Source organism: Colossoma macropomum, unplaced genomic scaffold (genome assembly GCF_904425465.1).
Source record: "Colossoma macropomum unplaced genomic scaffold, Colossoma_macropomum, whole genome shotgun sequence".
NCBI lineage: Eukaryota > Metazoa > Chordata > Actinopteri > Characiformes > Serrasalmidae > Colossoma > Colossoma macropomum.
In genome coordinates, this window is record NW_023494808.1 from 18,801,604 (window position 1) to 18,945,782 (window position 144,179).

Genomic DNA, 144,179 nt, shown 5'->3' on the forward strand with positions numbered 1-144,179 from the left:
CTAACAACAAAATGAGAAATATTAGATATAATGACTAGATTTAAGATAATTTCACTTGCCAGGTTATTTTTTGAAAGGAAGTTGATGTAACAAGATTTCCAAGCAATTTTGGGCCATTTCTGTTGGCCCAAAGAGATGTTCATCCAAAAATATATGTCGGAGATGCTCATCCAAAATATAGAAGTGTATTTTTTTAAAGTGATTTGTTATTTTATGTCAATGTTTCTGGCATTGCGTGAGCAAAAGCATACCATCTGAAAAAGACCAGATAGTTACCTCATTTGAGAATGCACTGTAGCTTGTGTAGCTTATTAACATTATTTAGCTTATAAAGTAAGCCAATAACTTTGTTCATAAAGACTGAGTTGCTAAAGATTTGTCAGATGTTTACATCAAATTTCAATATTCCCACACAATTTAAAACAATAACTAAAGTAAAAATAAGTTGTTTTGTATATGTATGGTCAGTCATGCTATGTGATCACATCACATAACTTCAGGTTAGAAAGATGTAAATCCCTTTTTTTGTCAAATCTGATGAATATTTAAATTTTTAAATGTTATTTTGACAGCTGTAGTAAGGTCCAAGGTTACATAACCTTTTAGCTACTTTTGACTGCTTGCTTTTGGGGTAAGAGTCAAATTGTCTCAATTTAGGTCTATGGTTGAACCGCTGTTTTGAGTGTTGAGCTACAATCACTAAGTTCCCCTTTAGATTTCTTCAACTCAAGACACTTCCACTTCAAATGAGATCTGATACTGGGTGGTGCTAAGCTAAAACTAGCGGAGGTGACCTTAATTTAATACTGTTGAACCATGGTTTCTCTAAGGACTTGCTAATTGTCTTGGATAGACTGCACTGAGCACCTCTTTTGCCCCATAACCATCTGCAGATCTCTACATAAGCAAAAGCCTCCAAACGATTCCCAGTGGCTTGTAGACACTCTTACACAAAGACAGTGATTAATACTCTCAAAACCACATAGGACTGAAGGTGGAGAACTGTGCTTGGGGTTAAACGTTCCCCTGTATTTAACACTTCCATCAACCCAGTCATGCAAGATCTCTGCAATGCTTCTCAGAGGCTTCTGATAATGAATGAATGAATGAATCATACATAAACAATATGTTAAAGCCTCATTGCAATTGGTTATATTTCTTTAGTGTCATTCTTGGACATAATTCTTGTTGAAATCCTCCTCTAAGGTGTTACCTTCAGCATTAACTGCAGTGTGCACATACTACATAAGTGACCGCTTCATATATAATAAAACAGGGTCTTTTGCTTTGTATTGGTCATTTAATATTGCATTATGTTAAAGCCTCAATGTTATTATATACTGTATGATCCTTGAAATCTAAATGTTGTTTACAAATAAATAACAGCTGCATATATAATTGGACATGTTCATTTGTACTCTTAGAAAAATAAAGGTTCCTTAATGGCCCTGGATGTGTACTCCTTAATATGAAGATGCTAAAACTGTTTCTTTGTGCGATGCCGTAGATGAATCCCTTTTGGTCACCTAAAGAACCTTATTTATAGATGGGATGCATTATTGATGAACTTTTGTTAGTGTAAGGCACCTCCACAAAATGTAAAGGTTCTAGAAAAAAAAAAACTTTTGGTATGATTGGTATAACCTTTGCATTATGTGAAGGTTTTTTAAATTTTAAAAGGTTCTTCACATTCACAAATCTCCTTTCCAAGTATGGTTCTTTAGTAAACCAAAAGTGGTTCTTCTATAGCATCACTTTGTAGCACTTTTACGGATGTAGAAAAAATTAGTTCCACTTTAATTGGATAGCCCTCAAAATCCCAGATTTGTTACATACTAAGGCTGATTATTCAGTAACTACATGGAAAACAATGCAAACTAGCTGAGTTATTCTTAAGTTAACTGTATATTAAAGGTTTGGACCTGCCTGGCCATTTAAGGGATCTCATTTACCAAAACGGTCATTTAAAGAAACAACTATTCAAAGATTCTTTACGGAACCAAAAGTAATCCTTCTGTGGCATTGCATAAACAATCCATTTATGCACTTTTATTTATTGTCTTGGGTGTTGACCCCCAGTTTAGTCATGTCCAATTCCCACCCACTATCTAGGTCCCCATCACACGATACCACCAGGTGGGGAGTGTAAAGGGAACATGCTCTTTCCAAGACAAATGTACTAAATGCTGCTAACACAACGTCATTGCACAGCTCAATATTCTTTCAAGGAGAACGATAATTGCTGAATCTTTTACATTAGCTAACAGACGTCCATGTTGGCTAGCATTGCACTGAGTTATAGGGGAGAGTGACAGCCATCCTACCCACCTAGAAAGAGCGAGGCCTATCATACTCCCTTGGACTTACGGATGGCTGTGGCATCACCGAAGATCTTATCATAATATCATTCGTAATCATTCTTTACACACAAAGTGGCTAAATTTGATGAGTTGATTTGCTTTGTCTTGTTTGTTGACCCTTTGTTTTAACCTAATCTTGTCCTTTACTTTTACATGTACCTCATGCATCACTTGATAATGCAAATGCTGACTGTGTATATGTCTCCTGTGGTCTAACAGGGTCTTGCTCCCCTGCCAGCAGCAGTCCAGCATTCTACTGCAGAGTCAGCTCTCTCTCTCTCTCGCTCTCTCTCCCCCTCCCTTTCACTGCAACCCACCCTCGTTGCCCACCTATCCCCTGGGGAGTCAGGGGTGAAGGGCTCACAGGGGAGAAGGAGTCAGCATTCATATGGGCTCAAGTAGCAGCGGCATCTATGGCTAATTGCCATTCCCTCCACCCTCCTCTTCTTTTCTCCTCTTTTTCCTTCCACTCCTCTCTCGGACCCCTCCCCTCCCCCCACCTCCAGGCTCACTCACTCTCTCTCCCTCTCTCTACCTCGCTTGCGCTGCTTATTCAAAGCTGTTGTCAACCGCTGCTCCGCTCCAGCTCATCTTACCCCACACAGCTCGCTAGTGATGGAAGGAGGAGGGATGCTAGGCGTTAGCGTGCCGGCCGCAGGAAAGTCCAGCTTTGGACAGCAACTGCTGGGACCATCCCTGATTTTTGGTTGATTTGCTTCCGATCTGAATTAGCTCTCATCCTGGGAAAGTGGTCAAGTGCAGCCATGGAGAGTTAAGTCCAAATATTGGGATTTGGAATCACGCTAGCGATAAGGGATTGGGACCTCACCTGGATCTACAGAGGGCTTCATTATTAGTTTCTTGTCCGGACAGCTGTATGGATGTGTTCGGATTCTCGAAGATGGCTAAACTGTCAGGGTGAGTGTAAAGCCCTCTCTGCGTAATTTTTTTTTCTACCCACGGGTCAGAAGATGGACGGGAGATTTAAGCTTACTAAGCACATGTCCACTGTGGGGTCAGATGTGCGGGATGTTTGAGATTTCTCGAGGGATTAGGGAGCACGACCAGTGATTCATGACTAAGGCTGAGCTCGCGGGAGTGAGCCAGAAAAGTTCAGAGGTGGCACGGGTGAACCACGCGTGGTTTTGGGGGGGCTTTGGGAGAGGATGCTTGGGAATTTGACAGACAGGGATGGTGGAAAATGATAGTGGGAGCCAGAGCTGAGGTCAATGACATTGTGACCAGGAACAAAATATTGATGGCCATTGTTTGGGAATTTTTTGTCTGTATTTCATTATTTATTATTTTATGTTATTTTCTTTATCTTTATTTTAAAATCACAACATAACAAAACCTCATATCTCTGTTATTGAAGCAATGCAAGATGCAAAGACAGTCTTAATTTTAATGCACTTTTTAATGCACTAAAGTCCTTTTGGACCATTTCTGTTGGTCCATTTGACACAAAATGTAAATGAAATGTAAACACAGTTTGAAGGTCAATCTGTTTTTTCAAACTAAAAACTGAAATAAATGAGGTTTTGATATGACAATAATAAGCTGCTATCAAAACACAATATTCATTGAAAGCCTTTTAATTTTAAGCTGTTTCAAGCCTAAAATCCAGCAAGAATGGTTAGAAATACGACTTCTTTGCAAACCAGTTTTACCTGTTTTATGAGATTGGATCATTTCATTGAACACTTCAACAACTATTAAGTTGTAGTCACTAGTCAAGCGATCCGACATGGAAGATCATTACTTCTGTCCATAGCTAGCGCTGGTACGCAAATGCTAGTGTATAAAAAAATCATTTCACCCGAATGGCAGTCCCACAGCTCCACACGACCCTTAAAGTTGCACGATTTTCTTGATTTGAGGCCAGATAATCCTCCTAAGGGATTTGGCTCTGTGATCACCGCTGCACCCATGGCTTGCCTTGCTCGCTGGATGAGAGAGCGGCATGTTCTCCGCATGTCTATCAACAAGAGAGGGGAAGGGGGGAAGGGGTCGGTAGGGAAAAGAGAAAAGGAGAGAGAGAGAAAAAAGCCCACAATAACACATGAAATAAGGCTTGATATTAAAAGAAAAAAGATTGAGGGATTTTGAAATGCTCACGCATGGAGCTCAGCAGAGAATGTGTGGTGGGGGATGTGGATATTGGTTGCAGTGGTAGATGCTGCTCTATAGGATCTGTAGTAAGCTATGGCTTTGAATAAAAGACCTTTCAAAATAACAGAAAAGTAGGACTATTTTTTCTGAATTTCTCAATTTGGTGAGAGATTTGGATCATTGTTGACAGACTGATCTCAGCTGTGGTTATGACTATGGATTTGCAAATAGCTTCCATGATTCTCCTGTTGTTTTTTCAGGCAGTTATGGAGGACAGAGCAGTTTAATTTGAGTCATCAGCTTTAATTCTATTCAGGTAGACCAAGTCTAGAGTATTCTTTCAGTACTGCGACATGTTTTCAACTGTCAGAACAGCAACTATAACTATTTAAACTATGAGGCTGTTTTAAACTGTTTTGGCAGTTTTGAATTTAATTATATGCATTAAATGAAGCTTGTAACGTATCTTTACATATATTTTGCATTGTGTGGTGTTGTGCAAAAGTCAGAGACCAACCTTAATTTTGTTGATTTTCTAGTCAAAATGGCTAATTATTCATTTCCCAGGAGATGGTTTTGAGGAGATTAGATATAAGATAATGCATTTCCATAAGGAAGAGGACAGTCAATGGAAAATGAGAGTTTCCAAAACTGTTTCAAGAAACAGATAAAAGACGTAGAGAAAACGGGACTCCAACAACCATGCAAGACCTGGAGGACCACCAAAACCGCCACCATCAGATAAACAGTACTTAAGCTTTCATCTTTGAAAGAGAGGAGAAATTCAGTTTTACGGTGACTCTGGCATAAAGCTGCCAACATTTTCCAGTGACTGAAACCAGCTCGTATTTACAGCCAGCAACATATCTAGGACATGTAGAGTGATGCTTTTTCTCACAACATTGGTCCCACCTCTTGGAAGTCAAAACATTGGTTGATTCCACTGTCCCTTCCTAATTGTGTTAGTGCTTAATATGAAACATTAGGCCTTCAGTTCGACTCCTGAAGTCCTGAATGATGGAAGAGCTCTCTTGGTTGTATCTACATAGATGTCTGGTTAGACATTCTTCCTTTTGCGGTTTCAAGACTTTAATTCCAAATAAAACTTAACAAGAAATATAACTATTTCGACAGTATTTGCAGACAATGAACAGAATGATTCTTTGAAATGAAAATTGACTAAAAATTGAAGACACTTATTTTATAGTTCTCAAAAAGAAGGCCACTCTGATATATATATATGTATATAAATTTCATATATTTGTATTAATACAATCATTGAACCACTGCTTTTTGAAAATGACTGTTCTAAGCTAAAAGAATGTCCATTTTCTGCTTTTAAAAACTTACGCTGTACAACATTTTAAGGGATTTTAGGGATTTTAAACTGGAGCACTCAGTAAATGACATATATTGCAGTTAACCAAGGGGCAAATCATGGTCTCACAAGACCCCTGGTCATAAGCACTTTTGGACTACCCCCTCCCTCTACACTCTGACAAAAAAAATGACAAATAACTTTAATAAACAGTGTTTTTTTATGTGTGCTTTGAACAGTGCTGGAGGAAAATGTAATGTAGGCAAAATTATTCATTCTCAACAAATGTTGAAACAGCATATTATTTTCTGCACTTTTCAGTTTCTGCACATTTTTTGGCATTAGGGGGCTTTTAACTATTTTTTAATATAGTGTCAGGGTCTGGACTCCGGGGCTTTCATTTTATTTATTTACTCTTTACATATTCAGTGGCTGTTTATTCTTATATTTTTTTGCATCTGCCAGTGTTTGTCTATGGTGATTGCATGACTATGTACTTGATTATATGCCCATGTTAATAACGGGTGTGGCAGAAATGCCTGAGCTGATTAGGAATGATGTCTACATACTTTTGGTCATATAGTTTATGTATTACGCAGCACTACCCAGATTCAAACTGCCATAATGTGACAGTCCCTCAACAGTAAACAAGAAACCATTTCATCACAGGGATGATTTATATCCCTGTTTGGAGTCCCAGTGTTCTTTCAAGTTGTTTGTTTGTCTGTTTGTCTCTATTTGAGATTAAATCTGTTCAAACAGTCATTGTATTCTCAAGAGTGAAGTGTGGAAAAAAATGGTGGTTGCTTAACTTCTGGGAGGGAAATGAGTTTTGTTACGTCTGTAATATCTTTGATTGATCGCTGATGTTCAGCTTAGCCAACATGCTATATGAGAAAGTCCAATTTGCTATTGTTACCTCAATATTTTATGCATGACAACTTTAAATCTTTATTATTCTCTTCATTAGAAAAGAGAAGAGATGTCTAATATTGAAAAATGATATGTCCTCATTGTAATTCTGCCCTTTTTTCATTTTAGTGAAGAAAAGCTAATTGCCTTTCAGAGAGCTTGCCCTCTCTTGCTCTACCATGCTGATTAGGAAACCTCAGTGTTCTGTTTGGGCCTGCAACTCTGTTGAGGAATAACTCTACTGAATGTGCTAATGGAGCTAATAGTGAGTGGAAGCTAGTAGCCACCAACCGTCATGATGTCATTCACATAATGCTAAATTGTTTTTGTTTGCTTTTATTTATTGATAGCTATGTTAGCTTTATCTGACTGAGCTGCTGCTTTAAAGAGGTCTGAGACGAAGACGAGCGTTCCTCGAATTAGGCAATCAACCAGACTTCAGTGCAGGCGTAATCAGATTGAATCCACACTCATTTGATTCTCGGCCAGGCAAAATAGAAAACAGACCTCATACCTACAGGCGGTGGAGTCCACAGGTGCAGAGTGAACACTGCTGTTGAGTGTTTGACTGAGGCACTTGATCAAGATACATTGAAAGTTGCTTCAGGGGTGTTGCACTATTGGATTCCTCCCATCAATGAGGTGAAGTCTTGTAGTATTACAAGAGGACAAAGCCTTCTAGACATGCCAGCAGCTTTTTAAAGATTTTACTGCTGATTGTAAGATTTCATATAACTTTCAGTGCCTGATAGAGGTCTAAATGTATTAAATTTGCTTTTTTCTTGTCTGACTACTTTTACAGAGTTGGTACAGTTGGTATGGCATAGTGGATAACACCAGTGTCTTCTTCTGTGCAGACTGAGGTTTGATTCCCCACTTGTGCAAAAACACCACACTATAAAAATAAGTGTCTATGTGCTATAAATGTTAATGTACTTTTAAGATGATATGAGGCTAATCTGTGCAAACTGCAGTTCTAAATCATCACAGATTTGAATCAAATCATGTCAAAACATGAGATGATCTCACGAATGCTCTCGAATGGCACAGCCATCTGAAACCTTGGCCTTATTGTTGGGAGATCATGTTTGAACCCCAATAATGTCACAACCATCCATGTCCAGTAGCCCAAGAGAGCATAACTGGCCTTGCTTTCCCTGAGTGGGCAGGATAACCTTCCCTCCCCTCCCACCCCATCATTCAGTGCGGTGCTAACACAGGCATCTATTAACTGATATAACAGAATTGGCAGTTAGCATTCTCCTCCAAGCGTGTTGAACTGTCCATTGATACTGCATTAGCAGTAGTTTGTAAATGCAGTGGCACTTCATGTGTCTCGGAGGAAACACATGCTAGCCCTCACTCCCCCCAGCTTGGTAGCATCATGTGGTAGAGGGAGACCTTTGCGGTCTGTCATTTGTTAACATGTTCAAGCATTAAAGCAGTAATTGCACTCATGTCGAAACCACTTTTTGCCGCCATTCAGTGTCAGAAACCACATAGGCAGGTCTATTTGAGGTTTGAAGGAAGTGATTATTGAAATTATACATTTTCCCTGGTGCTTATTGGGTCAAATCTTCCTTTATTTGTACTTGTTAGCCTCTGAATTAAAGAAGAACAAAGACATTTGTTTCTGATGCTAAGGCTTCGTCAGCATAGTCATGTTTGATAAAGGACTTCTACTTGAGCACAGTATTTCAGCGGTCTTTGCACACATGCTGAATGGACTGTTTGCTGACCGTTCTATATGTGTGACTTATCAAGAGAGGCATTTTTTTCTCAGCCATCTGTCTCAAACCCAACCCCGACCCTGAAAGCAAGGATAAGGTCAAATGCTGGATCCAGCAGGAATGTTGGGCCAGAGGAGCTCTCAATCTCTCAAATCTCTCGACCTGATTGAAGCTTTCAGAGTCAAATGCCGCCACTGAATGTGTTTGTTAGGCTGCACACCATCTGGACTAATAACTGAAAGATAACAAGGTAAGGTGAAGGTACTACTCGCTCCACAAAGTAAATTAAAGAAGAATGAGTGCATTCGGCCCTTTTTCATCACTTGTCCTCATTCCCTTTTGTGTAGTTAATAATGGCCATTAAGAGATCTCTTCTGCTCTAGATGGTATCACTGGTCTAAACAGCTATGGCTTAAAGGGTGCTGCAGGCTAGCAAATAAAGGTCAGGGCAGATGGCATTGCATGCATGAATATGAGCTCAGGCACAGCTTGCCATGCCATGCTGATCTGGGGCCAGTTTTCAAAATTCTTTGTAAAGCTTTGGAAGTAGTAGAGTTATTACTGCTGTTTTCCTGCACTTTTTTTTTTAAATGTAATTACATAATGACATGCTTAATTACATAGTAATTATGTAGTAACAAAAGTATTGTGCAGTTCTGTATTAATAATTGCTGATTTGTAGCTTATAAGAAATTCTGCCAAACTTTCAGTCAATGATCACAAGTGGAAGAGAAGATATTTTATTATGATTTGAATCTGATGAAGTTATTGTTGTGGATATAGTTTTATGTTGCAGGGAATAAATATCCTGTAAGTTTCCTTTTAATTTCTTAACATGGAAACAAATGGCATAAAGTCAGAATTGATGACTCTAACCTGTTGATAGTGAATGTAAATCAGCAGTAAATCTAATTCATTGCATAAATCACTATGTAATTAAATATATATGTATACGATTACATTTCAAATAAATAGAAACATTGCAGAATTATCACGATGTCTAAGACGTAATGACTATTTCATATATTTCAACTACACTCGATCTTTATTAAGATGCACATTTATCAAAAGCATATTGTTGCTGTTGGAATGAAATGTTGTATTTCCTAAATAATAATTTTACTTGTAAAGGAAGTTAATGTAACAGTTTACATTACATACAGTTTTGTCCAAATAGTTATGGCTCATTCCATTTATCAGGAAATTTTAACACGATGCAAAGGGTAACTGGACTTTTTAAAAAGAAAAGAAAAAACAACACAAATGGAGAGACAACGATGATATTGATATATGAGATGTGCCTTACTGCAGGCGTCTATGCATCATATGTCTGTTCTGTCTCCTCTTCACTGTGAGTTTTTAAGCACTGGCAGCCACTCTTCATCCCTGTGTCTGGCCTCAATAGACAGATTTGAGGGTATATTTCTCTTTCACACATTGCTGAAGCTGTTTTTTTACTTTGTTAATTCATGTACCTGGTCATATTAAGCACAAATTATCAAATTTTACCCTTTAAAAGATAAAAATCCTGTTTTGATTTGACCTATCACTGAGCGAAAACTCTCAGCTAGCTCAAAGACCAACCCCTCCATACTGCGACTGATTTTCAAGTGAAAATACAGTGTGTTTCACTTGGAAATACGGTAAAAAATATTTTGTTCAAAAATCTTATGAACAAAATGTAACTGAAAACTGAAGCATGTTCATATTTATGTTTCACTTTTTTGAGTTCACCAGAGTGTTCTCTTAAGTGGTCATCCTTAAGTGGCCGTGACTTCTTGTGCCACTGGGATATAAATTTGAGGTGACACAAAGGCCAAATTCTCTAGTTGTGTCCAAAAATGCATGGCACCTCATGAAACGGTATGCCAAGAATAGTACATCATCATTAGCAATAGATTCATTAGTATAGTATACAGAGAATGATGTTATAGACAGGGTATTAGTCTTTCATCAACATGGAGAAAATTAGAGAATACACAAAAGAAATTAGAAAAAGGTGACCTATATCAGGCAATGGCTATAAAAATAGACTGAAAATGCTTTACATCCACTGTTGGGGCAATAATTAAGAGTTGTTTTGCACATTTTAGTGTACAGTTTCTATTTATTTGCTGAGGTTAACATATTGGGAAAAATAAAACATGAAATATAAGATGTGCCATAACTTTTGCACAGGCCATTTTTCCCACTGCGCTAAATTCAGCAAACAGTAATTGTCTTAAAATGTGCAGAAAATCAACAAATGTCTAATTTTATCACCCTTACAGAAACATCACATATAATTCAAATGTGAATTGTGCAAAAAACACGTTTACAAGTGATCACATTTTTTCACATGTGATAACATTCCTAACGAAGTGTGCAAAAACCAGTTCATGTGTTTATAAGTGATCATGTGATAACGTTTTTACAATGTGAAGCGTGCAAAAACCAATGCATGTGGTCTTTAATTGCAGATGTGCCTAAATTTTTGCCTTTTGCATTGACTGTACAGATCTGCAGTTTAAGGGGGTTGAAGGTTAGATTCCTCTCATATTTTCAATTTTAGAGCTTGTACCATTTTTGATAAGTGTGCCAATAATTATGGAGCTAACTGGTTTGAGTTGGTCTACATGAGAAAGATGCTTTTTCAGTTTTACCTGAACAGAACCAAGCACAGGGGGTGATTGTGTATAAATGGCCATTGGCATGCTCTGGTAAGAATGTGGTAGATTTTAGAACAATGCCAGGTGAGTAATGTGCTGACCTTGTAAATGCTTAAGAAAAGAAAATGTCAGCTCTTTTAGCTCTGGATAGTGGTCCCTCTATAAAGACCACAGTGATCCATAAATAGGTTTTCTTTCATCCACAGTAAAGATTTCCCCATGAAGAATCAGTTAGAGCAGATAGTCGTGTCTATGGCTGCTTTATAATTATGTATGGAGTATATATAGTTAGTATTAATTTCAAAGTACAGGAGGTCACATTCAGCAAGTGGATGGCCTCACATGACCCTGGGCTTTTAGAGAGCATTCTGAAAATGTTGTGACTGGAAGGCAGTGGCTGTGGTGTGCTCATTATTTCAGAGTTTAAAATAGATATTAATATGATTCCCAACAAAAGGGTAATTCACTGGGATGGTATGTGAGTATCTGTGATGTAATGTAGAAATGCCTTTTGTGCAACATAGCTAACTGTACAAGGTATTAAAGGATAACTCACATTTACATGTCTTACTAGTTTTGGTATATGGATTGTTCTACTGAGCTGGTTCAAAGTCAAAGTTAAAAACACATTGTGGACTATTAACTGATTTGGACTTTAGACAAAAATCCTTGTTGAAACTTAGGGGTGAGGGTTTGGGACAGACATCTGTCCCAAGAGTACCTATAAATTATGTTTTTTTAAATATATTTAGCTGTTTACTATCTCAGGTAATGCCTTTTTGTACTGTGGAACCTCAGTTTAAACAAGTAAGATGATCCATATAACATTTGCCTGATGGGAATTTGCAGTTGTGGTGCAAAAGTCTTGTCAAAGACGTCAAGGGAACGAAATGTCAACTCACATTAACAGATTCTCGACAAGTCCTGTGACCATAACAGTATGTTTTCTCATCCCATGGAGCGAAACAGGCAAAGGTCTGATTAACCCACATTTCCACTTGTCGCCACTTCAGGATTCGAGTTCTTTCTTAAGTTCTTCCATAAAAATTCACAAAAGTTGCAAATATGGTCAAGATCTGCTTTGGCATCTGGCGTGAGGTAGTCTCACAAGCCTAGCATCAGAGAATCTGGTGCATTTTCTCTCTTAACATGGCCAAGAACTGCCTACTTTGACAGGAAAGGACTGTGAGACCTGCAAACTAACCACCACAGACCACTATTTTAGCATAGAGAACATTTTCAAGCAAGGCTACAAGTGAAACATATTCGTACATTAGTAAACATGTGAGGGTACTGGGACAAAACCCCAGTAGTTGTAGTCAGTGTAACATGCAAAAGATTTCAGACTCTCCGTTTTCATTGGGGCAGAGCGCATGAGACTGAGAATAACCACTGTGGACCCAAATCACTTCACTAGAGAGTATATGAAGAGCTTTATTCCAAAATGCTGTCCATTCATTGGTAACAATTTTGAATGTAAAGAGTTTTTAAAAAGAATAACAATTGACATATCATATTTTCATTTCTTTAATAAAAGCAGCATTAATATCGATGTAGAATTGACATTGCTTGTATATGTAAAGCTCACTTCCAATGCAATATTTTAAATTTTTTTCATTTCCAGTCAGTCCATTGTTCTGAGAACAGAATATCCAGAAAACAAAGTCTGTGTCAAACACAGAAAAACAGCAACCCGAGTAATGCAGCTTAGAACTCTTTTGAGTTTTCTGTTTCTCTGTCTTTTAAGCATTTTCGAACTCCACTCTCTTAAAAGAGATGGTTCCTCAAGGGTTCTTTAGCAATAACAATGGTTCTATATAGAACCATTAACACTCAAAGAAGCATTTGCAGGATTAAAGGGTTCTTTGCATGGGAAAAGGGTTTTTTTAGATTGATGGAGAATGTGTCGTATGTGGTTGGCTTTCCTCTTCTTGTGCAAGTGGATTATATTGTATCTAATATCTCCAGAAATATCTCCTGAAAAATGAACAACTTGTTGTTAATGGCCAAGTTACATAACGAAGGTTGGTCGCTAACTTTTGAACAGTAGTTCACGTCCAAGCAAAAAAAATTAGTTTTAAGAGTGTATATAGATGTAAAGTTGTACTAGGAGCTCTTTTGTCTAAGCACCTATGGAGTCAGTGGTGTTTTCATAGCCTACAGTGTTGCAGTTTACACAAATATTAATGTCCACACTAGGGTTTAATGGAGCTGGCAGGCTTGCTATGACCGAGAGAGTTGGGGTCATTTGCAGGTATCCCATTAGGAGCCCAACGTTTCTTGTTTCTCCCAAAACCTATCTCAACATAATCACAAGGCCTGTATCACACTGATTTCAACTGAAACCATCTGCCAGAGCAGTAGTTCACAGACACCATTGGAAGGGATATTGAATTCACCCGCTGACTGCATATTGGATGGACTGGTTAGACACTATATATGTTTTCTAATCAATAGACTCAAGTCAAGTGTTGCAGCTGTGTTATCTGATGCCATCATGCTTTCATGCTAAGGCTTTCCACATCCGCTTCCTTTTGATTGATCACTCTCTACGACAGGTCTCTGTTTCTCACAGCAAAAACATTCTAGAGCCATTCTGGATTCTTTTCATATTCCGAATGTATTAAACAAATTGGTTTGTAACCAACTGTATGTACAACTGTGTATGCAGTTGATAATGGTAGCCTTGTTTTAACTTATCATGAAAAGATACACTCCCTCTTGGGCTTTTTATTCTCCACCTGTACTTAAATGACATTTATTGGCCTTTGGAAGCTGGTATGTCCATCCTTGCTGCCACTATAGACTGCAGGGGAGAAATTTAGCCTTGGTCATTTTCTCATGGAGACCCAGACACCAAAAAGCATGAGTGCAAAATATTTAGTCACAATTGTTACTATTGCAAATTTGTTGCTCTTCTGATTCAGATTCACTCTTACTGGTTCACTCTTAATGATTCACTCTTACTGATTCTTGATGTTAGCCTTGGTCCTCAGTCTTATGCTACCATTCAAAAATTTGGAATTCACTTGTCAAGAACTGCTATTCAGTGTAGATTGCAATGTTATAAGCTAGATATCAAGATGCAGACTGATGTTTTTTTACATTTTAAAGTATCTGGGGAACAATGACATTGACATCTCTCAGACTGTCCCTTACAGACATTACATACAGACTCACATACATACTACCACATTTATACACTTATACTAGCAGCCAGCTGAGATACTACAGCAATGGCCTAGCTATACCTTAGTGACCACTTGGGATAACAGAGCAATGGCCTAGCAACACCTTAGCAACAACTAGAAAACTACAGCAATGGCCTAGCAGCACTTTAGCAGCCATCTGGAATGACATAGTAATGGCCTAAGAATGGCTATTTGATCAGCGAGATTTGGTCGCCACTTTTTGCATATGAGGCATTCTGGATATTTTTTGTTGTAAGTTAATTCTGAATGCTGTGCAGTTTTCTGAATAATTATACAATCAGCTACGGCTCCATTCATTAATCATCAATTATCATCAATCATCAAAACTCAGCTTTTCAGCTTTCTACTAATTCTTTGAAACAGTACATACAATTGTAGAAGTATAGAATATTTGTATCATTATGGAATAATTTTGTACATCTACCTGCAGCTTTTGAGTGGTCCTTCCAAACTTTGAATGGTATTGTAATCAGACTGATGTTGCTGATTACTCTTACACTGATTTTGACTTAACATTGTGAGCCTTGTAATTAGTTCCTTAAGATTATCCATAACTTTATAAGCTGTGGTTTTGAAAATACATTACTGAAGTATTTCTGCAGCTCACTCTGGCTGACTGTTCAATTGGCATTTTTATGAAGGCCATTTTATCCATGCTAATCCCTGTAGCTAATGCTATTAGCCATGGTGTTCACTATCTGTCCATTCAGAAGCATGCAGTGTTGAGATGCAGATGCAGTTGGAACAAATAGGCTTAGATAAATAAATAAGAGGGCTGAAGTTGGACAGTAGATGAGACTCATTTGTTTAGCTCATTGTTGGTGTGGAGATGATTGATGAGTCAGTAATGCAGTGACAGAAAAAATGATGAAGTCAACAAAACATGATCGTTAATGTGTATTTAGGGGTGGGAGGTTGTTTGAATGTAATTCATTTTTAACCTGTTTACTTAATTGCTTATTGAAAGAAGGCATGTGTCAAAAGGAAATCACTATTCTTTTCAGTTTTAAGTTTTTTTTTTAAAATAAACGTGTGCAATGCCAGGGAGAATGTTGGGTGAAATAACATAAAGCAGCTGATATTGCATCTCAAATTGATAGAAATGGTTATTAATCTGAGCTATGTTGAAATATTAGTTACAGTATTCTGATGTTATCTTGAGTTACACATGCTTAAAAACCAAAGATACACAACAGTCAAGTATAGCTCACTTAGCAGTAGCTGCAGTAAATTCGTTTTAAAGCTTGTTATTGTTTTATTTGTAACAATATAAATATCTTTGTCTTTTGTTCAAATAATTAACATGTAGTATTTCTTCATTCAAATAGGAAGATTCAGTAAAACACTTGTTCCTAATCAGGGCTCTGAACTGGTTTGAGGAGTGAAAATATGACCGAAAAGCAGGGCCATTTCTAAACATTTGGGGGCCGTAAGCAGCGTCCATATTGAGGACCCCCCATCTAGTTATACTCCAGTTATATTCTTTTACACACATGTATAGATTGAATTATTTTAATCAGGAAAGATGAGATAATCTTTGGATTCTGCACTTTTTCAACAAATAAATAAAGAAAAAAATGTAAAGTACCGCCATGTGCAAAAGTTTGAGTACCCCTGGTCAAATTACATAAATTACACATTAACACAGCCTCTACAGAGAACACAAGTATGCACAGTTTAATAAACAATCACTGTTTATTTGCTGAATTTAACATCACCCCCCCCAAAAAAAAACATACAAAGTGGCCTGTGCAAAAGTTCTGGCACATTTTATATCTTATGTTTTTGTTCTTACAATCTGTTAAATTTAGTAAACAAACAGACATTGTGCACTACAATTTGCAAAAATGCCAAAAAAATCCACTACAATTTGCAAAAAACTTGAAAAAGTGTTTTTACGTTCTTAAAGTTTGTAGAGGATGCATTAATTTATTTTCACTTAGAAAATCAACAAAGCATGTCAATTTGACCAGGCTTTTTTGTTTTCATACAACTGAACATACTTGATGGGTCTCCAGTGGTTTGGGGGCCCAAAACAACTGCTGTAAATGTAATTATTCTGAACTGTTCCAGGACAGAAATGTTAGTTTGAAATCTCTGTTATCAGTTATTAACGTTACTTTTTCATACTACTAGCTTCTTATACACATCATATTGTACAAATGATCACATTTCATTAATTTGTCCTTTCAAGTTCACTATGCAGAACAAGCATTTTTAATTTGCCTCAAATAATAATACTGCCTTTGGACTTATTTTGATCATAACATGATGCTGATGCTGTTTGAAGACTTTGAAACCAGCCATTAGAAACAGTTCAAAACTGCTGCCTCGAAATACAGTCATTAATAATAAAGTGTAAAGCTTACAGAGCTCTTCCTGAATGACTACACAGTCCAGTCTTTCTACAGATATATGCAAAATTTTGTGCACCCCGATTATGTTTTGTTTGTTTTCTAAGTGGAAATAAGTGAACACATCCTCTACAGCGAACATACTTCTGCACATTTTAATACACAATTACTGTTAATTTTGTGAATTTAACATACTGAAACAACAAAGCATTGAAATTCACAGAAAATGTGCTCCTTGTAGAGGATGTGTTGTGTTTGTACAGCCCAATAAAGTGATCATTTACCAATACACAGAAACGTAATAAAATTTAGCACTGGGTCTAATAAAACCTAATAATGTAATAACTTGCCCAATAATGTAATACAAGGTCTTAACTGAAAAGGTAATAATATTTTTATTAATATTTTCTATTTGGAATGTAGGACATTTTCATGTTTACTATAGTACTTTATACTTACATTATTAGGTTTTCTTGCATTTTCGATCAAGTTAAATGTAACATTATATTATGTTTTGGGGTTTATTACTTTATTGTATTATATATGTGACTAATGTTCACTTAGAATATCAAAACGTATAATTTGACCGGGGGGTGTTCATTTGCATTTGACTGCTCAAAGTGAATCGACTGATGTTTGCTAATGTATGTTGGGGTTATTATGCATTTGAAAATGCAGAACGTCCAAACACCGCCCCTCGTGTTACAACCAGCACTAATGCATTTCTAAACTTCAAATACGGCACATTTGTCCGACAAGAGAGTCCATCAAAGAACGAGTTGTACGATTAACTTGCGAGTTAGTGTTAGATTCCTCTCAGAAAAGAGCGCTATAGATTTTTAAAACTCGAGTTGGGAGATCAATTGCAGTCTTATCACTGGGGTATCGTCTTTCAGTCTGAGGCCTGCACACACTCTCTCTCTCTCTCTCTCTCTCTCTCTCTCTCTCTCTCTCTCTCTCTCTCTCTCTCTGGCTGCTTGCTGGGACACTCTGTTCTGCTGCATTGGGTTGTGGGCTCCCTGCCAGCTGTTATGAACCACCATCACACACACACGCGCTCTGGACAGTCTGCACTGTCATCTTCTAAGTTCTCTTATGACCCCACACACTCGCACACACAAGGGAAAAACCAGACATGGCTGCACATGAGGCCTGCAGCCGGCAATATCATTTTCCACAGTGCTACGCCAACCTTTACCAGGCTGTCATTATACAGGTTCAGCAACACGTGAGGTGAATGAGATGATTTGTTTTTCCTCTGCTGTTTTGTTGGCAAAGGCCTGCAGTGGATGTGAATTGAATTAGACATTGGGCTGGTAGGAGATGAATCAAATAATTTCTGATGGGCTCCGCTGGCTGCTGTGGCGTAATAGCGTGTTCCTTCGCAAAATCTGTATTGTCTCGATGCAAAAGAGAGGAAAGAACACGGCGTAATGTCGAAAGATTTTGAAATGAAATGTCAAAACAGTAATACCTCTGAACAACATCGGGTAATATATGAAAGGATCTCGCATTACAAACCAAAACATCAGTGAATAAGTGAATCCATTTGTCTTTGCTTCAGTACAGTTGGTTCTGTGTGGCTCACTGTGATGTTTTTAAGGTAAATACCACTGATTTTGCAGAATTTCAGTATAAGTAAATGGTTAAGACGTAAACAAAGTCATTCAGAATGGTGTGATGTGAAATGCTATCATATAGAGAAACGTAGAGTCACAGTGGAGGTGATAGGAGCCAGACGTCTGAAGAGGTTTTTGATAGTTTTGAGAAGGTTTTAGCCTAAAATGTTTTTGCATTCATAGCAGAGAGGTACATGCAGGTTGTTGTAAGACAATAGGGTGACACTTTATTTAGAGTGATCCTTTTTAAATGAAACAAACACTCAACGGACTCTCAGTAACATGTCAAAAACATATGAGGGTTATGATTAGTTTTTTTTTAGGATTAGGGCCAGGGCTAGGGTAGGTTTTGGGTTGAGGTTAAGGTTAGGATTAGGATTAGGGCCAGAGTTAGGGTAGGTTGTGGGTAAGGTTGGTAAAGTTAGGTTTTGCGTAATGGAAGTAACATATTAACAATACATCTACTTAATATAAGTAATGTATCAACAGAACATCTACAAGATATTTACTTCAAAGTGTTCAGATGCTTCACTACTGCTACTTCACTGATATGTTGTTGATGTGTTACTGATACTCTGTTAAGAGTTTGTTAATCATCTATAAAGGACCACTCCAAATAAAGTGCTACCGGCAATAGTAAATAAAATGGCTATATGTCCACATCGCAACCTCTGGTTCCTATCAGCACCACTGTAATGAAATCCATGAGCTGTTAAAATTCTCTACATTGCACCATTTCGCATTAAACCACTATGAAAGACAGTGTTTACATCTCAACAATTGAATTATGCACACATTTTCAAAATCAGAGGACTTCCCCTTTAACCAACTGAGATACAATAGGCTTCGTTTGAAGGGTTTTGTTTTAGGCCACTTTCAAAAGCTTATTTTTAATGATATGCATTGCTTGGAGTGGCCTTTATACATACAAGAAATGTCGATGTTATATTGTGACTAGTATCATCTTTATTAGAGAAATGCTGTTAGCCTTTTCTAAAACTTTTCATATCCAAAATTACAGATGGATATACAGCATTTTGCAGTGAACCTCTTCAATTATCAAATACAACAAAGAGTGTGTGTTAGGTTATGAGCGAACTGTAAACAGATTCCCTCCAAACATTTTTTTTGTTTTTTTTTTTGCTTTTTGTTCTTGCATGGCATTGTGTGCACAATGGTTTTCAGAATATGAATGTGCTTGTATATATGAGGAATTTGTCATGGTGGTATTAGTGCCTACGTAAATGGAAAATGCTGAATTAAATGATACAAATACAAATAAGTACAAACGGTGAGCCACAATGGGTTTCACAAAATATAAAAATCCAAGTAAATCATCACGTTACTCGCCATTTCTGTTGTTATTCATTTTCTTCACATGATTCGAGAATGCAATTTGCCCTTTACATTGTCTCAAAGTTTCATGATGAACAGACCAAGAGAAATAATCCAAAAGTACTTGATTACTTGTTCCATTCATTTCCATTCAAAGTTAAGAATGTATTTTCCTTCTCCTGTAAAGTTTCCATTTAGGAGATTTCAGGTTTTGCTCAGACAGTGATGATATGACTATTAAAGGTCCAATACTTCCAAGTAGGAAACATGCAATATATGTTTTTACACTGTTGGGTGAAACCAAACTCAGGACTTTAACATTTACGTGGTGTCCTTCAGAATAATTGACACCCTTGGTATAGTGTTGAGGATAACTCTGCAGCCCTCCTCGTAGCAGAGTGGTCTTTGACTCCCCTTGTTACACCAATAAGAATCCTTGGACAAGACTCATACCGCAACATTCACCTACTGCTTACAAAACTGCAAGAGCTTCTGCAAAACACAGAAATGTACTGTAATATAATGTAATATAATGGTAAAAATAAACAAACAAGCCCATGAAAATAATAAAAAATTAGAAGGGAAAGTGTGTGAATAAACTTTCAATTTACTTGACAGAAACCATTGCTATGAAATCGCACGTGGTTGCTAGACTGTTGCTATGATATACAGGGGGATCTTTAGGTGTTGCTGGACCATTGCTATTCTGTTTCAGGTGGTTGCCAAGGTGTTAATAAGCCATTGCTGTGTTATACAAGGTGGTTGCTAAGGTGTTGCTAGGCCATTACCGTGTTATTCCAGATTATTGCTAAGGTGCTGCCAGGCTATTCCTATTTTATTCCAGCGGGGTTGCTGAGTTGTTGCTAGGCTGTTGTTATGGAATCCCAAGAAGCTGGTAAGGTGTTGCTAGACCATTGTTGTTATGGTGTCCCAGGTGGTTGCTAAGGTGCTGCTAGGTCATTGCTATAGTATCCTTAGTGGTTGCGAAAGTGTTGCTAGGTCATTGCTATGGTGCCCCTGGTGATAGCTAAAGTGTTGCTATGTCATTGCTATGGTGTCCCAGGTGGTTGCTAAGGTAATGTCTATAACCATATAAGTGATTGGTCCCAAAGCACCTGCACACTATTCGCATATGGGCTCTACTCTGGAAAATCCATGGAAATGGTACCAAAAAAAAGTAGAATAGCAAAATAAAGAACTTATCTATTATTATTTGAAATTTTTATTTTATATTTTTCTTTGAACAGTTTAATTTTCTTTCATATCAACATAACACAGTATAACATTAACCTGCTTAACAAAATTTTAAAAGCTTTCTTTTACTTGTTATAATTCTAGAGAACACTGTATCTAAGCATGATCAGCAAACAGTGTAAACCATTCATCTGCATGATAGCAACCAAGAACTTTGGAATGAAGTGTGCCATTATACAATTTGCTTACAGCTGTTTCCTGGTGCAAAATAAACTGCAGGATCCAGTGATCCACTTGTGCACTGATGTGAGCTGGGCTATCACATCTGCTCCTGTTTGGTAATGAGAAGCAGAATGATAAACAACAAATATCATGCTGTCACTTTCTGATCAGAAATCACTTGATATATGAGGCCAGAGGGTTACACAACATTCATGAAATATTCATGTTTTCATAAAACTGAACATTGTGCTGCTAAATGAGAAAATCGTGTCTTTCTGCTGGCTGAGCGAGGATGCAACAGTCTTATAAAAGTGGCTACATTTGCCCACCTTCCTCTGTGCATCAGAACTACTGTTGGGCCTGCTGACTCCATGTCTTTACAGTACTGCTGTATGTTTTTACTGTGCCTTTTTCTCTTGCTGTAAAATGGGACAAATTCTGTTGGGATCAATTACTGTGATCAAATTAGATATAACCTGATTAGATCAGGATTCAGTCTCTCCAAATAACTGTAGCGTTGATATTACTTCATTGGCTATTAAGGAAATCATCAGGAATGATATAAACTCATCATAAAGTGATAGTTAACCGTTCAAAATCACAGGCTTTTTACTTGAATCTGGTGAGACATGTTAGCAAATGTTTTACCTTTTTCAGTTTAACACTAACTCTTTCAGTAGAGAGGCTGGTGTAGAGCTGCCGCCGCTGTTTTCCATTTCTTACAACCTATTGATTAGTCTGACACTTGTATTCAGTCAGTGACGTGTCTAGGACTTACAGAAGGCTTAGAGTGACACTTTGCACACAAAATTGGTTCCGTCTATTGGACATGAAAATGTGATTGGTTGATTCCTCTGTTACTTTGTAATTATGCTAATAGTTCATCTAATGTGTTAGGCGATCAGTCCAGCTCCTAAAGTCCTGACCAATAGGAGAGAGCACACTTAGCTATATCTATCTGAACCATGGAGGAAAACATTTCCTGATTGGCCAGTTTTCCACAGTGCTTCAAGGATTTAACCCTTTTGTTTCTATACAAAACTTAACAATGAAACAAGGGTAGTTCTGTAATACTTGCAAAGTTTAAAAACAAGCACAATTCTATTGAATAAAAATGATTTAATTAATAAATGATGAAATTACAGACATGCATTTTTAGTCCCCTTTTACAGTTATTTGATGTACTATAGCACTGTGATGTGATATGAACAACTGAAGAAGACGACTTTGGATGCCAAACTGGCTGATTGACTACATTTGGGGTTCGGGCAAATTTGTGCAAAATAATTTTTTACTTGAAGATGATTCATGTGGTTGTAGTGAGCCAGTTATTTACTTGACTAAGAATTTTCATCTTTTGCTGTGAACATCTGAATGTCTCTAAACCGTTCATGCTTGCAGTTGAGGACTGTTTAGTTCTCTCCTTGCTCTCTCTGTGAGACAGAATGTTCCTGAGAGAAGCCTCCCTAGTTGCATAAATCCAGTTGCTTTAGCCATTACGTTAAGAGCCTGAGCATCTTGTCTTGTCAAGAGTCTGGCCCATATCGAACATATAAAAAGCGAAGCATGTTAGAGTCGGAATGTTCACTTCTAAGAGCGAAGATGTTTAATTTATGACTCCCTCTAGGTCGGGCCAAAAGGTCTGGGAATACATGTGGTGTTTTCACTGCTCAGCCAAGAGTGATGGAGTTGAGGGCTTTAGCTGCTCTACAAGTCCAAACACCGGCTGTGCGGTGGGCAGAAGGGCTAAAACTGACAGCAGACCCTGATCGAGAGAAGCGATGGGGCTTGTGATGCAGCCAGGAAGCGAGCTTCATGCCAGGCTGTACAAAGCTGCGTGAGCTGCAGTGATGTCTTTGGCCATGCCGTGTGGCCCTTCTAATTCCAGTTAAATCATTCATAGCAGCCGTGAAAAAAAAGTTCTTCAAGTGAAAATAAAGAAATAACGTTAAATGCATCTAACAGTAGAATGCTAACGTTACGGAATGCCTGGCTAGCTGCTGTTGGTGCACCTAAATGTCCCCCAGCTGGCATCCAGCCACTTGCACGCTTAATGTCCACGTGTCGAGCTATATGTGTCCTCTTGAAGAGTGGAGACCCTCTTTGCAAATGAATAATGCAAGGCAACTTAATGTAAATGCTAAGCTAAAAAGGAACAACAGCTCTGAAAGGTCACAGCGTGTAGCAGGTGAACTGAGCAAATGCCACACTCAGAGACCCACACGGTCCTCAGAGAGTCTTGCTGCTCCCAGCGGCTTCCTAAGCGTCTTCACTGCTCCCTGCACTGGAGAACCTGGAGGACTATAAAGAACACGATTGCGCACTCTTAAAAGGGAATTTTCTGTCTGTCTTTCTTTCTTTCTTTCTTCTTTTTCTTTCCATTCTTTCTTCCTTTATTTCTCTTCTTTTTATCTTCCTTTCTTACTTTATTTTCCTTCCCTCCTTTCTCTTCTGCCCTTTCTCAGCTATTCTTTTCCTGTTTGTTCATTCCTTCCTTTCATCTCTTCTTTCGTTCTTCTTCTTCCATTCTTATTTTCTTTCTCTTTCTTATCTTCCTTCCTTCATTTCTTCCTTCCTTTCTTCCTTCCTTCCTTTTTCTTTCTTTCTTTCTTTCTTTCCACTCTTTCATCATTTCTTTCTCTTCTTCTTATCTTCTTTTTTATACTTTCACTTCCTTCCTTCCTTCTTTCCTTCTTTCCTTTCTCTTTGGCCTTTCTCAGTTTTTCTTTTTCATTTGTTCATTCCTTCCTTTCCTCTGCTCTTTCTTTCCCCTACTTCCATCTTTCCTTTCCTTCTGTTTTTCTTTTTTGTTTTTAAAAAATCCACTACAAAACCAGAGGTTAAGGGTTCTTGCCTTGGGCATAAAACCCAAGGCAGTTAGTAAAGAACTTTTACATTATGTGCAGGTTCTTTAAACTCTATAAAGGTTCTTCAGACTCACACTGCTCTCTTCTGTTGAAGTGGCGTTCTATAGCATTGCTCCAAAGAGACAGTTTTAAGAGTGAGAAAATGAAGTAAACGACTCTTTGCTTATCACTCTGGGCGTCACCCCACAGTGGCAGACTCCCGAAAATAGTGCACTGTGCGGTGAATAGGGCAGAGTTTTGCGCCACTTTAATGAAGCCCGTACTCTTCCACTTCTCTCTTCCCAAAAAAGCTTTTGGCAAATGCGCTGCGATCCATCTCGCCTTGACTCTCTAACTGAAGTGCACTTCTGACTGCCGTCATTCTTCTGCTCCACTGTACTGACTTGAGGGGAAATGTCAATTAGCTTGATTTTTATTCAGAATGTAATGGGTGAGTCTTTTAATGTGATGTGACGGAGAAGGGTCCAAAGCTCTTTGTGTGGTGCTAAATGGGTTTGGCTACGGCCTCAGGTGGTGATCTAGTGGAGGGGAAGAGGGGGGTTAAAAGGCCATGCCTGAGGCTTCACATTGTCTATCACTTTCTCTCTCTCTCTCTCTCTCCCTCTCTCTCTCTCTCTCTCTCTCTCTCTCTCTCTCTCTCTCTCTCTCTCTCTCTCTCTTTCTCTCTTACTTTCAAGCTGTGGTAGCGGACAACCACTGGTGCATGGCGGACGTTGTGCCAAACGTTCCTGTATCTCACTGCGGTGTCTGAAACACACTCATATTCAGCCAAAGCTCTCAGTTGGATCATCCCACACTCTCTAATGCTCATGATGCCCTGCATTATCACTGTAGATGTGTTGATATATAAAATTTCCTAGGAAGCAGAAACATTAAGAGTGGAGATCTTCCATGCACACAAATATCCTCAATTTAAGGTCCTAAATGGGTCTTAGCTTGGACATGCAGTTCTAGGAGAAATCTGTAAGTGGTAGGTGGAGGTTCTTTAAACTTCAAAAGGTTCTTCACACTCACACATCATTTACAAGAGTCAGAACAGGCCAAAATTTCTGCTTTTTTGTTTAGAACATGGCAGAAAAGTCACTTGCCGACCTGAAAAATCTGGGTTTCCTACAGCCATAAAGTTTCACTCTATGCTAGACACATGGCTAAATAAACCCACCACCTGGCACATAATCACACAGCAAACACATAAACACATCTTAAACTAACAAACAACAATAACAGTCCCTTTATACTGAGGTGCACGCTTGTATGCACACTTGCAAGCTCCAAAGGCAGCGCAGCCAGTGGCAGAACGCCACAATATACACTGAATATACTGAAAACAAATACATAATGTTAATAATGGAAAGCCACAGAAAATTGTGTAGTAACTGCAGTAAAATATGAAGAACAAAATGTTATATTTAAGAGTTTGGAATGGAATCATGTCTGAAAAGGTGTAGGGGGTATTTTATATGGAAATATTCCTCATTTTAACAGCTTTAGCCAAATATGAGAGTTCACCAGCAGGAATGTTGCTTAGCTCTTCTCCCATTGGACAGGCTTGACTTTTCTGCTTAAGTTATCTGGCTAAATTGAGAAATCCTGACACCCACAAGCCCACAAATTACCCAGCGTTCTTGAATGCTAAGAGCATTTAGCATTCTTATGTACTATACTGTAAGTAAAATTAAGGGTTATATGTGTAAGCATCCATTTTCAAAAGGAAACTGATCTGAAATATTGATACTTCAGTACTGAAGCTCATTCCACATGGACACATCTGAATAACTTTGACATGTATACAGGAGAAGTTCTGTATCTTTCCTAATATACTGCTGTTTACATTCTGCCAATTTGTTATTATAATCATTTTGGTTTTGTTTCTCCTGTTGCCTTTTTTAAACAGATTTGCTTTGCATGCCTTTAGATTTGCAAATGTGGTTTATGAGGTTTTACTTATGTTGTATATCGCACTGCTATGTGCGAGCTGTTCACTTGAAAGAAAAAGTAGCACACAATTCTTTATTACTGAGCACAGCCGTTAATCTGCAAGATGATCTCAAATGATCAAATTAATTATTAATTATTCGTGGAAAGAAATAATCCCATCAGTGCAAAGGATTGGCTTGTTTGATTCAAAACAGTCCATACTTCTCTTCGCTTTTGTGTATGTAATGTAAATTTGGTTTGCTGATTTATGGCGGAAGCATGAAATTATGTGATCATTGCAGCATGATGGCGTGATTTTTCAGACAAGTTGTGCTCGCAGTATTAGAGATACTACTATCTTTTGTTTTTTTTATTGTTTTATTCTGACAGCATCAGAATTTATATCCAGATGTCATGAATGATTGAATGAATGAATGAATGAATGAATGAATTAATTAATTAATGAATGAATGAGTAAATAAATAATTAAATAAAATGGGCTTTCAGGTTGCTGTGGCCTTTATATGTGATTCTCCAATATTTGTCACAGCCTTACAATAAAAAATGTATCCATCCTCTGTCAGAAAATAAACAAACTAACTGACTAACTAACTAAATGAATTAGTTGCTCTGGCCTTTGTACACTATTCTACAACTTTTGTCACAGCCTTCCAATTCAGGCTAATAGTTTTATCAGTCCTTTATCAGAAAACAACCAACTAACTAATTGATTAACTAGCTAAATAAATATATAAATACCCTTTTCTCTTTATATATATATATATATATATATATATATGTATATATATATATATAGTTTTCTCTGGCCTTTATTCATATTTTTACACAATTTTTTCACAGCCTTACAATTCACCCTAATCATTTCTATACATCATCTATCAGAAAAGAACTTACTAACTAACTAACTAACTGATTAACTAACCAACTAAATAAATAAATACTTATATAACCTTTCAGGCTGCTATAGCCTTTATATGTTAACAATATTTGCCTTCCAACTCATAGTAATAATTGTTTATCTATCCTATCTTACACAAAACAAACAACCAAATAAATATATAAATGAATAAGTAAATAAATAGCCTGTCTAGCATATCTGTATTATTATAAAATATTTATCGCAGCCTTCCGAGTCGTGATAACAATGCTTTATCTGTTCTCTATCAGAAAGAAAGTATCATTTAGTCATTCATCCTGCTTGACATGTATGGTCTACACTGCATGTTAAGTATTTCAGCCAGAATGATGCAACAAGACTTCAGCCAATGCCACTTCCTTTCATTGCTTCTTCCAGATAAGAAGGAGGAAGAAACACTAATGTGTCTGTCTGGCTATAATGGAGCCGGTGATCCAGCAAAATAAAAGTGAAGAGCTGTGAACTTTTTACATTTGGTGAGGCCCTATTTTGCAGGAAAGGGAGGTAATTTCAGCCAGTTGAGAGCTTTTCAGCTCTCTGGGGAAAAGCAATAGCCTGCTCCAGATATTGACGGGCTGCCTCCAAATCTGAGAGTAAGATCGATGGCTGTCTTTTGCTTCCTGACCGCAGAATATATCAGTAGTAGTGTGGCCATAATCGTGGCTGAGTGTTATGAGTGGTGTTTATCTACTGGAAGAATCTTGCCTATGGCATGAACATGTATCTCTTGTGTAGGCTTATCACATCATAAAAACAGGTATGAGTGAGACTTTCATAATGCATCACTGTCATATTGTAATTGTCCAGCTTTGTCCTTTTGCTTGCATTTGGAATGTTTTTGCAGTGTTTTATATAGAATTTTTCATCCCCTACATTCATTATTGAAATGAATGAAATACACTGCAGTGACTCTCTAGATAAATCATTGTATATAGTTACATTTTTTAAGTGATTTATATCTTATTGCATTGTTTTATTGCAATCCAGAGGCTTTGAACAGTGTGAGGATGCTAACGATAATAGCTAGTAATGTCTTGCTGCAGCAGTCATCGTGGAGCACCATATTTTAAAGCCTGATGCACTCCAAAGAAAATCAATAGCTAAGCTGCCTGGCACGATCTGTAGTTTTCTAGTTCCACAGAACTGCACCATCAAAGATAAGCAAAATCACAAAGGCCTGTTCTCACATATCTGTTATCACTCTGTCACCCGCCACAGGAAATAAATAAATAAGTAAACAAATCCCCTCTGAACAACTGGCTTTCTTCTCTACCCAGCTGGGTGGCTGTAAACATGGGAATGGTTTTTGAGGAACATGCCCATTCCCAGCTCCCGCTTTGAAAGCATGCTGTTTAGCAGCATCAGAGTGTTTTTCCTACACCCCCCACCAACCGCCGTCCACAAGCCAACCAACCAACCACCCTCCCCGAACGCCACTCCCTCAAATCCTCTTATTGCCACAAATTGTGTGGATTTGTTTTCGCTCTGATGAGAGGGATTAGGAGATAAAGGCGGAGGGCCTTCCACTCGTTGAGCCCTGCCATGACAAACCGGCCTCAGTAGGAAGCCTTAACACGATGGTTTGGCCAAAAATCAAATGTGCACAATTTCCCCACTGCTAAATGTAGCCAATCAGCCAAGACACGTTTGGTGTCTGAAGTTTGCTTATTTAGTTTTCGCACTGGTAATGTAGCTAACATGTAATGGAAGCTTCTATGATGGCTTCAAGTAAACCGCATTTCTAAACTTTGCCTGAAACTGTCAAATCATTAAGGAATCTCAAACAGATGTGCTCATGTGGTTTCTAAAACTGTATGACACATTGTTATCTGTAAAAATGGACCAAAGTACATTACATAGCTAAAAACACTAGCAGCAGCCGTCAAGCTGGAATTGTGCCAGTACTTTTGCCCATTTTTATAGATAGTATGCCATACAGCATCAGAAACCACATGAGAATGACTTGATCTAAAGCAAATATGTAATGATTTTGGTATGCAGTTTTCCTGGTGAAAAAACAGCGTTTTGCTGTTCATACACGTTTTCTTTTAATCATGCACACGTTTTCTTTACTTCGTGGGTACATTTTTTTAATTTGTGATCACAATTTTTTAATTCGTTCTCCTGTTTTCTTTTAATCATGGTCTTTTTTTTTATTGAACGCACATTGTTTTTTTTATTTGTGCGCAAACAAAATAAATGTAGTAGATACAGGCTGCTAACAGCTCCCTGACACTGTCTGACAGGTTTTAACGCATTAGACTATGAGGAAACTGTAGCTCCTCTTCACAGCAAACGACGTACAGATCTATCAGTGCAGCTGCAGTTTGGTGGTGAAATGAAGGAAGACAATAGACTACAACCACAATCTTCACTAAACTGCACTTTATAATGATCATATTTAACAGAGGTATAGAAGCAGTGCGTCCCCTTAATGCTGTTTCTGCTCCCGTGTCAAGCTGTGGTGTTACAGACCATCATACAAATACAGGAAGAAATGTTCAGTGCTTCCACATCCTCACATTAACACATCTACATCTAATCTATAGATCTATTAAACTCCCTTGCCATTTGACCTCATCCCACATGAATGTTTCTGTGTGTTTAATTAGAGTTTGTTGAAATGTTGAGAGTGTCAGGGAGCTGTTAGATACTTCTGCACATGACAAATAAAGGCCTGTATCTGCTAAATTCATTTTGTTTGTGCACGAATCAAAAAAAACAATGTGCATTCAATTAAAAAGAAAACATGACCACGATTAAAAGAAAACGAGAGAACGAATTAGAAAATCGTGATCACAAATTAAATAAACGTACCCACGAAGTAAAGAAAACGTGTGCATGATTAAAAGAAAACGAGAGAACGAATTGTTAATCAAAGGAACGAATTAAGAAATCATGACCATGAATAACAGAAAATGTGTGTGCGAATTGCAAAATGCAAACTCGAATAAATTCATTTTTTACGTCCCCTCAGGGGCTCTGTACTAACCTGCTAGAAGCTCCCGTTATTTGTTAGCTGCTTTAGCCTCATAGCTCCAGTGCAAAAGTGCTGAAGCAAACTTGTGACATCAGATGAGTTTTGGCTTTTCGACTGCACTAAACGGATCAACTACATTTGGTGCTAGCAGTCCCAGTCCCACATGTGCCATATTACCCATTGGAGACAGTGGGATTGGTTTTGGTTGGCACAGTTTTCACTCTCTGGTGTATATCTGAGTCATACCATGCTGTGATAACCAAACTAGCAGAAAACAAAAGCAGAACCCCTTAGTTTTCAGTATCAGATCATATTTTGTAGAGTTAGTGCATTCATGCCTAATTCATGTTATGCACTTGTGCCAACCAGCCCCAACATTGGGTTGGTTGGCACGTTACAGGGATGATTGGCACATTAAAAGATTTCAAAGAAGAGTTTTAAACTTACTCAATGTATGTAAAAAACTGATTAAAGTTGGTCAAGATGACCAACTTGTTTTTGTTATATTTTTGTGAGAGTTCCCCCTACTGACCTGGAACACTGTGCCAATCAACCACTGTGTCAACCAACGTCGATCTCCCCTACAGTCGAATCCACTGTAGCGTTCGAACATCCCAGAAAACATCTCCAACCGCTTTTCCTTCAGCCTCAGTGTGGGTTCTAGTCAAACTAATCCCATGAAATAATTTAGTGTGATCATGCTTGGAACATTCCATGTCTTTTAATAGCGTGCCATGCTAGAACACACACTGCCTGTGCACCGTGATGCTGGGAGCACACACTGAGACTGTGCATCAGGCCTTCTACCTCAGTATCTAATTACCTAATTGGATCATGCGCAACCTTTCTGCAGCATGCACATTCTAATTCTACTGGATTCATTAAACAGACACGTTAACATATGCCTGCATCTGCATAACTTCCACATCCATGCCAGTAATGAACTGCAGTGTATTTTTGTATGGTAATTTATAGACCACACTGATGCATTCTAATGTTCTGCTTTGTTATCTCATTACTAAATTGCATCAGACACAGCATAACTGCTTCATGCACAGCATCTACTGATATGCTAATGTGTCTTTTACTTATTGTGCATAACATAGAAGCCTGATCCCAATTCGTACCCGCAACTTTGAGATCTGACCAGGCCTGAGTAGTACTGCTAAATTTGAAACCCAAACCAGCTCGCAGGCACTAACTGAGATGGACAGTTTTTTAGTGCTTAAGGATCTAAGTTGATTTGAAGAAAATGTCATGCTGATCAACTTCTGATCAACTGTTAGCCCTACTGTGCTAAAGTTCCTCTAGCTACTGCTGCTACTGCAGAAATGCTTGACACATTATAAGTGAGCTTAACAAGCAAAATCTTATGTCATAGCTATGTAGCTATAACACTACTGTAAATGTAACGATAGAGGAGAACAGGATTGGTTTCTGGTCAGTTGGGTTGGATAGCAGACCTGGCATTCATCTACATAAACAACTAATTAAAGTATACCTTTGCTAAGGGAGTACTGGCCACTTTATAAGAAACACCAAACTTGTAGGTCCACCTTGCTCTATAATTATATAGATTAGATTATAGATTATAGTTCAAATGTTGTCATGCACAGGTTGCATTAGCCCTCCTCTAGCTCAGTGGTCAGTTTCTAACCACAGAGCTGCTCTTGGCTAGATAATTTTGGGTGGTGGACCATCTTAACCGAGCAGTGACACTTGAGTGTGTAAAAACTCCAGCAACATGCCTGTTTGTGATACACCTTTACCAGCACCACACAAGCCACCGTGTCACTGCTGTGTTGAGAATGATCCACCACCCAAATATTACCTTGTACAGTGGTCCAGAAACTGACCAATGATAAATGAGGGCTGATGAATTCTGCGTCAACAGATGGGCTACAGTATGTAATTGTACACCTGTGTAGTTGACCAGTATCTTTTAAAAAAAGGGGCTGTTCAAGACATCTTGATTGGCTTTGCATGGTTAGATGGTTCTTCTTTGCCTGCTGTATATGGTTCTATTAAGGACCTTTTAAAAAACAAACCAAAAATAGCTTGGATGTCACCAAAATGGTTTTCCTATTGTTACAAGTCATGGAAACTTTCTGAGTACCACATCGAACCTTTATTGCTAGGAGTATCTAAGGTAGGAGAGTGAAAGTACAAAGGATGAGTTTCTGCACATCCTTGTAAGAATGTTTTCTTTTCATGCAAATTATTCTTCTCTTTACGAATATGAAGTTTTTATAATAAAAGTCATTTTGAAAGAAATCAAAATTGCTCTAATTAGTGAGGAATAATAAAGCTTGGATATACTGATGAACTTCTTTTCAGAAGTCATGGCAGCACCTCTTGGCTATTGTGGTCACTTCCCTGCATTCTATAGCAATTATATACAAACAAAAAGTCGGCCCAGACATTAGGGTGAGGCAAAAAAGCAGCATTTGACCTTAAACTCACCTTAGAATATCTACACCTGATAGACAGACTGAGGGTGCATTAACTCATTCAAATTATATAGGTGTGAATGGTGCTTAGCTGAGCCTTTTCGAAGCAGAGAACTTTATAATCCCTGCCAAAGTTCTCAAAAGTGACAGTAAGAAGTCAAGAGATATCCCTCTTTTGCTACTTGATTTACATTACCTTATTATTTATATATAATGACAATTCACTAGAAAGAGAAAGTTCACAAACTTTAGGTTGGTTAAACAAAGCCAGTTAATAATGCTTCAAAAATTGCAGACCAATGTTGATTGTTTTTGATATCTTAAAGCTGTACTATGTAAGTTTGGGGGATTTGGAGACCTCTCTGGTGGAAATGTGAAGTGTGAAGGACATGGAATTATCTATGACTGTCGTTAGATCTTCTTCAGTATAATGTTGATTTTGCATTTGAGACCTAAACATCGAGCTGGCTCTTCTTTCTCAGCTTGTGAATGTCACATTAAAGACATAAAGCGAAGTATGTGGTCCAAGAACCCTCTGAAAAAAACAGCCTGACACCTCTGAATTTTAAATTGTCATTCAAGGCTTTACAGAGTGACTCACACAAAGCACACACACCATATTTTAGTGTTTTTTCTTCTGAATCAGTAACATTAATTCTTCTAATTTGAAAAAAAAAACATCTTTTTGCTTTAATGCTGCTTTAATTGGGCTTATTTAGCAATTCCAGATAGTTGCTTTGGTGTTGCTACGAGGTTGCTATGGTATTACAACTTGTCATTGTTAAGTGGTTGCTAAGGTATTGGCTGTTGCTATGGTTTCCTAGTTGATGCTAAGGTGTTCCTTGGCTGTTGCTATGCTATCCCAGGTGGTTGCTAAGGTCTTGGTGGTACTATGGTATCTATTGCGGTGGCTAATATGTGTATATATATATATTTGCTAGTAGATCAGTGAATTTGTATGTAATGTCTATGAAGGGCAGTCTCAGAGATGTTCGTTGTGACATCATTTGCGGCAGATTTGAAATTTGCGAACATTATCTTTGAACAAATGCTGTACAAAATGGAAAATTGAATCAGTTTAAAAAGCACGAGAAACCAATTTGGGTATAGATTCTACATTCCTGCAAAGTTTTGCGGTTCTAATTCAAAAACTATAGCAAGAGTTGTATTACATGTGATGTTGTTTTAACTGTAGAATAATAAGAAAATGAAGAACACTCTTTAAAAACAACTTAATTACAGTTACATAATGAATTAGCTCCCACTACACCGAATTTGAATTTGATTTAAATTCTGTTTCAACAGGCTCCCAACTTTTTGTTGTTTCAATGGAAAGAAGTTGCAAAAATGTAGTAAAAATGGAAAGGATAGTGTTTCTATTAGCAAAACAAGTTCCATCTTACATCTAGTTCAAGTCATCTTCTGCATAAAAACACAAATGTGGTATAGATTGAAAGTTTAGAATTCACACACAGATGTTTCCAATTAAGCCGCAGTCACACTAAAAGTTTCACTGCCTTGCGTAATGGGCATGACCAAAGCTGGACTGGAAGATTGGCAATGAAAATAAAAAATGTTGGTGCAGTTAGCAAGCCAAACTTTTAACCATATGCATAAAAGAAAAATTATTTACTGTTGAAAGTATACTGCTACACACAGATCAGTAGCAAAAAAAAACTAACTTGTCTACCACGAACAGTAAAACCACAATTGTAAAAATAATAGTACAGTCTGTCACCTGACAGCCTATCATGAAGTAAATCACAGTAAATTCCATTGAAATACATGTAATTTTGCTTGAAATATTTTACTGGAAAATGCTGACATTTAACATTTCTTGTGGAGTTCCGCAAGGTTTAGATTTAGAGCCTTTGCTTTTCTCTTTGTAGATGTTACCTCTAGGTAATGTCATTAGAAAACATGATATCAGTTTTCATAATTGTGCTGATGCATTTCCATTTCTTCTGATAATCAAGATTCTGTTGACAGGCTTACCAGCTGTGTGTCAAATATTTCTCAGTAGATGTCATAAAATTTCCTACAACTAAATCAAGAAAAACTGAAATACTAATACTTAGTACTAAAACTAAACCTGAAGTAGGAAACCTGGGTGTGATCTTAGACTCTGAGTTCTGTTATATTCTGCATGTAAACATCACTGAAGGAGCTTTTTGTCATTTGAGAAATATCGTTAAAGTTTGACCTTTTCTAGCCGAGAGTGATGCAGAGAAATTTGTTCATGCATTTGTCACAAGCAGACTTGATTACTGTAATGCTCTTCTTGCTGGACTTCCTAAGAAAACAGTACATCCCTTACAACTCATACCAAATACAGCAGCACACATCCTAACAAAAGTAAAAAAGAGAGATCACATCACTCCCGTTTTGAAAGAACTGCACTGGCTACCTGAATCATTCAGGATAGACTTTAAAGTTCTGCTACTAGTTTTTAAGGTTCTAAATGACTTTAAGGCAACTGCTTACATCAGAGTGTCTGTCTGTATATGTTCCAGCACGTGATCTTAGATTTGCAGATACCAGCCTTTTGCAAAAACCTTCAGTAAAATACAGAACCCAAGGAGAGGACTCTTTCAGTTATTATGCTTCTGAACTGTTGAACCACCTTTTATTGGACAATCAAGCCCAGTGCACACTTTTAAGAAGGATTTGAAAATGTATCTCTTTAACTTAGCATTTAGCGTAGTTGGTATTTATCTTTTTATTTTGATCTGTCATTGTCCTTTTACATGGTTTTAGTGTAATACTCATAGTTTCTTCTATTATTGTCAAGTTTAATCACCTGTCTGTAAAGCACTTTGAGCTGCCACCGGTATGAAAAGTGCTCTATAAATACAGATATTATTAATATTATTATTATTATTGTTAATAAACACAAAGGTAAAGATAATAGTACAATCTCTTGACTGACAGTGTATCAGGCAGTAAATCGCAGTAAATTACATTGAAATTAATGTAATTTTGCTTGGGCACTTTTGCTGGCAAATGCTAGCATTTAACATTTCTTGTGGAGTCCCTTAAGGTTCAGCTTTAGGGCCTCCAGAAAACACAATATTTAATTCTTCTTCTTCTTCTTCTTCTTCTTCTTCTTCTTATTATTATTATTATTATTATTATTATTATTATTACTATCAGTCTGACTGGGCCTTTAAACAAAATTTAAGAAGTGTTTGAAGGTATATATACCAAAGGGGCCTGGGAGGGTTAAGCGTGAATCACTTTCCAGGAAACAAGTCCCTGAAGGACTGCTGACAGTCTACTGAAAGTGAAACAGATACTACATATATGTGTTTTCCACACTAAGTGGCTCCTATAGAGTTCAGAAAGCACCTGTGGGAAGAAGACAAGGGCAGCTAAAGTAAACTCAACATAGAATGTGGCATTTACTGAAGACCAGACCCTGAGCCAGAGGTTCATTCTTATTAACTGCAAAAAAACTAAGTAGAACTGAAATCTGCATTCTCAATGCTTTACTGTGAATTAATTTCATAAATCAGGTGAAATGAATGTATTCCCTTATTGATTATAAGAACTGAGCTTGACCCAATAAGCAACAGGGAACCAATTTCATGGGTCTATAAGCATTACAGTGAATCCCTGCACTGGAGCCACGGCGTCTTGATTACATCGTTAAGTTAATTAACGCCCAGCGCTCCAACTGCTGCCAGAAGTTTGCCAATTTTCTGTTCTGTGCAATTTGCCGAAATGGATCTCCGGGTTATAAACTGAGTGCCTCAGTGCCAGATGTTTCATTAGGAGATAAATGAGATGGGGTGTCATGTTCACCCTTTCAAGGAGAAGAATGCGTATTGTGATGGTAGAGGATTTGAAGTCATGAGATTTTGGGGTTAATGCTTTTTCAGCATTATGTTTTGGCCCTTTTAGGTCTGTAACCCTAGGTGTCACAGATATTGCCAGTAATAAAGAATTCATGGTGTAATTACTTATGAATTGTTTCTCATTTGGGGATCATTGAAACAAGCAGCAAAGGTTTTTTGCTGAAAGTATGAAAGTGAAAGAATTTAGTCTTTTAACAGACATGAGATTTGCTTTCATTACAAGAAGAGAATTTTTTTATTATGAGTTAAATTTGATGATGGAGAAAAAAAATGATACAAAGTGCAGATACATGTTTTTCTTTGAGCAGTGACAATATGCAAAAGTTTAAGCACCCCTGGTCAAATTACATGTTTTTTTTTCTAAGTGAAAATACAGTAAACATAGCCTATACAGAGAACACACTTCTGCACATTTTAATACACAATCACTGTTTATTTGCTCAGTTTAATATAGTGGGAAAAAATTGTGGCCTGCACAAAAGTTATGGCACATTTTAGATTTTATTTTTTATTTTTTCCAACATGTTAAACTGAGCAAATAAATAAAAAATTGCACTAAAATTTGCAGAAAAATGCCATATTTAAGTTTGTTCTCTATAGGTGATGTACTAACTTATTTTCAGTAAAATAAAATATGTAATTTGACCAGGGGTGTCCAAACTTTTGCATATGATTATAAATTGAATGTAAATCTAGTTCACTTTGTAACTTTGTATATCTAAATATGTGATTATATACCCTGAAGAGCAGAGCAAAAAAGGTGATAGTAATTAATATTCTATCATTCTAACATCATGCTTATTTAGAACAGTAATTCTCAAACTGGTTCTCAGGTCCAGACAGTATACATTTTGGCTTACAGCTCCTAGAGCAAAAACAGTGAACATCTGAGGACCAGTTTGAGAACCTTTGGCTTAGAAGATTCAGACATATAAGGGACTTTAAAGATTGGTCTCTTGAACAGACTTGAATAAGTTAAAAAAAAAAGGTCAACTTGGCTTTTGTACTTACCATAATTTGAAAACTAACGTTGTCTGCTTCTCTGCTTGTTTTCCACTCCAGCCACAAGAACAAATCGGCAGGCTGGCCTCCTCCCACGGGCAGCTGGGCTGGGCTGCAGGGAGTGCCCTACGGATGGGACATGGGCTCCGCACGGGACAGCAGGGACTGCTTCAGCAAGTAAGAACTCATCAGTGAAAAGCAGCCAGATTTGCAACAGTGACTAAAGACATGACCAATAATGTCAGACACCTCCACAGACATACTCACCTAGCATGCTTTTCCAAGCTCCAGAGACTGCAGTGAAGAAGGCAATGTACTGAATTCTCTTGATTCAAATGTGTACACCATCTCCACATGAATAAAATATGTCACTACACTACACAATTTTGGCTTATATGTTAAGTAACATAGATTATTCATGTGGAGGTAACGGCCTGTATTCAGGAAGCTTCTCAGAGTGGGAGTGTTGATTAAATACTGATCTGTTCTTGTGACTGAAGTCATAGTAAATAAGAGAGGCATCTGATTCTAGATCAGCACTCCTACTCTGAGAAGCTTTTGGAATATGGGTCAATATACGCATATGAGTCGAGTCAATTCAGTGCACTACTTAATGATTTTCTGACACTACTGCAGCATAAGCACATTCATAGGCATGTTTATGACATAGTCACAATACACGAGTGAGAAGAATTTTACACAGATACGACACAGTCACATAAACTAATCCTCTGGAGCTGATGGTTTTATTGTAATTAACTCCAGTGTCATTGATTGTTTTTCATCATTATAATTTTACACAATTATGTCTCACTTTATTTGGATAGTCCTCTATAGTCTCCTATACATGTTCACATTGTTAGCAAACTATCTGTTAAAACTCAGTTGATGCTAAACAGTGGTGGGGCTAGGATTTGGACCAAGGTGAGGGTTGGGTTTAGGTTTTGGGTTGAGGATAGGTTTAGGATTAGAGCCAGATTTAGAGTCAATGAAAATTGTGGTCAATTGAGTAGATATTTAATTGAATGTAACTTGAAAGTAAATTAAGTGTCTATAAAGCATCTAAAGTGGACTATCCAAATTAAGTGTCACCTTGGTTTAAACTTACAAAATAAAAAAAGGAAAATAGGAGGCGGGGACGTGGACACAACACATTTTTGGCTTTTGCTAAATAATCTTTCAGTATTTTTTTAAATTATTTTAATTGTTTATATGAAATCAATCTGCTCATCTCTGTAACAAATGAAAGTGTAACTTTGTTTCCACAACCTGCTGCACGTGACATAATTGCAGATGTTACAATTTCTCCATGGGAGTGGTTAACTGGAACAGGCTGCGTCATAAGAAATATCCTTAGTGAAAAAAGGCTATGTTAAACAAATGGCAAATTTATTTTTGACCATGAAGTAGAACCGCAAATATCAGCATGATAAAATTACTTCTTTCAAACTTTGCTTCTTACTTCCTGGAAAAGGAAACTCATTGCTCATTATATATATATATAATCCATGAGCCCAACTCATCTTGCAGACCCCCTGGCACACACGTTGACTACTATTTTAACCCCAAAACACCTCATCCAGCTCATCATATAATTAATCAAACCCTTAATATGCTGAATTTTGTGGTGGGGACTTCACAAGAAGGAAATTTCATAACTTTAAAGATCATGGTTTCAATTTTGCAATGTTTCCCAAAATCCACCTCAAAAGAAAAAAATATAAAAAGAGTGCTTTTTTATGATCATAAACTTCGCAAAAACAGTTTAAATGTGGGTGGGGGGGGCATCAGAAAGAAATTTCCGTTGCTATATATTATTCTTTATTTAATTCCAAACATGTCTTTGTTTGATATTTCAAACCTTGTATGTAAACATTAATTGAACAGGTTTTATACCTTTTCTATTGCACCACCTTTGGATCCTCCACTTATCTTCACATGCTGTTCTGCAAGTGTGAGTTTATTATTCAGTGATCATATATTATGAATACTGAAAGTATAAGAGAGCGTTCTAGGGGAAAGTGCTGGAGTGAACTGCTTGCAGTTGGCTCAAGCATGAGTGCTACTTTTGCAAAGAGGTCAGCATGTTTCATTGAGGACATGATAAACAGCTACGGGCGAAACGTCTTTGTGCGCTACGCCTAAGAAATGTCTCATTTAATTAAGCAAAATTGAAGCCAAAATCTTACCCCAAAGCAACTGGCCAACAAACACTGCAGAGCATCCTGGAGGATAACAAGAAGAACAGATTTAACATGAATGTCAAGGTTTGGTCGATCCAGTCATAATCTGTTTATAGTTATAGTATGAATACATTTGGAAGCATTATAAAGAAATGTACACATGGCCAAAGAGAAGTGACCACGCATTGTGATGAAATACACCACCATTCAAATGTTTGGAATCACTCATCTTGTTGATAATTGCTGCTATTTTACTCACTTTATTTTTAAGTTATTAATGTAGATTGATTATAGATGTAGATTGAAATACTGTAAGCTAGACACCAGAATGTTCATTCTTAGCAAAAAGGGTTCTATATAAATGTGTAATAAAGGTCTAATAAAGGTTTAATAAATGTCAAATAATTTTTTTTTGACTTGTAACAATAGCAGGACCCGTATACACCAGACTTTCCATCATAGAGAACCATGTAACTATGAAAAGAACCCTCTGTGCTTTCAAATGTCATGGTTCTATTGATAACTATTGCCTTTGCACTTTGTTGAAGAACCCCTAAATAACCACTCTTTAAGCATGTATTACAAATTGTATTCAATATTTCAATTTTTTGAGAATACTTAGAAGTTATTGAATAAAAAATAATATCCTGTAATTATTTATAGTCCATTTTTGATAAGCTGCCCCAAGATTTGATCACCACATTTTAGATACCAGACATGCTAGATCATTTTAGCATAACTTTTGCAGCTTTCTTAGTCATTAACAAAATCATCTACATCTCTGTTCATCATTCTGGATGATTAGAGGAAATCTACAAAGCTGTATTAGTAACATCATAAAAGATCATTCCATACATTTATCTGCAGCACTTTATGATTTTTTTTTTGTAAACGGTTCAAAATGGGATTTTTGAATGATGGTGTGTATCTTTAAGGCCTATAAATGGTACATCTCACTTGCATCTACATAGGAGACGGATGGTGCAAGTAGCAGTTTGTTACTATATATGTGCATCGCAGTAATTGACATAGATTAAATTACATTTTATGCCACATTTCACACATTTGCTTGCTGGCATCTCTCTTTTAATATGAACAATGGGGTTGGCCTGTCTGCATTAGCAGCATTTCATGGTTGATGTCCTGCTAGACATAAATAGATTGATTTGAAATGCTTGGCAGTTATCATGCAAATGACATTGTAGTCTCCCCCTGCCATTGTTATTTGGTTGTATGTCTTAGCAATCTGATAACACATGCTTGATGGTGCCTTACCTACATTTACGTTGCTTGTATGTACAAGTATATCTTAACTGAAGCAGAGATTACACAGATGCCATAACTGGTAGTTTGTTCATTATGTTCCAGTTGCTGAAAATGTACTGTGTCCAAACTGAATTAATCTGAAACTATGTTAAATGAAATGGCCATATATTGTATTGCATTCTCTCAATACTTCCCTTGCTTCCATTTAACCCTGCCCTACCTGACATATCACCTGAGATACATTCAGAGACCTTAGTGATTTCTTCAACTCAGCCTTTAAACTCCGCTGCGCACATTTATTAAAAATTATTGGCAAAAGTCCATCATGTGTCACAGAGATTTGTTAAAATGCATTAGATTCTTGAGATTTCAGCAGAAAAGATGAGTGCTGAATGATTTCTCTACATCTCATGGCTTACTTTCAGTGGTAAGTGTTGAAAGCCAATAAACATGTGATTTTACTCACACAAGCTAATGAAATTTTTCACTTCACTTCATCAGTGTCATTGCGTTGATCCCAGTAACCAATTAGAATAGCAGTATATGCTGCAGCAGACTGAAGAGGAAAGAACAAAGTTCTAGCACCAATGAAGACCATGCAAATTCATATACATTGTTACCTGGAAAAAGCGTGTGTAGGCCCCAGTTTTTGTTAGAGCTTTCGAAGACCTGTTGGCTCTTATACATGTGTATACATGTGTTTGAAGACATTTTCATCTTTATGTACATGTTCAAAGAAATATATCGTCGCTGTCCAATGAAAAACATGTATCTCCATTTTATTTGATTTTTACTTTTCCGCATCATTTGAGCTCAACAGCCGTCCTTTACATTGCGTGAAAATTTCACGATGATTGAACCAATCACCAGAAACGGTCCAAAATTGCTTAGAATAAAAACTTTTTCTATTAACTTACATTGAAAGTAAAGAAGGTTTTTGCCCTCTCCAGCTTTGTGAAAATATATTATTAAAGATGCCATAGAATGCTGTATTTACATTAGCATAGTTGAATAAGGAGAGGTTGGTACATGGAACTGACATATCATGAACCTCAAACACTGTTGTCTCCTCCTTCAAATCTTGCATTGGCAAAAGGGGGTGGCAGAGTGAGCCAATTCCAAAAGCCTAAATGGTTATGTAATAGTCTTCACTCATTAATATTTACACCTTAAAATTTACATACATCAGCTCACGTTTTAGCTCAGCATGTATTGTGAAGAACGACACAGCATCAATGAAGCAACAGCAGTGAAAATGGCAGACTATGTACAGAAATGTGCTGTTGCAGGCTGTGAAGGGGATGTTGGCACTTTTCATCCCCCTCCCAATGAACCAAACTGTAAACGGTCGTGGTTGATGTTCATTTTTAAACGTAGGAAGTCGGCTTCCTATTCACCAACTTCTTAATTGAATGTTCCATTCCACCTTAAATCCTACAGCTTGTACAGGCACCAGAATGTACGGCTTCAGCGTTCACGAAACAAGCCATATGGCAACAATGCGCAATCATACCATAGCACCATAAAATCTAAAAAAAAAGCACCATAAAATCTAATTTTTCTCTAAAAACATCTTTTTATTAAAAAACAAGACCAAACAAATCCAACTTATACTTAGTAAAAATGTACGACCCAATATTTACAAATATTGTAAATTTGTAAATTTTCAATTGGTATTTGGAATATATGGTAATAACAACATCATACTAAGAATTCCTGGTCATGTGATGTCATAAATTATTTATCCTTTCAAAAAGTAAAAGACACTTTTTCCACAATTAAATAGGAAAACACAGATTTTATATTACTGCTTTTTAGGAAAATTGAGAAGGTAATTGTTGCCATATGGCAACACTGTGCAACAGAGGGTTAAAAGGCAGAAACAGACACTTTTTTTCATATCTAACACTGTTCATAGGCAGATTTAGCACTGAGGACTTCTTGAATTTGCCTGATGGCTGTTTGGCTGCTGTACTGCTCCTACCTGTTTGGCGTGTGCATGTGTGTCCAATTCAGTGTGATGTGTAGATATGTTGCACGCACTCACTGTCCCCATCAGCACCCCCCTCTCTCTCTCTCTCTGTCACCCTCACCCCCCTCTCTCTTTCTCCAGAATGCAAATGCCTCATGCCTTTCGCCTTCGATTGGACGCCACTCTGTTCAAACCCTATGCAAATTTCCATTGCAGCAACAGATCAGTGAGAGTGCTTTTCTCCTAGCAGGGATTCTTCTAGAATCCGATTAACCCCTTCACCTCTCATGTCTCTGCTCTACTACTCACTCTTCATCTGTCATTTCTCTGTTATTCCCCAGATGAAACTCCACCATGAACCACTCCACATGGAACACTCTGCTCTATAGTACTGATTGCTACCCAATACTGTAGACTTGGTTAACAAGTAGTGAATCATTCACACTCAAACCAAATCTATTGTTCAGTTTCTCTGCAGAATCTTACAGAATTGGTAGCTTGTCGGCGGCCTCAAGGCTGTCGTGTTAGCTTGCTAAATTGGATGAAGAGATGACATGGTTGTTAAAGGACACTATTTACAACAGGATTGTCTGCCTGGAGATTTGAATAGAGATTTGACCAGTGCTGTAAACAGAATAAATTGCTCTGCTAACCTGAATGTAGGTGACGTATTAAGCAACTAGGAATAGGCTGTGCTAGCTACACATGCAGTTCATGCAAGGAACATAATATTTCTGTCATGTCTGAAGCTCTGAACTACATTTTTCACATCTTTTCAAAATGCTACCTTTTCATTGTGTGGACATTTCATAGCAAATCAGGGAACAGCGTCAACAGCAATTTTTCTTCTTTTTTTGTCTATTTTCTTTTCTTAACTGCTACACATCCTTTCAGACTCATAGTGCTGAGTTGTCTTCTCACAGTGGAAGGATGGACAGAAATACCTATGGATTTTTTCAGATCTGAATCAAGAGTGGAGCTTGATTTTAGACACTCTTTTTGTTTCACTTATTTCCATTTACTTTCCCCTTGTGAATCATCTTCAATCAATTGTCTATCATTTTGGTTAGAGTGCTCATGAATTACTCAAAGTTGCTGTTATTGCAGATGATAACTGACACAGAGCAATTAAGTTTTATGAGTCCACTTTTGCCAAGGTTTGTCATTTCTTGGCAGCACAACATAAGTAAAAACCTGAAATTCAATTTTCATACTTTTCATACTTTTATTCCCAATAAAATTAGGATTTTCTGTTGTTTTGCTAGAAATCAGTGTGTGACTAAATGTCATATGAATGTTCAGGTGACAAAATCTCATTTTTTTAGCCATAAGGTTTAGCCGTCTTGCATCCAAATCAACTACTCATCGAATTCAATGCTATCTTTGTGATGATACAGCACACAAATACAGTTTAAACATTTCCTGAATCTGTAGAGTCGCCCTTTCCATTCAGTGTTATCACAAGATCATACGTGACTCACATCCGGAGTTATGAGGCTATGAAGAGGGGGCTGAGATACATGTCATCTGCCTCTCTGTCACAATTACACTGTGTGTAATTGGAGGATTTGTGTGTCTGTCTACATTTTGTGTGAAACTGATCAATGGAAATCACTAAGGACTGACCCGTCATATTGAGAACCCTTCATTCTTCATTAAGTCCACATCAGAGACACATGTGACATGGCAGTCAAAGAGTTTACAGCCAATGAAGTTGTTAAAGCAGTTTTGGAAAGTAGAGATGTCATATGCAAGTGCCTTTAAAGGTGAATTTAAAAAGTGTTGCAAACATTGAGAAGATGCCATCAGACCCCAGAGAGTTAATCGGTTGGAAATATTCTTTGGATTTGTGCTCAGACAAGATCAGAGAACACAGACCAGAGGAAATGTAATATTTTAGACAAGGACACTGACGGTTAAATATGGATTTAAAGAATTATATTTGAATATAAAACAAAATGGCAGTAATGACTCTTGATTGGTAGGGGCATTGTGGAGGGTGTGACCTTGTGGAGAGAGGATGAGAGTAAGATTTAGTGTAGCGGTGTGAGTCAGTGGTGGAGTTTGCCTCAGTGGAGTTAAGCGTGCTCTTTCCGCTCACTGGGTCGTGGCAGAGCCAGCGACTCTAAAAATATGTCCATCAACACTGAAACAAACACACGCTCTCCCTCTCTCTCTCTCTCTCTCTCTCCCTCTCTCCCTCTCTCCCTCTCTGTCTCTGTCCTCTGCTTACTCTCATGAATTGATTTGTTACCCAATAGCCATTACCACAATCTGTCCTTGTTGCACGCTGGAGTCAAATAGACTCTGCTGATCACAAACAGTGCGAGTGAAATGCTAATGCATCTTCTGTATGAAAGATGCCACGGCAACTAAATTTTCCTTCTGTGAGGTTATGTGGTGGAGAAAATGAAAAGTGACCAGGATATTCACTCAACTGATATACAACATGGTACATATGCCAAAGGAAAGGATACCAAGCCAGTTTCTAACACAAGATAGCTCATAGATAAAGGATGGGTCATTTTGGGCACCTTTACTCTTATTTGTCAAAGTTGCGTACAGTCAAATCTGATCATAAAATGAACGCTTCACTTCATCTTTGGCATATCTGTACAATCAAACTCATGTCTGCTAGGGGTGTGTACACTAGAGTGTAGTACCAAAACTATTATAAATATCATGTATAATATCATTAACAATATTAAAAATAGAAAGTAACAAAACATACCACTAATTTCTGCTCATGGCAATCCAGTACAAACATGGATGCACTTATTTTGCATGCATATTGGTAGAAACAAATGCTGCAACTATTCCATGTTCCAGATAAAGTCATAATACACTGTGGTTTTGTTTAATACTACTGACACCACCCAAAAAATAACAAATACAAAACACAGCTAGTGGAGAAGCATCTCATAGACTTCAGTAATACAACACTTAAATATGTTACTTTAAAGGAAATAATCACACTACACAATCACATCATTGTACCATCTTAAAAAAGCAATTTTTTCAGTTGTCGTAAGTTGAACATTATAAAGTTTGGTCAGTAGGGGGAGCAGTGCACTCACTGCTCAACCTCAAACTCCACCTGGGAGCACAGCCATTGGTTCATGAGATGCTGAATGCTGTCATTTTATTGGCTCTGTGCTGAAACATCTGCATAAATCATGTAAATGATGTGTAAGCCGGCGCTTGATTTCACGCACTGAAGCTGATTCATCATTTGTGCTCAAACTTCCTCTTGTTTCCACATCATGCAGAAGTTTCATATGCCGAGTAGTTCATACTTCAGCAAAGATTATTGTTACTATATATTAAATTTTGTGCTGCAGAGCACAAATAGTCCGGTTGAACTGGATTTAATGCAACATAGGATACCAAATATTAAATGAAAATCTTTGTGACGGTAAAATTTTTTTCATAGTAGTTTTAAATGTGGCACTACTGGGTCTTTTTGCTATTTCACCCACCTCTGTCTAAGTGTGTGTTTATCTCTTTATACATGTTCTAAGTATGTGATCTTTCAGCTTACATGTGGCCGCCAGTGGTATCATGTTTAAGACAGTTGTGAAGATGTTCTGCTTTGTGTGTTGCATAATAATTTCTTCTCATTAAGGAAAAGTCCTGGCATGACATAATAGACAGATGCTACCGAATTATGCAGACTCATACACAGACGGTGGAGCGTAATTCATCTCCTTATTGAAAGCAACATAATCCTACAGTCCATAATCTCCGTCCTCTATTCTACACTTTAATCAATAGGATACTACAGTGTTTAACCTAAAGGTGACACCTCTGACCAAAATCAGGATAAAATCACAGTTTGTTCCACAACTAAATGCTTCAGTATATATATACATTTGATTACGTGATTTTCTGTGTGACAATAAGTTAACACACCTTCTTCAGGGACCAAGCAAAAAAAATATTTGCCGAGTTTAACATTAAAAAAAAGATCATGAAATATTAAAAAGTGCGCAATAACTTTTTCCACAGGCCACATTTTATGTGTCATTTTTTCCCAGTATGTTACATTCAGAATATCAACAAAACGTCATTTATTTGGAGCACTTAAACTTTTATATGTAACGTTGGTTTAGCATTCTTTCCATGTCAGCCAGCGAGGAATGAATGTAATGTTACATCATTCTGTTGGGACGTGCTGCTATGACAGCAGGTGACCTCTGGAGGCCAGTCCAGTGAATTGTTCTCTGGTTCCAGGGAAGTAAACACGATTTATTTTGGCCCAGATGTGCATCTGGAGGCAGCTGCTGCTCCCACAGACAACAAGACAACATACTGTAGATGACAGTGAGGGCTGCTGGTGGAAAGAGGAGCAGTTGTTTATTTTGACATTCAGAAATGATACACAGAGAGGAAGCACTGCAGTACTGCAGCAGGAGTTAGTGGTGGAGAGGAGAGGACATGCAGAGGAAAGCTTTGGTGGGGATATCTGTGTGGTGGTGTGATGTCTGCATGAGGGTGGGCAGTGTGGCAAAATTAAAACATTATGCTACATTAATATAATACTCGCATGTATCAGGATACAGTGCCCTCCACAAATATTATTATTATTATTAGTATGCGAACAAAAATGCAGGATCTGTCCCTACATGAGAGAATAATAATCAAAGCAGTGTATCCATCCTCTGGCTCAAGTGCATTCACTCTTAAAAATAAAGGTTCCTAATTGGTTCTTGGCTTGGATATGCAGTTCCACTATGGCATCACACCACAGAACCTTTTTTTTGGCACTTTTTTATTTTTAAGAGAGGACACCAGATGCCAGACTTATTTAGTGAGCTAGTGAAGAAGCTATAAGGAAGCCAATGCTCAATTCAGGCAGAGATAGAGTGAGAGAGATAGAGAAAGAGAGAGAGATGGAGGGAGAGAAGGAGATTGTTCCCTGCAGCAGGTGGGCCATGCCGATGTGGAAATGATTCTTTCCACCAGCAGCCTGAGCTCACATGCTTCCCAAGTAGTGCAATCTGCCACCCTGTTATCCCCCGAATCTCCCGTATCCCACCAACAGCAGCTCAGTTCAGTGTGTAAAAGTTAATGTTCCAGTCTTCCTGCTAGTTGCACCGTACATACGTTCTGATTACCCTGTATTTACCATTAACGCATGAAAAAAGTATCTAATCACTTCATAATCGCTTTCCAGCCAAATCTCTGCACGGGGATTTACGCTTATTTAATCTTTCCTTTTAATCTGATTGAGTCAATAATGGAGTTATTATGCAGCTAATATCCCTCTTTCAACCAAATCCGCTTTGTGTATTTTTGAGTTGAATAGATTTTTCACATTTGATTGAGTAATGATTAGAGCTGGCACAGTGCCATTCTTTCTTTCCCAAAATCAATACTGATACAATATTATAAATAATAAAAAAAAAAACTAGTAATTTTAAAAATGAGCTAATTCTATCTTAGCCACTCCATTTTCACTTAAGATGACATTGATCTACAATGCGATTTTGCAATTTTGCAATACATGCTATTTTGAAAATCAACAACAGATTTTACTTTGTATTTAAAGATCAGTAGACTACATTAGATTTGTATGTATAAGATTAATCAGATAGTGTTTACAAACTTTGTCTACAATTATCTAAAAAATCATTATCATCAGATCTAATTAGTGTTATTTAAATCAAGCCACAGAGCTTTAACTCCTTATATGTCCAGGCCCTCGGCAAGCTCAATGTTTTATTACACCCTTCTACAGAATAAGAGTAGCTCAGCCAGGTTGCACTGAAGTCCCTGTAATTTCTGAATAATAAGCCTTAGTATGTAATAAGCCTGAGATTTTAAGGGGTTAAAAGAGTGAGTTACTTACTAATTTTAAGATTTTAAAATCATTTACAGCACAAAATCTTTTTTTTTCTACATCACAGTATAAACAATCTAAGGTGCTACAGATAATATTATCCATGGTCTCATGGGTTCATCACCTATTTATATTTCTGTTTCTCTCTTTCTCTCTCTACCTCTCTTTCTTGCTTTTCTCTCTTTCCATCTCTCTCTGTCCTCTCTCTATCTCCCTCCCTATCTCTCTTTTTCGTTTTCTCTTTCTCTCCTCTCTCTCTCTCTCTCTCCCGCTCTCCCTCTGTCTATGTCTCTCTTTCTCATTTTCTATCTCTCTCCATCTCTCTCCCTTTCTATCTCTCTCTCCCTCTACATCACTCTTTCTCACTTTCTGTCTCTCTCACCCCTTCTTCTCTCTCTCTCTCTCTCTCTCTCTCTTTCTCTTCCACTCTTTCTATCTCTCTCGGACTCTTTCCCTGACTTTCTCTTTTGCGTTTTTTTTCTCTCTCTCTCTCACCCCTTCTTCTCTCTCTCCCTCTCTCTCTCTCTCTCTCTCTCTCTCTCTCTCTCTCTCTCTCTCTTTCTCTCTCTCTCTCTAGTCATGTGTCTCAGAGCAGTTCTCTGGAGGAGGTACGTCTGGACGGGGGTCAGCTGCTTCCCCCGGCTCCTCGGCGGGTGGAGATGAGGAGGGACCCTGTTCTAGGGTTTGGCTTTGTGGCGGGCAGCGAGAAGCCGGTGGTGGTTCGCTCTGTCACTCCAGGTAACCAGTACTTAGTACTTACTACTGCACACAGTCTTACTGATATTAATTAGTGGAGCCCAATCACGTCCTGACTGAACCAGTTTCAGCACCATGGACAGCTGCCTACAGTCATTCATAGCTCTCCTTACGCTGACAGCAGTTTATGCTGACAAGCATTCAGAAATGACTGAACTAAAATGGACTAGAGTCAGCTCAAGGTCCACTTAAGAGATTACTCTGCACCTGTTTAGGTCCAGTGAAAAATGATGTTAATACAGCATACAAAAACATGTTAGACAATTATATGCTTCCAACTTTGTTGGCAAAAGTTTGGGTAAGGTCCTTTCCTGTTCCAGCGTGGCTGTGCCCCAGGGCACAAAGTGAACTCCATAAAGACATGGTTTGACAAGTTTGGTGTTGAGAAACTCCAGTGAACTGCACACAGCCCTGACCTGAGTCCCACTGAACACCTTTGGGATGAGTTAAAACGTTGACTGTAAGCCAGGCCTTCTCATCCAACATCAATTTCTGACCTCACAAATGCTGTTTTGACTGAATGGGCACAAATTCCCACAGACACCCTGTGAAATCCTGAAGAAAGCCTTCCCAGAAGAGTGGAGGCTGTTAGAGCTACAAAGGGGGGCAACTCCATATTAATGCCCATGTCCCATAAGCTCATATAGATGTGATGTTCACATGTCCACATACTTTTGGCCATATGGTGTATCCTGCTGACCAGCTTCAGTCAAAAATAGTCCAGTACAACACAACTGATATCTAAAATTGATTTCTAAAATGAATCTGAAAAATGTATTAGCACATTAGCAACAGATAAAAAAACGTATTTTTCTTGATATTTACACAAGTGCACACTTATATAACAGTATAAAAGCCCTATAGTGACCTCTCAAATGGACCTTTACTTACTTACTCCAGTGCATGTTAGCTTAGCCGTGTTTTAAATATCAGCGTATAACCAGTATGAACACATGCTGAGGGTTTCTCAGTCTCCCCTCTGTAAGGCTGTGTCATCCATCAGTTCACTCAGCTTCACACTATCACAGATAAACACTTCCCAGGGAAAAATAATTAGAGCGTGCAAAATTACTGCGAGTGTCACGAACAAAATGCATCTTCATCTGTAATGCGAGGCTGCGGTGTGAGCAGAGAGGAGCTAGCTGGAGGCTGTCTCGGTCGAGGGTCTTCCAGAGTAGAGATTACCTTGTGTCAGAGAGGAGAGAAAAGGTGAAAGGTGAAAATGCTTCTTTTTTGCACTCCTTTCTAATTTAACCTAATTGTTTGTCATTACAAATTCTATTATCAGCACAACAATTTGAGTGAAAAGTAGAATATTTTAATTTTAGAGAATTTCAGAGTTTCTTAGTATTTGGTATGCGCTGGGTGCACTGGAGCTGGCATTGACTTCACAAGTTTGTGCAAAACCTCTGATGAGTAGATCAAATCAGTCACATGAGCTTCAATAGAAAAGACATATAAAAATCTTCTTGTACAAAGGCCTTAATATGGTCAATTTCACAAATTTGCTTCAGTATGAATACTGACCTAGAGCGTGCAAAATCTGAGTGCAAAACTATAACTTTTTGTTGTTTAGTTGCAGATTTAAGATATCCCAGATTTTCAATGAATGTTGGCTCCTGTGCACAAAAAGGGGGGGAGGGGGGCAGGCCCAAATACTAATGGCATTTATTAATGGTTTTAGCCTGGTCAGAGTCCAGATTTGAACCTTATAGACAATATTTGATCTCACATTAAACAGAACACTAGCTTGGCAATGTTTTTCAGCTGTCTGAAGCCATCAGTGCTGAGTTAAACAATATTGACTCTTCTTTCTGTGAAAGGGTATCTGCATGTTTACTCACAAGACTTCAACATTTAAAGAAAGAAAAAAGCTATCTGTTTGTTTTGTTCTTATTAATTTACTGATTAATGATCTGCTGTTAAGCCCATTAAAAGCTTGATGGTTTGTCATTTTTGCACAGAAGTGTGTTTACACACACGTAATGCATAGGTACACACACACACGCGAACACATGCATGATCTCGTATCCTGACACTGTAGAAAAACAACGTTGTGTGCACAATGCATGTATTAAATTAAGCTATCAGTGCTTGTATGATGCATTTTCATTCTGAGAAAAGAGAGATGACACTTATGAATACATATATGGTATGTATGTGCGTGTGTGCTGAGTGGTTTAAATGAAATCAAGTGTAGGTGCATGCGCAGTTAATGTGATTTTTGATAAGAGTAAGACGACATTGTGTGTGTGTGTGTATTAACAGGTGGTCCATCAGAAGGAAAACTGATCCCAGGAGATGAGATCATAATGATAAACGATGAAGCTGTCGCCTCAGCGCCAAGAGAGCGGGTCATTGACCTTGTCAGGTACTGATCAACTGAACCTTCAGCAGTGTGCTCACTCAAATAATCAGTTCATCCATCTACCCATCTGCCAGCACATTCATTCATTCATTTCATTCGTTCATTCATTCATTAGTTCACCCATCCATGTTCTATATAGTTCTCAAAAATGGTTCTGTGAGTTGTCCCTTTATAAAAGGGGAATCAAAGCGATATCAGCAGAAAATGCTGGATTAAAGATGAGAGGAAAAAAACTTTATCTGACTGTCAAATCTAGCCTGAAATACCACATTCATACTGTGTGATGTGATGTTAGCTGTGCTTTTCTTTGTGTGGGGTAGTAGTGTTTTTGAGTAGCATCAGCATCATAGCCTACTTTGCTCATCTGAAGTGAAGTGCTTCCACTAAAACTAGTTCATGTTAAAGCTTTATATTTTTCGAATACAAAGGTATAGGATCAGTATTGGCTGTTACTCAAGTTTTCAATATTGGTATGGAAAAAGAAAAAGTGGCTTGTCACAGTAGTAGAAGCCTTTAAAGAACCATATACCAGGTTCTCCATCATAGACAAGAACCATTTACCCAGGCAAAGAACCGTTTAAGCATTAAGAGTTGTCATGGTTCTATATGCAACCACTGCCTTTCAGAAGAACCTTATATAAACCACTTTTAGACGTTCCAACAACAGTTTTACCAGTTAAAAGGGTTTGTTAGGAACAGCAGGAAAAACAGAAATAGTTATTTCCACTCAAAAAAACAGAATATCTGTTGAAAGCGTATGATATGACAATAATATATAACTACATTAATATATATATAAATGAATGTAATTATATATTATTGTCATATCATAAGCTTTATATATATATATGTCATTGTCTGTAATGACTGCACCTTCTAAGGTAAAAAATCAATATAGCTACACATAGACTTACTGGCTGCTTTATTAGAAACACCTACCTTGTAGCTTTGCCTTGCTAGTGTACAGTTAGAGAATGTAGTTCTATCCCTTCATCACTGATCAGTTTCTGACCATAGAGCTGCTCTTAACTGAACATTGGGTGGTGGACCACTCTCAACCCAGCATTGATACTGATGTATATAAGAACGCCACATACATTACACGCACCACCCCCATGTCAGTGTCACTGCTGTGCTGAGAATGATCCACCACTCACATAATATCTGGTCAACAGCAGCCCTGTGGCCAGAAACTAACCAATGATGAATGAGATAGAGGGTGCATGACAGCACCTATATAGTATAAGGTGCACTGTTAGTTATTAGTTGGTGTCTTCTAAAGCCAGACAGTGCTGTTCTTTAGTGACTCACCCTGTACGTTTGAATAAACCATTGTGTACGAACAAAGCCTAAGATTTATATACTTACACTATACAAAAACGCTTGGTCTGATTGACATGCTATGTGAAACACAGCCTCTACAGACAGCTCAATAAAGTGGTTGTAATTGTGTTTGTGTGTTTCAAATTGGCTAAAATTGCACAGTGTATTCCTGGTGGGTTTGGCCAAAAATATTTGTTATGAGTTCAATATGTTCTATGTGCAGAAATAAGAGTTTTAGGATTCAACAGGTAAAGTTCAAAATCTCACTCTATCAGTACTGCACAGTGTAAGAACAGGGCAGTAAGGAGAGCTTATCCAGATTAAAACATGTTTCAAAAGCATTATTTGTGAATAAGTTTATTAAATCAGCAGGTCAGGTTCAAACTCAAAACATAATGATGCCATATGGTTTGGGTTTGTAGTCAAAACATAATAATGCAATTTGGGTTGAGTCAGGTTCTGACTTGAAGCAATGATGCAGTTTGGGTCAGGTCAGCTTCAGACTCAAAAATATAGTGATGCAGTTCAGGTCGGGTCAGTTTTGGACTCAAAACATAGTGATGCAGTTCTGGTTGAATCAGGTTTGTACTTAAAATATAATAAACATGATGATGCTGTTTGGGTTGGGCTCAGACCTAAAACTTAATAATGTGGTTTAGGTCAGATTGGGTTGGGTTTGGAGGCAAAACGTAATGATGCAGTTGGGCTGGGTCAGGTTTGGACTTACAACATAACGATGCGTTTGGGGTTGGGTTTGGACTCTAAACCCTGCGATGCTATTTGGGCCTAGTTGGGTTCAGACTCAAAACATAAAGGTGCGGTTTGGGTCGGTTTTGTAGTCAAAACCTATTGATTTTCGATTCTGGTTGGTTTCAAACTCGAAATTTGGGTCAGATTGAGTTCAGACAGAAAATTCAGGCTCCAACCAAATTTTCATGCCCAATTAAGCTCTAAGTGAAAGTACAGTGTAAGTTTTTCTAATGAAGCAGATGGTGACTACATAATTAGTGGAAAACAATGACAGTAAAAGACTGTTTCTTCATTTGTCATACTTGTGCAGATTCATTATTAATTCTCTCAGAGCAGTTTATATTAGTCCCATCCACAAAAACACAGAGAAATTCAGTTTCATTTTACTGTGGAATTCAGCAAAACAGGATCATTTGCTTTTGTGCAATAAATGCTGCTTCATATCTGCAATCATTTGACATGCTGAAAAATAATTGTCTGACGAGTTCCTTCTGCATGTTTATGTCTGTCCAGGTAATAGAATAGACTATCTGTCTCAGCTCACAATTGAGCAAGCTTTACAGAAAACTGGCAATCTCATTCAACCTCATTACATATCACTCATTTTTTGTCGAAATATGCAAGTCTACAGTTTTAAATAATATTTGTTTTGGATGTGAGTGTAAGAGCGCACTGATTGGATAGATTAGGTTTTTTTATTGTGTGATTAAGCTAACGTTGGCATGGTGGCAAATTTGTCGCAGTTTTTTTCAAGTATAGCATTTTAAACTGGAAACTCAACATTGTGTTACGAAATCCGAACAATCATTGGTGGGTTTTCCATTCACCACTTTTTTTGCAAATTTTGAAAATGTGCATATAAAAACTAAAAACAACCTAAATTTTGCAAAAGAAGTTTTTATGCTTGGATAAGGTGGAAAAGTTGGTTTATCAATAAAGGCGAAATGCAAAAACAGTGATGGAAACAGATTTTTCAAATAAGTGTTGACATAGTGGCGATAAAGTCATGTTTGGCACTGTCTGAGTCCTATCAGAACTGTTTGTCCCAGTTGCATTTGCAGGGTGGGTGACTGTGAAGTAAGACTTCAGCCCTCGTTAAATGTGCCGCTGTCCGCTCTGCTCCGTCTGGCATCTCTGAACTATTAGAGCTACAGCCATGAACAGCTGACGAAGGACTGTCATAACTGTCCTACTGAGAGATAATAAAAGTTCACTTCCCTCCACTTTATATACCACGAACTGTGAGTGAGACTCCTGGGTGCAAGAAAATCCATCAGTGCCTACGAAAGAATGCGTATGTGGGCGGAGCATGGAGAGATCAATTACTTGAAGCTTTTAGTCTATATCTTGGCTTAAATGTGCATGTGTTGGTTCAGAATGTTCTGTAGCTTTAGCTTGTAAGCACCTACGTTATAAATACCTTTAGTAAGCACTTACGCATTGTGCACCCCATTAAACAGTGTGCATAAGCAAATGACTGACAGTCCTCCCTGGCAGCTGAAAGTAATAAAGGCAGAGGAAAAACAGCAAGATCATGAGTTTTGTCGCTCTTATGTGGATGCAGTCTCAGTCTCGTCTCGTAATTACAACTCATAAAACAAAATAACGAACAAAATGCCAGGCAGACAAAGGCGGGTGAATTTGTGCTCATGGAAAATGGAGGTTAGTGGCATTTAAACAAATTAAAAAAAAGTCTGAAATAAAGAAATGTGGACGTGCTCGCGCTTTCAGCAGCACACCACTGTTTGGAGTGCAAAAGTCATATGAATGTAATGAATTTATGAGGGTCTCTGGAGACCGCTCAAAATTAATTTCAACTCAGAGTAGTGTGTGTGTGTGTGTATGTGTGCATACTCCATTTTACTTTCTTTGTAGGGACGTTATAATACGATGACGTAGAGGGTGAATAGGCATTTTCACTGGACCCATGAGGGAAAAATACTTACAAAGAAAAATAAGGTCCAGAAGGTTAAAAGGAGAGTTTGATCAAACATGCTAATGTGGCTAAAAGTGAATGCACTATAAAAAAAGAAATTGTTATGAGATCTCAAAATACATGATGCTTCAAGATTTTTCAGCCATAATATGCCAATAATATATTATATTTAGTTAAAAGAGGAGTCTACATTACATTAAAAGCATTAGGCAGACACTGTTTTCCCAGAATGTTGCTACTGAGGTAAGCTAATTAGGCTTAACCTGATTGACTATCGCATCATCAAGTGCTAATAGTTTCAACTGTCAGTTTAAGTCGGAAGATTTAAATGTCTGAAAACATGTCGTTCATGGCCTTAAGATGCACAAAGTAATTATATGTGTCTTGTTTTCTTTTAATGTGTAACATTAGTACATGTCTTAAATTAGCTAAGATATGTTGTCTGGCTTTAGAACATTCTGTAGCAGCACGAGTCTTACTAATAGTCGTGCTTGTTAAACTGAAAAAGATGAGCAGCGGCCTTCCACGCACAAAACGCCTTCCCTCACGGATCGAGAACAGGGGATTTTTAAACTTAGTTATTAATCACAAAAAAGACAACACATGGCTACAGTAACAGCAGCATTTAGGCTTCTTAACCTGGTTCAACTTCAGCGCTTTTATTATTTTAACAAGACCTGATTTATAGGCTGTAAAACAAATTTATTAAACCTGAAACAAGAACAAACAAAACAAGAACCAAACCATAACAAGAAACAAGCCATACCAAGAACATCCAAACTATATCCAGAAAAAAACAAACAATATCAAGAACCAAACCATAACAAGAACTACCAAACCATACCAACAGCAATCCAACCATACACAAAACTACCAAACCATACCAAGAATTACCTAATCATACCCAAGAACGAAGAAACTATAACAAGAACCAACCCATAACAAAAACTACCAAACTATACCAAGAACAACCAAATCATACCCAAGACTTCCAAAACAAACTCAAAACTACCAAATCAAACCAAAAACTACCAAGCCATACCAAGAACAACCAAACCATACCAAAAACAACCAAACCATACTGAAAACAATTAAACCTTACCAAGAACTTCTAAAGTACCACACTATATAGGTTTACTGAAATAGGTTACTGGAGAAATATATTGATCAAGAGGATCCTTGAGAAATATATGAATTAATAGGATCCTGAAGAAAGATATTGATTAAGGTTATACTTTGCCTGTCAGCATAAAGAGCTGGCTGCACTTCGTATTTCTGGCTCCAGTTTTGTGTCCATTTGGCCCCCCACACCCCACAGTGTTATAATCAATGGATTGCACATGACATCACAAGCTCTAAGCTATTGTACCATTAGGAGTTTTGTGCAAGAATGCTTGGTTCTTTCTTTGAGATAAGAATTTAACAGCTGGGTGGAGAGCAGCAGTGTTACTCGCTACACTGTACCAGTTGTTATCTGAAGACCAGAAGTGTTTTGTTACCACTGTCATTTCCGTTGAAAATATACTTTGACTAATGTGTTTTTTCAGTTGTGCATAATGCTACCACAGTCAGAAACATAATAGTATACCTGTGCATTACAAGTGACTTGGCTGCAGTAAAATAACACTTGCACTTGTGTTTGTTGTGTCTCTCAACAGAAACTGTAAGGAGTCCATCCTCTTGACTGTTGTCCAACCTTACCCAGTAAGCCAGCCTACCTTGTTTTTCATAAACCAGATATTAGATATTCTATTACAGTGAGTTTGACTAGATTACTCCATCAACCTTCCACCTAATCTGTATATGTAGTATCTGTAGCATACAGTTAATTGTTATGGAAATAATCTCACTGTATTTAGAAAATAGCGCAGCAAAGCATTGATTCAAACCGCGTATAATAAGTGCTTCAGTACGAGCCCATTGTCTCCTGTTATACAGTTGTATGCAAATGTTTTGGCACCCCAGTTCAATTATAGGTTTAGTTGATTTCCTAGGTAAACAAAAGTACAAGTGTAAGTGTGTGTCAGAGCACCTCAAGGACCTGACTTGGACCTTGCTCGTTCACTCGCTTACCCACTCACTCACTCATGTTTAGCAGGCTGAGGATTCTGCACAAGGGGGAGCTAATAGCACTCAAACACTTTTGGTGCCTTAATAAAGTATTGCTTTGCTTTAGTGACACTGTGTTGTTTTTGTATTCTAAATGCAGGGAAACGCACTGTAGATGCACCAGATATAGATTAGGCTGCAAACCAGTGGAGTATTCCTTTAATTTTGAAGGATATATCCAAATGCTCATCACAGATGCCACAGATTAATTATTATCTTTATATAAGTCATATAATTATGAAAGTGTGAAATTTACACTGATCAGGCATAACCTTATAACCACCTCCTTGTTTCTACGCTCATTGTCCATTTTATCAGCTCCACTTACTATATAGGTGCACTTTGTAGTTCTACAATAACAGACTGTAGTCCATCTGTTAGCCCCCTTTTACCCTGTTCTTCAGTGGTCAGGACCCCATGGACCCTCACAGAGCAGGTACTATTTGGGTGGTGGATCATTCTCAGCACTGCAGTAACACTGTCGTGGTGGTGGTGCGTTAGTGTGTGTTGCGCTGGTATGAGTGGATCAGACACAGCAGTGCTGCTGGAGTTTTTAAACACCTCAGTGTCACTGCTGGACTGAGAATAGTCCACCAACCAAAAATATTCAGCCAACAGTGTCCTGTCGGCAGCATCCTGTGACCACTGATGAAGGACTAGAGGATGACCAACACAACATGTGCAGCAGCAGATGAGCTACTGTCTCTGACTTTACATCTACAAGGTGGACTGACAAGGTAGGAGTGTCTAATAGAGTGGACAGTGAGTGGACACAATGTTTAAAAACTCCAGCAGCACTGCTGTGCCTGATCCACTCGTACCAGCCCAACACACATTAACACACCACCACGTCAGTGTTACTGCAGTGCTGAGAATGATCCACCACCCAAATAGTACCTGCTCTGTGAGGGTCCATGGGGGTCCTGACCACTGAAGAACAGTGTGAAGAAGAAGTGTGCAGAGAAACAGATGGACTACAGTCTGTAACTGTAGAACTATTGTAGAACTTGCACCTATATAGTAAACAGAGCTGATAAACTGGACAGTGGGCGTAGAAACAAGGAGGTGGTCATAATAGTATGCCTGATTGGTGTAAGTGTTCCAATTTAAAGAGTTAAACCTTGATTAGAAACTGATGGTCAATAAATCACATTTGCCAGCATTGAGAACAGTACATAAGCACCTTTTATAGTATTTCCTAACAAAACAGGCAATTTATGGTCATGCCACATTTACTGCATTATTTGGACCCATTATAATGTTAATAATTACAGTCATATGCTAAAGTTTGGGCCCCCTGGTCACATTTTGTTGATTTTCTAAGTGAAAATAAGTCAACACATCCCCTACAGAGAACACACTTCTGCACATTTGATGCACAATTACTGTTTATTTGCTGAATTTAACATATTGGGAAAAAAACATTTCTGACATTTAATATTTTATTATATGTTAAACTAGTAAAGCAAATGTTAAACTAATATGTTAAACGAATAAATTGCCACTGCCTTGAAAATTCAAGTTTCAGCTACAAATAGAAATACATTTTTTACATTAACAGCAGAGTGTTTTTTCTTCTTCTGTAAAATTTATGTTCTGGAAATATGGAGATGGAGATTCCAACAGCTATGTCCTATTTAAGGATGTTCTCTGTGGAGGATGTGTTAACTTATTTTTACTTAGACAATCAACAAAACATGTAATTTGACCAGGAGTGTTTTGCTTTTGCTTACAGCTATGCGCGCTATCTGGCTTGTAAACCAAAGAGAACACATACTTGTAAACAACCTTTTAATTCCTTTCTTTTCAGACCACTTTATTTTATTTATTTATTTATTTTACGGTAGATGCATTTGGCTGAAAAAAAGCACTGCCTAATTTCCCAAGCTCTCCACGCTCTCCTCTGCTGTAAAAGTTTTCTATCACACTAAGCAAACAGCTTCAGCGTTCAGCAACTCTCTTCTCTGGACTAGGACTGCATAACCTTGAGAAATAAATGAATGTATTCCGCTGATTAACCAAAAGAACAAAACAGAACAGTGACGGCTCGTACATTTTAATTAATTTGAGACTTTTTAAGACCTCTGAGCGACAACTATAAAATCACGGCTGCCTTTTATTTGAGAGATACTTAACAAGTAGCTTTTGGCAGTTGACACCCCATAATAGTGCTTTACTCAAAGCGCGTTGACAGCTGAGCTGCGTGACCTGCAAAACAAGGCCAATTAATAGGCCTTTGTGACCGTGTCAGCAATTGGCAGGGTGGTCTCCATTTATCACGTACGACCCGAGGGACACGCACTGTCACAGTTATCAGTGTATTTGGCCAGACCAATGTTATCAATCTTCTATGTGCTAGTTGAATCAATATATTTGAGAATTTAAATGAACTAACTAAAGGAAATTAACCAAAGAAGTTCTGACAAATTCAAAAATTGGGAATCAACCGTTATATTAATATACATACAAATATTACATACATGTATACATATATTCTATGATCATCTCAAAAACTAGTTGAGATATTGAACAAAACATCGAAACAGGAATTTTTAGATGTTTTGTTCAATATCTCAAGGTATTTTTAGGTATTTTTAGATGTTTTATTCAACATGTCAAATAGTTTTTGGAATGATTATAGATTATCATAGATTATTAAAAATGGTAATATCTGTCATTATCTATTTACAATTATTTCTTTTCAAGTCTCTTAAGATTTGATCACCACTTTTCAAAAATAAGCAATTTTGGATGTTAATTTTGTAGGGTTTGTCAATATGATGGACAGCCGATCGTCCCACCTATATGATGTTGTTGGACATTTCATTTCAAAAGCATGGGCATTGATATGGAGTTGCTCCTCTCTTTTGTGGCTATAGCAGCCCCCACTGTTATAGGAAGGTTCTCCGCAAGATTTTGGAGTGTGTCTGTAAGAGTCTCCCATTCATTCAAAAGAGCATTTGTGTGATCAGGCATGGATGTTGGATAGAAGACCACAGTCATGCTGGAACAAGAAAAGGTTGTCCCCAAACTGTTGCCACAAAATGGAAAGCATACCGCTGCTGTCCAAAGAAAACCTCGCATCTCCATTTTTGTCGTTTTCGGTTTTTGACATAATTTGAAAATGCCTGTTGCCCTTTACATTGTATCTAAATGTCATGATGAATGGACCAAAAGAAATGGCCCGAAATGACTTGGAAAAAAGTCTGATTCCATTGACTTACATTAAAAGAAAAGTAGGTTTTTTTCTTCTCCTGTAAAGTTACCATTTTGGAGATATGAGGTTTTCTTCTGACAGCGATATAATTTTCTAAAATGTCATTGTACGCTGTATCATTAACATTACCCTTCACTGGGCTGAAACCCTGAAAAACCCCAGAAAATCCCCAGACCTCCTCTGCCAAACTTTACTGTTGCCACTATGCATTGCTGTAGGTAGTGTTCTCCTGGCATCCACCAAACCCACATAAGTGCATCAGACTTCCAGACAGCCAAGTGTGATTCATCACTCCACAGAACATGTCGTAACTGCTCCAGAGTCCAATGGCAGCGTGCTTTAGACCACTCCAGCCGACACTTGGCATTGTGCATAGTGATCTTTAGCTTGTGTGCAGCTGCTCAGCCATAGAAACTTATTTCATGAAGCTCCTGACACACAGCTCTGTGCTGGTGTTGCTTCCAGAGGCAGATTGGATCTGTGTAGTGAGTGATGCAACAGAAAATAGGCAAATTTTACCCGCTGAGCACTTCAGCACTCAACAACCCCACTCTGTGAGTTTGCATTTTCTGAGATCTCGCAAGGTAGAACCTGGCATCTTATGACAGTCCCATGTTTAAAGTCACTGAGCTCTTCAGTATGACCCATTCTATTGCTATTGCCTATTGCCTACTGTTTGTCTACAGAGTTTGCATGGCAATGTGCTTGATAGTATGTACCTGTTAGCAATGAGTGTGGCTGAAACATCTGAAATAATTAGGAGGGCCCACAAACTTTTTGCCATATAACGTATTATCATTATTGGAATAAATTACACCACAATATCATTTTTGAGCATATTGTGGATATTGTCAGTACATCTATATATTGAACAATGGCATATTTCATTAGAAATAGAGCATATTTAGTCATTTATTGCTGATTATATTCACTGTGTCCATAAATTGTGATTTTATGATGTGACATTACTGGTTCTTTTTGTCTCTTCCAGCTAAGCAAACCTCAGAAACCTAGAGATCTGATGCATATTGTGAAAGTGTGATATTGACTGCCCATCCCTATCTATAGTGTCAGATGTTATACATCTTGCTCAGTCATTTTAATATTATCTACAGCTCTAGCTCTTCTTAGCTTCCTACTAATCATTTGAAACCAGAGGAGTAGCATTTTAGAATCATTGTATGCGTTTATCTGCGACCAAAATGGATTTAATGTTATTGAAAATGATTCCACACTTTTAAACAGTAGTGTACGTTTTATAGAAATATGCCAGAACTGTGTAGTAGATAAGGTTTATAGATGACTCTGCTGAATGCAAAATAATTGTACTGTGCTTGCTGATTTGAATTTCTTAGCAAAGGTTCAGGGTGTCATAATTTCACTTTTTGTTCCCTCCTCAGTCCCCCAAATCAGCCTTTATCAGCGCAGCCAAAAAAGCCAAGTTGAAGTCAAATCCAGTCAAAGTGCGCTTTGCCGAGGAGGTCATCATCAACGGACAGGTTCCGGTAAGTTCCAAAGCCACGTCAGCCTGACTCACCACAACATCATCAGCTACTCACCATGTTTAGTCGCAGTGTATTACTCAGAGTGTACGAAACTTCATTGTCATTCACTCTCGTTCCATTCTTTCATTCGTCATTCTTCTTTCAGACTTTTGTTGCAGTTTTTATTGTTGCCAATAATATAACAATGACGCCATGACAATTACTTGGTTCTATATTTACTGGCAGCCTGTTATATGCACATATCAACAAATGCTTCCATTTTCATTCATGTGTGTTTTTGAGTTCCTTTAAAGGGGCATTCAGTCCTAAAAGTATCATTTAGGGGGCAGACTTACTACGAAAGGCAAAAATTACTAACAGTCTACTGACACTTTGAGCTGGTGGGGGTGGCTATTTCAGCAGGTCATTTACTATAAACTTCCATGCAGATGACCACAGTCACAACTCTGTAGTTAACCCCTTACATGGCTACGACTCACTAGCAGGCCCAAAGGTTTATTACACACTTCTATAAGCTAAGAATAGCTCACCCTGTTTGCATTGAAGCCCCTGTAGTAAGTGAATAATAAGCCTTAGTATGTAATAAGCCTGGGATTGTAAGAGGTTAAGATCATTAGCGCAGTATAACCACGTTTGACTCACATGCTTTTTGTATGAAAGCCAGTTTCCACCAGATAGAAAAAAAAGCTTTCTTTCCTTAAAGATATTGACTTAGTGAGTTAGAATAATGATTGAAGAAATATTACACTTGAGAAAGCGTGCGATTATTTGAGCATCAAGAGTAATTCCTTTGAGAGAAGGAAATCGTTCTGTTTTAAAAACCCTGTTTGTTTTAAGTTGAGCTGAACTCACATTCTGTACCGAGTGCATTTGGGTGTTTGATGTTTTAAAATCCCTGTTTTATTTCAGTAAGGAGACTCAGGTCGTTTGAGAACCACGTGATTAGAGCATACCTATTAAGAAGAGTTATGTGCCAAATGAAAATTCAATAACTACAGTGGGAAAAATGTGAAAAACAATGCACACATGACATAATTTTTCCACAGTGACATGCAGAGTGTGTTATAATGAAAAGGAACACCTACACTACATTGTTTTTGTGCCGCTTGACCTCTTTACCAATCAATCCACCTTGAAATGTAATCAAGGCACAGCTATATTGCTATTCTACTGTGCAGTACTTGTGTGTCTCATTGAAATGCAGTCATAACAGCGGAAACAAGTGAAATGCAATGCACATATGAGATCACGTTTAAACAGTGACTTGCAGAAAATGTGCCAAAATAGAAAGTAAAAGATCCATTACATTGTTTGAACAGTGGAAAGTAATATAGCCTTCTTTACGTTTAGGGGTAGATTGTATTTAGTTATGATACAAATTCAGGATTAAATGCAAATCCTCATGTCCTTCAGTAAAGATGCCAAGCCACTTAAAAACAATCAATAGAAGCATATAGAAGTATTGCTTTTCTTTCTGTGACATATTCCATGTGCCACTATGGAGAAGTATCCTAGTCTTTAAACTAGAAAATCTCACTTTAGAGAGTACTGTGGCACCACTGTAGGATGCAGGTAAGTAAGTTTGCAACAGATGTGTTAGATTTTATATTTTCACAGTAGCCATAAAATATAATTTGCACCTGTTTGGAAGGAGGTCCGTCCATAGAACTATGCATTTTCTTCTTCAGTAACATTAGTCAGGATATAACATTCATAAAAGAAATTGTGTAGAAAAACAATTTTTATTGCTGCAGCTATTTTTATTTCTTAATCTGAAAAAAAAACAGCAAGTGTCCTGTCTCTTTTGTCTCAACATGACCATCTTTACGAAAAGGTGTGAAGAGTTTTCACAGCAAACTCTCACTCCTCCCCTTTCGCTCCTCATTGCTCATAGCAGCTCAATACAGAGTTACAACATTTCACACACAGAGAGCCAACAGTGTCCTAGTTAATGTGATTACAGAGTTACAGGAAACAATAATGCAGTAGATTATATTGATTTAAAATAAGTCCATTTCCATCCCACCAGTGGAACAGCCAGTAGGGGGCCTGCAGAAAGGGATTAAGTAGAATCAGCACCTCAGGGAGGCATCATATGTACAGTGTCATATGTTTGGAATCGTTTGTCATATTAATAATTGTTGGGTTTTTTTCATGTAAACTGGAGATGAATAACACACTACATTCATCAATTTATTTATATTATTCTCTTATAACTGTTTATTATAACTTAACTTGCAGTGCAACTTTCGTAATCATCATTGAATATTCTACAGCTCTGTACATCATTCTGGGTACATCTTATGTATTTTTTTTTGCTTTATACTAATTTATTAACATTTATGAAGTTTTTAGGGTTCTGTCATCATATTCTAATCATTATATCTTTGTATATACAGTCTTGTGCAAAAGTTTGTGCACCCCTGATCTGTTGACGTTTTGTTGATTTTCTAAGTAAAAAAAAAGTTAACATGAGAACATTTTTTTTCACAGAATTTTAAACACATTAGAAAAACAGTCATTGTGTGTGAAAGTGTGTGGAAGTATGTTGTCTGTAGAGGATGTGTTCATGTATTTTCACCTAGAAAACCAACAAAACATTTCATCCCACCAGGGGTGTTCACATTTTTGCATGCAACTATATTCAAACATTTACAAAGGTTTTGGATATACACACACACACACACACACACATATATATATATATATATATATATATATATATATCTCCAAAACCTTTGTAAATGTTTGAACAGTAGTGAAGTGCAAATCCCCTGTACTGTATTGTAATTGATCTCTGATCTTTTGCAGGACACTGTGAAGGACAACTCGCTGCTCTTCATGCCAAACGTTCTGAAGGTGTATTTGGAGAACGGGCAGACCAAGTCATTCCGCTTCGACAACAACACGTCCATCAAGGTGATTTGACCGCGTGTCTGGTGCTGGCGTACTGCGACGTATCAGAATGGAAGCAAATCTTGGATGCTTACCAAAAGCCTAGTTTGCTTCTTCCATTAAAATTTCAGTAGCGTGCTCTCATATTTCAAAGCCTTTTTATTAATACTTGATAAAGCGAGAGCCGAAAGGTGAGTGCTGTTTTCTCACTGTGTGATATAGGATGTCATTATGACGCTGCAAGAGAAGCTGTCCATCAAGTGCATTGAGCATTTCTCCCTGATGCTGGAACAGAGGTCAGAAGGCTCAGGCAGCAGGCTGCTACTCCTGCACGAGCAGGAAATGCTAACTCAGGTGAGAATGAAGATCCACGTAAGACTCTATGATAGTTCTACTACAACTAATATTTAATATTTATAATATTATATAAATCATATTTAAACAGTGAAATCTAAATGTGGTGAATAGGACTGAAAAATGATGCTTTGAATTTACTTGAAATTGTCCACATGAATATAATATGTTGCAGAAAATAGATTAAAAAAAATAATATAATGTTGTTGAAGTAATATAATGCTGAAGTAATATAATGTTTAGTAATATAATTCATTTATGTGGAAATTATGTCCACATTTTAATGAAATACATTAATGCATTGCTTTTTAGGGAGATTCCTGTTAAAAATAAAGAAATATTATTATTTTTTTTTTAACACAACACAAATGCAGCACTGCCCAAAATCTTGGCCTGTGAGGAAGTTTGATTTTGGCCCACCTAAAAAAATTACCCTAACCCCACCGCCTCAACAATGAGTTACTAAACACAACTTTTTCTACATCATTCGAACGGCTACAACATGAGTAAGTTCTTTCTGGATCAACCTGCATTAAAAGTAAAGGATGTTTTGCCTCCTCCTGTAAAGTCACCGTTTTGGAGATACCTGTTTTATTGGTCACCGATTATATACTTTTTGTATGTTTGGCTCTAAAACACTGGGCCTCATTCACCAATATCTTCCTTTTTTCCTAAATGTGTTCTTGAGAAAGGTCTTAAGAAAATGTGTACGTTCATCATGGCATGATAGTGGCATATGGCTGTGTGTTTCAACAGCTGTGCTACAATCAGTAACTGTAAACTGACAAAGTGTATCTATGTGGTAAGCGTTTCTGATCAAATGGCCAATGAGGTTGAGTATTTGATGTGGTTTCCATTGTTTTGTGCACCTCCTGTATATGAATTTAGTAAATTCTAGTAATTTCAGTGTATATTTTAGGGTTTTCACAGTGCTGCTAATCTCATGCTCCACACACCTCTGTGCTTTCCAACACACCTGACACAGCTCATGAAAGAGCTGATACTGAGGAGCTTGATCAGGTGTGTTATAGTACAGAAAATACACAGCATGAGGCCCTCAAAGCTGAGAGTAGGAAGAACTTGTTTAGTAGAAGTAGTAGTTTAGTAGGGAAAGTCTCAGTAATGAACAGGACTGGTTCCAGAACAAAAGCACTGAGAATGCATTAGAAATAAATGGAAGTGCATACATAGGCACCATGTCTGTGATGGTAAATCTAATTGCTTGGTTTGCAATGTTTTTACATTAACTTTGTTGAAAAATCAGAACAAGCTGGTGCATACCAGCTTCCAAATCACAACATACTGTACGCTCTTAAAAAGATGGTTCTTCAAAGGTTTTTCAGTAAAGATAATGGGCCTCATTCACCAATATCTCTTTTTTTTTGTTAAATCTGTTCTTGAGAAAGGTCTTAAGCAAATGTCTACATCAGATTCTTGACAAGTTCTTAAACCACAGAATTGTTCACACCTTTGTGCTCTTGAGTGTGAGTAGATTCTGTTCTTACCTAAAAACAAATCCCAAAACACTGGTGGATGTCAGAACCTTCACGAAAACTGTGTAAGTGGGTTGTAAGAAAAAATTTCTTCTTAAGTACGGTTGGTGAATGAAGCCCAAAAGTTCTATATAGAACCATGAACACTCAAAGATCCATTTGCATGCTTAAATGGTTCTTTACATGGTGAAATGGTTTTTCAGATTGATGGGAATGTGTTGTATATGGTTCTATACAGAACCTTTTTAAAAAAACGTTCTATATGCTTTGTTCCAATCGATTTTGGAGTATTTCTGTTAGTCCATTCATCATGAAATTTTTACACAATGTAAAAGGCAGCTGGTGTAAGATAAGCACACCCACACACTCAAATAACTGGGTATTTTTTATATATATATATATATATATATATATATAAGGTTTTAAGTTTGGGTGGTTATATTGTTGGGGGCAGCACAACATGCATAAAGATCTTTTTTTTATATAAGCCAAACTAATCTGTGTCGAATTTACCCTGACCGGCACACTTAAGTAAGTACACCTCCTTGTTTCTATGCTCATTGTCCATTTTATCAGCTCCACTTACTATATAGGAGCACTTTGTAGTTCTACAGTTACAGACTGTAGTCCATCTGTTTCTCTGCATACTTTATTAGCCCCCTTTAGCCTGTTCTGTAATAGCCAGGACCCCCACAGGACCTCCACAGAGCAGGTATTATATGGGTGGTGGATCATTCTCAGCACTGAAGTGACACTGACGTGGTGGTGATGTGTTAGTGTGTGTTGTGCTGGTACGAGTGGATCAGATACAGCAGTGCTGCTGGAGTTTTTAAACACCGTGTCCACTCACTGTCCACTCTATTAGACACTCCTACCTTGTCAGTCCACCTTGTAGATGTAAAGTCAGAGACCATAGCTCATCTGCTGCTGCCAAGTTTGTGTTGGTCATCCTCTAGTCCTTCATCAGTGGTCACAGGACGCTGTTGGCTGGACATTTTTGGTTGGTGGACTATTCTCAGTCCAGCAGTGACACTGAGTGTTCAAAAACTACCAATTACCAATACAAACACAGGTTTCTGCCTAGAAAAAAATATCAGATGGAGGTGACACAGCACTCTCAGATGGTCCCTGTGGGAAGCATGATGGTGTGGTTATGGAATATGTCAAAGGGGTGTCCGAAACCCCTTGCCAGTCAATCGAACATCTTTTTAATTAGGCCTATCTGAAATAATCGGGCTTATGTGAAAATACATTTAATAGGATTAGCACATTTCTATCAGAATGAATGGGAATAATCTTTGATTGTCACAGCTGATCTAAGTGTATATGCAGGTGTTTCCTGTTCCAAGGACAGATCCTATCAGTTCAGATCTGATGTCTTAGGAACTCTAAAAGTTGAACGCCTCCCCTTGGAGAAAGATGGCATTAGCGCACACACATTTGCCAGCCTATGCATATTGGAACTGCAGTGCAACTGCAATTAAAGCACTAAAACCTATATGATATTTTCTCAGCTAAGTATGAATTTGTGTAAACCTGCTTTGCATCAACAAGAGTTTTTGGAACTTATTACACATATAAGATGACGTTTGAGGTCTTTTTAAGCTCTTTCATGCACATATTTTTGATGGTCTTTGCATTTTCCAGCATAGAAACAACTTAAATCCACGTATATCTGCTATCAAGTAAAGAATTAATTGAAGTTATACTTCTCAGCAAAAAAAGCTGTTTTAGAACTGTTTAACTGCTGAGCAAGCAAACATTTTCACCATATAATCAGCCGCTGAAAGTCATATTGGTCATAAAAGAATAATCAATGTGCTTTGATTATTACTTTATTAAGCATTCAGTGGAACATATCTGAAACCACAGGCTAGACCTAGACAGTTTCCTATGCAGTATTTCATTTCAATTAACGTCACACTTTTATGCGCATACACTCTAAACCTGGGTTAAAGGTGAGTGCCAATGGGAGTGATTTTATTTAAAATGCTCTGTTGTAGAGAAACTTGCAAAGTCAGAATTGTTCACAGTGGTGATACGAACAGACGTCCAAAGTGTTAAACGCCTTAAAAAGCTACTTTACAGAAAGTTATTATATGAAATGGTTATGAATACTCTGCCTGATGCCCAACACCATGTCCTAACAGCAAGTGAGTGTCCAAATGTGGTATCGCATTGTACAGCAAAGCCTTCAGGCTGTCTAAACCGGAAATATCAAATGTGTCAAGTCAAAATGTAAACAAACCACAGACCTATTAGAAGCTGTAGTTTGAGGCATGTATTTAATAGAGTTTGTAACAGGTTATGTTTTATCCCCACGTTTAGCACCAGTAGTATAAATAACATTACGTCCCGGTGTTGGGCAGCTCGGTTGTAAACTTTTGTCTACTTAGCTAACTAGCTAACAAAACAAATGGGCATTTTCTCTCCAAATTGGTTACTGGAAGCTTCATGGCGATCCCTCACTTCTCCGCTTCATAGATGACTTTTTTCTTTTACATATTGATGTGAAATGGGGGAGAACACGATGCATCGAAAATGGAAACGTCCATTAAAAATGGCAGAAATCAGTAAGTTTCTCTACAATGAACCATTTCATATCAAACCACTCCAAATTACACCTCAAACACTGAATTATGTAGAAGTTAGAATTCCAATTTAACAACGGAAGTTCTTAATCGCTGAGTTGACTGCAGTTGCATTTGTTAGGTGTTGTGAAGATCAAACTTAGTGAGGAACCCTGTGTAAGTTGAGACAGGCCTTACGTGTACTCCTGCTTGGTTGGAATAAAAACCTGAAACCACACTTTTTTTTTTACAGCCTTCTGTGGGCAAGATGGTGCTTTTTTGATCTTGAAAAACCAAAGTTATCAAGGTGCCAGCTTTGAATACAGGTGACCCAGGTTCCTGCTGAGTGTCTCAGAACTTTCTTCTTTGATAGTTATCAGATTATTCACTTCTATAAACCTGACTCTCCTATCAACAGTCTCATCCTCAGACTTGATTTCAGTCACTGTCAAAGCCACAGGACTCAGTCGATTATCAGGCAGGACTCGCAGGAATCGGATACAAGAGAGATTAAAGGAGATTGACAGGCATCTGATTGGTATTCACAAGGTGGCATATTCTCTTCGTGCTATTTATCAAGCCTGGCCAAACCACAGGCAAGGCCTTCTGGGTTTTAATGAGGGTCTGAAGGATCATCGAGTGGATTGTTTTGTATGCACAGAGCACAGACACCATCTGACGTAAGAGTCACTGTGCAAGCAGAAATGGAAATGAGGTGACCACAGTGTAGGAGACCATGAGGACACTTTTTGTGGAAAGTCTGCACCAAAAGGCCAAAATGACCACAGCAGAAAGAAATGCTGTAAGGCTATAAGCATGACAGGCTAGTGGGGGGGAAAATGCATCATTATAGCAGGGACTGGAAAAAAGATTTTTGTTAAGGCCTTTTTCCTGCCTTAATTAATTTCACAGTAGAAGTTTGCCCTCACGCTGACCATAAGGCAAAATTTACATGTTCTCTCTCTCTCTCTCTCTTTCTTTCCCCGTCCTCTGGGCAGGTTACGCAGAGGCCAGGTTCACACAAGATGAAATGCTTTTTCAGAATCAGCTTCGTTCCAAAGGATCCAGTCGACCTTCTTAGAAGGGATGTGGTAGCTTTCGAATACCTCTATGTCCAGGTAAGAAAAACAACATTGCAGTGAATAGATTGCACCATCATATTCAGCATTGCTTATCATTGGCTTTCAAATCAAATATGAAAATAGATGAATAGGTTTTCAGTATCTCTCTTCAACATATTTCTGCGATGTATTTAATCAGGGAGACATTATTATTGTTTCAATACAAAAACAAATTAAAAAGCCATTCCCACTTTAACAGATTAAAGTGATAAGGGCTCTTGAAAAAATGTATGAATGCTGGTCAAAAGGTAAATCACATTTATGTTTTTTTTTTTGTGAGAGTTCCCCCTACTGGCCAAGAGATGAACACAGTGCCAACCAACCCTGATCTTCCCTCCCTCTGACCATATTCATCTCACAATACGCAGTTACAACTAGAGGTGCCAAAAAGGGGTTTTCAGAGCAATGGCATCAAGAACCTTTTAGTTGAGTGGTTTCAGTTGAGTTCTTTAAAGTACCAAGTATTGAAAAGTTCTTTAGGGAACCAAAGTGGCATCACTCCAAAGACAAAGTGCAAAATTGATTCTTTTTGGCATCTTTTATTTTTAAAGAAATACACAAAACCTTTTTCTTTTCATAAATGCAGAATTTAAAGGGGAATTCAACCAATTTTTCAAAATTCCTGCTTAACTATTAATATGTAAACAAAGACATTCAGAGTGGCCTTGTGTGAAATGATTCATTGTAGAAACACTAAACAACTCAGATATGGTGATTCTGATAGGATCCAGGCATCACAATGTCTACAATGCAATGTCCATTTTATTTATTTATCAATATTCCATTTTATTGTAAAAACTGTGTTGTACCTTTTAGAGGCATTAAACGCTTCAAACATCTGGTTCCCGTCATCACTTCTATGAACAATTCTTTCCGCACTTCTCATTACAGCATTCTGACAGAGTTTATTTACACTATATTATTATACTTATACATTACACAACTCAGTTATGCTGAAATTTTGAAAACAGTGGTGGAATTCCCCTTTAGTGTTGAACTATGACAATGCTTTTAGGTGATAAAGTGCAAACAATGTGAATATTACTGATGGTGAATGAAAGAAAATGTTACCGATTAGTATGACATAATGTTATTCGGCAATATTAGAATGGCTTCCCTTTAATGTGGAACATATCAGTCCTGCATCTCTTTAAAAATGGTATTGGACTGTGACATCATTTTTATCACTATCTCTCTCCTCAGAGCTGTAATGATGTGGTTCTGGAACGCTTTGGCCCCGAGCTGAAGTATGATGCTGCTCTTCGTCTTGCTGCTCTGCAGATGTACATCCTCACCCTCACCACCCGGCCGACCCAGAAGGTTTCGCTAAAGTATATCCAGTGAGTCAGCCGTCTTCAGTTCGCTTATCTGCAGCAGAATCAGAATGGACTGCTTCATTTAGTTTAAAATAAACCTTGTTTTTTTCATCCCTCTACATGCTGAGAGGAAACATAATTAACAAGGACTGTTTACAACTAGAGCTGTGTGACTTATGTGATTTATGGAGTTCAATTATCAATCCATCATATTACATCAGCTTAGCTCTCATAAATCAAACATCTGACAGCACCAGGAGACAGTAGCAGCACCAATCTGAATTACTTCCCTGAACGTCAAATGTCAGAACGGCCTGATATCTAAGAACTGTACGGATTACAACTGAGAAATACGAACACATTTTGTAGACATTCAAATCAGAATCCGCAGTTGTGTGCAAAAGTGTCAAATTATGTTCTGTTGATATTCTAAGTAACACTTCTGCACACATTTCAGTACACAGTTACTGTTTATTTGCTGAATTTCACATACTGGAAAAAATACAATAAAATGTGGCCTTTGCAAAAGTTTTGTTTTATTTTTTTCCAATATTTTAAACTCAAGTAAAAGATGCCATTTTAAGTGTGTCTTCTGTAGAGAATGTGTTAATCTATTTTTACTTAGAAAATTAAGAAAACACATTTCAGACTTTTAACTTGGATTTTAGACTAAAATCCTTCTGCTTTGAGTGACCCTATCCCTTAATTATGTTTATTATATTTAAATAAATGATTGAACATTTTGTTTTGTTGCTAACAAAACAGTCATAACACTATCAAAACTTTACCAAATGTTTCTGTAGTGATAGATTTAGCTCTTTTGAGCAGACCTTAAAAAAGCTAACCAATACATGACTAGCAAACACAGCTTCGAACAGTTGTACACACATAAAATCAGATTACTTTCTATTAAAACACAAAAAAAGTTTACTCAATTGCAGAAAATATGTGTTTCTATAGAGACAGTTCTTAATGTTACACACTGATTTTCAGACTTCTATTCATTGTGATATAACTGCTCACCATGTGGCCATGAGGGACAGGGATGCAGTCTCACTTCCTGCTCTAAAACACAGAGTGTGGCTAACATAAGGCTCTACCTAAGAACTAAAACTCTGTGTTTTGGTAATGGCATAAAAACGAGGGAAGTATTATTTTACCAAATTGAAATTTTGGGGTTAAAGTTTGGGACAGACACTTCCCAAAAGAATGGGAAGTTTCCAGTTAATGATGATTTTGTATATATTTAGCTTATTACTATCTCTAATAATGCCTTAGGTTTAAATAGATTATAATATAATTCTTGTAAATATTTAAGGTCTAAATACTTGAATGTTATTTTTTATTTTTTATTCTGGGACCACAGTTTGAACTAATTTGGTAGAATGGTCTGTATGTAGTCACTGTGAAAAACTTCATGTGTGGGTCCTAAGTGACATCTTACTTTAGGTGCTTCCTCACCCACCTCAAATCACGATACAGTGTATGGCCAAAAGTATGTGAACACTCCTCCTAATTATTAGATTCAGGTGTTGTTGCTGAAGAGTCATACTGAAGAGCTCAGTGTTGCCACAGTTCAGTTTGTGCAATTTATGCACCGCTAGATCTGCATGAAATGGGTTTCCATGTCTGAGCAGCTGCACGCAAGCCTAAGATCACTATGCACAATACTAAGCGTCATCTAGAGTGGTGTAAATCTCGCCACCACTAGACTCTGGAGCAGTGGAAGCAGTTTCTCTGGAGTGATGAATCATGCTTTACTCTCATGTTTTAATCGGGCTAGGCTTAGCTCATGTTAAACCTCAGTCATACAATGATAATAGATCTGTGTTATTTAGATGGTCATAGCTTAGTTAGACTTAGACAGACTAATGTCAAAACAGTGGTGCGCATATAAACTTGTCAGCCAGTTTCATGGTTGACACAAGCATGGAGCCCCTGGCAGCTCAGGGGCCCTAAGTGACTCATTATACCACTTACAGCAAGAAGCAGCCCTGTTCATAACTTTGACATATGTTAATGTAACAAGATTTTATTATTTCTATTATTCCATTCATCATGAAATGGTAGCAGCTAACATTTTCAAATGGAGTAAAAAATTAATTGAAAAAAACGTTAATCATCCATTTCACAGGTGTTGGACGGGACATCAGTGTGCCATCCAGCTTTTGCCATGTGTAGCTCTTCCATCTGCCAGTCGTCCTCACATTGTGCATCTGTTGTCCCACAGGAAGCAGTGGGGTTTGGCACTTTTCCTGCCCCCATCGGTGCTCTCCAGCATGAAGGAGAAGAACATCAAGAAAGCCCTGACTCACATTCTGAAAACCAATCAGAATCTAGTGCCTCCGGGGAAGAAGGTAGGTCTGCCTTTAGCAGCCCATTTGTTCTGATCTGGGACCACAACCCTACCATTAATAGTGAAACTTCAAAGCTGCTATTAGATCAGTAGCAAAATTCTACCAGCTGCTCTCTAAAGGAGAATTCCAGAAATTTTAAAAACAATTCTGCATAATTCAGTCACTGAGATGTAAACGGTCATTCAGAGTGGTTTGATGTGAAATTATTCATTATAGAGAACAGTGGTGGTAATAGGAACCAAGGGTCGCTCTGTCTACAACACAAATATAGCCATTTTATTATCTTATTTTTTAATTTTTATATGTAATGTTGATAACAGTAAAATAGCAGTAAATGCCTTACAGCGCACTCTGTGTACTTCTACTCCATGAATGTCTTTTTAAAAAATGCCTTTTAGGGTAAAACTTGTAAACTGTGGTAAACAATGTCTCAGGCATCAGGCAGTGAAATGTTCATAACCATTCCATGTAATTGTTTTCTGTGAGGTAGCTTTTAGAGGCTTCTAATGTGAACAATTCTGACTCGGTAGGTTTCTCTTGAACAGAGCATTTCACATCAAAGTACTCTAAGTAAGGTTTAATTACGTAGAAATTCTTAAAATTTGGTGGAATTGTCCTTGTTCCTCATGAACGTGGCATATGCCGTAAGTTTTAAAAAATGTCAGAAGGGAGACACCTACTGGTTTAATGGCAGCACACAGCAAGATTTCATTCACTTATTTAATTGAACTGAGTCCTCTTGCCAACACAGGTGTCTGCGCTTATTTAAAGTAATATGAAAAATTTATGATGCTCATAGTTATACACATGGAATGCATTAAACATGCATTAAGACATCGTTAATATTTTATATGAACTCAATAATGTATGGATATAATATGGTACTCTTCATCTAAACCATTGTTAATAAAACAGAATACCCCAAGCCACCCAAAACAGCAGGTTGACATAAATAATACAGTATAATGTGAAATCCAACAGTGATGTTCTTGAGTAATGTGAATATTAAAAAGAGGTTATAACATTCTTGTCATTTGTTTTTCAGTTAACCATTTTGCAAGCGAAGGTTCACTATTTAAAGTATCTCAGTGAATTAAGATTATATGGAGGAAGGGTATTCAAATCTATCTTACTGGTAAGTACTAATATTATGCACTTCATTTTTGGACTAAATTTACAGAATATGCCTATGATCATTTTACCCTGTTACATAAAGGTCAGTATTATAAATCTGTCTTTTTCTTTCTCGCTTGCTTCCTTCTTTTTCATGTAAAGCAAGGGGAAAAGCAAACAGATGTTACATTACTTGTAGGACCGAGGTACGGTATCAGTCATGTCATCAATGCCAAGACCAATCTAGTGGCCCTACTGGCAGACTTCAGCCACGTTAATCGCATTGAGATACTCACAGAGGATGAGGTCAATGTTCGAGTAGAGCTTCATGTCTTGGATGTCAAGGTGAACACCTGTAACACTAAATTGACTATATCAATCATCTGCTTATTTTGGTTATTGGTAATTTGAGGTTCACATTTACTCCATGATAAAGACAGAGATAAAAAAGGTGTTTCTAGACTATGTAATTAAGTTAGTCTAATTGTAAATTTGTTCTTACAACAGCCCATCACATTAATAATGGAGTCCAGTGATGCCATGAACCTGGCTTGCCTAACAGCTGGATACTACCGGCTTCTAGTGGACTCACGTCGCTCCATCTTTAATATGTCCCACAGCAACAGCACAGGAGAAATGGAAAGTGGTACGTACCTACCATTGAATTTCCTTAGGGCTCATACGAGCAAGACTGCTTAAAATTGTATACCCTGCTTTCATTTGATCATACAGTCTAAGTGAGACTGACATGCTACACTTATCTGTTCCAGGTCAGGATCCTAGAGAACTTGAGTGGCCATACAGCACCTCTTTGGGCACCTGTGAGGATCCTAACCTTCAATCAAGCATGAATTTATCTTATCAGGCTGAATCTGATTACCCACAGGACAGAGCAGGAGAGAACAGCATGACCTCTCCTTATGCCCTAGAGCCCCAGCTACCCCAGTATCCAATTCAAAGTGGAGAGAGATCACCAGTTAGGAGCAGAAGCCCCCAACCCCCACCTCTTCCCCCTGCAAGGCATCGACCCCAAGACTCTCCCAGGAGTGCAAAGGTGTCCTTCATATTCGGAGATCCACCTTTGCACAGTGTAAACCCTCAGAACCTTGGCTACCAGCGCCTAATGGATGAGAGTCCTGAGGTACCTGAACGGCCTGCTTTCATGCATAACAATGTGGGCTTTAGGACTCCAGATGGAGCATCTTTTCAAATCAGGCCCAATGTAGTCTATAGCAACATTGGTGAGGGGAAAATCTTTGACAATGCTGAAGGTATTGAGGAGCCTCTCTTGCGTGATTTATGCTACGCTGAGACTACTGATGATGCAGAGGATGAGGATGAAGCTAGCGGCGAAGAGGACACAGCTGCAACACCTGGAGAGGGTGAAACAGGACTGCCAGCAAGTAAAGCAACATTCCTCACCCTGTCTGGCTCCAGTGATGATATCATAGACCTGACTTCCCTTCCACCACCAGAGGGAGATGATGATGAGGACGAAAACGATGCGGTCCTTCACTCCCTCAACATGGCCATTGCGGCTCCTCCTCCTGGATTTAGGGACAGTTCAGATGAGGAGGGCACGGAGGGTAAAAGCCAGCCGCAAAGTTCCTGTGATAGTAACAGTATTCCTGTGTCCCTGATTGATGCTGTTCCCACACATGGGGAGGGCAGTAGTGTCAGGAACTTGGATCATGCTGTTGTGGACACATTACAAGCACTAGAAGCACTTGCTGTATCTGAGGACAACAACCAAACTCAGTCTAACGACAGTGCAGGTCTTTACTTTATTATTGCATTCAAATAGAATTCTGCATGCACACTTCCTTTACCATTTGATAGGTCTGACTGGCACCTTTGTTCCTGATAATTTTGTTGTATTTGTTTCACATTTGTAAAGGTTATGAAGTATTTTGAATTTCTCCATGTTGTTGTAAAACAATAAAAGCATGGACCAAGGAATTGTTTATTATTCCTTTGCATATTTACAATTTACTTTACATTTTGAAGTAGTTACTTTCCTTTCCACTTAACTACAAATTCATGTAAACTGTAGTAGACAAGAATTTGACATAAGTGTGTTAAAATGATTTGTCCCTCTTTGTTCCCTGCAGGTAACGGCATATCACGAGCTTTCAGTCCAGAGTCCTCATCAGATTCAGGAAATGAGACCAACTCCTCTGAGATGACCGAGAGCTCAGAACAGGCTGCAGCCCACAGGCTTTCTGAGAATTCCATGCGTCTTTTGGTGGCCACTACTGAGGGTTACCAGCCCCTTCAGGAGGAGAAGACAGAATTCCCTGTCTCCCCTTGTGCTAGAGGGCCCATTCCAAAGCCGCCACGCAGTCCCTCTCGCCATAAAGAAGTGCAGACTCAGTCTGCAACAGTGCCTTCAAAGCATAATCTACCTTCTTCTGATAATCTAGAGATGGAGCCAGAGACAATGGAAGATAAATCCTTGAGTAATTACATGGTCAAAGCACACTCAAGCACACTTTTGAACACTGGCAAGAGATCTAAAGCAACAACAAGTGGGGGAAAACGACACAAGAAAGTTACAGATGCCCCAGGAAAATATAACACCTTCAGCGGAAGAGAAAGTAGTAGAAGGAGTCAATTTGATGTTGAACGGACCTCATTCTGCGAAAGGATTCAGGGGCGGCAACCTCTGTTTGAAAATGAACCCATGGAAAATCAGCGTGAAGAACCTGTTGGCTCAGGAGAGAACCTCACTCGCAGTAACAGTACCATCATGATTGGCCAGCTGGAGCACCAGTCCAATGCAGTCCCTCTATCCCCAGTGAAGAAGCCTCAGGATCCTGGACAGACTGAAATCCATAAGGAGGATCAACAGGTCCATCCACCACTACGACAGGGTGTGGCACGGTTGTGTGAGTACCACCTGGCCAAGAGAATCTCTTCTCTGCAAAGTGAAGCTCAGAATTCCCTGCAGAGCTCCCAGTGCTCTTCTTTGGATGCTGGCTGTAGCACAGGGAGTAGTGCTTGTGCAACCCCAATGGACTCGCCACTCTGTGCTCCTGACTGTAAGCACCCTCTTTCTGAATCATCCTCCTCTCTCCTGCTCACATCAAGGGACCTCCACCCTCATGCAGACCCCGCTCTCCTGAGGAAGATGCTGCCAAATGTACATCCTCCTGGATCCGATCCATCCCTCAATGCCCGGCCATCAAAAATCAAAGAAACCACAGGTACAGCTCGAAGGAGTAACCTTCTCAGTGATCTGCATGCAAAACATGGCAGTATAAGAAGTCTTAACACAAAGGAGGGGAGTGAGGCTTATAGGCAGTTGATAAACTATCTGACAGTCAGCCAGATGCATCAGGGAGGCAAGCTGCATAGGGCAGGATTGGGGGGAGGCAAAAAGGACAGCAGAAGGCATATCACAAACAATCCTCTCCTTTTAGACCTTGTTAGAGGTAAAGGGAACATTACTGGCAGATGTCCCTGCATGCCACCCTCATCCTCACCTGTTCTCAGCCCAAAGCTAGTGCACCCCAGTGCAGCCTCTATAAAAGCGAACAGAGGCCCCCAAATGTACCACTCGGCCACCTTACCTGCTAAATTGAAGAGGAGTCCTGACTTGCATGCTCAGAGACCCGCAAGCAGCCTTGAAATAAGGCCCAGTCTCTCTGAAAGGAGAAGTTCATTTTCCGGCCTCGAGTGTGAGTTAGAGCAAAGTTTTAACCCCGATCGGTTCCTTTCTCTGAATAGGAATCGCAGCGGAGGCATACCCCATGTCAGCACAGAGGACTGGCACAAGTCTGACTGCAGGATGACACATGCCGTTCAACAGACGCCTAATGATTCTCTTTGTCTCTCTAACACCCCTAGTGTAGCTCGCACAGAACATCCTGGAATGCAGCTGGGAGGAGGAGGAGACCCGCCTGCTATTTTACCAAGGCACGTCAGAACCTGTGCCAGCTCTCCACCCCCTCCGCCGCCGCCACCACCACCACCACCACCACCTCCTCTGCCTCCATCAAGTCTCTCAATGAACACCAGCTACAGTGTGTCAAAGCAAGAGCCAGTTGTCCCTCTTAGACAGAACCATGTCCAGATGACTTCTCAAGGGTTCCATCAGTGTGACGCCAACTCCAATAGTCTGAGACGGGGAAGGGAACTTAGAAGAAGTTCCAGTAGTATAACTACTGGCTCTGGAAGTATTGAAGCACTCTTTGAAAAAACAAGGACACCATCAGTGGGAAGAATCCAGCAGGGGAATTTCCAACCAACTGAGCCACAACTGCAGAGAAGACCTACCAAAAAGAAGCTATCAAAAAGCTATTCTCAAGGTTCCATGGCTTCCCAGACAAACTGTTGGTCTATGGGCAGTAGGGACAGCAGGAGAGCCTCAATCATGCTTCCACTACAGAAGGATGGCAAGCAGATGAAAAACACCCAGAAGCTGGATTCCAGTCCCTGGAGATGCAACGGTCCATTCAGTTATTGCTTCTTTAAAAGGAAAAACCAGACAGAGGATGATGATGGAGATGTAGAAGGCTTAAGAAGGCACCGTGGTGACTTAGATGAAGCTGGTCCTTCCCAGTATAACCTCAACCCTGTCCTGGACAGTACAGGAGAGCAGCTATATGGTGAAGTTCTGAACAACATGAGCTTTGGAGACAGACTGGCCCGTATAAATGCACTGAAAGACCGCATGTATGTCTTCCCTGCTGGTTTCTCTGATGTTAGGAGAGACGCATCTGAACTGATTGCTCTGGTGCGCTCCAGTGTGGGCAGAGGCGACAGAGGTACCCCACCTATGCAGGCGCAAGAGCTGGCCCAATTTAAGCAGCTGCTAGCAATCGAGTCTAAAGAACTTGGTCGAGCGTGCCGGAGGATGGCGCAAGCACACGGGAGCCCAGAGGAGATGCTGTTGGCGGTCACTTGCAGTTTCCAGGTGCTTTGCTGCTTATCTGAGGTCTGCATGTGCTTGGTCCGTGGCCTGGGAGTGTCAGCCACCCAGCAGCAGCGTGAGGTTGTTGCCAAGATTGATGAGGTTGTCATGAACTATATCTGCCTGCTCCGTGCAGCAGAGGCAGCCTCAGGCAGCCCCCCTGGGGACCACAGCGTTAAAGCACTTGCTCGCCACTCCAGCACCATGTCAGCTATCGCCAACACTCTCACACGCTCCCTTAAAACACTGCTCAGCAAGTAGGCCTCATCTGGTGTTCCTGAGTCAGTCTGTTATTTGCAAAGCCATACATGGACACCTGGGTTGAGTGAACAACCCAAAATAATCTACTGTAATGAATAATCCTGTGGTGTGCATATTTATTTTATATGTAATACTGTACATACATATACATTTTAAATATATATATATAAAGCTATAGAACTTTTAAATGAGCTTTAAAAGATTATTCATCTAATCTAAATATCTTAAAATGCTGTACTGTCACATGTCGCAGTTTAAAAATAGGGGCTCAGACTAGATGGCTTTATTAAAGAGTTGTAAGACTCAGCGTTTAAAATGGCTTCTTATTGCAATTTATTTGTGTTTTTTTATTGATCATATGTATAATGAGATCAATATCACACTAAAACATACAATATTTATTTATTTAATAGTTTCCAAAGAAAGAACCCTTTGTTTTTTTTTTCAAAAAGAATAAGTAATAAGAATTTTGATTCTATTTTCTTTGCATTTTTGACATTTGTTGGTCATGCCTCGTTTAGACAAAGCCTCTTTGTGTTTTACAGACCACAATACCAAACTCACCATTATAATATAAAATTATCCACTTAATTACAATGATTCTTTTAAATTTTCTTCCGGAATTCACAAAAAATCAATAAAGAATTTCAAAGAGTTGCAAAAAGGCGATCTGTGGTATGGATTCACTGACTGATTCAATGATTATTTGGACGCGGGTCCATATTCTTGTCTGTAAATGTTTGATCTACTAACCGATTCAGTATTCTAGAGGGAAAAAAACACAATTTTTAGCCCTATTTCCAAATACACAGACTTTCAACTTTGTTTTAAAAGTATTTTCACAGATTCTCACAAGGCAAGCACTGTTAACTGTAGGTGTATTTGCCCAATGAAGTCATTGAGAATAAGTACTTCAAAGAAATGCTTTATTCAGGCTTGATATGTCTTTGGCCCATAAACACTGTTTATATAAGGCAGAACCACAAGCAGCACAGTAAAGTTCAGTTTTAGAGAAGCAGGAGCTGGAAGACTCTCACGTGATCATCACTAACTAATGAGAGAGGATTGGAGGGTAACATCTATTTACAAAGGCTCTATAGTTTGCACAAATCATTTGAGGTCTCAGCTGATTTCCCTCACCACAGAAAATCAAGTTAGGCTCCTCAACTCTGGATGCAACTGTACCCATCTTCTAATTGTAATAAAACTGATGTGAGTGAAACCATTACTTGACCTTCTCATTCTCTGATGACTAATATTTATTGATACTCAGCAGCTGAAGAACAGAAAAGAACGTAAGTATTGAAGTATGGTGTTGAATGGTATGGTTTCTCATGCACCACAAGAAAATCCAAAGAAGAGTGAACCACATGAGGGACATAATCTATTTTCTTTGGCTGTTTCATAATCATCATGGAAAAGCATGTGTTTGGACTGTTTAGACTACAATACCTTACAAGAATATCAGAAATATTTCTTCATATTTAAATAATGATCACAATTCATACACGTTTGTAATATTTAATTATACAATATTTGGCTACATTGTATAAGTTATTACTGTATATAAACTAACAAATATTGTCATTATGGTAAGTCTTTCTCAAACAGTACTATATCCAAAAAAAATTGATATAAATTTAAACATCAGTGCTATATTATACCACCTTTATTAGATAAATATAAATGTGTTGTTTGACACAAAGTGTGTTACATGTCTTTACATGTTTTTTTTTATTTGTCTTATGATGCTTAAAAATATATACACAGTGGAATCATCAACACATAAAAATACTAAAAAATGCGATTTAATACAATTTCTAAAGCATTTTATGGGTCCAAACACCACTTATGTGCATGTCCCACAACTGTGGTCTCAGTGTTTAGATACATAAAAAGAGTTAATTCAATTGCAATATGACATTATTTCAATTTATATTGTTTCAAATGAATATTACTTTACACCATGTTAAAATACTTTTTCATTACTCATCATTTATATGATTTTTCATCTTGCGCCTGTCCCACACTTTTTAATCCTTACTGCAGCACTGAACAAATGCCATAGTAGATCTTTTTTTCAAAGACAAACAAATGTAGTTTTTGAGGAAACAGAAGTTAGCAAGTGAGCACACGGTGCACATACGCTCACCACCCACACTGAGTCAAAATCCAGAAAAACAAGGTAAGGACCATCTTTCCTTCTGAAGTATTTATTGTGTCCTTACCATACAGCTTAGTCATTGTGTATTTTGAGTTACATTTTAAAAATAAATGAATATTCCTTTTGAATTCACGCGTGTTAGATGCTAAAAGTCAACACTAACATAGCAGACCTTGCTAGCTGGCATTTACCTGCAATATTAGTAGAAATGTCATTCTGCAACATATCTTTACCACAGCACCTTTAGGTGTCATGGTGAACTTGTGTCACGGCAGAGACAAATTCAATGATGTGATTTAATATAACAGCTCTGCTATGAATTCTACTTTCAGTTCTCAGTTTTTTCTCTGTCAAGTGATGTACAAGGTAATAATTCTACTTTATGTTTATAATTATGGTCACAGTGGGTGGTGGTGTTGTACTGGAGTACATTATACTGAAAGGTGTTTCTAATATTCTGCCCTTCTCATGTATGTGAAAGGGGTGGGCAAAATATTAGGAACAACTCCCTAATATATTGCAGTCCAACTCAACACCACTGTAAATTACTAAATCAACAAGAAAGATGTAGTTAAATTAATACCCCTCTGACAGTGTCAACCAAAACTAAACATTATTATATTCATAAAGGCAGAATTTATGGCAGAGCTGTTGTATCGTATCACATTAGACTGTGCAAGTATAAAGCAGTCGGTGAGTTATATTATGTTGCAGATTTTGTAAACTAAACATAAACATGCCACATTTGCAACCCTAGATGAAGCCAAATTCATCCACAATCAGATGACAGAAGTGCAGAGAAAAAATGAGAAAAGACGAGTGTGGAAGAAACTCTCTGTTGTCGCTCTTGTTTTAATTAACTGTACATGTACCAAAAGCCTCAAAACTGTAGTGAGTTTACTCCTCAGGCTGAAGTGAGAAATAGTTGGACAAGCATGTTACAACAGAAGAACCCTTTTCAAAAAGGTTCTATATGGAACCATCTACAGTACGTTCTCCATCAATCTGAAGAACACTTTCACAATGCAAAGAACGCTTTAATCATGCAAAGGATTCTTGGAGTGTTCATGGTTCTATATAGAACCATAATTTTCAAGCGTGTACAGTAGCCTATTGTCAAGGTTATATTATTAACTTTTACCATTAACATGTATCATTTTCTACTATTAATAGTAGTAGAAGGCCTAATGTATGATCTGAAGATGACCTTGTTGCTGGTGATGCTGCTGCTGATAATCAGGTTCTTTGATGGACTCTACATGTACCTGCCATCCACCGGCAGTATAAAGCTGATTCAGACCCAGTTAGCATAACACATAAAACCGTCGTTTATATGAACACAGTTCAGTGGTTTTAAAAGCTCACTGTAAGCAGATTTAGATTCAGTTACTTTAACAGTCCACTCAGCCGCGCGCTCACTCGGTACCAGCCTCCCCTCATTCATCCAACCACATGCACACGAGCTCTTCCGCCCCCCCTTTCCTTTTTGGAATGACGGACGTCCTCGTCATTTCCTCTTTGCCCGGCTCCCTCGCTCCGTGCTGGTGTAGGATGCAGAGCTGCTGCTGATTCAGTTCTCTTTAATCTGTTTACCTCCTTTTTCGCTGGAGGAGCGATTCTGTGTCCCCCACAGCGCGCTTTCCCCTTTCTCGCCCGTGCACTCACCCGGAGCAGGCGCGTCGCTGTGCCGCAGCAGCCATGCCCAACATCGTGCTCTTCAGCGGGAGCTCTCACCACGATCTGTCCCAGAAAGTGGCGGACCGCCTCGGACTCGACCTGGGGAAAGTGATCACAAAGAAGTTCAGCAACCAGGAGACCTGGTGAGTCCCGCTTCTTTTGGTTTTGCAGTCTTTAACTTGTCTGAATCGGGTAAAAATCGGAGGGCTCAGGTTTTAGCTCGCTGTCTTGGTAACGAACCTGAAGTTCGAACGTTTCCGTTCCACCTTAAATGGTGCAGCAGTTACATTATGGCGCCAGAATATAACTGCTGCACCATTTAAGGTGGAACGGAAACATTCGAACAAGAACTTGAAATCAGCTTCCTGTCTTTTAACATGTAGCGGTAGTAACTGCTCTGCCCGCCCGCCCACATGTTCATGTTTCTTGTGTTTACAGCCGTTAGCCGTCTCGCTAGCTAACCTAAGCTACCTTGTAAGTTTGCCGCTCTCCAGTGAGCGATTTCGACGACGTCTCTGAGATTTTTTTGTCCCTCTGAGCACATTCAGTTCATGAAAATCCAACCAGATAGTTAGGTAACGCTAGATAACCGTTACATCGATATTGTACAAGTGCTTCAGGATCGCCCTGGCTTCATGTTTACCACATAACGTTAGCCTGTCAACTTCAGCCTGCAAGGTAACCTATCAGCATCAGGCTAAATAACATTAGCATATCAACACCATACCACCACAGAGCCTCTCAGAATACCCATATATGACTGTATAGCTTATTAATATCAGACAGCCTATAATAATACCCAGATTTATTACCATAGCCTGTCAGGGTCTGGTAGGAGTCAGTCAGCACCAGCCAAAATGAGGCCCGTTAGAATTACATTGCCATATAATCTGTGCAGGTTGGTTAACAGTCTATCAACATACTATATATCCTGTCAGTATCAGCACAGCATATAGCCTGTCAATATGGGCATGCCAGTCTTACGATGCCGTATAGCAGTGATCACCAACCCTTCTCCTGGAGATCCACTTCACTGTAAGAGTTATTACCAGTCTTCATCTAACATGCTGCCCCTCGTCACATCTACACTAACGCATCTGATACAGCCAATCAGTGACCCCTGAAGGAAATAATCAGCTGGAGCAAAAGTAGCAGATTGTGGTTTGAACAGGAAGGTAGATCTTTTGGGCCAGGGTTGATGACCACTGCCACATCTCAACTCATTAGCATAATTTATAACCTGTCAGCAACAGGCTGCTATGAAGCCTGTCAATGTCAGGCTACACTATAGCCCAGGGGTGCCCAAACATTTTGTCTGGAGAGGCCAAAGTGCAATGTGTGGTGGGCCATGGACCCAAAGGAGTATACAAATAAAGAAGATAGGCGGGTTTCAGACTTTTTAAAAAATGTCTTTTATAGCATTACTACATATTTGTTACTGCTATACTTCAAAAACATAATTTTGTATAGATTGTATAATGTTGTATAGGGTAAACGTTTATTCTCTTATTTGTTGAGGGTTAGGAAAAATTATAGTTTGACAAATCAAATGTCCTCAAGGTCCACACATTGAGCAGCTTTGATATAGCTTATCAGCTTCAGGATAGCTTGTAGCCTATCAGCATGAGGTTGCCATGTAGCCTCCAGGTTGCCAAACGGTCTGTCAACATTGGGATACTGTCCTGCTTATTCACATACTACACAATCTGTTGACATCAGGCTACCGTATAGCCTTATCAGTATACCATGATACCTTTATGCAACATGACTTGGGTAAGTTTGATTGGCATCACAAAATGCAGTGGCCTCTTGAAGTGCAGTTTAATTATTGAGTGTGCACCCCTGTAAGCTTTGGCAACAAACATGAGAAAGTATTTTGGAGGCTCTGTTGGCACTAACTAAAACTATTTCCAATCACTCTAAAACAGTCATTCTTAGCCTGGATATAAAACGGTTATATTATATATATATTTAAGTACAAAAAAAGTAGGCAGTTTTATTACCACAGGTTATTTTGTGTGCTTTTAGGTTAGTCTTTAGCCTGTGAGGCCTGTTCAGCAAGCCTGACCCAATTACATTTCCCTCAGTATGACGCAATAACCGTTATCTCGTGAACCACAATATAGTGTAGCCTGGTATAGCCTTACTGACCCTCTCTAGTAGTTCAGAAATGAATGTGGTATGCTTTCGTACTCTTTTCACTGGTTTTCCACTGGTTTCCTGTTTTTTTCCATAATACATAATTGAAGACTTATGAATTGAAAAAGGTCTACCCTGTTTTAGTAACGTTGTATCTAAATATAACTAGAGATGCATTGATCATGAATCAATATGGCTGATAGGCTTTGTGGTGTGGTCTGACCAATTTATCTGTTTATCAATAACATTGACCCGTATTGAGGTCTCATAGACTTATAATTACTGTTAAAACTCCCTCCAAAAAAGCAAATATAATCTGTGGCCTTTTTAACTGAAGCAAACTGTAAGAAAACTGCCAGCTTGTGAGAAGTTAAGACTTTTTTTTGCTTCCAGCACCAGTTCCATCACAGCAATATAGGATGTTAAAATTACAAAAACATGTAAAAAAACATCCAAACCTTAGCACAAGGATTACAAAACAGTAATGCAAAAAAAAACTTCTTCTCTGATGTTCTGATGAAAAATAAGAGGTAAATAATGCAAACCAGACTGGCAAAAAATTCTGGCTTGTTTAGCTCCGTGCTATATCATTTATATTATTTAAAGGAGAATGACACCAATTTTTCACAATTTCTCCATAATTCAATCATGAGATGAATTTTGGTTTAATGTGAAGTGATTCATTGTAGAGAAACCTACTAACTCTTTACAGTGGAGGTGACAGGAACCAGGAGTTGAAATGTTTACAACACAAATATAGCCATTTTATTTATTATGAAAATAACCAGTGAACCTACATCTGTCTGCTGAGGTGTAATGTTTATGATGATAAACAGTAAATATAAAACCTCTGAGTACCTTTGCAAACTATCATAACACAACGTCTCAGGCATTAGGCAGTGTTTTCGTAGTCCTTTCATGTAATAACTCTCTGTGAGTGAGCTTTAAAGTATTAAAAAGCTTCAGATGTCTGGTTCCTATCACCACCACTGTGAGCAATTTTGACATGGCAAACAATTAAATTATGTGAAAATGGTGAAAAATCACTGGAATTATCCTTTAAGATTGTCATATTTTTAATTTACATTTGACAGGCAAATCAGTCAGTAAGGACTGTTTATTAGTTGTTTTGACTGCTGCTTTTAGTTAGACCACCCTGTGGAAGGGCCTGATCACTATTCCAATGAGTAACTTAAGGCTGAGTGACTTACAAATCCTGAGAGCCAGCAGTGTTGGCTGAGCCTCTGAAAGAACTCCGTATTAGCCACAGTTGGGAATGGTGTGGGTCTCGTGCTTTTCGCTCACATGTGGAGTACGGTGTCCCGTGTCCCTCCTAATTGATTGGCCTCAGACCCTCTTGTGCTTGGACAGCTGAGGCGATTTTTTTTTTTTCCTCCTGTCCAATCACATGATGTGAGTAGAGAGAGATGAACAGGAGAGAAAGGATCTTATCTAAAGAATTTGTCATATAAGCGTCATTTTTTTTTTTTTCTTGTCATGAGTCCTTTAAAAGGGACCTATCATGCTTTTCTGTCCCTTTCCAAAGCCCAAAGTACATGCCAGAGGGATTAACTCTCTCCCACAGAGACCACATTTCTCAGCTGCCTGAAACACCTCATTGGAATTCAAGCCTTTTTCCTTTGTTACAAAATGATGCAATCTTGTAACACAATCTTTATTACCTGCTTACCAGCAAGCTTGGCAGGACCTTACACAAGAGCTATAAAGTAAAAACATACCCCTGTGAAGCGTCCTGCTCTAGTCTAGCTTGCGAAGGTGAATCAGGTCTGCCAACTTGTTCTGTTTGACTTTCGTGATCGGGCTCTGGCTCAAACCTATACGACAGAATTGACGTTATTGTAAGAATAGCCACAGCAGTGTAGCGGCGGAACTGCATTAGCCAGCACCTGCTGGATGGGGGGAGGGGAAACATTTCAAACAGCTTATCTTCAGATATCCTCCCCAAAGTGCTTGTAATTAAAGTTCCATTCACCTTTAAAGTACCTTATCATCAGAAGGTTTTCCTAGACTTCAACCCAGAAAATCTTGCTGTAGGAGACGGGTAGGCATGTTTACAACAGATGTAGTGATGGTTACATTTTTCATTTTGGCCAAAGAGTCCCCTGTAGAGATGTGTTCCAGATTGTACAGCACTGTGCAAGTCTTTTGCTATAGAGATAATTGTTAAACTGTGCACCATAATTTTAGAATAAAAGGAATTAACATAAATCCAGTAAAACGTAGCAAGAATTTCTTTTATATATAAGAAGTTATTGATGTATTGGTTAGAAGAACACAGGTTTGGGTCCTGACTTCATGCTGGACTCCAGTCATTATATAGATTTGTTAAATTCCATCAGCAGCACCTGATTTAACTTCATGAAGGACTCCTTAACTGAAGCAGGTACTGGATGGTAGCTGTAAACACTAGACTTTCTCATTGACAAAGGCCTAAGACTTTTTCTCAGTGCTGTATTCTTATAGATGCTTCCTCTCAAATATTTTAGAACTTTTGGAACATCAGGTTACAGAATATTCCTTGGCAAAATCCCAAAAGTAAATAAACAGCAGCCATAGATAACGAACAGATACTCCACCCTGAGCACTCAGGAGCAATTATCTTCTTATGTAGCTAATCGTCTGCGTTTCTCAAGCACAGCCACTAGTCCACCTTTCATATTTATGAATCCTGAGACCCATGTTGTTTATCTGCCCTTGCTGAGCTCTGTGTAAAGTCAGAGTACCTTTCTAAGGCTCAATAATTTGCTTGGATATGTTAAGGTCTCCCAATTATTGTTCTGTACCTACAAGAGATGAAATGTTAACCAACAAGCGTAAAATCACGCAACCCATCAAAAGATCAATTATGAAACTAATAATTCTAGTTCTGAAATCTGATTGGCTGAGCCCTTCACATGTACAATTGTGTACTATTCAAAAATAATCAATTCAAAAAACTCATCTTGAATGCTAAAAATTCAGTTTAAATTATATTTGCTCTCATTGGTCAAATAATTGTTTTTTATTAACATTTAATTGGTGAATCATTTACATCCCTAGTGCCTGCAGCATTGTGCAGAAGTCTTTTGGAAAAAAAAAATTCCTCTCTTCGAGGAAGTCCCATATTTAGAGTTACCATATAAAACCTGCTTCATCTAATCAGTCTTTCATTATATAAAATAAGGTGAGCTGCTGGTCTAAGCTGGACTTAGACTTGGATATGTTGATACACATACCAGCCTTTTCACACTCAGCTGCGAACCATTCCAATGTGCGCAGGAGGCATCTATGTGATGGAGCCAAAAGGACATTATGTGCAAAAAGCAAAGGCACCACCTTCTGCCCTCCTGACCTCGGCTACGCCTTGACACATTGTTCCTCCTCAAGGTTCAACTGTTAGTCGGAGTCTCCTTTCCAGCACCTTGGCATAAACTTCCTCAGGGAGGCTGAGCACTGTGATACCCCTATAATCGGCACATACTCTCCGGTCCCCTTTCTTAAAAATAGGGACCACCACCCTGGCCTGCCTATCCAAGGGTACTGTTCTTGAGGTATCTGTGACATTGCAGAGGTGTGTCAGCCATGACAGCCCCTCAACATCCAGAGCCTTAAACATTTCCAGGTGAATCTCATCCACCCCAGTGCCTTGCCACTGAGGAGTTTGCCAACTATCTCAGTGACCTCTACCAGGGAAATGGAGTCAGACACTCCAGAAGCTTCTGGTCCTGACTTCAGTGAGGTAGGCATGTCTCTCAGTTTTAGGAGTTCCTCAGGGTGTTCTTTCCACTGACCGACAATATCCTCATTCGAAGTCAGAGTTTCTCTGCCTTTGCTGAGTACAGAGTGAGTGAAGCCAGTCCAGCCACTCCTGAGTCAATGGACAGTTGTTCAGAACCTCTTTAAAGCTAACTGAAAGTCTTTTTCCATGACTTCTCCAAACTCCTCCCATGTTTCGTATTTTGTTTCTGCCACCACTGCTGCTGCTGCCTTTTCTTGCCTGTCGGTACCTATCTGCTGAGTCGGTAATCCTCTGGGCCAACCAGTCCCTAAAGGCTTCTTTTTCAGCTTGATGGCCTCCCTCACCACCGGTGTCCACCAGGGGGTTTTTGGGTTGCCGTCCTGACGAGCACCAACCAGCTTTTGGACGTATATACGCGTGGCGAGGATCTGTTCAGACTCCATTTCCCCTCCCTCCTCTGGTGCATGAGAAAAGTTCTTAAGGAGGTGGGAGTTAAAATCATTCCGGACAGGGGACAAACTCCAACTGAGCAGCAGCCAGCCAGGGGCTTGTAAGTATCCCTACACCGCCTGGTGCCTCTCACCCTGTGAAAGCAGCCCCTGTCAGAGTGTTCCAGAGCTGACACTGTGAATGGAGGTGAGCCCAACTCTGCCTAGTTGGTACCTCTCAACCTCCAGCACAAGCTCCAGCTCCTTCTCCCCACTCTGATTATACATGCCAAGAGCCAGTTTCCACAGCAGGGCTGTCAAGGACCTCCCCACCATCTCCCACTGCCTATAAGGCATTGCACCGGTCCCCCATGCTGAACCTTGCGGGTGGTGGGCCCACATGGTACCCTCATGTTGCCTTTTTGGGCTAAGCCCGGCCAGGTTACATAGTTATATTATTATATTATATTATAATTATTAATACTTTAAAACTTACTTTTACTGTTTTAGTAATAATTTTATTTTATTATCATTTGAAAACTTTATTTGCCCTTTGCATTGGGTTAAAATTTCATGATGAACAGGCCAATAGAAATGGTTCAAAATAACTTTTAAATAAATCTTGTAACATTAACATCCATTGCAAGTTAAGAAATTTCCTTCTCCTGTTATGAAATTATCATTTTGGGTATAAAGGTTTTTGTTCAGACAGTGGATATAATATTACATAGTGTTTTTACTGGCAAAAACTCGCTTACTGCCCATTTGATATAATAAATTAATTTTTCTTGGCTGTCTAAGACTTCTGCCCGGTACTGTACAATCAGCACGTTGTTAATATTGATGATAATAATGATGGTCATCATGATCACAGTAATAAAGATTTTATCATTTACTGCAGTGTCGAGATAGGTGAGAGTGTACGAGGGGAGGATGTGTACATCGTACAAAGTGGCTGCGGAGAGATCAACGACAACCTGATGGAGCTGCTGATCATGATCAACGCTTGCAAGATCGCCTCTTCGTCCCGTGTCACAGCCGTCATCCCCTGCTTCCCCTACGCCCGGCAGGACAAGAAGGACAAGGTCAGAAACCATTTCATAAAGTATTATCATGTTTCTACTGCTAAGAGATGGAAGGAGCAAAAATAGTGGTGGTGGAAACCAGAGGCTGCGAGGTCTACAACACAAATATAACCATTTTACTTACTATTCAAAATGACCATTGAACCTACATGAGTCTTCTGAGTTTGTATATGTTATGTTAATAATGGTAAAATAGTGGTTAATCTGAAAAAAATGTTTTCTTTGGGTTCTGTTTTGCCCTGCAGTGCTCTGCTTGTACCTCTCTATCATAATTGTACAGCTCCATTTCCAAAAAGTATAAAAATAGAATGCAATGATGTGCAAATCATGTAAATCCTGTATTTAATGGAAAATAGTACAAATACAGCATATCATACCAGATATTGAAACTGAGAAATTTTATTGTTTTTAAGAAGAATATAAGGCCATTTTGAATTCGATGTCAGCAGCATGTTCCAAAAAATTTGGCATGGCGGCATGTTTACCACTGTGTTGCATTAGCTCTTCATTTAACAACAGCAGTTCAGGGTGTCCTTTTTAGCACCTGGTGAGTTTAGCTCTCTTACCATGTAGCCATGCTGTTGTAATACATGCAGAAAGTGGTTTAGCACTGTCTTGCTGAAGTAAGCAAGGCCTTTTTTGAAAATGTGTCAGCACATGTTGCTCCAAAACCTACATATATCGTTCAGCATTAATGGTGCCTTCTCAGATGTACAAGTCATCCACACCATGTGCACCAGTGCACCCCCATACCATCACGGACGCTGGCTTTTCAATGGTGCACTGATAACAGGCCCGGCTGTCTAGCAAGGAGGGCGCAGTGTCCATGATTTTCAAAAAGGATTTCAAATTTTGATTTGTCAGACCGCAGGACACTTTTCCCCTTCTCCTCTGTCCATCTTAAATGAGCTCGGGCCCAGAGAAGGTGGCGGCATTTCTGGATCCTATTTATAAATGGTTTCTTCTTTGCATGGTAGAGTTTTAACTGAAATTGTTTTCGGAAATGTTTCTGAGCCCATGCAGTAATTTCTTCTACAGAATCATGTGTGTTCTTGATGCAGATCTTGGCTAGCCAATATTGGTTTTCTCAGCAGGCAGTGTGGAGTGTCTCAACAGACATTGTGGAATTTAATCTGTTTTTATCTGCCATCAGTTGCAGATGTAGCAACTTTCAGTATGGATTTAATTGAACTTTGTTTTCTCTTGTGTGCTGCTGATTGCAGGCCTTTATATGCAGCAGGTTTCGGGGGGGTCTCGAGTTAAATATACATAGTTATTTCTCAGTAAATCAGAGAATGCAGCATTTTATTCTTCTGAAGATCTTTTTGCAAAGCAATGCTATGGCAAAAAAAAATGCCATAGCATTTGTCTTCTGTGTATCAGAATCACTTAATTTTGCCAAGCGTGTTACACATACATGAAATTTGTCCTGGTGAATGCACACATGTATGACGTAGCTATACTGAAAAAAAAACAGACAAACACACAGACTATTAACAAATATCTAACTAAGCGACAAATAAAATACAATGAATAGAAGAAAGAATAATAAGGAGCTAAAGAGATTAAATCTGATTGAACATATCCAAAATGTTATCACTTCTGTAATTCATAAATTGTTTAAAACTAATTCAAAACATAGATCAAATAGAAACATGGCCCCCTGTTAATTCTGAAGATTAAAAGTGTGATGAAGGCAATATAACCTACAATATAGTGTAACATTTATCAAGCTGTATTTAACACAATTACAAATCGGTTTATACCTTAAGTCAACTGTTTCTAGGACCATGGGGTCACTTATATTACTGCTAACTCTTCGCCTGTATGTTTGTTTATGCTAATAGGGACATCTCTGCCATTCACTATGAGATGAATATGTGCAATTTGATTCACCTATAGGGGGAATGCACCATCAATGTAGTGTTGGCCCATTTAAATACCTCAAACTAGAGTATTGACATGCTGTAGTATTAAAAAGGCATTGACTTTCAGACTGTGCATCTTAGCATGTAGCTTCCCTTTTTACAGACTTTAATTGCTGTTAACGTATCAGATTATAGGGGAGTTCTCTTGTTTTAATAGTAAGTGTAACAGATTATTTAACAGCTTCAGTTTTGAGCTGGTAAACAGTTTTATGTCCAGAGTTGAGGTTAAAGTTTAAGAGGTGAACAGAGTTTATCTGTCATCCTCTCTCAGTGTGGCTGTAACTCCTCCTTTTGCTCAGATATAGCAGTGAGGGTACACTGTTGACGTAAATTTAACTGATTTCGTAGAGGACTATCATACTGAAGAGACAAACATTGCGGTAGTGTTTAATGAGGCATTTTACTGGGCAAATGGATAGTACATATATTTACTTAGGTTAAGCTGTCACAGATCTTCTCATAGCCTAAATCACAGACTGCAGTTTATAGCCAAAAGACCATCAGTTTACCTGTTTACCTAGTGCTTGTGTAAACATTGTGGTGGCACTAAATCACAGAGCAAAGTTCCCTAACAATTTTAATGCAAAAGTATGCATCTGGCAAAACATCACATTTACACAGTTTTTCACTTATCTCAGATGTAGTCAATCATCCGAAACATTTTTTAAGGTTCAGATTTTGCTTTTTTTAGTTTAGAATTGGAGCTATGAGGCTAACATTGCTAACAAACAGTAGAAATCAATAGTCACCCAAATCTTTACCCTAAATACATTACCAAAACTTCTCTCAGCCCATTTAAACCATGTCTAGGCCTTTTCTAAGGTCAGACAGACTTGTCAGTGGAAACAGTGTGATTTACTTACTTACTTACTTAGCATGTTTCATTACAGAAAGAGAACATATTTCTATTTAAGTGGATTTAGTGCAGTACAGTATGTGGAATGATCATTTGTACTCAGTTTTTATAGTACCTTTTTGTGTTTCAACTTCTAAGATGTCAAAAAAAAATAAATGTCATGATGTATCTTGTATGGAGACAATTTCCTGAGATATTGTGATATTGTATGCTTGCCACCTCACCCTCCTGTCATCTATAAAAATGAACAAAAGGCAGGCACATAGACGAGAGATAAGATTTGCAGTTTCTGTTGGTTGGTTTTATTTCTAAATGTATACGGTCAGTTAAAAAAATGTAAAAGTTATTTATAAGTAGAAACAACAGAAACCTTGAATGTAATCTGTCTCTGTAATTTGCGAGCACATGGGCGGATAGGAGCGACTGAATTCATCTGGCCTTTTGTTCAGTTTGTAGCAGAACTGTTCCAGCTTGTGAATATCATTCACTTTTGAAAATGTATTAGTGCTCTGCACTGAGGCTGTACAGTACATTGTTTGTTAATTATTATCATGAGAAGGTTGCAGTATGCAGATGAGCCCTCTTACCAGTCAGAATGGTTTTACTGTGTAATGTGAACCAATCACAGTTCCAGATTAATGTTTCTGGGGCTTTGATAAATCAACATAATTCAAGAAGTCCGACAAAATAAATTATTTTGGTCAAACTAATTATAACTTTATTGATTCCCCAGTGTGTTTTCAATATATTGCAGTGACACAGTTGCAGTATGTAACAATATAATCACAAAGCTAATGTCCATATGATGATGCCCTACTGTAAACTTTAGCTGTACAATGAAAAACTGTTTCCTGTCTAGAGTCGTGCGCCCATTTCTGCCAAGCTGGTTGCTAACATGCTGTCAGTCGCTGGCGCAGACCACATCATCACCATGGATCTCCATGCTTCCCAGATCCAGGTAAAACTCTGCCACTGCTTCTTGTTGCAAAGCTCCCATCATGACTCTTTCAGAAAAAGGTGTTATCAGTGTTAATCCCTGAGTACATATATGAGCTGTACTTGGCACATTGAGGCCTGTTTTTCTACATGTAGCAAAACTGATATTAACATCTAGGTGTGCTGTCCCTTTTCACTCAGGGCTTTTTTGACATTGCTGTGGACAACCTGTATGCAGAACCTGCGGTTCTTCAGTGGATCCGAGAGAACATTCCAGAGTGGAAAAACTGCATTATTGTGTCACCAGATGCAGGTGGTGCTAAAAGGTACATTGTGTGTGGGTTTTTTTTTTTGCTGGGAGAAATTAATCCTGCGAAAGAACTTTGTGTGTCTGCACGTGTAAATATCTCTACTTAAATATTTAGACAATCCTGGAGCACATGGAAGTAGTCAGTTATGTAATTTGTGAACTGTTACTCCTACATGGTGTGGGCAGAATCGATCAGCATTTCCCCGCTGCCAAAATCATCTCCTCAAGCGTAGTTCTGTAAACTGCAACACAGATTTGGCTTTAGTGTTTATGGTAGTTGTAGTCCATCAGGAAATTTGTAACCAAAGGGAAAACTCTTGGGATTTGGAAACTGTGCCTACTGTCTTTGCTGCCTTTAGCCCGCATATGCAACAGTTTGGGCACCCCAGTTAAATGACACGTTTTGTTGATTTTCTAAGTGAAAATAAGTTAATACGTCCTCTACAGAGAACACACTTCCTGCACATTTAATACATAATTACTGTTTATTTGCTGAATCTAACATGTTTGGGTAAAAGATAAAGCATGAAATGTAGCTTGTACAAAAGTTTTGGCACTTTTTTTCATTAAATTCAAAAAATGGGAATTGTGCACTAAAGTTTGCAGAAAAATGCCACATTTAAATGTGTTCTGTGTAGAAGATGTGTTAACTTACTCTCACTCAGAAAATCTACAAAACGTAATTTAACGAGGAGTGTTCAAACTTTTGGATACAACTAAATATCCTTTTTTTGGAATTAGCTGATTAGATACATATTAAGTAACATTTGAGCCCTTAGTAGCATGTGAGCCCCTGCTGGTGAGTTTCTGTCTCTGTCTCTCTTTCTGTCTCCCCCTCTGTCTGATGATTTTGGTAGATTTGGTAGCATGGTATTCACATCAATTCAATTGTTTGTAGAAAATATTATTTTGATTTTGATTTTGATACATTCTTACAGATTGTCATACAAATTAATTTAATATGTGTACGAGGTGCCAGATTCAAATCCTGGCATGAATTAAGCCCTGGTAGTTCTGTTACTAATTGTGGAGTGTTTGGAAAGTATGAAAATGTAGCTGGTCTTGTGTTTTGATAAAAGGCAAGTGGCCACTCAGTGTTGACCCGTGGCCACTCAGTGTCGACCGTTGGCCACATTATTTTTAAATTTATGCTGCTACACTTTTCTAGCACCAGTGCTGCCTTCTCAAAAACAGTCCTGTAGTAATACAGTTTTTTTAAAGGTGTTCAGTAAAAACTCTAACTAGGTTGACGAGGATGAATGGCTTTACTCTGCAGGATTAAAATGGAACAGTAAATGTTTCAAACTCCAAGCAGTCCTGTTCTTAACTGTATATCGTGCCCCCAGGGTGACGTCTATTGCTGACCGGCTCAACGTTGAGTTTGCGCTCATCCATAAAGAGCGTAAAAAGGCCAATGAGGTGGATCGCATGGTCCTGGTGGGAGACGTTAAGGACCGTGTGGCCATCCTTGTGGACGACATGGCTGATACGTGTGGAACCATCTGCCATGCTGCTGATAAGTAAGTGGAAATTCCAGTGCAAGCTCCATAATGAAAATGCACTTAACACACGTCTGTTTCTGTGTTGCAAAGTCAGTGAGCAGATCATCCCAAATTCTTCCATTACAACAATCTGCCCCAGACCATTCCTTTCACTGTCCTTTTAGTATTCTGCTGACTGGATCGTTTGGTGGGAGGTTCTTTATATTTTCTGTTCTTCCTTTTTCTTTGAATGGTTAAGTGGTAATGTAAACATGACAGGATTGTTGTTTCTTGCTCTTCAAAGGTACTGAAAATGAAAAACAGTCTGTGTAGAGTAATATGCTGGCTCAAGTGGCTCCTAAGTCCTATAACCTTCCCAGTCTCTGTGTTCTTCTCCTTATCCTGATTTATTTCCATCTAGTCCAGTATTGTATTTGTGCTGCCTCCTCATCTTTCATCTTCTCATTATGTGGATTTGTTTTATCAGGCTGATCTCTGCTGGTGCAATAAAGGTCTATGCCATCCTCACTCACGGCATCTTCTCTGGACCTGCCATCTCGCGCATCAACAATGCCCCCTTCGAGGCTGTGGTGGTCACAAACACCATTCCACAAGAGGAAAAGATGAAACAGTGTCCCAAAATTCAGGTAATTAAAAACTATATTCACAGCTGCTGTTTTGCAATCAGTTAATAAATACACATTATGATTCATTATTTATATGATGTGCGATCCATTCTTCCTTTTTACAGTTTGCTCCTATAGTTCTTCATCCAGAGATTACTGGTGCTTATTCATCAAAAGTTGTGTAGAAATGAACATAGAAACAAGCATCTGGAACGTACAAACTACTCCATGTCTGATTTGTGAAACTGTTGTACGACATGCAAAGATTTGAGCGCAAGTTATTTCATTATTTATGCTGCATGGAAGCAAATACCTGCCCAGTCCACAAATTCAGATTTCTATTTACAAATAACATGTTGACAGCATTCACACTGAATTACCTATCATTTTTAGCATAAGGATCCCATATGCATAGTTCTTCTTCTTCTTCTTCTTCTTCTTCTTCTTCTCATTATTATTATTATTATTATTGCTATTTTCAGTTTTTCTTATTTCTGATATTGATCATGATTTTGATTATTTTAAAGCGCAGTATACAGTTCTGGAGAACAACTGTTGATATTTGAATTGACAGCAAAACAAATACAACCCTCCCTTATGTGCTCCTTTAGAAGCTCCGGGCCCCCAAATTCATTGACATGAATTCCCAAGGCGAAAGATTTTTTTAATAAGAAGCTGGCACATAGGAAGCCAACTTCATCCTCATGGAAAAAACACTAGTCTTAGGATCTACTTCTTCCTATGGGATTCAGGCAGCTACTAAGTGACAATTCTGGATGGATGAAATGAATAACTCACTGTGTAGGGATGATAATAGCTGGCGGTGATTGAGCCATGTTAGAAAATCCCCTCACGCTCATTTCAGCCAGGTGAGAGCCACACTTTATATATGAACACAAGATCAGACTGTAATTGAACTTGTAACGCTCCTTTCATTTAATATTGGAATGTAGCATTTATACGTATATATGTGTATGTATGTATGTATCTCTGACAAAATATCTCTTGGAAAATGAATAACTTGTACTGTCTATAAAGTAAATAAATTAAAGGGTGGTCTCTAATGTTTGTACAGTACTGTGCACATAAACATACTATTGATATAATTTTGACAAAACTACCTTTAATACCATAGTAGGACTTTTAGGTGAAGAAAAGGAATATTGATCATAAATGTGGGTGGTAAAGGAATGTCAGTAATGTTTTTTTGTTTATTTGGAGAGTACTACAAAACTCAGGTATGACTACAATTTATATTTAATTCATGCACAAATAAAGGCTGATCCTGTCTAGCCTAAATCTGTGATTAAGTGAGAAGTGTGGTGTGTGCTTATGGCTTAAAAGCACTGTTAATTTGCAGCTTGCTGTCGTCTACTGGTGCACAGAATCTCTAATCAGTGTGGCGTCTTTTCCAGGTCATCGACATTTCAATGATTTTGGCGGAGGCCATTCGGAGAACCCACAATGGTGAATCAGTCTCGTACCTTTTCAGCCACGTACCATTGTAAAGACAAGCAGAGAAGAACCTTCTTCCTCCATCACCAACCGTTCCAGTATCATTCCTCTGTGGGAGTCCGAAGAGTAAATCATGTTTGGTAGCCAATAGCAAACAACTAGCTCTTCTAAATCCTGACAACCCAATTCTCTTATCTTTCCCTTCTGCAGGTTTATTTATGTAGGGCTTTTAATTGCTGGTACCCCCCACACACAATCAATTGCCTTTTTGCAAATTTTCACTTTAATTTTGGACCTCAATCTTTTCCTTTTTTATTTTACCATAAGAAAAGAAACGTCACTGTTGAAAATGATTGACGTCGTACAATGACATTTTTTCTTCTCCATATATCTGAATAGATTGAGTTAAGTAGTTATACCACAGACAGATCTTTGCAGTCTTTCCCATCAGACTCTCATCACCCGTTAGTGTTAACTAGATTTGGGCTGCCAAAGGAAGGGGAAAGCGAACATCACTATAGAGATCTTCTTAACTAGTTTGTGATCATCTGTGTTACCAGTGTTTTGGGAAACTGGTAAAATTACACACATTTCTGCTTACCTCAGATTAGCAGGTGGAGTATAAGCTTCCATTATTTGTTTGCTACATTAGCTTTGTAGCTCCAGTGAAAAGCTAAAGAAGCAGGTCTTTAGGCATTTGAGTAAGGGGGAAACTGCCTAAATTAGATGACTTCGATTACCCCCTCATGTAATAATTAAAGAAGCCACATGTAAGAAACAGTTAAAAGTTCTTCATGCAAGTTCTGCTGCTGTCTTTTATTATACAGTAAATGTTCTCAAATGCAAAACTTAATGTACATTTACCCTAATTGGATGATTTTGGTTATGTTGTGCTTTTTTCCTTTTCAAGAAACATGGCATGACAGCTGGAGGTATTTCACAAAGCAGGATTTCTCAGTTAAAGTTGATAATTTAAAATGAGAGTGTTAAATGTTCAAGGCTTGGTCATACCAATACTGATTGATATATATGGGCAATAAAACGCATGTCACGTTTTGAAAACAAACATTCTTATTAATCACATCTTGCATATTGAGTCTGAAACTGACTAACAGCGGTACTTTCTTTAGTCAAGCTGACCAATCAAAGCTCTGTTGTCATGGTTGCAGTGCAACGAGGGGATTAAGGGTAAATTCATTCAGAGTGGTTTGATGTGAAATGCTCTGTTCTAGAGAGTCAGAATTATTCACCGTGGTGGTGACGGGAACCAAATGTCTGAAGAGTTCAATGCCTCTAAAAGCTCCCTCACAGAAAGTTATCGCATGAATGGTGATGAATGCACTGCCTGATGCCTGAGACATGTCTTAATGTGTGAATTATTGTTTTTAGTCTGTTCATGGTAGAGTGATACATGCACTGTGTTTTAAGGGAAAACAGTCCCCAAAGAAGTTTGTGTAGGTTCACTGGTCATTTTGGGTAGTAAATGAAAAGGCTAAATTTGTGTTGTAGACATGGTGACCCCTGGTTCCTATCACCACCATTGTAGTTATCTAAGAAATTTGTTTCTCTGTAATGAACCATTTCACATCAAACCACTCTGAATGACTGTTTTTATCTCAACCATTGAATTATTATTATACAGATGTTTTGAAAAATGCTGACATTGCCCCTTTAAGGTGGTTGCAGAACAGCTCATATTGCTTGTGGAAGAGCGTAAAAGCAACAGAAAACATGTTGACTATAAAAACGCACAGATTAAAGGAGATATATGGAGACCATAGATGAAAGGCTGAAGAAGGACTGTGAGTGCCTTAGTACAAGATAGCAACTGTGTGAAATGAAGCAGGCTTGATGCGAAGGTTTCACTATGTTTAAAAATCATGTCTGAAAGCATCTTATTTTGTGTGAGTAGACTAAGAAGTACCTTTTAGTGAAATACCGCAGTGACTAGCTGGCTGAGCTTTTTAGAAATGCCCTTTTAGAAACGACAGAATGAGACTTGGACATGCTGACAAAGAACTTCCTTAATGCTATAAAGATCGGTACCAGTAGCTCAGTCAAGACGTCAATCATTAAATGGATTTCAAATGTAATAATCTTACCTGTACCTTTAAAAATGTCCAACTACCATTGGGCTGTGTCAAATGGCTAAAGGACTGTTTCAGATTCAACATTAAGAGGCTGCTGTGACCTGTGGATGCTGAGCTTTGTATACATTCTTGATTTCTGGACTGCATATGTTCATTTCATGGTGTTCAAATTACCTGACTATAAAATAATGTAGCCTAAGTTTTACATGTAGTTTATAGTATAAACTGCACGTTCTAACAACGGTACCTTTTATGGACAGTGCATGAAGTCAACACCAACACTATTTGACACAACAGTGCTATGCCAGGCACCTGTTCTCTGAGCACCTGGCACAATGGCATAGTAACACCATAGGTATTGTGTTATGTTCAACTATTTTGTGTAGCCGCACAAAACATTTCCCCAGTGTTTTGCCTCATTCTATAAGGACACCTGTTGATCAGTGCTGTGCTATTGTATAAGTGCCATAGATAGATATTTGCCTTTCATGTTGATCCAGGAACAGACCAAACGCAATCTGACCCATCATAAAAATGATTGCAGATCAGTTATACAACTTTCATGGGCTAAATACAAGTTAGTCATTTGTATTTCCATGGTTTATAGAAACCTCTACTATTTTTTTTTTTTTTAAGTAAAGGTGAGAGAGGTGGGGACTTGAGTCAGTAACTTGGACATACCGTTAAATACAGCTTCAAACACACCTTTCATTATGGAAGATCATTCAGTCTGATACAGAATTGAGCTCTACAGGCAATAAATGTGCTGTTTAAAGCAAAGCAGATAAACAACTAGAAATGGTTGGCTAGCATGTCATTTTAAAAAGCAAGCATTCAAGTTTCGGTAAGTTACAGATCACATTCCTCTAAAACTTCAGCTGGATTATCTTTTATGCTAGCTAGCATAGCTGCTGCACAAACTACCATTTCCAGTTGTTTTGCCTCTTTCCTTCAAACATCTTTACTGTAAGAAACAATACTGCTTTGTAGTGCTTCAGTTCTGTCCTTCAACCTTGTGTTTTCTATCATAAAAGGCTTGTTTTTGGAAGTCGTGTCGAACCTGATAGTTTTTTTTTTTTAGGAGTTTACTTTTGTACAATTCAATGCCTGCAACTAATAACTCTGAACATTTCTGCTAGTAGAGATGCACAGATGTGGAAATTCCGGCCTTATGCCAACATTTAGAATCCTATATTTTTCATGTATGTATCTGTCAGGGTCAATGCCGATACACACACGTTTCTAAAGTATAGAAATTGGGAATAGATCCACTTAGATTTACATATTATGCATTACAATCCTCTTAAATTAGTCTTTTTGTAATAGAGGATTATGTAGTAAAAGGATAAAAAAACAATTTTAACGCAGTATCCCAGTGTCACCCAAACATTTTCCTCAATCAGAATACAATAAATGCTTAATCAAGTATAGTTTTGAAACATCAGTCAGACCGAACATTGGTCCAATGCCAATGTTTTTCTTTAAACAGTTATCTGCTGATACCGATATAATTCTGATATTATGATGCTTCCCTAGTACGTAAATGGTCCTTTACTTGCTTGTGCGATCTATTAAAATCTTAGCAAATAATGTATGCCTTTACATTATGTGGACGTTCTTTGAACCATACATAGAATGGTTCTTTACGGAACCAAAAGTGGTTTCTTCTATAGCACCTATATTTTTAAGAGTGTACACAAATTGCTTTACCGTCACTGTTCACCAGTCCAACTGCCAAAGGTGAATATCCCTTTAAAATCCAGTGTTTACAAATTGCAATACAAACTCTTTGGCCTTTTATCATTGAAGCAAGAGGTTTCTTAACAGCCAACTAGAAGCTGACTTAACTGTTCTCAGATCAGCATGAAAGGGCAGAATGAAAACTGGCTCAGGGATGGTTTGTAATCCAGTGGCAGGGTCACCACTAAAGACTGAAGTTTTGCCTGGGTTCATTTTTACAGTGTATGAAGGCTCCTATTTTCTTATGTGTGATTACGGCTTTAGAAATAGCAGTCCCCATATTGTTTGTGGGGTGCAGTAATCAAGGGTGCCCAGTCTGTCTTAAAATGACAATGGAAATAAAAGTAATGCTTTGACAATGACTTTTCCTTAGACTTGATTTCAATCCTTTTTACAGTGTGTTTAAAATGTATACAGAATTGTTTTTGTTGCTCTCTGTACCGCCAACATTTATTACTGAAGTACACTGCAGTTACCTCCTGGTATTCCCAATTCTCCTATTTAAAGTCACTGAAGTCTTATAAAGGCAAAGTTGAAGCTTTAGAAAAGGGTCAAGGTGTCTTCAGTCATGCAAACACACCAACAGAATCTTTTTACACTCAATCCTTATTAACCAATACGCTATATGGCCAAAGGTATGTGGATTCCTGTCCTAGTTATTGAGGTTGTGTTTCAGCTACACCCATTGCTTACAGAACTGTCCATCGGGAGCTTCATAAAATGAGTTTCCATGGCCAAGCAGCTGCACATAAGCCTAAGATCACTATGTGCAGTGTCAAGTGTCAGCTGGAGTAGCGTGAAGCACTTTGGAGCAGTGGAAATGTAATGAATCACACTTTGCTATCTGGCAGTCTGATGCCAGGAGAACTCTACCTACCAGAATGCATATTGCCAACAGTAAAGTTTGGTGGAGAAAGGATAATGGTCTGGGGCTGTTTTTTAGGGTTTGGGCCCCTTAGCTCCAGTGAAGGGTGATGTTAATGCTGCAGCATACACAAACATAGACAATTACACACATACAATTTTATGGCAACAGTTTGGGGAAGGCCGATTCCTGTTCCAGCACGACTGTGCCCCTGTGCACAATGTGAGGTTCATAAAAACATAGTTTGATGAGTTTGGTGTGGAGCAACTACAGAGCCCTGACCTCAACCCCACTGAACACCTTTGGGATGAACTGGAAGGTTGAATGTGAGCCAAGCCTTCTCGTCCAACATCTTGTGGAAGGCCTTCCCAGAAGAGTGGAGGCTGTTATAGTTGCAACTCCATATTAATACTAATTAATGGTTTTGGAACGGGATGTCCAGCAAGCTCGTATCGGTGTGATCTCTTTTGGCCATACAGTTAAAGTTTTACGTTATGTACTAGCAAAGCTGGAAGGTTACATGTAGGCTAATTAAGCTAAAAGTTCAGTTGCTCATCAGTCTCTTTCTAGTATTTTCTCTAGGCTACATTTGGCCTTACATATCATTGTGTCCTGTATATTGTCTCATAAAACATCGCCAACACAATCACTGAACCTCAGACAAATCAGCAAACACTGATTTTCTCAGAAACTGAGTAAAAGGAAAATGGTTTCATGGTTTAGCGGTACATGCCCAAAACATCCTGGAAGGAAAAATGACCTCTAACTAACCTACTGGGAAAAGAGAATACAGTCAAGATGTATTCAAATACGGTCAAACTAAATAAGCCACCAGTCTCCACATGTGGATTAGTTAATCTGATAAGCAGATACACAAGGTTCATTTACCATCACTAATAAATCACATCAGACCTATAGGGTAACATTACAGGTTATTAAAAATGACTGCATTTTTGGAGGACAATGTTAAAGGTTACTAGACGTTACTAATTTTTAGGAGGGTGAAATTAATCTTTATAACAGGATAACATTACTAGTTATTATTTTAGGAATGTAAAATTATTGTTTTAAGCTAGTATATTTTGGTAAAGTAACATTGCTGAAAGTTGCTAAATTTTAGGATGGTATCATTACTCACTGTTTCAAATTACTAATTTATTGTAGACTAACTTGTAATTCAATTTTAACAAATTACTGAAAGACTACTTAGTACAGTAACACTGCTAGTTGTTCTAATACACTGAATTTTAATGGAGTAAATTTATTGAATGATCAAAGTTGATAACTTTAGCAGAGTAACATTACTGATTGAGTTTTAGAAGGGTAACATTACAGGTTGTTCAAAGTTATTGAATTTTAGGAGGTAAAAATTGTTGAACGTTCAAAAATTTACCATGTTAGCAGAGTAGCATTACTGGTTAAGTTGTAGCAGTGTAACAACACTGATTGTTTAAAGTTACTACATTAAGAGGCTAACATTGCTGGTTGTTTAAATGATTAAATTTTAGGAGGCAACATTACTGGATGGTCTTCTAAAGTTTAGAACAGCATCATTATCTTGCTTACTGCTTCAAAGTTACTCATTCTCACTCCTAGTTGTTATGAGTTACTGAACTTAAGCAGGGTATCATTATTTATTTTTTAATTACTCAGTTTTAGGAAGGCTAACATTACTGATTGATTAGTTAACTTTTAGGAAGATAACATTCAGAACCATTTCTTGCTATAAGCAGTTGAGCCCCCAAGCCACCAGGGGGCCCACAAGCATTCAGTATTTATTTCTTAATTTTACGTATTATTTATTTTGTCCTAATCAACATTATAACACAATGACATTACTGGTTTTAGCAGAGTTACTGGTTGCTCAAAGTTGCTGATCAGGGTAACATTACTGGATGGTCTTCTGAATAAGATGAGCAACATTAACTTGCTTACTGCTTCAAAGTTACTCAGTCTCACTGCTGGTTATGGGTTACTGGATTTAAGCAGGGTAAAATGACCGGTTGCTCTGATTTATCGAAGTTTAGATGAATATTTTGAATGGCTGAACTACGTTACTGATGCTCCTTCTCACCTGAGGCTGAACTGAAGTGGAGCCTACGTGAAAGCAGTGTGGCGGTAATTCCCTCACCCACCGCCAGGCGGAGCAGCTCTGTTTCTCTGCAGTCAGGATGACAGGGGGCTCCTCATCAGTCAGGCATCATCACCATCACCCAACAGCGGCCTGTGAGAGAAAAATGCCCGAAAAGTCATGGAAACTGTTGGAGGTGTCGCTCCAGCGCGGCGGCGGGACACACTACGATATAGAGCACCGCAGCTCTGACTTCCACTGAAGGTAGACGCGGACCGTTTTCGAGGAGCGGGTCGGTGTGTTTGTGTTTGTGTGAATAGCAGCAGGCTGTGCGCTAACCTCACTGCACTGCCTGGCGGTGTAAAAGTACATTTAATGCTCGTCATTTTGCTTAGTTCGTCTTCTTCAATTGCTGTAGAGAATAACCGCCATATATCGAGCTGCTCGTGTCTGATGAATTCTAGTTAGAAACTGATGCTGCTCCTGCTAACCGACGAGCTACTTAGCTAGCTAACCTAGCTAACCCACCTGAGATAACCGTGTGGAAACGTAGGTTAGCTAGCTAGTGTATCCTCGGCTAACAGGTTCGCTGATGCTTTCAGGATATCTGTGCATTAATAACATTAAAAAGATTGTCTTTTTACAAGTGAGCCTGAAGTTGGCTTCCTATTCGCCAGCTTCTTGTTCGAACCACCTTAAATGGTGCTGCAGTTACAGCACATTTAAGGTGGAACGGGAGAATAAGAATAAGAAGCTGGTTTCAGCTTCGTTTACATACAACAAAAAGGGCACAAAATGCATCTGGTCGCGTTTATTCGAGAGACTATAAACACAAGCGCTTTCCAGGCACCATGTTACTGTTGTGAAAGTGATTGGAGTCAATATAATGTGATGTTAATTCTTAGTAATTAGAAAAAAACAGTAATTGTCCCCGTTTTAAAATCCAGTAAGTTAACTGAACAGATTATTAGTATTATATCCCCCCTTATAATACATTGACCTAGAAGAGTCAGTGATGTTAACCTAGCTGACTTACTCTTCTGCATTTCAGTAGCTCAGAGCAAGTGATGCTTGTCATGTTCATGCAAACTCGAACATGAAGGCAGTTCTTACAGGCATTACTGAGTTACAGGAATGTAGCGGTACAGGCTGTTTAAATCGTTAGTATTTGAGGTGTTGTGTTCTGTTTTTGGTTTGCATTGGTGTTATTGAGGACCACTAGTAACCCTGACCTCTGAACATGAGCAGTAATGTTACTGTCCTAAAATTACCAGTTTTATTTATATATATATATATATATATATATATATATATATATATATATATATAATTTTTTTTAAATAAGCATTTGATGTGATCATTCCAGAAGAGGATGCTTTCACTTTTGACTATTGGACTGTAACCATCTATTATACAATACACATGCGCGTCTAATGGAGCCATACTGTTTTTGACGTGTGTATGGTAGTATGCAGTTTTGGGCACGGTCCTGGTTCCTTTCACGTTCTTCCTCATGCCCAAAGGGAGTTTTTCCTGCCATCCTCAACGACATTGAGAGGTTTCGAGCTGCATTTCTGTAAAACTGCTTTGGGACAGTGCTTGTTGTGAGAAGCTTTGTGTAAATAAAATTAAGTTGTTCCACAGGCGTTCCATAGGCATACCAGTCTTAATGTGCAGTGTCTTTTCTCTATGGAGTAGTTGTCAAGAGTATGAGCAGAGAGTTGGCTTCTGTTTGTAGACATTAGTCATATGACCTGGTCTCACTTTGCCCCTCCTTAGTTCTCGAGAAGGAAATGACGTTGTTTGAAGGATTTGTTTTTTAGAGGGAGAAAAGACTTTCTCAGCCACTTCTTTCTGCTTGTAGCTCTTGTTGACTGTGAGGAAAACTGAATATGTAGCGAGGCTACTTGTATGTTTTTTTTTGTTTGTTTGTTTTTTTTTATTTCTGAAAGCATTCACTCTCTTCCTTCACAGGCTCCATCACTATGTCCATGGCTTAATAATGCGGCGTCACTGGCTGTTGGTTGGTGCTTGTGGATGGGTGCTGCTCGTCCTTGTGTTCGCCAGCAAGTTCATCAACTTCGGCTTCAGAATGCCAGATGGTAAGTGTCACATGGGCTCGTCAAAGCTGCAAAACAGCGTCAATGTTTTAGTCACTCTGGAACTGAGCTTGTAAGGTTAAGCTAACAAGAGGCTGCATATGTTACACACTGCTGCACAGCTGTTTATGTGCAATACACGACTAATAGTTACACTCTATAGTTTTTATAGTATATTGTATTTTATATTCATTGTACTTTTCTACACAAGCAGTTTGTTTGAGTCTAAGAAATAGTAAGTTGTCAGTAGGGCTGCCACGATTACTCAATTAAGCTTGATTTAAAAAATGATTAGCTGATGGTTGACATGATAATAATGCATAGTTTAACTTCTCCTGCTGGTCTGTCTTACAGTAACAAACAGGGCCTGATGGACACCTATTTATATCTTTTTTTTTTGCCACATAGTGTTTTTATTTTTGTTAATGAAGTCTTTTTAAAGGCTTTTTTTGTTTCATTTTTCAGTCATATGTTTTGGAATCTTTAGAAGTCTAAAAATTATTTGTTATTTTTATTGTTTAATTAATAAAATTACGATCATAATTATTACTGATATAACTAGTAACTGATTAATTCTATAATTAATTATAATCAAATACATAAAATTATATAATTATACAATAATTATAACTGTATAATTATAAGTTGATAATAACTACATTACTAAAGTAATTGATGTGTCATATTGTTGTCATATAGCCTTTGACCCATAACGTCCACACATTCTTTTTCAGACTATGGGGGAAGGCCTGAAATGCTGAATTGGACCTTTTCACCCATAAAGACTGTGAAAGCCCCACCCGAGCAGCTCGTACAGAAGGCAGCATCTCAGCCATCTCCAGCAGTGACTCAGCTTTTCAGTGTCCAGGTCCAAATTATTAGCACTTCACTTGTCTGCATCTGGGTGAAAGTTCTTGTCGTGGGTGTTGAGGGTGTTGGTTTGCTTAAAGGAGAATTCTACCAATTGTTGATGTGAAAAATAGTGTCTCAGACATGAGCTTCTAAGGTATGTCTGTCTGTGTAGTCCTCAGGTGGCCTGGCTGAAGTCGAGCTTTCAGACTGGCACTCAGTGACTGTGCAGCGCTTGCAGCTTTTGTCCAGCGTTTGCAGGAACTCCTCTCTCTGGAACCTCACTCACACTCCACTGCGCAAGTTTGTTCTCGACCGCATCTTTGTTTGTGACAAATACAAGATCCTTTTTTGCCAGACGCCCAAGGTTGGCAACACACAATGGAAGAAGGTTCTCATTGTTCTCAATGGTGAGAGATTTTGTTCAGTACAGTTTCTGGTTTTTGTTTAGTACAGTAAAGCGCAGAAGTGAGCTTTCTTCAGTGTAGTCATTCTTAATCATTTTCCTGAGTGCTGCAGTGGAGTACACCCAACCAGGAACACTGTTGGTTACAATAGCAGTTCAGCCTTAGGCTAATTGTAGTTTGTAGTCACAGCTTTCTGTGGTGCTAGACTTATATTGGCAGATTGTGTGACGGTTCTCTCACTGCTCTGTCTTGATTCTTTACTTTTAGGAAAGTTCTCCAAGGTTGAAGATATACCTGAGAATGTGGTCCATGACCACGAGAGAAATGGTTTACCTCGCCTGTCCTCTATGAGTGACGCAGAGATCACTGAAAGGTCTGGAAAAGTTTTATGCTCAAGTTAAACTCACAGGCTGTAAATAGGAATTACTACTGTTTTTCTAATTTAATTCTAAGTTTCCTAATTTAAGCTTAAGATCAGATATCTACCTGTCTGTCTAAAGTCACTGACCTCCTTAATACATTAATTACCTGTCGATACTGTAAATGAATCAGTAGAACATTGTTAATTCATCTCTATCTAGTATCTGTTAATAACATTAACACTATAACTTAATTATTATTTAAGAGGTTTATATCTTAACAGCAGCCGGAAATTAAAGATGGCACATTGGTCTCTTTGGGTGAGAAGGATGACTTAGTGTCCTTCTCCTGTTTATATTTAGTGGTGCTGGCAAGATTTCAGCATCCACCAAATTCAGTTACACTTGATTCTTGGAGGAAACATGTCACACATTAGTTGGGGCCGTATGAACGGGGGCTTAGACTGTGTGTGGAAACTGGTAAAGGCTAATTATGCATTCAGATGGTCCTTGTCATCTCACAGTGTCAGAAAATTGTCACATCACCAAATCCTACCAGTTGTGTTTGTTTAGGTGGTCACAAGACACTGGTACAATTTTACACTAGTATCCAAAAGTTTGTAATCACTTGTCATGTTAATAGTTTTTATCATGTTGTATACAATAATAACTGAAATTAAATATTACAAACTATTCTTCAGAAACATTTTTACATAATTGATTTAATATTTCAAGAATTCTATGAGCCAGAAGTGTATAAAATGTTAAATAATACTGTAATACTGATTTCTATTTTATATTTTTTTGGTCAAATTACCTGCCTTGAGATTTTTTTATTAACAGCTTCCTAGTGTCCTGGGAATTGTTTGAAAGCTGTGAGGTTGCACAGGACTAGTATGTTAGAACTATTTGATACAGGAACCTGCAACCAGATTTCGTATTATTAAAAGCATTGGGCCTCATTCACCAGCCATTCTTAAGAAGAAATTTCTTCTTAAAACCCACTCACACAGTCTTCACAAAGATTCTGACATTCACCAATGTTTACTTACTTAGGTAAGAACAGAATCTACACACACATTTAAAAGCACAAAGGCAGGTCTGTGATTTAAGAACGTCATGAATCTGATGTAGACTTTTTCTTGGGGCCTTTTTCAAGAACAAATTTAAGAATTTATTGGTGAATGAGGCCCACTGATTCTAGAATCCATCACTAGAATGCTAGTGTAAAAGCGCTGAGATGGACCAAGGCCAGCATGATCTACAGTGTTCAGAGATATCAGGAAATATCGTGAATGGTGATGCGCCACAGCTCGTAAGCTCATGTAGCATGAAACCTGCCCATGACTTTGTCAGCCATTTTAGTACAACTTCCTTGGGGTAAACTTGAAAATTTACAGTTTGCAAGGACCATCTGACTGTACAAAAGCTTCAGAAAGATTTATTTAAAAATGTAATTGAAAAAATAGTACTTGCTTACTTACTACTTTGCTTAAATGGTGTTTCAGATTACATACGTACTTTAAGTTCTTCATTGTCAGAGACCCCTTTGAGCGTCTCATATCGGCCTTCAAGGACAAGTTTGTGAAGAACCCGCGCTTCGAGCCATGGTACAAGCACAACATAGCACCTGCCATTATTCGCAAGTACCGCAAAAGTCATCAAGACACTGACGAAAGTGCTGGCTTACACTTTGAGGACTTTGTCCGTTACTTGGGCGATGAGCCTGGCCGACAGCACCTGGATCGGCAGTTCGGCAACCACATCATCCACTGGTTAACCTACACTGAACTGTGCGCTCCATGCGACGTTTCGTACAATGTGGTCGGGCACCATGAGACTCTTGAGCTTGACGCCCCATATATTCTGAAAGCTGCTGGCATTGCAGATTTGGTGTCGTACCCCACCATCCCACCAGGGATAACCCGTTACAACCAGACCAAGGTGGAGCACTACTTTTCTGGAATCAGCAAGCGGGACATTCGCCGCCTCTATGCTCGTTACCAGGGTGACTTCAGCCTTTTTGGCTACCACAGACCCGATTTCCTGTTGGACTGATGAGAGGCTTGCTATGTCTATTTTTGTGGAACACACTACTAAAGGATATTTTGTAATACTGGAGAGATTTGCCAGATTGCTGGCAAACCAGTGTTTTCTGTTGCCTGATAGAGATGGTATTGAAATTTTGCCCTTTTGCACTGACCTTGGACCAGCTATGTGTTTTTCATGGTCATGATTTTATTACATGAAGCAATCTTTAGGTCAACACTAAGAAGCAGCTGCGAAGTGGAGCAGCTAAAAAGGACTTGCTGGGGTTTAGAGCATCATTCTGGTGAAGTTGATTGCTGCCTTGTTACTGCTTGGTCCCAGTTTTTGAGTCTTGATACTTGGTTGCTACTGTATTTGCCATATGAAAATGAAAGTGCCACATTCTGATGTTATTTAACAAAGGTTACTCTTAGTATTTTACTAGAAGGTACTTTACCCATTTGAAATTGAACTTACATACACTCTGTGACTTTAGAACAGCATAATGGTCTTCCTGCAACTTTCTGTAAAACTGGATGATGCTGTTCTTCTCAGATTCCTTGAATTCTGAAGCTGTACAGTACTGTGCAAATGTGTTCCTTTTCGTTAATTTAAATTCCTGTGAAAAGTACAGCTATTAAGAACAGGTTATGCACAGGTTTTTAAGCATTACAAGGAAAAAAGCAAAACACATATAATGGCAGATTACACAGAAGCCTCAACAACTAAACGCAATATTAAATTTTTCTGTATTTATTTGTCCACATTCTGCCTTCATTACAGCGTTTCTTTCTTTCTGGGAGACTTTCTTTCAGTTTTTAAAATAAATATGCAGGAATATTCTTCCAAACCTCTCAAATTCAGTCTTAGAAGTTGGCTACGTTTGCTATTTCTCACAAGCCAAGAAATCTTAACAGCGACATACATGGTTCACTTCACGCTTCGAGAAAAAAAAACTCACTAGAAGCTGGTATTTCCAATTTTAATTGAATCCTGACAAATTAAATTAAAAAAAATCATGAAATAAGATTCTAGTGCCAATTTCCTTCCTTTTTTATCTGCTTCCATTTCTCGTCAACGGCTTCTTGACTGCTACACATCCTTTCAGACTCATAGTGTCAAGTTGTCTTCTCACAGTGGAAGGATAGACAGAAACACAACAATCAAGAGTGAAGCTTGATTTTCTCCTCTCTCTCCAAGATGATCGCTTATGAAAGTTTATCTGATGGTGACGGGTTTGGTGGTCTACCAGGTCTTTTACGCTGGTTAGGAGTTCCATTTACACTGAATCTTTTAATCATTTGTTGTTGAGGCTTCTGTGTAATTTTCTGTTAAATTTACACAGAAGCCTCAACAACCTGACATTGAAAATTGATGAACTTAATGGCTGTTTGATTGGAGATTAAGTAGAGAAAAGTTTGGTCTCTGACTTTTGCATAGTACTGTGTATGTGAGAGTCACAAGTTCTAATTACGTTCTGACCACAAACGTTCTAATAGCTTTGTTTACATCATTGTAAACAGTACATTTTAAAGGTCTTTATCATTGCCCCTTTATGGGGCAAGAAAATTGCTCTGAGCTCTTGAAGCATCTAAAAACAGTTTTGTTAAAGTAAATCACAGAGTTGCTCTAAAGTAACTAACCTGTGTGCTGCACACTGAAGATTCTTCTCTATTCTCTGCTTCAGGTACTATAGTTATCATTTTTAGGGCTGTGGATTTTGGGAAATTGCCCATTTTGGTTTTTTTTTGGGACACATGCATCAACTTGTCTTCCAAATGTCTGCCTCTCCGACTCCACTTACAAAACTGACAGAGGAACATAGTTTATTTACTAATAGGATAATATTATTGAAGAATCCCGACAACAATTTCTAATAAATATTAAAATGTCTCACATTGAATGTGAACGTGTATTTTCTAGCACACCTCTGACTGTGTTTATGGATGAATGTCTCTCGTTTTTTTTAATCAACAGCACATTTTGTATTGTGAAGTAACAGTTAATTTATGTTTAAACAGTCATATGCAAAAGTTTGGGCACCCCTAGTGTTTTTTGTTATGTGCCTTTTAAGACTATATAATAATATATGTAAATAACATCTGTTCTGATTGGCTGCTTTATTGAAAAAGCAGTCCAGGCTGAAACACTCCTTATAACTTCAGTGTGAATGGGTGGAGTTAAACTGCTGTAGCTGAAAAGACATGTATATATGAAAATGAGTTGGTTCTCATGAAATCATAGAAACATTGGCTGTGTTTGGAGTTCAGTTTCCATATATGGACTGGAGAGTGAAAGGTTTGTTTGTACACTCACCATGTTTACATAGTACAACAATTATTATTATTAAAAAAAAAAGTGATCAAATTTGAGTTTTTTTCATGATATGGGCCCAGATCTTTCACATGTAGCCCAAAGTTGCTGGAAATGTTATTTCTGCTATAAGTTTTAAATACAATAACAATATAACATAATTAGTTGCACAGTTAGGCTACACTCAAAAAATGGTTCTTCTAGCGTTCTTCCTTGGTCGAGAAAATGGTTCTATATAGAACCGTAAACACTCAAAGAACCCTTTGCATGATTAAAGGGTTCTTTGCGTCATGAAAGGGTTCTTTCATAGAAAAAGTGCTTTAGAAGGTTCTATATGGAGCCTATAGAGCACCTAAAAGAGTTCTTCTATTGGTACAATATCAAGTTTGTAACAATAGAAGAATCCTTTTCAAAAAGGTTCTATATAGAACAGTTTATAGCATATGCATGCATATTTTCCATCTATCTAAAGAGCCCTTTCATGATGGAAAGAACCCTTTAATCATGCAAAGGGTTCATTAAGTGTTCATGGTTCTAGATAGAACCATTTTCTTTACTGAAGAACCGTTGAAGAACCATCTTTTTTAAGAGTGTATGTAACGATTTACTTTTTGTATTGACAAGTTAGTCCTAGTTTGAACATATGACATCTGTTTATGATGTCCATCACAAAACGTGAAAATGTAAAGAATGTTTTTCTTGAAAACAGGGCTGTACGCACAAATACTTTCCCTTCAGTTTAAATTAGAATATCTCCTCTTCAACTTACAAACATGGATGTGAAAGTCCTCATTGTTGAGAAACATGACACAGTGCATGTCTTTGTTTTTGGTAAACACAAAATAGCCCAGTGTTTTGTTCCTGGTTCTTGCCTGTATTCTCCACATAAGTAGGAAAGGAAGAATAATGTGACTCAGTATAGCAAGAATGGCCCTTACCACTTCTCTCATTGGATGGTAGGGCTGCACAGTACATCATTTGTTAACTGTGCGATATTGGCCTTTGTAATCCTGATTTCACAGAAAGTTACAGTATGCAAATGACCTCCCTTACCAATCACAGTTTTCTTATCTGTAGTGAGCATCCCACATGAATTTCTGTGGGTGTTTGGATAAATCGAGGCATTCACATGCTTTAACGAACATAGTTTTTGTCCAAGTAATACAGGCAGGCAATTTTATATTGCATTTCAAGGGTTCACCAGTTCATTTAAAGTATGTTGCTAAGAAGATGGCTATCACAATATGTGGCATTGTAATTTTGGTATGACTGCTGTAGTCTAGATTGTGCAGCCCCATAGGACAGTCCTGATATTGTGATTAAAATGGCACATTTATGCAAAAATCTATAAACCCAATTCCAAAAAGTTGGGACAGTATGTGGAACGCTAACAAAATTAGAAAGCAGTGATTCTGTTTGACTGCATTAAATTGAAAATGGTACAAAAACACAATATTCGATGTTTTATTAACTTTTATATTTTTTTGTGGATCTATGCTGTTTTCAAATTTGATGATTTGTCTGCAACACATTCCAAAAAAGTTGAGACAGGTGCATGTTTACTGCCGTGTAAATATAAAAGGTAAAAAGTAAAAATCACCCTTCCTTTTAACAGCACTTAATCGTTTGAGGAGTGAAGACACAAGTTGATCCAGTTTTGAAAGCAGACATTTTTGCTATTCATCTGTTTTACAAGGTCCTCCAGGAAGGCCAGTCTAGCACCCACACTTTCTTAGTACGCAGTCATCCTGTTGTAACACGTGCAGAACGTGGCATGGCATCGTCATGTTTTTCAGGTCATCTCTGAAAAAGACGTCGTCTGGAAGGCAGCGTATGTTGCTCCAAAATGTGTTCAGTGTTAATGGTGCCTTCACAGACGTGTAAGTTACCCACTAATACTGCCCCCCCCCCATACCATGACAGACCCTGGCCCTTTCATGCAAAGAACCATTTAAGTATGAAATGGTTCTACATAGAACTCAGGGTTCTACTTAGAACCATTGCCTTTACTAAAGAACCCTTGAAGAACTGCCATTTTTAAGAGTTTACTTGATAAGTGCAAGTTGAGTGTACGTTAGATTAGAAATGTCTGTCTCTGATGATCTGCCCAATATGATGGTGGCTATTAGGATGTAAAAAGTGAAAACTTTCTTAAAATTTGATAATCATTTCATTTATGTAATTTCAAACAAACATCACCTTTTTTGCTAAAGATAAACTGTCTCTGTTAGATAGCATTAGGTCCAGACAGGGAATTTAAACTGTATCCTATCACCACCACTGTGACCAGCTTTATTTCATTTGTAAATATACATCCATTCCTGCCATTCAGGCCTGCAACACATTCGAGAAGTTGAGACAAATTAGGGTTAGTAATGAGGTAAAATAATTAAATAATGATGTGATTTGAAACAGGAGGTTGTAATTATGATTTGGTACGAAGCAGCCTCCAGGAAAGGCCTAGTCCTTTAGTAGCAAAAGATGGGCCGAGGATCACCAGTGTGCTAACAAATGCGTGAGAAAATTGTTGAAATGTTTAAAAACATTGTTCCTCAAAGAAAGATAGAAAGAGATTTGGATATTTCACCCTCTATGGTGCATATTTCTGGAGGAATTTCAATGCAAGGGCAAGGGCACAAGCTGAATAACTGCGCTCTCCGATCCCTCAGCTGGCACTATAACCTTTGTCAAGCACTACAATATGTAGTTACATCCACAAATGCCAGTTTAAACTGCACTGTTCCAAAAGGAAAGCTTATGTATAACTGTGTCCTGAAGCATCGGTGTAGAGAATGTGTGGTGCGACAGTGAAGATCTCATACACTTGTATGCCACAAAAAGTTGTTTGCAGGAAGAGTGAGACAAAATTACACCCAAAAGACTTCAATTGGTGTCTTCAGTCCCTAGACATATTTTAAGTGTTGTGAAAAGGAATGGCAAGATTACAAAGTGGTAAATGCTTTGCTCTCCTAACCTTTTTTGAAATATGTTGCAAGAATCAAAATTGAAATGTGTTTGTTTTGAAAATAAGTAGAATATATAAACCACAGCTTTCTGTTGTTATTTGTATTTTAGGTTTGTAATTTATGCAGCATTCCCTTTAACCTAAATATAGTCAGTCAACCAAGACATGTCTGGTGTCCAAAGTTTTAGCTGTGCAAACTATGTACTTTTTTCCATTTTTACAAAAAACAGTGTGCCACATGGTCTAGAAACCACATAAACAAGTTTGCACCATGCTATATTCTATTACTTGTTAGCTACATTAGCCTCATAGCTCTGGTGCAAAAACTAAAGAAGCAAACTTCACATGTTAAACGTGCCTCGGCTGATTGACTTGTGGTACAGGTAAGACTGGACTTAAATTTGATTACTTGCTAAGCCATTGCTTTAACCACAAAATGCATATAAGGAAATACCTGTGGAACATAATGAACATAGTGTCTCCACTATGACTGAGAACAAGTCGCCACCCATCCGGAATTTAAGTGGTCTGTCCAGGAAAAGATTATTCTGTTCCTGCATACAAAATGTCACACAAGCATTTTCATTTGTTAGCATTTCTTATGTTAGTTGAAACTGTTTAAACTGCTTCCTTTTATCCAGGGAAAACATTTGTATATAAAGGAGTTTGATTGATTTCATTTAGCCTCTTTGTAGGAGCAGTTGTTGAAATGTGTATTATTGGTGGGTTCTATGAGTGATGCCACAAGAACCACTTTTGGTTTGGTTCTCTAAAGTACCATGTTTATTTTCTACAAGATATTTATGAGTGTAAAGAACCGTCACATATCGTAAAGATTCTTTACCAGTTTCTTCCTAGAACCTTTACATTTTGTGGAGGTGCTTTAAATTTTAGAAAAGTTCTTCAAACTCACAAAATCGTTGTCTAAAGAACCATCCATTGAAAGGTTCTTTGGGGAACCAAAAGTATTTTTCCATGGCATCATGGAAAGAACCCTTTCTTGCACTTCTATTTTTAGTGCAGCAATACAACGCAGTAGTTTAAGAAAATTTGGTTCTACAGCTGAACTGCCATCTATCTCCATTGGATGCTATTGCGAGCACAGCTACTCATTCATTGAGTTTAGCAAAATATCAAGCCGCTGATCAAGTGTGCAGGAATTTTACAGGGCTGAGGTGGCAACCCAAGTAAAACTTTACAATAACCACTATGACTGGAAAACCTTTTTGCACACACAAAAGAAAAAAAAAAAGTTTACCTCCCTTATAGATTAAATGTTTTTTCTAAATTTCTCCATAATTTCATCATTGAGATGTAAAACAGTTGTTCAGAGTGGTTTTATGTTAAATGTTTCATTATGGAGAAACTGACAGACTCTCTTTCCTTTACAGTGGTGGTGATTAGAACCAGGGGTCACGATGACTAACGCAAATATAAACATTTTATCCACTATCTAGAATGACAAGTGAATCTACACATCTTCAGGCTTTTTATGTGTAATGTTGATGATGATAAAATAGTAAATCTGAAATTTAAGCTTTCTTTGGGGACTATTTTGCATCATAGCACACTCTGTGCTGTTTTGAAAAATACATTTTAAGCCACAATCTTATCTCGAGACTGTCATAATACAATGTCTCAGACATCAGGCGGCATATTTGTAACCATTTCATGTTGTAGCATTATGTGAGGGAGACAAACTCTTCAGACATCTGGTTCCTATCACCACCACTGTGACCAATTCTGATTTGGTTTCTCTTCAACAGAGCTTTTCACACCAAACCACTCTGAATGACTTTATTTACATTTTAATTCTTTAATTAGGCCAGAATTTTCACAAAAAATGTGAATTTTCTCTTTCTGTAACATTTTTTTTTAATCCAAAGTCCTATTTCACAAAGCAGGATTTTGCTGTAAAGCTGGATATTTTAAAACAAAAAAATAGGGTTGCCCAATTGAAACACCTCTTAGCGCTACCTGTATGAACCACTAGAGGGAAGCAGAACTACACTTGTATACAAGCTGACCTGCCATTCCAACTGCATTTATCAAGTACACTTCTATTGTTAAGATGTCAAGGGTGCTATAAAGAACCATTCACAACACATTTTCCATCAATCCAAAGAACGATGTCACCATGCAAAGAACCATTTAAGCATGAAATGGTTCTACATAGAACTCGGTTCTACTTAGAACCATTGCCTTTACTAAAGAACCCTTGAAGAACGGCATTTTTAAGAGTTTACTTGATAAGTAAAGTTAAGAGCGTACGTTAGATTAGAAATGTCTGTCTCTGATGATCTGCCCAATATGATGGTGGCTATTAGGATGTAAAAAGTAAAAACTTTCTCAAAATTTGATATAAATTTCATTTATGTAATTTCAAACAAACCTCACCTTTTTTGCCTAAGATGAACTGTCTCTGTTAGATAGCATTAGGTCCAGACAGGGAATTTAAACCATAGAACAAAAAACTGTGGACGACTGATACGCCGCATATCTGAAGCTGTTCTGTTATTTTTAGCAGGGAAAAAAGGCAACTAACTGATAACCAAAGAAAAAAAAACATCAGAAATGTAAATAAAAAGGAAAAAGGCATTAGATTCTGTAATAAATGTTTTATGCTGTAGTTATTGTCATTAAATTGCATGGAAAGTAATTTTCACAACCTCGGCCAACACAAAGCTGCGTTCACTGGCACAGTCTAGAATTACAGTCTCATGGGTACAAGATGAAATGTAAAAGGCAATGAAAGAAAGCAGCTTCACAGAAACCAGGAGTTTCACAAGCTACAGTCTGAAAGAGTTATGTGTAATCCTACACTCAAGTGTATCCACAAAACACATTGTTATCCATAGTGTTATGTTTTAAAGGGGCCTCCTTCACAAAGCTGTTTCATTACATTTTTAACGTTCTCTCACCCGTTTCAACTCACCAGCCTGTGGCCATTCGTAGAAAAAAAATTTCATTTTTCACTCACCCTCAGTTAGGTTAGCCTCAGTGAGGCAGCCATGCACACTCTAAAATGCAACGTGTATTTTTGTTGGAGAAGTCTGAATGGAACGTGCATAGATTTTGTTTATTATTGCTTTGTCTGGCTACAAGTTTTGGTTTAAACCTGTAGTTTAGTGCTTTGCTCTTTGTCTTTTTTGTAGCGCTTCGCATTTTTACCTTTAGTTTGCTAACAAGTTAGCAGAGAAATGAAGCTGTATCAGCAGTCTTGTACAACAGATGGAGCAGTTTGCTGTTTAAATCTCAGTTTAAACACAGAAAATCAATTTCTGAAATATTATGTATTTTAAAGTAGTTTATTTCTATAGCATATAAACAGCTTTGCCCACCAATTTGGGGAGGGGTTTAAAAAGAGAATAGCCTCATATTGCAGTGATTTCCAAACAAGTTGTGCTGCTGGAATCAATACTTTATTGCTCACTCAGTCATCTAAGAAACTTCACTTAAGGCTTCAGCAAACTAAAACTAAAAATGTAAAGCAAGAATATTAAAATGATTCTTGGAATAGTTGGATGGGAACACCCAGCTTGAATGGGCGGGACTAAACTGCGGTGGGCTGAAAAACTAGATATACTGTATGTAAATGTAATTTTCGTGACATCACAGAAACAATGAATTCAAAACCGCCTGTTTTTGCAGCTTAGAGTCTGTATAAGACTGGGCAATAAGCAATATGTTTGGAAACTAAACAAAATTTACATCCTATATCAAGCTCTGTTATTTAAAACAAAAGTGGACAATTCTGTTGTCTGTGATAAGGACCCTCTTTTATTTTTATTTATTTTATTTTTCTTTTTTTTTATTTATTTGATCATTGTTGTTTATATAACCCTTTAACCCACTCATACATTTATGAAATCTTTAATACTAAAGACTGAGTTTACTATATGTATTTGGTTGGAAGTGGCATTTAAATTGTACAGGTGAAACAGATTCTAACTCTAGTTAAAGCGTTTCTTCATAATGTTTCAATGAGATTGTATTTTAGAACTTCCAGAAATTTTTTTAAGCCAATTTGACTGGCACTATATTACAGGGTCAAGCAACTCATGTGCCATGTCAACTTAGCATTATTCCTATCAGCCAATTGAAGGTTATTTCTAAAAATCAGTGTGAGGAAAACATGGTTCCTATGGAAACAATCTCCATCTCTCTCTCTCTCTCTCTCTCTCTCTCTCTCTCTCTCTCTTGCTCTCTCTCTCTCTCTCTCTCTCTCTCTAACACACACACATACATATTGCATATGTTCCCTTTCTACATTGCTCATGTGCGCATTCAAAAGCTCCATTCATAACAGTAAGTGTTTCTCATCATGTTCCCACTCACAGACAGCACATGGTTTTGTATAAGAACTCCTCACTCCTAGTGGCCTGAGTTAATTCGCATTCAACAGGCAGAGACTGACCACCCCTGTGTGGAAGCCTTTGTGAATGGTGCCGCCGTCACATGCATGTGTCCTCTGGAGCATGTGCCGCACCTGCTACGGTGGACTGTGGGGCTGAAAGCGTGTTTTGGTTGGTGGGTGGGGTGTTAGAGGCACAGTGTGCAGCAGAAGCAGAGTGAATTCAAGCATAAATTGAAAATAGGCCCCAAGAGGCCAGTGAGGTGTCTTAGTACTGTGTCTAGGCTGCTTCTCCTGAGGGCTCTTAAAGGAATAGTTTAATTTCTGCAATTTTCCTCTTATGCCAAATGTAGCTTATTACCCAAGACACATTTGGTTTTCAGAGTTTGCTTCTTCAGTTCTGCACCGCACTAGCATTTTAAAAATCTTCATATACTTGCTGCAAACCCCAGAACGCTTTATCTAACCCCGCTAATGTTATTCGTCTCCTCATTATTCACCACCATCACTGTAATATTTCATCTGACGGATTTTCATTGTCACTTTAACACACGAAGGTAATAAGAGGGAACGGTGGAGATCTTGTCTGTAGTGTCTGTGTCATTTTTAAAACGCTGTTAGAAAAAACCCCTCACGTCAAAGCTCCAGTTTTGATGAAGATAAACGTAGCGTCATTATGCTAGTTATGGTGAACTATGCTGCGAAAGGAAAAAACAGGCTATACTTTAACTCACTTGTGTTGGACTCCAGTCCTTGCGGGCCAAAACACTGCAGACTTCAGCACACTGCCTCATTAAACACACCTGATTCAGCTCATCAGTTAATTAGCAAGGCCTTCATGAACTGAATTCAGAGTGTTAGACGAGGGTAAATGCTAATATCTGCAAAACCTTGTCCCCAGTTTGACATGCCTGCTTTAGCTTAAGAAGGTATCCCTGGGTTATCACTGACTGTCCTGTTTTGCTTGTGTTATCAGTTGTACTCTGGACTTTAAAAGCATGAACTCGAGAAATCTGTGGTGATTTAGGAGGAAGGGTACCTTAATTGTGGTGGATTTTGCTGCACATTAGCACCAAAAATTTAACAGGTTGTGCCCAGATGTGTACTTCCATTATAAGATGGCATCTGACGCCACAAGATTAGGCCTTCAGAGATGACCTAATCATTTCTATTAAAAAATATATTGTTAATTTCGGTTCATTTTTATTTATTTCATCGTCATGTTTGTTGCATTTAAACTATGCAAGTATTATAATAATAGTCTTATTTCATTGTTAAGTTTTGGTTGGAAACAAAAGCATTAAGATCTTGAAACGCCTACTAGAAAACTGTCCAATCAGGATGTATTTTTTTCATGCAGTATCTTGGTAGATTCAGCCAAGCATTTAGCTGAGTCTATGACTGTGAATATGAGCTATTGGCTAAGGTTTCAGTCAATTGTTAAAAATGTCTTTTAGAAGCTTAATGTCCAAATGGCCAAAAAATGTTCATCTGCTCCATTGTTGTCCACATAGTCCCCCATAGGGAAGCTAGCATTATAGTAAGGGAGGTCTTATGTTTTCCATTTTCCATATTTTTTACGTTTGATATCGACTTTTGATAGTTTTGATATTGTCTAAACAACAAGTCTTGCTCTAATAGCTCACCACTGCATTGAGTTGATAAGTAATCTCAAAAAGACTTGCTTATTTGGTTTATGACACTATGACAGTTATCATCACATATGTAAAAATGGCCACAGTTACATTGCATATCTAAAAAACAGTAGCAGTAGTCATCTTAACTAAGCTTAATTTTGACCACTTTTTTAGATAATGGTATGGCACACAGTATCATTATCAAGTCTGTTTGACTGACTGCTTAATGCAACCGAAGAGGAAAACTAATCTGGATGACTAGCAAACCTTTCTTGTACAGTGTGTTTTCTGAAGCTCAGGTGGTATGTCAATTATTAAAATGACCCCAGGCCAGAATTGTTTCCACATCTCTTGTTTCTGTGTAATTACTGCACTTCAGTTTCCTGGTCACCACCTTTCATGTCAAAGAAGAGCTTAACTTTTAAAGAATGCTTCCTCTGAAAATGTTTAAGCAGCTTAATGAATGCACGTGTGTGAAACAGTTGGCACAGTCTCCAAACGTTCATTTCCTTTTTGCAAATATACCCTAACAGTGGTTGTGCAGTACTGTCAATTGAACACCACTTTTTTTAAACAGCAGTTCTAAGGTCATCTTTGGGCACCTCCTGCTTGCTATTTTGGTTTTTATTGACATGTTAGATCAGAAATGTCTCAGTCTAAGAAAAAGCTTAATCATCTAGATCCATGTGATGAGAGCCTGTTATGAGGAAGTTATGGGAAGAACTGAATGATAACTTCATAAATTGGCAATGAGCCAGTTGCCCTGTAGCACTATAGCGCTACAAGTGCCAAGCATAAGAGATATAGCATATATAGATATAGAGTCCACCTATGACCAGGCAAGTCACTAGAGCTTCGCAATATATTAGTCTCTGCAATACTGATAAATAGTAAATGCATGTGAATTGAAATGTATCATTTATCAACTATTTATTGATACAAGCAGTGTCACTGCTCATTCATCACTGAGGTGGTGTATTGCATCATGGCTTTTCATAAAAAGAAAGATGAATTGCAATCTAGATTATATTTGAATACTATATAATGTATAGTCATATGCAAAAGTTTGAGCACTCTTGTCATGACATGATTTTCTAAGTGAAAGTAAGTTAACACATCGTCAATAGAGAATGTAAATATGGCATTTTTCTGCTAATTTTAGGGCACATTTTCAACACAAGTTCAACATACTGGATCATATTGAAAAAAAGAAAACCTAAAATATAATATGCGCCATAACTTTTGGGCTGTCGGTAGAGGATGCGTTACTTATTTACTATATACTTATTTTCACTTACAATAACAACACAACATGTTTTTGTCCAGGGGTGCCTAAACCTTTGCATATGGCTGTATAAGTATTAATACTAGATTACATTATTAAAAAATAAATTATATTATCAAATGATTTCATTATTTCATCATTCATCATAGGTCTGTTCTGGTACAAGTGTCCTCCTATTTGAATAACCTTGTGGAAAATCGTCACTAAATAGTTAAACTGAGTTTGGGGGAGCGAGGGTGGACATGGACTTCAGGCTTTCCTTTGCTTGACTATTTATTTATTTCTTCGGTTAATTAGTTATTTAGTTAGTTAGTTAGTTTCATTTTAATAACACTAAAGTGGATCTGGGGGTACAGTAACAACATGTGCGTTGAGTCTTCTGCTCTGTTCGACTTGGCTCAGAAGTGGGAATTCAGAGCTTATTGCATCATTTTCGACCTCCATGTTTTGGAGCTACAAAGTGGAAAAACATGGACACCTCCATAAAAGCAAGTACGGTTAGCAACAAGCTAGCCAGCTAAAGTTAGAGATATGCAGAGGTGGAAATTAACGACTTGAGTCCTGATGAGTTCAGAGACATCAAGTTTAGTGGAGAAAGAAGATAACAGTAGCAGCACACAAGAGGAACAAATTTTATCCAAACCGAGATCTTCATTTGTTTTCAAATGAAGTAAAGAAAATGGCGTTATTATCAGCTGCTGAACGTGCCCCCCAAAACCTGCCGAAATCTCCACTTTTCACAACTCAACTTCAGCCTGAGGGAGCATACAGTTGACTCCTAGGTAATCCTAACTGAACAGGTACTGTGTGTACTATTTTCTTGTTACCTTGTTGTTTTAGAAGAAATTAGTGGCTATTTATTTAGGTTAAAATTATTTTATTGCACATTTCGGTCAGCTAGCTATGTTAGTTAACATTGGTGTCAAATAATATAGTTTACACACATAAAATACGGTTTTGTCTTAGTTTTGGAGATACGCGACTGTATAAGGCTGTGATTCAGGACAATCTAGTATAATACAGGTTCCCCATAAACTCTAGACAATAATTCTGTCACACTCAGATTTGTTTTTCACTTTCTTTTTTTTCCTTTTCTTTTAAAGACTTAAGCCCTATTCAGATAGGATTAGTTTTACATGGGGAGGTAGGCTATCATATCCTGTGGATAATTAGTTTCTTAAGTACAGAGGCTCAAAGGAGCATTTACCTGTGTTCTCTGTGGCTAAAATCAAGCTGATATGTACTGTCTTACCAAAAATACAGCTGAGAACATTAAAACATAAATATTATAGAGAACCTCTTGATTTCATGTGCTGATGTTGACTGTTGGCTTTGAATTCCCAAACTAATGACAATGCTAGTGACACAACGCATTCATTTAAGACAGTAAGACTGATGGTTAGGATTAACGGATAATGGTGAAATTAAATGTTTTAACATGTTTTGTATTCTTTTCTGGAGTAAGTAGCCACTCCCATCTCTGTCATGTTTACCTAGATTTCGTTTCCAGTGCGAATTACAGACATACTGTGGTAAAATTACATTACCGATCTCCCCATGGAAAACTAATCCCATCTAGATAGGACTTTACAGGCCTAAACAGTAATCTGATCAGACTGTCAGTGGTGGAGTATGAAATTGGTTTGTTGCACGCTCTACACAGACAAAACAAACATTGTTGTCATCACATGAGAAAAACATCAGAGAGTCACTCACCAGAATTCATCATCATTCCTTCCTCTGAAACATGATTTTAGTTGTGATATACAGGCAGCATTTGTACAGGTATGACATCTGCCTGCAGTATCGAGCGTGTTCAACCAGTGCAGCTCAACAGCCTTCTGTTAAGACTATAATTTCCAGTGGTGTAACTTATAATCCAGATAATATGTAACAGTTACGAAATGACTGAAATTACAAAATATAAATAAAAATAATGTTTTTCCTTTTTAAATGTAATCAAAAGTTGTAAACATAGTCTAAGAGTGGCCTAGTTCTATGTAAATAAATTACAGTCCAATAGGTTAAATGCACAGATCACTTCTATATTTGCATATAGTTACCAAATGTCAACAAATTTATTTTATCATTTTACAAAAAGCTTATCACAAAAAGCTTATCTCTGTATTGTCTTACAGTTGTGTGTCTTTTGATGTTTTATCTGTATTGTTCATTATGAAGTGAGAACAACTTCACTTTCCCCGACCCCAGACCCCGTTCCCCTTCTTCCCCAACCTTTTGATCGTCATCTACTTCACCTCCCTCTTTGCTTTCTCCCCCGACCCCAAGTATCTCTACATAAACCATGTCAGACCATGTATTCATTAGACTGGTGACAGACTGATGACCAAGCTGTGCCCATGCATGACTCTCTGCATGCACATGATTAAAACTCAGAATCAGAAGATCCAGTCTCCTGACCCTTCCTGCCGAATTTCTAACACAGCCTTTTAGTAAAATTAAGATAAATTAATTGTTGCCATATGGTAACACCATGCAATAGAGGGCTAGAAGGCTCTTATTTTTCTGTGCTTTACAAGCAGTTCCTCTGTCTCTGCACTGCACTGCACAAGTGGTGTGTATACACATCTCTTCGCCTTTTTCCACTCTCTCAGTCAAGCCCTCATGGACTGTTGCCTGTATCTGTCATCCCGTTACAAACTCACACTACAGGACTCGTGAACATTTTCAGTAGCAAAAATTAAACTTGTTTGAAAATATCAGAAGGCTAAAGACTGACTCATTTTCCCCTCTCACACTACCAGATCATCTGTGCCATGAATCACTCCTGATCGAGCTCCCGACCTGAAAACTTGTTTCAGATTGTGAAAATTTGTCAGAAGGAGCAAATCAGGGTAGAACTTGGTTAAAAATCTTATGTTGTAGGCCCAGCTTAAGTCAGTAACACTCCCTTTGGCAGACTTCACAGCTTGCAAATGCTTTTTGTAGCAAGCTAGGAGTCTTTCTTTTTTGTTTTAGGAATTTTCACCCACTCTTTCCTGCAGAATGCTTCTAGTTTTGCAGTATCTTGGGCCGCCTTGCATGCACAGCATGTCTTACATCTATCCAGAGATTTTCAGTGATGTTTAAGTCAGGGGACTGTGTCAGTTTGCATTTCTTGAAGCAGTTCATTGTGTATTTGAGGTATGTTTTGGATCATCGTTCTGTTTTGGAAGACAACAAGGTGTTCTTTTCATAAAATGCTGCTCCTTTTTGTCTTCAAGCATGCCTTTGATGATTGCGGCCAAATTCCAAGTTTCATTTTTACTTCATCAGTCCACAGCACTTGTTTCTCAAATGCCTCTGGCTTATCTTGGTGTTGTTTTACATACTTCAGACATTGACTTTTATGATGAGATTGCAGGTTTCCTTCTGATGAAGAATTTAAAAATGAATGTGGTGTAATATTCAGATCATCATTCATTTGCCTGAGACACGATTTTACTCGTGTTTTTCTGTGATGAAGCTGTTTTGCCTGATTTCTGAAACCTGATGCTGTCGTCTGAGGATGTCCTAAAAATTTACATCGTAATATAGAGACAGCTTTTTTACAGGTATGATATTTACCTGCAGCAGTAAGCATGTTCAACCAGAGCAGTTCAACAGCCATGTTTCTAGAAGTTTAGAAGTAGTTTATCATATGTCAAGCAATTTTTTGTTTGTATTTTATTTTGTCCCTTGAGGTTCACTTAGTTAACATTTGTGTGAATTTATGTACCAAAAATAGTCAGACTTCATTTTTACATGACCATTTTCCAACCTCTCTTCATCCCTTGAGAATTAAACAGGTTGTTTAACCACTGTGGGCTGAATAGGTACAGTGGTGCTTTAAAGTTTGTGAACACTTTAAACTCTTCACTGGTCACTCACAAAATCTGACAAAGTATTAGGTCAAATTTATGCAGAAAATTCTAAAGGGTTCACAAACTTTCAAGCACCACTGTGGATATATGTAAATATACCAATGAATTCAAAACAGGCCATCTTTGCATCTTATTTCAATATATAGACTGTGTTCACTGGGAAGTAAATGGTATGTTTTGAAAAGTTAGCAATGTTTATATATTACATCAACCTCTTTTATTTCAGAAAAAAATGAGGAAAATTTAGTTTTGCATCATATGGACCCTTTAATACAAACCTAATTCCAATAAAATTGGGACAGAGGGTAGAAGGGTAAAATGCAAATAACAGCAGAAAGCAATGATGTGTAAACTGTCTTTCACAGGTAATTAATTGAAAGCAGCACAAATAAAAGATATTTAATATTTTACCTCATCAAATTTATTCATCTTTGTGCATACATATGCTAATTTATTATTTGATGCCTAAAAAAAAAAAGTCAGGACAGGTGCAGTTTAAGACTGGGAAGTTTGTGGATTGCGTATGAAAGGAATATTCACAAAGACTAAGACTTTGTGAAAAACACTGTGAGCAAAAAGACCAACAGTTTAAAAACAATGTTGCTCAACACACGATTGCTAGGAATATAGGGATTTCACAAACCACAGTTCATAACATTTTTAAATGATTCAGAGAATCTGGAGAAATCTTTGTGTGTGAAGGGCAAGACAGAAAGCTAGACTGGCCTTCCTGCCGTCCAGACCTGTTTCCTATTGAAAACGTGACGCGTTATGCAGCACAATGTATGACAATGACCCCAGACTGTTGAGCAGCTGAGGTGTTATTTCAAGCAAAAACATGAAAACATTCCACACTAGTTGGTGTCCTCAGATGAAAGTAGATATAACACAATGGTAAACATACACCTGTCCTAACTTTTTTGAAACACTTTGCAGGCCTCAAATTTAGAATAAGCATGGATAGACAAAAAACAAAGTTAATTAGTTGAAACATTAAATATCTTATCTTTGTACTGTTTTTAATGGAATTCAATAGCATTTTACACATTGTCCGAACTTTTCTGGAATTGGGTTTGTGTATTACATGGTGTCACAATATGTAGCAGTATACTCAATACACAATACTACAATTTTGTTCTTATTGTGCAGCCCTACCAGACACTGCAGCTGGTGCAGCATACATGCTGATTAGCAGTACCAGGTCTTGTTTGCGGTTAACTTGGAGTGTGAATAGTGCCACGTGGATTAGACCTAAGGCCAATTACTGTAAGCTTTTCAGTCCTCTCATCAGCGGGAAACCCAGCACTAGCTGACGTGCAGCAGAAGCCTGGCTTTCTACACGCACCTCCTGCAGTTTTATTTGACTTCTGCTGGCAAGAGTAGTGTCAGGGTATGTACAACGTGCAACAGTTTGTTCACAAATAGTTTGACTGTAAGAGTGAACTGACATCATGTGTTTCTGTCAGGACAGTGGCTTGAACGGGAATAACTCACTGTTAATATGTAACTACCTAGACTATGTTGTCAACAAACACTGATCCGAGAAGTGACTGAACCACTATCGCATGAGTTGACCAGGGTAAGATGCACCCCCACCCCTGAAAATTCTTTATTCTGATCAAATAATGGGGGCAAATCTCATCTCAACACATTTTGTGAAGGCCTATGGTCTATTTAATTCTGAAATGTCATCTGGATCACCGCATTCCTATGATTCATTGGCCTGGGAACATTTTGGGGTCAGTTAATATATACTCACTGAGCACTTTATTCAGAACACTATACTAATTCTGGCCTCCCTTTGTTCTCCAAACAACCTCAATTCTGCATGGTATGGATTTCACAAGATGTTGGAAACACTCTGTTGAGATTCTGGTCCATATTTTTACACTAGTGATTCAGTTGTCCTGAAATGACCACATTGCTTTTTGGAATGCAGTGTATAATGAAGATCGAGCAGGCAGTATGTAAGAGGCTTTCAAACACAGCCTATGTGAAGGTTGGGGCACTGAAGCGAAATCCAGAACCAAACCTGTTTTCTTCCAACAGGGACACAAGATGTGAACTACTACTACTTCTTTTTTTTAAACAAGAAATTATTGTTACTTTTTACTGCCTTAATGTTTGTTTGCACTTATTCTAATGTTTTTTTGTTGTTGTTGTTGTTTTTTTACAAGCAGAAACACACTTACTGTCCGAATAAGTGGCTTGAAACATTTTCCGTTCTTTAACCAAAGAATGCCAGGCGATTCAGTGTCATATAAACTCACTTTGGAGTACATTAATATTGGTCATAATGTCCTGAGTCCCTGAATACTACTACAGTTTGACATGTGATTTGAATTTCTTCAACAGATACCACAAAAATGCTCTCCCACAATTAATGATTGACAGCAGACTATATAAAAGTATTCTGTATTTCTGCTGTTGGCCAAACATCACTTATCAAGTATGATTAAAAGTCCGAGAGCCAAAATTCCACACTTATTTTCCGTTAACAAAAATTCCAGTATATTCATTGCCAGTTCAAGGGTATATACAATATATCATGTCATCGTGTTCGAAGTAATTCCTTATGTTCCCAAACACACCCTGTTAATATAACCATAAAAAGAAAAAATAGATAATTTACCATGCTCACTCAATGTTTTGTCGGCAACACAGACACTACAATCGAACAAGGCATCTTATTCAACACTGGCAGAAATTGAAATTGTTATATAGCTTTTATAACAATTGAGTGTCAACTGTGATTAGATCTACTGACATCACTGAGTCACACTTGTTGACTGTACCTCTAATCACAAAACTGATCTCAGATCAGCATGACATGGCATTTTCTGTCATTGACAGTCAATACTTTTAATCTTCTGTGAAATTCCTATTCCAAGCAGTGAGGTGTATTTTGCTTCCTTGTCCATAGGATTACTCTGAACTGTTAGCAAATTTTTGGGGATTAAATGCTCATGTATATGCCACCAGTATCTAAGTATCTAATCATTGCTTTAAAACAATGATTGTCATATGTTTCATAGCTAATTTACATGCTAATTTGCTAGCGATACCCTACTCCATATATAGACCTCTGAAGAGATGTTGTCATCCTGTAGTTGGTCATGTGCATTTTGTTTAGTCCAGGGTACTATAGTGGCTTCTCAGCTTTTTGCTCATTAACTTGGTTTTTAAGTAGGTGTACAGCATAAAATGGCCAATAAGAGGTACAAGGTAAGTGCACCTAATAAACTGGTGGCCCATTGCGTTCCTCACTTAGTTACAGTGCCTTGCTACTGTACTGAGCTAAAACATTATGATCACTCACAGACGAAGCGAATAACATTGATTATCTTGTAACATGCCAAGGTGTGGGATATTGTGAGTGAATGGTTGGTTCTTGTAGTCGACATGTTGGATTTTAGAGAGATGGGCAGTCATGAAGACCTCAGCAACTTTAACAAGGGCCAGATCTTTATGTCTAATCAACTGAGTCGGCGCCTCTGCATTGGTGATTACCTACTAACAGTGTTCCTAGGAGGGACAAACAAGGAACTGGTGACAGGGAGTTGGGCACCCAAAGGTCATCAAAGTGCAAGGACAATGAAAGCTATCCTATCTGGTCCAAACCGACAGAAAGGCTACTGTGGCACAAGTCATAAAAATGTTTAAATGATGGTTATAAAAGAAAAGTGCATCACACCCTACTGCATATGGAGCTGCATAGCCACAGACCTGTCAGAGTACCCATGCTAACCCCTGTGCACCATCGGAGGGCACACAAGCATTGGAACTGGACCTTGGAGAAATGGAAGGGGGTTGTCTGGTCTGTTGAGTCCCTTTTTCTTTTATGTGGATGGCCAGGTTCGTGTGTGCCATTTACCACCTGGGGAAGTGATGGCACCATAATTCACTGTGAGAAGACAAGCCAATGGAGGGAGCGTGATGCTCTGGGCAATGTTCTGCTGGGTCTGGGCATTCATGTGAACATCAATGTGACATGTGCCACCTACCTAAACATTGTTGCAGACCAGGCAAAGGCATTCCTCATTGGCAGTGGCCTCTTTCAGTAGGATAATGTTTCCTGCCACACGGCACACATTGTTCAGGAATAGTTTGAGGAAACTGACAAAGAATTCAAGAGGTTGCCTGGGCCTCCAAATTCCCCAGATCTCAATCCAATCGAGCATCTGTGGGATAACAGTGCTGGAATAACAAGTTGGATCCATGGCGGCTCCACCTTGCAACTTACAGGACTTGAAAGATCTGCTGCTAACGTCTTGGTGCCACATACCACAGGGCACTTTTCAGAGGTCTTGTGGGGTCCATGCCATGGCAGATTGAAGCTGTTCTGGTGGCATGTAAAGGACCAACAGCATATAAGGCAATTAAGTCATAATGTATTGGCGCATTGGTGTATTATTTTACTTTTCTAACCTTACTAATAAATACAACTGCCTTAAGCTGCCACACACATGACTGAGACACTTAGTGCAGCTAACCATGAGAGCTAAAGTTATAAAAGATATTCCTCTGTTCTCAGTGTTACCTCAAAAAACGTTTCCACATTTATCTCAAGTAGAAGATAACAACTCCTTCTCATTTAACATTAAACTGTTAGCTCTAGCATTGGCTTATCTACCTATTTAACCCACAGTACTACAGGATTTTCCATCACTTTTAACTGACTGAGTTAGTGTTTTTAATAAAAAATTTTCTCCTCTATCTGTTTCCTTTGTACTACTGAATCTGGTTTGGAGCATTTTATTCACTACAGGGCATGATGGAGGCAATTTTCAAAAACAGCATTTATTTTTCTCCTAGAGAAAACCTGACAACGGGAGTTCCTAAAATGGGCATGATAATGATGCACAACTTCAGAAGTTTATTTCAGACTCTGAAAAGGACATTTTATGAAAAGTGAGATTATAGGTACTGACACAATTGTAGAGCCGTGAGTTACAGAAAGATCCAGGTAGCTTCCGTCAACACTACACAGACAGAACTAACGTCTATTTATCTCTCTCTTGTTCATAATCCATCTTGTCCATGGTAACATTAGTAATGCTTCACAACCTGCAACGTCCTATTATCATTATTTATCATTTCAAAATCTTAAATAGGTAGTCTAACATAAACATTTACGTTCATATTTGATGCTAGTGGGTGCAGTGGCATGCCTTGACAGTATCAACTTATTTGAGACATAACAATATCTAGTAAACAAGCCGTTTCCATTGTCATTTTATTTCATTTTAAGTGATTTTTGCATGGGGGGCATAAGATCTAAAATGATGCGGATTCTCCAGTGACATCAGCTGCTAACCTGCTATGGCAAGGGTTCCCCAAGAAGCCTTTTTAAGCCCAACAAGCAGCAAGAGCGCTGCTGCTTTAGATATAGGAAAGTGCTCATTATGAATGTAACTGTGTTTATGTGAATGTAGTGGATGACCAGGGGTGGTACTTACTCAGTAGATATTTCCCTGCGTTTGCAGCTTCAGATCAAGGGATGCATACCGAATGAGTTACCATGTGATGATCACATGATGTCATAGAGGCTATATCATCCCATAACTCACTGCAAGCTTCCTCAGGGACCAGGAATCCTGGCACTCATCCATTACTCATAACCACTGTTACATGTGTAACTAGCAATATGTTGCATATTTCCTGACCACCAGGGATCATACTTACTCCTTGGAAAACTTGTGCCCATGCGGTCCTAAGGAGTGCATCAGACGCAGCCTGTGGCATGGGACAGGACAGCCAGTGTCAAGTCTCATGACACTGCAATGTTGATATTATAGAATTGAGAAAAAGTGCAGGTCGCATAGCATGTGGCTGCTGCACAGATGTCAATGACAGGAACCCCTTTCAAGGCAGCCCAGGACATGGAGACTTCCATTAAGTTAAGTATGCCCAGGCAATAGATGGCTGGTAGCTGCTAAAGCCAGTGTGAAAGATGCTGCTTTGAGAGCAGAGAGCCCTGTTTATCTTCCAAACGCATGTAAATAGCTGGTCTGTCTTCCACACCATCACAGTAGCAGAGACGTAGCACTTCAACACCCTGACAGGACATGAGAGGTGTCTAACTGGTTAGTGTTCGCCACCAGGCTGATGGACTGGTTAATAAACCCAGGACTGAGAATTTTCAACATGAAAACCAGATTCGGTCTCAATGTTACATTCACATCATCTATATCCCACTGGAGACAGGGGCTGACCAATAATGTGTGTAGCTCGTTTGAATGCTGGAGCGCTGCCTATGTAGTCCAGGATCACGGGGAGCTCCTGCGGAAGTGTCCGGGTCAAGAGGAGTAAAGTCTCCAGTCGAAATCTCCATGCCCCTTTCAAGAAGGCCACGATCAGCTTGTGAGAGAGCAGCGGCTTACACTTTCAAAGTAGAGGGAGATCGTTCCATCTCCAGTAACTCCTGCAGGAACGAAGGCAATGTCGTCACAGACCACAAATGGGTCTATTTAGTTCCTTGAGCACCAGCCTATGAACACCCACCATTTGTCCTCGTATAAGGCAAGCACTGAAGGAGCTCTAGCATTCAGAATCGTATTTCTGACTCATGATGATAGATCTGAGGTGGCACTAAGGACCATAGTCATAGGTGCAGAAACTCTGCTCATGGATGCCACATCAGGCCCCCTGGCTGGGAGAGAAGGTCCTTCGGTAAAGGGAGCTCCCACAGAATGTCCCGTTATAAAGACAGAAGCAGAGGCAACCACGGCCATCTCGGCCGGACCTACTAAGCAGACCCAATGTTCTTCTCTCTGAACTTCTCTCTGGATTAAAGGAGCCTCTCAGGCTCTAGTTCCCACCTTGGAATTGGACGTTCTTGGCACTACAGCAAGTTAGCATGTTACAGCTAACACAATGCTGGGAGTTCATACTGGCCAGGCAGCATATATTCCCTGGGCTGCTGCACACAGTGCAGTGCCTAGGAGAGCTGGAATCATACTGACCACGTCTTGGTGAAGTCTCCAGTGGCCTGGTCTCAGCGTGTGCTGCAGGAGTGTGTCCGCTGTTGGGTTGGTCAAACCTCCTAGGTAAGCAGCTCTCAACAACAGGAACTTGGGGTGTGCCCATGTCCATAGGTCCTGCATCAGGCTTAACAGCACCCGAGATCTGGTGCTGTCATAATGGTTCACATGGTTAGTTGTCCAAATGCAAAAGGTTTTACCGCTTGCAGTTCGAGACAGTTAATATGTTTCTGGCCAGTGTCCATCGACCACCTGCCCTGAATTCACCTGTGCCACCATACTGCACCCAATCCTCTGGTAGATGCATCTGCTTTTGCTACCTCTTTGTGTGCGAGCAGCTGACCCATCATCATCCTGGACATGAGGAACTGTAAGGACCGCCATGTTCAATCAGTCACCCATGCAGAATACAATCTAATGTATGCCTGTGGCGTAGAGAGTCCAGCTGGAGAGATATAAGCCACACCTGGAAGCATCTCATATAGAGCTTCCCCAGTGCAATGACCTGCGCTGCAGCCATGAGGAATCCTTGAAGCAGCAGCAGTGTTAAGTACTGCACTCTTACTCCCAGCATCAGGCGGCCCAGCATTGTGAGCAGCAAAATCACCTGGGCTTAGTTCTTGGGCAGTGAGGCCACCGTTTGAGAGTTCAGCACCATGCCAATAAGTGCCAAGCTTGTTACTGAGTTCTACGAATAGAGGTCTTGGCTGAGTTTAGTCCTCAGAAAACTCCTGCAGCATCTCCAACGCTCCATCTAGGGGCTGCTTATAGCTGCTTTCTTCGCAGTGCACGACAGCGCTGGCAGTGCGGCTTTGCTCCAAGCTTCAATACCCACTAACCTCTCTTAGTGGCGAGCTAAGAGAATGATTGCAGTTTACTCATGGGTTAAGCAGCACTTCATAGAGGTGGTGTAACCTGAGGCACGAAGGACATAAGTCGTGGCCATCGTAAGGGTCCAGTATGGCAGGGCACTGTGTGCAGCAGCCCAGGGAATATATGCTGTCTGGCCAGTATGAACTCCCAGCATTGTGTTAGCTGTAGCATGCTAACTTGCTGTAGTGCCAAGAACGTCCAGTTCCAAGGTGGGAACTAGAGCCTGAGAGGCTCCTTTAATCCAATGGTTAAGCTTTTTCCTCAACACTGAACTCTTTCAAGGTGAGGGGAAAGCCGCAATCCTTGGTGGTCTGAGTCTACACAGAGATGATCAGCTATGGTGGATGAGGAGTGACTGTCAGCAGCCCTTAGAGGACGAAAAGAGTTTTGAAGTTCTGGTGTTGCCGATAGTGTTCGGTCTGTTAGTGAGAAGAGTTAGTGGGATAATATCGCCTCGGTGTCATCATGTGCAAGGGTCACAGGGTGACTATTTGGTATACATCTCTCGATCTGAAGCTGTGAACGCAGGGAAATATCCACTCAGTGAGTACCACACCTGGAGAACAGAAAATATGAAACATAATGTCATAGCAGGTATGTATTATAAATCGTCGCTGTCCAAAGAAAACCATGTATCTCCATTTTTGTCGCTGTTTTGTTTTATACATCACTTCGACTCACCAGCTGTCCTTTACGTTATGCTAAAATTTCAAGATGCATGGACAAAATCACTTGGAACAAAATCTTTTTACATTGACTAAAGGTAAGAGTGTTTTTGCCTTCTCCTGTAAAGTCACTATTTTGGAGATACTTGTTTTTCAGTGGACAGTGACGTAATCTGTATTATAAACATGTACTACTATAAACAGGGATGCACCAATATGGAAACTGAGGTCCTATAAACTTGGGAATAAGTATTACTCAGCAATATAACATTTATTTCTGTGGGATTATGAATGCAGTAAAATGAATAAAATGATATAAGCAGTAACCCAGCATCATATAAACTTCTGCGCTTCTAGAGTTCAGTAAATAAATTTTTAAAGCAACTATCTGCCAATATCAATATTATTTATATGATCATACTGTGTTACTAGCTATAAATCTTTTGTTCCTCTTGATTCAATGTCAGTTTGAGTGCTTCAGTATAAACAGCATTCATGAAGGTGTTAGTGGTCATTTTGTTCTTTTCACCACATTCACAGACACAGACAAAGCCTGGTCCACACCTAAATCACTCAGCTTGTATAAGAACGTCTTCAGGTTACGTGAAACTAGGTTATGTGACAGACCTACCTTAATATGTAACCACTACAGAGTGGACCCGCCCTCAAATACAGAATTAGCAAAATAAAAATTATCAAACATATCACGGGTTACATTAGTTAACCTAGCTTAATGATTAGTTAGTCTTCCACACATAATCAGTTCTCAGCCCGAGACACTGTCGCCCAGCACATGTCAGCTATTAAATTGCGTCTTACATAAAGAAGGCAGTTACATAAAAGTTTGCATAAACGTTTGGTGAGAGAACACTTCGTCAAACCTCCCGAGGCTGTGTGTTTAAACCTCGGAGCAACCGTGTTCATTTAGTTTGGTCTTGGATGTCTAAAAGTGGCCGAAACCAAACTATTCCTTCACGAAAAAAACTGTTTTGCTCTACGAGGTCGGACTCATTCTCTCCATGTCCCTCACAGCCACTGCTTTCAGGTTACACAATAGCAATGCCTGACTCGTGAACGAATCATTCTTCTGAACCGGTTGTTCAGTCGAACCGATTCACGTGTTCAACTGAATCAAACTCTTTTATGGCAGCATTAGCGCAGTTTAAATAAGGTTTTACAACAGAACAATCAAAAGGAACAACTTATATTAACAGCCTCTTTGAATTTGCCTCAGTTTTCTCTATATAGACTGCAACTGCCTCCCTCATTCTGTCCTCCCTGCTGAGAAAATTAAAATCATTAGGATTAAAACCTGATGTTTTTGCTTTTTAATAGGAATTGGCTTCATGGCTACCACTAGTTTCCTGTGGGACACCTTTAGATCCCATGAGGATCTAACGCATCTGGAATTAGAATCCTTTACACTAATACAAACCCACCAGGAAAACACAAAATACCATTAGTGAGTATTGGATTCCATCAGGAACCAGCAGAAAGTTTTAATGGTTTCTATCAGCAGGGTTGTTTATGCTTGAGTTTGATTAGAAATAGTGACAACAGACTCACTCGTTGAAGGCAGTCTCATACCTGGAGATGAGGGCTGCATCCCAATAAGTAAACAAAACTATGGGCTTTCCTTGACGGTTTGATGGATGATCTGTAGCCCTTTGCCTTACCAAGTCCGAATCTCAAATGACTCCCTACTCCCTATGTAGTGCACTGAGTAGGTTATGAAATGGTGACCTCAGCATCCAAATAGCGTATTGTAGCATCTGGGAGTCCACACTATGGCTAGTAGTGACCTTGCCTACTATCCCCAGGTGTAAATAAAGGGCACTTCCCGTAGCAGAAATCATGGTCTGTTTCTTTGCCAAGATCCTACAATACAAAATGTCCAAGCAATATATTTCGTGCATTATTTGATTGTTCAAGGCATACTTTGTGACTTATAGTGCACTATGTGGTGAGTAGGGAGCCATTTGTGGTTCAGCCTAAATATATCGGCGTTGGCGAGCATGTGGTCGGCTTTCAGGCACAGTGAAGGAAAGCAGAGAGGAAAAGCCAGTTTCATTCCACTATCCGGACGCAGCCGAGGAGAAAGTTTAAATTGTTTGGGAACCAGTGAGACACTGGATCGGACGTTCGATTCATCGAATCGCATAGTTCTGAAGAATCGGTTCGCTGTGCTGAATCGAACTTCTCATCACTATTATACAACCGCTTGTGTCATTATATAAGCGGGCCACATAGCGCACCAATGGGAGTGCCCCGTTCGCGTCACGTGCGTCCTACGTTGCCCAACAGTGGGCGGGCGGTAGCGCTCCGTGTTGTTGTGCTCGAAAAGGAGGACGGTCGTGTTTGAGTTCCGTCCATTCAAATTTACAAAAATATTCGAGTCTTGATTTCTCCGTATGAGTCTGCTGTTCGTTGCCGGTACCCGCGCCGTTTAAAATGGGAAACCGGAGGCATCGAAAACGGCCGGAGAGGAGAAACGAACGACAACGAAAACAAAACTCGGTGCAGGTCCTGAGAGGAGGAAGGGGGTTCGCCGGATTAGGCGAAGTGCAGTTTGCCGGAGAGCTCGGCTCTTACATAAAACACTGAGAGGACAGTCTCCAAACTCACCCCGGAGCACTTCTCACACAGCGAGAGAGCCTGACTTCGCACGGGAACCGACCTGAAGTCTCCAAGCGACGTCTAACCGTTTAAAACATTCAGAATTTAACGTTAAGTCTGTCGCTTATCGTGTGATCTGTCCGCGAGTGTTCATAACAAACGGTAACCGCTAGCTTAGCTGAGTGAGTGAGTGAGTGAGAGGGAGACCTTTCGTCTTTTGATTCATAACGCGAACCGAGCGGTTCACAGCCACCTTTCAGCTGTTTGGTTGGCTTTTTCATTCCGATTTTACTTTTTAAACAGCTTTTATTTTTTCGTTTGTTGTGTCTTTAAGTCGCCTAAATGTGGAACGCTCGAGCGGTCGGGGCCTACGACACCCCTGACACGTTCAGCCCGTTGGTGGACTGTCAGAGTTTTGCCTACACGTAGTGTCTCATGGCTTCAGCCGTGGTTTGCTGTTTGGCTAGTTTAGATGTTAGATTTCTCTCTAAGGTCCGTTCAAATTCGGCTCAGATGGGTCTCGGTAAGTCAACAGCAGCCGCGAGGTTAGGGTAGCGCTGGGCTTTAGGGAACCTGCCTGGCTTCTGTAGCTGCCAAACCAAAGACCTAGAAACTTTTAGACTTTCCTTTTTTCAATTTGTTAGGACTCAAATCTAATTTAGGTACGAAAATGGACGCCGGCCTCCAGCAGAGCCATACCGAGCATTTCGTTCAGCAGCACGAGCTGTCCACTCCGGGCATTTGCCCTGAAATGCTGGAAGTGGCCGATGAGGCTTGCCGGGCGGGCGATTTTGACCTGGCCGTGGAGATCTACTCGTCGCAGCTGGCTGAGCTCCGGCAGCCTGACCGAGGCTTGTGCCTTCGGAAGGCGGACGCTCTGACCAGAGGTTGCCGCATCTCCGAGGCGCTCGACTCGTACCGAGCCGCGGCGCAAGTTCGCCGGCTACGGCCTGACGAGCTCCGCCTGCTGGTGGAGAGCATCGCCCGGGCCGTCCGACTCAAGGAGCTCGGCGAAGCCTGGAAGCCGAGCGGCAGCGCCGATGACTCGGACGAAGAGGAGCAGCAACAGCCGCTTGACCTCTTCTCCTGCCGGCTGTGTAGGTGCTTACTAACCGACCCCACGACCTTGGAGTGCGGCCACACGTTCTGCAAGCGCTGCTTGGAAGACCCCGCGGTGAAGGACTGCAAGAGCTGCCGCTCTAAAACGACTAAAGTGAACGCCAGCAGCCTCAGGGCTAATGTGGTTCTTAGCAGCTTGTTGGAAAAGTGGTTCGGATCCGAGAGCAAGTCGAGGCGGTGCTGGCTAGAAGGGGAAAGCCTTTGGAAAAAACAGGAGCTCTCCAGCGCCCTGGAGAAGTACAACAAGGCGGTGGAACTGGGTAAGGGCTGCTCAATTATGTGGTTATGTATGCTTTATACAGGTGTTATATAGTTTCTGTGTGTTTTTATCCAGCGGTGGCGATTGGTTTTATAATTGGAGCAACTGACCTACTTTTTAATTGGTGGCAGTTGTGCAACAACTGCAGGGGGCGACATTGCGCCCTCTCAGTTGGCTAAACCATATCACTTCACTTCTCCTTTTTTGCACCAAAATACAAATTTGAAGCGAATATAAAATGAAAGTTTTTCAACTCGGACCACACGTGGAAATGAAGTTGTCCACTCCACACACTCAGATCTGCTTAATACTATAAAGTTCTTGAAATAAAACGAAGAATTGTTATTAATTGTAGGTCAGTCCGTCTGTTTCAGGACCACTGATCTGTATATTAAGTATATGAGGGAGCTAGTGTGCAGTTCTGTGTGTGGAGATTTGTGTTCCTGGCTTACTTTTAATTATGCAGTGTCAGAAGAGTGGCATGCAGTTTGTCATGTGCTTGTAAACTGATGACTGAGGTTAGTAAAGAATGACATACCTTCACATAGGTGATGTTCATTAATTATGAGTGGAAAAGGGGTCAGTGTCAGGGTGGAGTGGGTGAGGACTTTTGGTTGGTGCCCATATCCAGTGGCCTGTGTCTGACCTAATTTTGCCTACAAGGCCCTGGATTCTGACCCGTTTATGTAAGGGACTTGGAGGGGGCGGTGTTGATGCAGAGAGAAACAGACTTAACACAGACAGATATTCCTTATCAGGTCACTTATGGAAGAAGAGAGTCGGCGGGGGGGAGTTTGGATACAGCAGGCAGTGTCATGGCTGGGTTGTTTCATGTGGCCCAACCAGAGCTGTAGAGATTGCAGCGTTCCAGCATTATGAATCAAAATGTTGGCTGATTTTCTCTTCTGGTCTCTCACTTCCTACACTGCTGCTGCCAGTGTGGGTGTTCGTTTTGGCGGTTTGTCTCATCTCACAACATGCTGCGAAGGCAGCCAGGGAGTAAACACATATGCTCAGCTGACACTCCTCACTGGCCCACATTCTGGCCCTGTTTCTGTCTTGCTCTGAGAAATGGCAGTGAAGCTTCTCCCACTGAAACATGCATTGGCAGAGCAACTAACCTTTGGAAGTTATGTATTTCTCCGTAATGAGGACAGTGGAGTTTGTCTGGAGTCACACTTGTTGCTTTGTTATTCATTGGCAACATTTAGATGTAAAACAGGTTGACAATTACAGGTCTGTTGACAATCTTCTCAGCTTTTTTCATTAAAGATCCCATCTGTGTGACCCATTTTTGAATTATTTTCTAGGGATGCACTGATATAGGAATTGTGGGCCGATGTGTGATATGTTTCATCTACTTATCTGTCGATGCTGAATTTATAAAATATAGAAACTTGGACTAGATTCACCTGTATTTGCTCAGATTTTATAGATTTAGTGTTACAAGTCCAGTAAAATTAATGAAATGTCGTCGTCGTCATCAAATATTAGTTTGGAATGTCTGTAATCTGAACATTGGTCAAATGCTGAATATATTTTTTTGAGAAAATGTCTTCCCAGTATGATTCCGATTCATCATGCATTCTCATTACTTTCCAGCCGTCAGACTCAAGATCTCTGTGCGTAATGGGCACAGTAACATAGGCCGACTGTAAAGGCCGTTACATATGGAATGCGATGCGAATAAAAGTATGAAAATGTGAAATAATTGGACACTTTTACCTACATCAAAACTATATATACTAATTATCTATACACTAAACGCAATGTAAATTTCTCTTTTTTTTTGGTGGGGGGATGTATTTCGGCATGTCATTTGCTACACAAAAAACTGGCAGAATATCTGTCAGAAGGTCCTTTGCTTTTCACAAAAGGGGCAAACTAACACCGTGCAGGCTGCTTTCCATTTTGGAAACATGAAAGGAGAGTTTCTCCACCTCATTGAGGAACTAAAACTTCATGAACTTTCATTTACATCTCAGATCTCCAGAACTGAGTTTGAGCTGAACAAACAGGTGGAATATCTTTAAGTGCAAAAATATTAAAGTGCTCTTCAAAGAACAAGCAAACAGTGACGCTGAAGAAGAGCTTCATTACTTCATTCAGAAGCTGCAACTTTTAGTGCTTTCACATATAACTCAGATCTTCCTAGCCCAGTTTGAGTCCAATGTGAGCTGCATTTGGAGGTTCTGATCCTTTTGATGTTTGAGAATAAGTTCTAGTTGCTGGTACACAGCCCAGTTTGTCATCTTTGTTGTCATCATGCCAACTCCCGAGACGGCCGTGATTGGTCAGTGATCAAACAGAGGGTGAATAAAATAATGTTGCATTTTTGGTGTACAGGTTATCATCATACACATACTGGAATTAATTTATTGTTGTCCAAATTAATCACACTAATAAATCATGCTCTGTGTGTAAAGGCTTTAAAAGTGCCCAAGATCTGTTTGCCACTGTACATGTCGTACAATAATGCATTTTAAATGTATCTCATATTGCCATCATTTGATAATCAGATTTTTTGTATCTAAATAGTTACAGTACAAGATTACAGGTGGCTGAATTGTTGTATCAGAGTTGCACTAACATGCCACTTAGATTCTCACCTTGTAATCACCGTTTTGGCACTTTCTGGATTCTGCACTAAAAGTGCTCATCAGGCCAGACTAATGTACTAAACTGTGTCATGCGTTGTCGTTTCACATGGGAACGCTTTGCAGTGACAGGTTTCTCCATTAGTCATGTAGTGTCACGTTTCAGCAGGGATTATACAAGTGAACACCTGATGACCCTGTGTGGACTGTGAAGAGGATTTACATTAGGTCTTGTATCAGGCAGCTACAGTACATTGCAGCAGACATTGAGAGCCGGTCTCATTTTTGATGGCCTGGATTCCCTGTGTACAATGGCAGCTATAAATAGTCCTCAGCTTATGCATGATAGGTCTTAGACATTAAGATCTGATTTGGTGTCTGTTGTGTTAAGAAGAATTTAGAGCACAGTTTTTTTAGAGGTTTGAAATGCTTTGGTAGAAAAGACAGAATTGATGACATTTAAAATAAACTGTTTACTTTTTCCTCTGCTACTTAAAAACCTCTTTTTAAGGTCATTGATATTGTACAGTCTTGGCTTTGTTTTCCATCTTTGTAACTGGAGAAGCCTCTAATCCATTCATTCCGCTCCAGAAGAGGCCCTGCTAGGAACTGAAATATCAGCCAGGTTTCGCTGGCCAGTTTTTTACAGCATGTTGACTGGGGTGTATTA

At 38.7% G+C, this 144,179-nt stretch overlaps 3 protein-coding genes and 1 pseudogene across 3 annotated transcripts in view; all 4 read left to right on the forward strand.

Annotated features, from left to right (window-relative positions):
* Positions 1 to 3,019: 3,019 nt before the first annotated feature.
* Positions 3,020 to 80,746, forward strand: LOC118798400 (annotated as a pseudogene).
* Positions 80,747 to 84,314: 3,568 nt separating this feature from the next.
* LOC118798431 (ribose-phosphate pyrophosphokinase 2) lies at positions 84,315 to 100,372 on the forward strand. Its single transcript, XM_036557867.1, has 7 exons — positions 84,315 to 84,632; positions 91,697 to 91,880; positions 95,524 to 95,622; positions 95,802 to 95,926; positions 97,257 to 97,430; positions 97,879 to 98,038; positions 99,433 to 100,372. The coding sequence occupies exons 1-7, from the start codon at positions 84,511 to 84,513 to the stop codon at positions 99,523 to 99,525; spliced, it is 957 nt and encodes a 318-aa protein (XP_036413760.1). The 5' UTR covers positions 84,315 to 84,510; the 3' UTR covers positions 99,526 to 100,372.
* A 5,839-nt stretch (positions 100,373 to 106,211) lies between these two features.
* chst10 (carbohydrate sulfotransferase 10) lies at positions 106,212 to 114,014 on the forward strand. Its single transcript, XM_036557726.1, has 6 exons — positions 106,212 to 106,502; positions 108,213 to 108,340; positions 109,072 to 109,205; positions 109,362 to 109,596; positions 109,861 to 109,966; positions 111,461 to 114,014. The coding sequence occupies exons 2-6, from the start codon at positions 108,241 to 108,243 to the stop codon at positions 112,008 to 112,010; spliced, it is 1,125 nt and encodes a 374-aa protein (XP_036413619.1). The 5' UTR covers positions 106,212 to 106,502; positions 108,213 to 108,240; the 3' UTR covers positions 112,011 to 114,014.
* Positions 114,015 to 139,218: 25,204 nt separating this feature from the next.
* The window catches only part of lonrf2 (LON peptidase N-terminal domain and ring finger 2), a 16,769-nt gene continuing 11,808 nt past the window's right edge, over positions 139,219 to 144,179 (forward strand). The window contains exon 1 of the mRNA XM_036557168.1: positions 139,219 to 140,913. Within this exon, the coding sequence (XP_036413061.1) occupies positions 140,205 to 140,913 (709 nt within the window). The 5' untranslated portion in view covers positions 139,219 to 140,204. The remainder of the gene's footprint in view (positions 140,914 to 144,179) is intronic.

What these genes read in the sequence shown, in the direction of transcription:
- LOC118798431 (XM_036557867.1), top strand. Translation starts at nt 84,511, where the DNA reads ATGCCCAACATCGTGCTCTTCAGCGGGAGCTCTCACCACGATCTGTCC. An exon ending in GGCAGGACAAGAAGGACAAG is followed by an intron (nt 91,881 to 95,523) that starts GTCAGAAACCAT and finishes TTTCCTGTCTAG; the next exon opens with AGTCGTGCGCCCATTTCTGC. An exon ending in GATGCAGGTGGTGCTAAAAG is followed by an intron (nt 95,927 to 97,256) that starts GTACATTGTGTG and finishes TCGTGCCCCCAG; the next exon opens with GGTGACGTCTATTGCTGACC.
- chst10 (XM_036557726.1), top strand. Translation starts at nt 108,241, where the DNA reads ATGCGGCGTCACTGGCTGTTGGTTGGTGCTTGTGGATGGGTGCTGCTC. An exon ending in CTCAGCTTTTCAGTGTCCAG is followed by an intron (nt 109,206 to 109,361) that starts GTCCAAATTATT and finishes CTGTCTGTGTAG; the next exon opens with TCCTCAGGTGGCCTGGCTGA. An exon ending in GACGCAGAGATCACTGAAAG is followed by an intron (nt 109,967 to 111,460) that starts GTCTGGAAAAGT and finishes ATGGTGTTTCAG; the next exon opens with ATTACATACGTACTTTAAGT.